Genomic DNA, 142,470 nt, shown 5'->3' on the forward strand with positions numbered 1-142,470 from the left:
ATGGAGGGAGAAGAAGAGGGATAATGTCTGTATTCCTGCGTAATTATAATATGTGAATATGAACGAAGCGAACAGTGCATAACTACATGTGAATGGACGCAAATGCACATGCATCCATGATGTCTGAACTAACACTATGTACAGCCATCACAGAATAGAAAATTTTCTCACTCTTCTGAGACTGCTCCTGACACAACATGCATAGGGATTACCTCAAAATGAAAAGGGGAAAAAAAGACTAAATTCCTGAGTATTATAAGCAATCCACATTGTCTTGGATTAGAATGAATTCTCACAACCAGAAAGAGATATTGATGATTTCTCACACTCCGTAGACTGGACGTTTTTCTGGAAACACACTTCTGAACAGATGGGGAAGCATTCATTATAAGAATTTTGGAAAGTGAACATCATATTTTCCACAAATGAACAACAATATGTGAGGCTATGTAAGCAAAGGAGACTATATTAATGCTGTTCCCAATGATTCATAATGAAAAACAGTTAACTTTTTGGATTGGGTGTTATTCACTGTTTTGTTTTTGTTTTGGTGCAATGTTAGCTAACAAGCTTTCTATAGTAAAATTTAAAATGTGGAACTTATTATTTAATATAAATATCTATAGGACTGGAGATATAAGCTGAAAATGCAAGAAATAAAAAGGCTTTGAATCAAAAAACATCCCAAATTATTATATTTCTCCTAAAAAATAAGTATGATACACACACACGCACAAGTAATCCCAGAACAGACAAAATGTCTTGCATTTGTTTCCTGTCAACTAAAACACTTATGCAAATAACTAGTATGTTTTATTAATTACATCAAAACATGTAAATTCTAAATTTATTTTCAGTTTGACCTTTCATGCAAAAAAATTTATTCCTATGAGGAAAATATCTTGGCCACTCTATATCACTGTTCACTTAGCTTTTTAAAGTAAAAGATGTCAGTGATGCTCATTGGTACGTATTCCAGGAATTTTCTGACTACTTTGCTAGTGTTCTTGCAGAAATTTAATATATAAGCTGTTTTGGTGCTTAGGACAGAGTGGGGTGGATTCAGATTTGCATTTCATTAGGCTGTGTGATTAAATTTTTCTCGCTGATACTGCTGTTTAATAAAATGAATACAAAAAACTGAATAAATTTCAGAATAGAAATTCAAAATGAAGAGGCTAGTTTGTGGTCATTGCAATAATCCAAGCAAAAGTCAATTCAAAAATTCATATAGCAACCCTATTAGTCTGGGCTCTGGGAAGCAGATTTTTACAGAATACAGTATTAAAACATTGGCTATACCTGACACCACAGTATAATCACATACTCGTCCTAGTTTTCTCCTGGTCTCCACATGACTCAATTCAAGCTACATTACAATTAGAAATGGAGCCAGAAAGAATAGTTGTCTAAGCTAAACATTCTCCAGATTTACTTTAGTGGCAAAACACAGTTTAAGGAGAACCAGTTCAATATTTTTGACAATAACCATATAGCAAACCGTCAGATGACAAGATCACCAAGACAGATACTAGCTCAGCTGAATTTGTTCATCCTATTAATCAATGTCTCTTACCACAATGGAATTTGTTTACCTTACTTTTAGCTCACGATAAAGTAGTTCTGCTTTCTTGCACGTCAACTATCGTATACTGAAAACGGAATTCTGGTTATTCTTCACCAACACTTCCTGTTTTTAATCTAATTACCAACTCCCTTGTTTTAATTCATAGGTTGTTTCTTTCTAAAGAATTGGCATGTGCTTTATCTAACACACCTCACTGTCCATTTTATTTTTGGAAAGTCATGCAAATTCCTAAAATTTGTGGCTTCTTTCAAGGTGATTCCTTCCCTTCTGGCTTCTAATCTTTCTAATGTGGATCCAGTAGTCTGAATACACATGACATAACATACCTCCTCAAGCTAAGTATGTATAAATCAGATTAATAGCAAGAAGGAAAATTACACAAAAATCTTATGCATGCTATTTTGAGCTTTATAAAGGAAGAAAACTATGTCTACTAAAATCTGATTTTAATTTTAAAAGGTAGGACTTTTATTCACTATTGAATTTTCCTTAGGTGCATTAAGAAATACTTACAAATGCTTCTTCTTTAGTAGTGTCATCGTTATATTTTTTTCAGCTAACTAAAGTTCTCAAATATCACAGCCTCAATTAAAGACTTATTCATTCTAAAATATATATCTGCTTTAATAATTTTAAATCAATGCTAAATGAATAGTAAGTAATATTAGCATTCATTGGGCTAAATGGAAGGTCAAGATCTCATGAGAAATCAGAACAATACAAAAATAGTTTTGATCCACTAGAAAAGGAGAGAGATAATGTAATATCTCCTGCACAGTAGAAATAGTTTAAATTATTAAATAAAAGTCCACAAAGAAGTGGGCAAGCTTTCAAATCCATTAGAACTCTCTAAGCTGAATATTAAATAAAAATTGAATAAAAAGGCTGAGTGTAAAGGACAGCATGAGACTCTTCAGCAGAGAATAAAAAGGCCACACATTTTAATTATATTACTATAATTAAATTAATTAATTAAAATGGAAAAAAGGAAGTATGCTTGATTCAAAAATAGTTTAGCATTATTAGCCACATTCAATATGTATCAGTCTAAAAGTATTTTAGGTTGTATCAAAAATTGTCAGCACAACAAACTGAAAATATAATAGCCCAATTATTTTGCTTTGTCTCTACCAATGATAGCAACATAGGATCTTTGTATAACATGAACTTGTAAGGGAGATCAGCAGGAATACATTTCTGAATGTTAATCATGAGTGCCCCATTACTGTCCATTTGTCTATTCTTTTTTACGTACAATTCAGTTTACATTGGCATAATTGGGTTTTACATTATCTCTTGGTTTTATTATTTTTATTGGTTATACTGTAAACAGGAGACTTTTGAAGAGTCTGGTAGTGTATAAATACTGGAAATAATGAAATGAAATCAGTAAAATAAAAAAAAATATGGTGCCTATATTGACCATATCTTATTTAACAAGTTTAAGATATTAAAATGTGCCTTTTCCACAAAGTAGAGCAAATTGTATCACCTCATTATGTATCAGTGAATTAAGAAGAAAGCTTTTCAGTTAAGATGAAGATTTCTTGAAAGCTTAAAGACTGGCACATTTCATTTTGGAAACTGATCACTTACACATATCCAGGATTCTGTACTCTAACTATCTTAAAGTTGGAGTGGAACTTAAAACAGAAATGAATGTATATGCAGTGGTTCAAATACTGAAAGTATCACTTCCATCCATATAGTAGCTAACCTAGCCTAAAACAGTCAATGGGAAAAACAAAGTTCTCTTCAATAGTCAGGATCTGCCTAGAGTTATTCTAGTGATGAGGCAGCAGACAGGAAGGTAGTTAAGAAGGTAATCCTAAATGGGAGAAAAAGGCCTTAGAAGAAGTAATTGCTTTGTTTTGTTTTTGCTATGGAATAAATCACTATATTTTCTCCAAAAAAGTACAATGTCTAAGATCTGTACACTGTATAACACAAGTGCATTCACCAAAGCCAGAACACACACTCTTGATATAAACATATTCTAGGAAGCAATGCACACCACAACCCTTAATGAAAGTACACCCTCAATATATATTGCAGATGCATACTGATCTACTACCTGTAGATTCAGCATACATCTTTATACACATTTTACCATGTTAAATATACCATCCTACAAATCATAAGAAGTGATTGTTTAAACACTGGTGTGTGTGTGTGTGTGTGTGTGTTGTGTATTTAGGAGAGTACATCTTCCTATAGGAAAGTTCCACTAAGTGCTTTTAACTGCAAATAAATTTATTAATAGCAAATTACAGACGGCAATATTTTCTCAGGGTACAAGCTATAAAATCCACAAAATCTGTTTGATAACAAATACATTATGTAGATTATGGGGGCTGCACAATGTTATTTTTAAAGTGACACCACAGGTAACCCCAGAATGCTTTTCCCTATTAGAAATGAAAAATTTTCTATGATTTACATTTTTTAATCAAAAAGTACTCTGCATTTTAGTGAGAGAAGGTGTTTCTGATAGCAACACCTCAATTATAAAATTTTCTCTCAAAGGTGGAATAGTGGCATTTAAATGGGAAGTGAAAACAATTTTATCTCCCTGATTTTTATAATGTAATATAATTAAAGGTTTCCAACTCACATCTGAATTTTAGTTAAGTTATGGCATTTGATTTGTTTTTGTTCTGCTATTTAAACTGCTTTTGGTCTCCTCTTTAGTGCTGTAAAGCAGTTTAACAAATACTTTCATGAAAGAATAAATAAAATATATTTAAGAAACAATCTGATAGCTTAAATTTTGCTACAACTACCTGAATTTGTACACACCTGCTGTTCTTTGATAACAAACCAAGGCTGGAGCATCTTTCAGGAGTAGTTTTGACTGTGTCCTCCTCAACGTACCTTCTGACCCTTCCTGAGAATCCGACCAAGACTAGGATTCATCACAACTATTGCTCCAAACGTGGAGCCAGAATATTTTGTGTGTGTGGAATAATCAAAAATTGTCATCAGGCACTGCAGAAATCTCCTTGTTCTTGAATGGTTTTACACGTTTGCCTAAGAAACAAACACACGTCAAGTACTAGGATGAGTTGTGCGAAACAGAACTGGGATTAATGGCAGAACATTTGTGTAGAAGAAAAATATACATTGTGTTTTTAAGTGTTTTAAACAAATACAGTGTTTTTCTACTAAAACAAATGACAAAAATATTACTCTTCAAATTCAATATATTAATATAATTATGTTGCAAATATCAAGAAGAGCTTTTAAATTGAAGTCAAATAGGTCATTCATTTAATTGATATAATGATACCCAACAGATAATGGGTATACAGAAGACAAAATTAATGTTATCTTTTCTAAAAGGGCCCAATTAGCATATAATATTTTGGAATATCATAGAGAGAAAATTCAAGATATATATGAGCAATAATCACAGTATAAGATAGAGACATGTACAGTAGATTGAACTAAAGGAATTCAGCTACTAAAACCTTTACACTGGAAGTTAAAAACAAACATCAATAAATAGCTAAATTAAAAAACAGTATTTGAGTTTTGAGTCAGGGTAAGCAGTAATTACAAAATTCAGTCAGGTATCCAATTCAGTAATTCAGAAAGCATTCAGTTTGCTTCAGACATACTTGGAGCTTGACCAACTCAACTCACGGCTGAATCCAAAACTCAGATTGGAAATCTGAAACTCTGTGTTTATAACTGATTGTTACTGAAACACAACTAATATCGTAGTGATGAGCTTTCAGGCTGAATGGTTGTGGTCTACTTTTCTATTGGTCTTGTGGTTTGCCAACAGCTGTAGATGGCATAATCAGAGACAGACTGAGTTACTTTATGGTGTACCTCTCATATGTTGCTTTATAGTTTAGATAAAACTTGCAGTCATAGACTTTTCTAAAGAGATAACGTCTATCTGCCAGCAAGAGGCATTTTCCCATTTGTGATATGATTCTTATTTTTAAAAAATGTTAATACCACCTGAAGAAATTAGGAATCACGGTTACCTCTTCTAAGTTTATATAGCTTACCAAATTTAGTGTAAAGAGCTACAGATGTTTATGTGAGCATCCAGCAAATGTTTTCCAACTAATTTTTGAACCTACACTCTATCTCTGTTGCCTTGAATGGAACTTTCATGCCTATCATTTTAGCAACAATCTATTTTTACCAAGCAATCCCTGATCTACCAAGAAATATAGTTCCTATTTTATATCATGGAATTGTATTTGAACAGCATAGTGCAAAATACAGTGTTGAATCACTGTCCTTTTTATGGCAACTAAATGGAAGAAGGATGGAGGAAGGCATGCAATCCTGCCTAACGCCTTGTGCACATAATTCCAATTAATGCAGGCAAGGCCCTTCACTGAAGCTCCAAATATCAGGTGAAGAACACCATCTGTCCTCTATCACTGAGTCAGCACTTTCTTTGGCTACCCTGGGGTGGTATAATTGTTGTGCTAAAGGTGATACAAAATAACCATGCATAATGTACAATAATAGACTACAAGCTCTATTGAGCAGCCAAACCTAAACAATCTCCATCTGGCCAAATTTTTTGTCATCCAATGGCAGTGCAGATGGGGATCCATTTCACTCTTTAGAGCTACGATTCCCTGGTTCCAGGTTTAACTGTTGTGGTCTGCCAAAAATTCTAATTTTGTTTATTGAGAAAAAATAGGCTAAGAGAGGACTGTTCCTGCTCCTTCTACTTTACAACAGCATTTTTATTATTGCATGATGATTTCTTAGCTCCTTACAAGACAGACATGAACAGCATTCTCAAGGACAGGAACAGTCAAGTAGGTGTGCAGTATTTATGTTTTACAGTACAGGCAGGTATTGTACCTGAGGTGCAATGAAGTGATCCCTTATAAAATCCCAGTTCTTATATAGAGATTCAAAATCACTGCCTTTGCCACAAGAGTAATGAGGCAGAATTAAAAGGGACACCTGAGATTGCTGCCTCTGCCTGCTACTTCCAACACTTGCCACAGAAATACTACTGTCTCTTTCAAGACAATGAGTAGCATATACTCCATCACATCAGAGGGCTCTTCTGGGATGACACTTAGTTGCCACACATTTGTTCTACTGCATTTGCCATAAATTAGTTACTGCTGCTTGTTTCAAAAAAGGTTCCTCTCTGGAGTAGAAATTGAATGGCTGATACTAGCTACTAAGAGTAGGGATCCCATGGCTGTGAGAACTATATACAGCAAATACTGTCCCATTTGTAGTTTTCCATCACCTCATACCAAAATAGTGAAGTTTCTATGATTGCTCCAAAGTACTATTTAAATACAGAGATGTGCTCAGTTAAAAGTCTTTTTGTCTTTTTGATGACAAATAGATTGGCTGAGGATAAACAATGTCAGCTGCAACACTGCCTCTGCCTCATAGGTACCACTTATTATGCTACCATGAATCTGCTTTCTGAAATGCAGATAATTCACACCCAATACACGGTAAGTAAAAAGATCACAGTGAAATCAAACAGCAAAGTAAATTATATAATACATTTGCACACAGTAGTAAAACACAGAACTGAAAACTCAATTTAAAATAAAACAGCCTGTAGAACGAGGACCAAAATTGGGCAAGATGAGTAACAGGAAAGGAAGTGACATTAAATCTACAAGTAGGTTCTAGAGAGATACAGCACAGACAGTAGCAACAATACATGAAACTTCTAGAAGCAGAATGAGGTAACTAAAGTAACACACTGGAATGAGAAAAGACTGAATCAGTTGGAAAAATAAGAAATCTGAAGATACACCTGCTGCAAAGGCATGAAAGATTTCCCAAAGTAATATAATATAATTATATTGCTTGCCCTTCCAGCCTCCCTGGGTATAGACAGCTGCTACAGACTAATATGACTTCTTTTTTATATCTTTCTATTCCTTTATCACATCCATTCCTATCATAAAATGCTGATTAAATAATGATGGACAATCAAATTACTGAAGAGAAATCCTCAGATTTTGGTTAATCTCAGTGTGCAATCCTAAACCTGTGAATGCAACCATGATTCCCAGGTTAGAGAGAACTATCGTGTAAAACATAATTGAGCTGTCTTCCACATCAAGAGAATGTCCAAGCAGAAAGGCGGGACAAAAAAGCCTAGGATTTAAACTCTGGAATGCAGACCTAGGCTTTGATTTCATTCCACTCCAAAGGGCAAACCATCTGTTGTATATAAGGCTTTGTCCTTGTCTAGAGTAAAGATTAACATTATAATTTTTAGTTTATATTAATTTTTAGTTTTATTAATAATTATTATAGGTTTATGTATTGTTATTGTAGTATTTTCTGGCCTAAAGGCGATAATATAAGTTTGATTTGATTTATATATATCAATGTATGTCTGAGAGTTTTCTGCCAAAAAAAGCCAATTGCTGAATAAAATATTAAGGGTCTGGAGAGCTAAGTTGTATTGCTATGTCCTGGTATGAAGCTTGACAGGTTAACTCCCATTGCTATGGTGGGGGACATATTGCCTAGAGATCAAGGATTAAACTACAGATACACACCCCCTTACTACCTACTAAAAGTTGATCAAATTGTTAATGCCTTTGTTCAATATCAGAACGAAGTGGTGAGCATGGAGCTGTTGATGGAAAAGCTACAGTTGTAGCTCTTCAACAATGCATACTAGCCTCTTTTGTTTCTCAAACTTTCTTGGTTCACAGCAACCTTAGTGTCACAAAGATATGATGTCACAAAACCTAGCTTCACAAATGGACATTGCAAAAATTTTAAATATCCCCTGGTGCCCCGTGAGTTCACTGTAGTGCCCCATGGCACCACAGCACAGTTTGGGAACTTCAGCCTTAGAAATATGATAGAATCTAAGCAAATTTACTGCCTCCCTCACTCTATATAAAGATTACATTTCCCAGAGAACAGATGACTTCCTCAGTGAACAAACGCACAAGTTTTGTAAGTAGCACATAACTGAGGGAGATGTAAAATGGGGAACTCTCCTTCTGATTCAGAACACCATACATTTGCACATCTACACCTATTTTGTGGCAAGCCTGAGAGCTAACTTGAACAATCCAGTCGAACAAGTGACTGCCAACTGCGAAATCTGTCACTTACAACAAAGTAATTATTCACTGCCCAAGAATGCTATTAAGTTTCAGCTGTTGGCTCAAGACGTGGTATGGAATAAAAGAGGCTTTATTGACCAGTTTGAAGAGGGCATCCCAGACCCCACGGCAGCTTTCATCCAAGTGCGCATGGGTACTAAGGAGATTTAAGGCATTGTAGCAGAATATGGACATAAAAGAAAGGTGCCACTATGCTCTGCTCTTTCTTTCCACCTACCCTTCCAAACCCACAAAGCTGAGACTTCAGCAGTTGAAACTACAGAGCTGGAATCTAACAGAGTGACTCAGCTATTTGCTCAACAAAATTTGAACCACTGCACATAAGACCTATGTCTATATTGTGGATAACCTTTCACTTCAAAATGAGTGTCCTATTAAAACTCCCCTCTCTGAAGCATTAGCAATGTATTATACTTGTGAAACTCCTTCCCAGTTGATCTAATCCATACTCAGGAAGAGCAGAATCTATATATTCAGACTCAGAGAGGACCTTGGGTTGGGACTTTGCCCTCTTACTCTCCCTTACCTGGAAACAGGTAGAATTGTGCCACAACTTCTGGTTAGAACTCCCACTTTCTTTAGGAAGGAAGGGTTGCAGCTCTGTCACAATAACTGGTCAGATTAACATTCTGGAATATTTAAAACGACTCAGCTCCTCATCTATGACTTTGGTGATTTTTCATTACAGCAGATGTTGAGGCCTATGTTTCTTCATTACACACTTATTGCCATGCTGAGCCTCTGATAACAAGCCATCTGTCCTGCTTATCCCTTTCCTTCCCTACAGGGTCTCAGGGTACAGTTTCCTTGAAATTTATCATCAATGGCCTGACCACATATTTTTGTGGTAGTTTTTTTAATGGCCCATTTCATTCCCTGCAGTTGTCTCCCCTCCATCACTGAGACAGTTGTCTGTTCCTTGGACAAGGGTTCCAGAACCTGGGTTGCCCAGTCATATGTCAAGCTTGCCATGGGAAGCAGGACTGGAAACAGATAAGCTTATTTGTTTTAGAAACAGAATATTACAGCTTCTATTAAATAGAGTTCCTGTAGAAAAGCTAACTAAGCCATTTGGAAAACATTCCAGTAACTGATATGCCTGAAATACAATCCTATATATAGTGAAATCAAGATGTATATTCTGTTGCTTTCTCTCACCCACACATGTAAGGAAGCAACTCTCTTTTGTGTGGAGGTAAGTGATAACCAGCCATTCCTCGACTATGGAAGACTGTTATGCAAACTATTACATGGAGTTGTCTCCCACATCAAGAGAATGTCCAGAAAGGCAGGACTAAGTTTAAACTTTGATATGATTTCATTGTACTGTAGAGGGCAAATCATCTGTTTTGTATAAGGCTTTATTCATCCCTGCAATAACAATTCTAATCTAGTACAATTTTATCTGAGAGTCTTGCGCTGAGTTAAGTCAAATTGCTAAATAAGGGGTTAAGTATCTGGAAAGCTGTAATTAACTTCTACATCCTAGTGTGAAGCTTGACAATCAGGAAGGATGATGCATATTTGTCTTTTGACTTAAATTTAATTTGAAATGAACTGTTTTGCCACTCAGTTCAATACTTTAAGCAAGTAAAATATAAAACAATCCTAATCCCAGATTTCTCGTCTCCTAATCTTTTCCCTGGTTTGTGTTTAATTTTTGTTTTATGTAAGTTTTTTAAAGAAATAATTGGGTCTTATCTGGGTATTGTAAAGTAATTCACATGTTTTAGTGCTAAATAAATAACATTGACGGGTTCTAAGTCAGAGGTATAAATAGAAAAGATGGTGGCAGTTTACAGGTATGCTACAGAAAGCAGATAAATCTGGAGCAGATGGCAGCCAGGGAGAAATGGGAAGCAGTAATGCATTTGAGAGCTATTACCGTATTTGTGAGGTTTGGAACATTCAGATAGAGAAAGATTTGAAGATGGGTTGTCATTAATGAATTGGTGCATACAGAATTTGAAAAGCAGTAATAGGTTAAAAAAAAGGTAAGAGCACTTACATGAACAAGTGAAGATTTAATTCTAGACTGAGTGAAAAATATCCTATAAAGATCACAGTAAACTGACCCCCATAACAAGGTCAACTAAAATGTCACAAAATAGTGTAGTAACCTATCAAATTATTTGAAATTTTTGGCATATTTTTATCAACCATGCTACTTAAGATTATTCTGCAGCTTTGCAAATATAAAAGATTCATTTCTCTTTACTTTTTTCTGTATGGTGCACAAGGAACCCATATTTTGTCACTTATTCTGGAAACATATCTGAATAACAACTGAATTTTACATTTTCAAAACATGAAGAAACCAATTTTTTAAAATTAACTTTGATGCATTGCAAAATCATTCTGAAATACTAGAGACTAATTAGGCAAGTGATTCTATTTACTTGTGTAGTAATTATTATTAGTATACAGAAATGTACGTTATATATATACTGTAGATATATATTTGCAACAATATGGAAGTGGATTGCAGTTGCCTTCTTTTGTTATATTTTTCCAGTTTTCCAGGTAAATTTACAATATAAGCCCACTGAGCCCAATGAACTGTGTGAGGTGAACTACAAGTCCACCTTTCAGTTGTATATTCCAGATAAACTGCAGATGTTGGGGGTCTTATATCATGCTCCCTTTCCCCTCCCCCCATACACATCCATAATTTTGTTTAATATTCTGCTGAAATAAGAACTCAGAAAACATGATTGCTGGCTTTTAAAATTACTAATTTTTGTCCGCTCGCTAAAAATATGTTTTATATGTGCTCATGCTGTTCTGTTAATGAGGGATGGCTGGTAAAGATTCATTGTTTTCTACCTCTAAGGAAATAGAAATCAATTGTAAATTTCAAAGATACATTTTTCCTCTAGGATTTCTTAAACTGATAAAACAAGCTGAAATAGTAATCATATTGATGGCAAAATAAATTATAATAAATGTCAATTAATCTTATTTAACAACTAATTATAGGGAAAATAATATTTTGATGAAAAACTTCAGCAGCAATTTAAATCTTTATGCAAAATGTTCTCCAAGTCTCTTGGTCATGCCTGCTTGGGGGGGGGACACAATGATCTTGATGAAACAAAAACTTATGTTAAGGATTGAAGGGAAATCTAAAACACGTGAGATGTGAACATAGGGGTTATATAAGTCAATATAGTTCTTTTATATATGGATAAATATGACAGCATAAGCATAAGACCTGGCAAATAATCAAATATAATATATCATGTATTGCATTGTATTGTATTGTATGCCTTCAAGTCAGCACTGACACTGGCGACTGCCTGGATTATTCCCTGCAGTTTTCTTGGCAAGATTTCAGAAGTGGTTTGCCATTGCCTCCTTCTTAGGGCTGAGAAAGAGTGACTGGCCCAAGGTCACCCAGCTGGCTTTGTGCCTAAGGTAGGACTAGAACTCAGGGTCTCCCAGTTTCTAGCCTGATGTCTTAACCACTACACCAAACTGGCTCTCTAATGTATCAAAATAGATATATAGATATAGATATCTTGAACAGGCAGTTTACTGTAATGTTAATGTAGAAGAAAAATAATTAGAAAACTTTAATTTATTTAGTAAGTCTGCAGAATGACAAGAAATCAGGTTCTCTTGAAGATTAGGCAGGGTTCCTGAATACTCAGCCAAATAACTATTCTGGAAAGCTGAAGAGCTAGATATTCTAATAAGCTTCTATTAGTTGTAAATTAGTCACACACAACTCCTTTTCCAGGTCTTTGTTTCTGCAGCAGAATATTATCCTCAAATGACTGTCACAAATTCTGTCTGCACTGTGCTTCCTTCTTCAGGTACATCACACAGCACCTGTTCCAGTTTTCTTCTCTTCAGAACTCTGGCCCCTGCCTCCCAGCTCATTTTGCATCTGCTTCCTGGGATGTCTTCTGCCTTGCATACCTACATAGATACAGTAATATGCAGCATGGATTGTAAGCTGCCCAGAGTCACCCTCTGGGGGAGATGGGCGGCATATAAATTTAATTAATAAATAAAATTAGCCATACCATCTCTCCATCAATGTGACACTGTCATTCTACTTGATTCTTTGATAACTTTTATAGCTACCTTCTTTTTTATCTTACTTCAGTGGACTTGTACTGTAAATGGACTTAGTATCAAAAATCTAATGGGAAACAGATTGTTTTATGCTCTATTGTTTGATTGGGAATATGTCCCATTACACTCAATATAAAAAGCTTTTCAATCTTGTCTGCAAAAGCTTGCAGTTTCTGACCTCATTCTATAAGTAAATCATTTTGTAATCTTCACACTGCTTTTCCTACAGATTGCCCCACAAAGTCAGCAATTGCTGTTTCAGATTAAACCAGCTGAGAATAGCACCTGGAACATGAGAGATATTTCATTACCTTTTTCCACATGCTGATGACTATCTTGTCTTACTGAGATTTAATTCCAACTTACTCTAATTTTGGTTTATTCCAGATGTGTTGGGACTACAACTCCCAGAATTTCTAGTCTGGGGAAAGCTGTAATCAATGAGTAATGCTGGTATACATATAACATATACTAATTTTCCAAGATAAATGAACCAACACAACAAATCTTAATATGTGCTATAGTCTTATTTCTAGGGAAAAAAAGAGAAAGCAAGAGGACTCAAAAGGATGAAAAACTATAAAGATAGTCATATTTCTAGTATTTTTATCAGCACTGACAACAGTACCTGTCCTACTTTGTAGCTGCCTAAATTACATATGAATTTGTGATAATTTAGGGGAAGACAGGTATCAATGTATAAAGAGACATCTTTGACACTAATATCCACCTTAGTTTCAAGATAAATAAGATTTCCAGATCCAGGGTCTCATTATCCATTTTTTTCTTCAGTAGAACAGTCTATTAAACAGGAGCAGTCCTAATAGAACAAATGTATATAGTGAATGCTATGGTTACTGTTATAATACCGGATTATTACATTATTCTACCAATTATCAGTCCTCACAATGGTTGGGGGGAATGGGTGCATCAATTCAGAGCCATTTTAGGAATCAGTGAAACCTTCAAGTTTTACCTCAGACACAGATCGCATGATGCAGAGAGATATGATTTCATTGCCTACTCTTTCACCCCCTGGAGACCAGCTATCTAGTGTCATGTTATCTGTTACCTTCATAATAATACCAAAAAGCTTTTGGAATACATGAGCAGAAAGTGAATACATGCCATGTTGTTTAATACATAAAACAGCTTCAGCATTTTCTCTATTTCACTACACCGCTGCTCAAATTACAATGACTTTTGAAATCATGTTGTACTATGACATCTGATGGTGACCGCATGATTTTCAAAATCCATAAACAGCTATTATGTGTTGGATCTCTAATCCCAGCCATATATGGTAGGCACAGAAGGTGATACAGTGAGGAAATTATGATTACTAAAGAAAGCACCTTTGCTTTTCCACCTTTGAGATCTTTTTCCCCACGCAAGAAGGCCCATTGCTCAATGATACCATACCCACTTTACAAAGAAACATTCCTAGATGTAATAATTTGCATTCTGGAGTACAAAGCCAGAAGTTTCTGAGGTGTTCATCTCTGAACCTTAATTAAGAAAGCTGCTACAAAGCAAGGCAGAAAATATTGTCCTGAGTATATGTAGTAATTCTCTGTGAATTATGAATGGTTTTTCTTCCTGAAATCAATTTCATATGAATCTTTTCATAAGCAGTGATAACATAAAGTATGACTATACTGGAAAATGAAACTACACATATTGATTTACTCATGGGACTTTACATGCTAATGTGGTTTCCATCTTGATATATATTAACTAAAGATCTCCTCATGAATGAACTTGCCATGAAGCAACATCTCAAAAAATCCACTTTGCTGTCTCCCCTTGTTCTAAACTGCCACAGAACAATCTAATTTCAGAGTTAGATCCATTAATTTCAATATGACTTACTCTCTAGATGTGTATATTGGACAACAACCAATCCATAACACACAATTTACAATACAATTAGTAAATCCTCAAAGATTAGAAACTACAAATGGGATCTGCTAGTTTTGCATGTGTCATGCTCAACGTTTTAATCAGCTATATACTCCATTATATTTTATTCCTATTCAATTTTACAGTTAATCAACATGTGATGGTTACTGAGTATATTTAGTTCTCATTGGAATTTTGGGTCTGCCCAACATCAGTTCTATGTCAGTTTATGTGTGCAAACATTTCTCTGGGGAGCATACTGATACTTATATGGATAATAATCTGCCTATATAAGCAAGCAAGCAAGACTGATTCTGAATAAAGATAATTATCAGATTTTGCCCTATTTGAACAGATCCTGTGAATACTTTAGCCCATATTTTGAAGGAAAGCACCTAGAATTATTGATACCTTACAAAATTGCAATTAAAAAAAAAGTTTTCAACACACTTTTAAAGCCCTCCTACACATTCCCACACATTTATATAAAACTAGTAGATAATTTTAAAGAACACATCTGTTTAACAATGACCAGTTGTTTTATATTTCATATTTCAGCAGCAATAGCCAATATCACCAATAGCAAGTTTTGTGGGTACTGTTATCCAAGCAGTTGGAACCACTAGGAATGAGTTATTTATTTATTATTTATTTTTATTTTATCAAATTTCTCCCCTGCCCATCTCCCCCCAATGGGAGACTGGGCAATTTACAAAAACATTAAAACCATAAATATATATAAAATACATAATACATCTAAAATTTAAAAACAGTACTAAAAAAGGAAAATCCAAGAAGATGGAAAATCGGACTGCGGACAGCCGGCCACTATGGGGCTAGCCATCCCCTGCTTGAAGTATTCCCTCCCCATCCCAGACCAAGTAACAGAACCAGGTCTTCAAGGCCCTTCGGAAGGCCAGGAGTGAGGGGGCCAGTCGCACCTCCGGGGGCAGAATGTTCCAAAGAGCGGGGGCTACTGCAGAGAAGGCCCGCCTTCTGGACCCCGCTAATCAAAGTTCTTTTACTGAGGGGGTCCAAAGCATGCCCTCTCTGTGTGATCGGGTGGGATGGGTTATAAATCAATTATTTGACTACTGTTAATCTTATTTTGTACTTTTATGGATTATTTCTTTTTCTATGAGATTTTCATACTTTACATATCACTGAAGCTTTAAGCAACTTTCAAATATTTTGACTTCTGGGGAAGCAATGGCAGACTGAAGACAACTTCGCTTGTAGCAGAGCCGATGACCATGGCAGAACAAGGAGCCGATAAATGGATCAGTGTCTCAAAATTCCTCTCTGGATAAAGGGGACCTGGGATCACCCACAGTGCTCCATACAGATTCTTCACACAATGAGATCGTAAAACAACAGTCTCTGGCAGGTTTTAGAGTTCTGGGAGCCAGGAAAGTCAGCTTTGCCCAAGCCATGGTTTAGAGGCTTCAAAGGGAAGTGGGATTGCCCACTTCCTCTCTCAATCACTTCTGGAAATGGCTTGTAAATTGCTTTTTGGACACTAAGAACTTTGAGAAGGACAAGTTTTACTACATTGGGTAATTCTCCTTCAATCCTCAGCAAAAGAAGTTTCATGTAAGTTTAAGAACTTAAATAATTTTTTTTAAAATTCAGTAATAAGCAACAAAAGAGTGATTAGAACGTTGATTTTGGAAAGCTGGAAAAATGGACTAAGGGACCAGATTAGCTGGAAATAAGATTTTGAAACTAATTATAAGAATCCTTCCTTTGGTTTGTTTAAAATCCTATTCAAATATGTGAAGATTTTGAATCTAGGTGTAAGAAGTCTTTCCATGGGAAAATGTTGTGGATTAGAGAAAAACATGATAAGAGTAGGCCTTGAAGGTTGGTTACTAGAGCCAACCAGAAAGAACTAAAGATTATAATTAAAGGAGAAGACCCACTAATACAGAATGGAGAAAAATATTTGGACTCTGGAAGAATTCAAGGATATTTGGCAACAATGTACTCAGAACTTTCTCTTAAGATTGTCTGCTACTATAAAATGGGTTTAAAAGAGGAGATAGAAGAGGATACCACTGAGAATCAGGCTGTTTTGGATATGGATTTTAAAATGATAGGATACAAGAATGATATTGACAAAGATATTACAAATGAAACCAGCTGATGTTTTAACAGCTAAAAGGAACACACAAATAATAAATCAGAAGAGTGACTTGGACACATTTCTTATTTTGGACTTACAAAAGAGATGTGTTATACAGTATTTATGAAAGAGCTCCTGAGAAAAGATAATGAGAGAATGAAAAGAAATCAGCTTTTGGGACACTACTTGAATAAATGTCAAGACTTTTAAAAGCAAAAAGAAGGACTATAAGGTTGGCTTATTCAACCAAGGTTAAAATATATGTGATTTTTTTTCCTAGTAGCTTTTAATGGGTTTTTCTTGACCAGGACTGAATGACAAGGCTTTAAAGATTTGTTTATAGATAAGATATGGGAAGAAGAGATTTTTTGGTTGTATTTTTTAGAGAAAGTATTAAACTTCAGAAGGAGTTTGTGAGAGGAAACAAAGAGAAACTGATAAGAAATTAATTTGTGGGATATTATTTGAAGGGATTAAAGATCAAGATTTTCAATATGTTGTTGTTTCTGGCAGCTCTTAATTAATTTTTTCTTGATTAGGTTTGAATGAGAAGGTTTTAAATATTTGTTTATAGATATGAGATAAGATATGGGAAGAAGATTTTTTTTATGTTGTATTTTTAGAGAAAATGGTAAGTTACTGAACAAAGGAAAGGAAAGGAACATGTAATTGATTTACTTGTTTAAAGCTAAAATACATATATTGTTATTTCTGGTAACTCTTAATGGACTTTTGCTGATTAAAATTGAATGATGAGGCTTTATTATTTGCTAACAGATAAAAGATGAAATATGGGATGAAGAGATTTTGTATTGAAATGTTAGAGAAAGTGATAAGTTATTAAAATTGTTTGTCTGGATGAAGGTGGAAGTCATTTCTTTATATTTCTTTTTTCTTTATACTTTTTTCCCTTCCCCCCTTTTTTTCTCTCTGTACTTTTTATTTTTATTTTATTTTTTTATATTTTTCTTAGTTTGTATTAGTTTTTTTATTTTTGTATTGTTAAACTTCAATAAAAATTATTATAAAAATAAATATTTTGTTCTCAATCAAAATTAAAATTGAAAAAGAAATTATATATGTGTAAGGGCATATATGTCTAGAGGACCTACTATAGCTGTTTTATGTTACTTTATATGAAAGAAGCCTTGAGTAGGACAAAAGCAAAAGTAACATTAATTAATTAATGAACCAGAGATTTCCATGATAAAAGTGTCTTGTCTTTTAGAAAAGTTCTTTCTTTCATTTTCATCATGAGCTCAATCTGAGCAACAGCTAAGCCGTAAAAGGCACATTTTTATTTACTGAATTAATGTCTTGAATTTTTGAACTTAAAATAACTGATGATAAACAGCAGTATAAATGTGCTTGATAAACAAACAGTCCAATTTTCTAAGGATATGCAAAATATTTAACTCAATATGTGAACCTGACTGCAATTCTGGTTTGGTTCTTTAGTAATAGTGGATATTAAATTTCAGTGCCTGCAGATCAATTACCAACAATGATCATGATAATAGTTAGATCAAGATAATGGTTAGATCCAGAGCAATCATACTTAGAATAAACCCATCAAAGTAAATCAGTCATAAATAACTTACCATGTTGTATTTAACGGGTATCCAAGCCAATAATTTCTTTCTCTGTTTATGCTTATTCCATATTTAAAAATTATTCTCCTGGATCAAGACTATGATCCACTGAGTCCAGAATTCTTTTACAACAGCTGCCAGCTAGATTTCATGGGAAATTCCTACTTACCCTTGTTGTTTTCACTTTATTCCCAGAAGAACAGCTCCATCCTTTTCGATCTGGAAGGACTTTGCATTCCTCCCCTTCAAGACATGGTTGCATGTGGCACCACCATTTTTGTTCTACAATTGAGGCTAAAGAAGAGGAAGAGAAAAGCACATTGTTTTTTAATTAAACCTTTTTTGTCCTTATATCAGAGAAATATTATCAAGGTAAAAACAGAAAATAGAATATTTGTTGGTAAGAAATACAAGCAGGGAGGTACTTTTAAATGTATATCCTATGGAAGGAAACAATGGACTAAAACAGTATTTGATATGATCCACCAGACTTTTTTTTTAAGTTCATAAGACATACATGTGCACTGTATGAGTAAATTATTCCTGGACTTCCTGTACCTCCTGAAGTCTGCTATTTGCAGCAGGAGAAAAGAAGAGGTAATCTGAAGATGCAAAGAAAGAAAATAAACTTAATACTGATATCCAGTATAAAGATTTTATACCCCATTATTTTTCTCAAGGGCTTTATTTCGTAGTCAGACTTCATAATTCATTTCAAAATCTCTAGCTACCTTTCATCCTGAGTATAAGAATCTTCACCAAACTCCCAAACTCCTTATCAGTGTAAACACTGTTCAATGATTGTTTTCATTTAAAAGAATCAAACTCAGGAGAACTACAAGTCAAAAAGAAAGAACAAAGCACCAAAGATATCGCACCATCAACACAAGAAGGAGCTGCTCGGGTGGTACCTGCTACCTGCCCGGGAAAGCAGGAGCACTTGACTGTCTGTGATCTTTCTTCTATTTTGTTCTTATTACAACATCGGTGGAGAGCCACCACTTCACATGTTCCAGTTTTAACATGATGAGCTGTGAAAAGAAGATGTTGAGAGGAGTAATGATTCAATACAATTAAGGAGAACACACAAACTGGAAGCTGTCTGCACTGCAAATTTCATTAATACTGCTACTATGCTGTGAATGGGGCTTCTTATTTTCCCTAGACTGGAACATTTATAACTCTTTATAGGTCAAAACAGGAATGAGAGAGAGAGAGAAAAGAAAGTGAGAGAGGTTGCACACTTGACATATGACTCTGGCAAACAACAAATTAAAATTAGCAATAAAACATCATCAAAAAACCAAAACCCATCAATCTTCTGTTTAGCTATCTTCAGGCTAAACAGAGATATTGCTCATCTGAAATATGTAGATGGTTTCAGGCAAAGAAGAGAATTTGATCAGATAACCTGATATGTATTGCCCATTTCATATGATTAAGAAATATACAAATTTAGAAAATAACAAAATGCTACAACATGAACAGAACGTGCTTCAGACATTTTACCTGTGATACCTACTTATTCACCGTGCACAAAGATGTAAATGAGACAGAACGTTACACAAGAATCCTTCCAATTTAGTGGCTGTAAAAATACAGTAATCACATCATTATTACATCTATCTAAAAACTGTTGCTTGAGGAAGCCCATCATCCAACAAACTGGTAGGATTGGCTCTGAGCATCTCAGCCAAGCAGCCCTGCATTTATCCAGTCTACTCCATTCCATCATTACCAGTTTTCCATTTTTTCTCTTTGTTAGATAGTCAGTGAATATTCTGTGGTCTCTGGATTTCCACTATCATCTTCGTCATCTTCTTTTGCAAATTTGGAATTCCCCCAAGCATGTCAATATCTCCCTAATTTTCTCAGTGATCTGAAAAAAATTGATGGAAATCCACTTGCTACTGGCCAACTGGGTTCTGGGTTCGTTCTATCTATCTATCTATCTATCTATCTATCTATCTATCTATCTATCTATCTATCTATCTATCTGAAGTCAGAGTACCTAATATGATGCTCATTGACTTATCATTAGTAACTTACAACTTTACTGCATCAAAGATTCAAGAATACAGTGGCATGTATATTTACCCCCATAAGACAAACAGATTGAAATACTTTATAAACATTCAATTTCTTACAATATTATTTATTACAAAATAAAAAATAAATATTCTGGTCTCTCTTCAGGTTATAGAACTCTTTCCATTTATCAAAAGAAAAAATAAATAAAATCCAGAGTAGTAGAGTAACAAAGAGGCACAGAAAATTCTAAGTGTTACAATTTACATCTTAAAACTGAAAGTCTAAATGCAGCAACTGGCACATAACAGAATTTTTTGAGGAAAATGGACATAAAGGGTAGGGTAAAGCAGGCAATCTATGAAACATACTGTACATGGAAGAGTCCAAGATTTTCTGCTTTTGGGGTTTCTTTGTCCTGGTTATTAAGAAGATTATACAAGCGCACATACATATTACTTAAAATGCTATGTTAAACTTACTTTATGGGCCCATACAATACCTTGTGCATACTCCCACCTCAAAATATCAGGAAAAGTTCAAAAGGGGGCTTTGAGGCTGCTTTTGAGGGCTCCTTGAGCTTAGACTATTCATCCTTGATTTATTGCAACCAACTTTCCTCCTCTACTTCAACTGTGTTAGTATTTTTTTAATAATCGTTTTTAAACTCTCTAAGCTAAATACAATTTGTTCTATGATAAAGTTAAGGGATGGGTATTCAATATGATGAACAAAACTAACTCTAGAAAGTACAATATATTCAGACACTATCAATATTGTTTCTAGTTCAAGGTGAATATTAATCATGCTTCCAAAGAATTTTAGGATATAGCAACTGATGCTTCAGATAGCTCACTGGAAAAAACCTCCACTTTAAAAAAATTGTACTTCTGTGAAATCAAAAACAAAAATGCTGACTTTTCTTTTTTAAAAAATAGAAAAGCACCATAGTCACTTCATGAATAAATCACGATAAAATTTACATTAGAAAGTTCTGATTTACTATCTGAGAACTTTATGTTAAAATTTCTGGAACTTTTCTAGCAAAAGATGGCAGAGATAGAGTGGATATATAACTCGGAAAAATAAAGGAAACTTAGATAACAGAGGTTAATACAATGACATCTGTTAGATAAAGCCATTTTAGCCTCTGAAATTTTGATCTCATACATAGATTTCAGGGGATGACAAAAAGAAAAAAAATCTAACACAACTGCAATCTCTTAGTTATTTTCTCCTTTTGAGCCTGAATATACTACCCAGATATATGATGCAAGCCTCTGTATATGGGTAGTTCTCTTCACTTTCCTCCCCTCCTCAAACCACATCCATTATTGGGTATTGGAGGTTAATGTGCAGCCCTTCTTTCTTATTCTGTAGTTGACCACATTTCTGTGAGAGCCAAGGAATTATTACATGCCAATGATGGATGGAGCTGAAACTAACAACAAGCCAGAAACTAGCCAGGCACAATATTATCTATTTTAATCTATCTATTTTAATCAATATTTATTCGACTTTTACTGTAAACCGCCCAGAGTCACCCCACAGTGAGATGGGCGGTGACAAATTTGAAATATAAATAAATAAATATAAATAATACTCTATGAACAACTCCACCTCGACTCCCCATTATGAAGACATAAAAAATAATCTGTTCCCATCTTCTGTTTTCTCAGAGATTAAACCAAAGACTGAAAATTCCTCTGTGGGTTGATTTGCTTTTTCTATCATGTTTTCTATATGAACACTTTAACTAGAAATAATATGAAGTATACATGGTTGGTACTTTTTGTTCATCCTCCCATGTGCAGGGAGAAGAGGAAAAAGAGGAGAAGTTGAAATAACACTTGTTTCCTTGACGCAGCATGTTCAGCAGGTCTTCCATGTGAGTGGGAAAATCCGTACTTCAGCAAGCAGTATCCAAAGACCATTTGAAACAGCATAATTCTTAATGTGGTTTATAGAGTAGTTCCCATATATTGCTTTTTATGGAGTATCCACTATAAGAAGATTCATGGACCTGGCTGCCCCCACAGTGCAATTAACCTACTTTATTCAGGTGCATGAAGGATGGTAAAGAGAGTTCACGTTCCCCTCCACAAAAAAAAATCAAAAAAACCAAAATGCTTTTATAGCCCTTAAAAACAGTTAATGAATAGCTTACAATGGTCAACTTGCCAAACCTGTTGCATTATGCCAGGAATAAATATCATTCATCATACTGTCTCCAAACCACCAGTTTCTGCCATCTGTATAGGAAGATTTTTGCCCCCTTGGCAAACAATCAAGGAAAACTGGTTTGTAATTGCATTATCAGGATAGAAACTTCCTAATGGCCCACAAAAAAGATAGAGATATCCCAAATGGGTCTTCTAAGTACAGAAATAAACTTCATGTTAAGTTAACTCAGCTAAGTGGAAATAGCTGCATTAACAGAAAACTGGCTTAGATTCATCATAACCAACTGTACAAGACTGAAATGTATCAATGGGAGCAATAAAGTTTATTGAACATTTTTTCATTTAGAGAATGTGTATGATAAAGTGAATAAGCTTGAATTATGGAGAGTTCTGTGTGAATATGGAGTTGGAGGTTGATTGCTGAATGCAATAAGAGGAGTACACAATGGAAGTAAACTGTGTGTGAGAATAAATAGAAGGGAACAGAGAGTAAGACAAGGATATGTAATGTCCTTAATTAAATGGTTGTTTTATGTATTTATGGATAAATATATAAGGAATACTTGTGGAGATGTTAGAGGTGTGTTGGTTGTGCATGAGTAAGTACATATACTTCTGAATGAAGCTGTGTTGTTAGCAGAAAATCCAAATTATTTGCAGTAAATATTAGATGCATTGTATGACACAAGAAGGACCATGGGTCTGAAAATCAAATTCCAAGGTAGATGTGTTGACAAGGAAAATGGAACAGCTCATAGTGAAAAACTGAAGAAAGTAGATGAATTTGCATGCCACCATAGAATTATTACTAGATATGGGGAAATGGATGGAGAAATTTTAAGACACTTGGGGTTGGTAGAAAAATTGAAAAAAATATGTGGGCCATTGTGAGAAATGGATATTTTTTAAAAGAAGCAAATGTGCTTCTCCTATTTTGTCATATTGTAGTAAGAGTTGGGTTTCTCAAGAGAAACATAAAAGTTGAATGGGAATTGTGTGTGGTCAAGCAAGAAGGGTTAAGGTCAAGAATGAATAGACGTTAAATGAACTTTGAGTGAATTGATTGATAAGCACAAAAGAAGTACATTGAGGCAATTTGGTCTCACTGATAAAGAGGAATGAAGACTAAATTCTAAATATGAAGAATAGTAAATGTCTTGATAAGAAGTGAAAGACCAAGAAAGTTATGTTTGGATGAAGTTGATGACATCCTCAGGAAGAGAGAAATGAGAAGTTTAAAGAACAAAAGGCAATGTGAGAAAAATTGTACAAAAAATTAGCTATATTTTGTTTATTTTTATTTCATTACTTGATTTTTGGCTTACTATTTTTTTCTGCACTTTGCATAACATTGCTTAACTTGAAAGGGAATTATCTAATTGCTATGCAGATGAATCTAGAAATCTTTTAAAGAAGATTAGTGTACAGTAGAATGGGGTCTATAAGCCTTATCAATAATCTAACTTTATCCTATTGGTTCACAAATCTTGTCATTTATTCACTCTTTCTTTACAGGTAAGTAAACATTACCAGCATAACCTTTCTCCTGTAAAGATTATAGTGATTTTTCATTATGAAGACTGAAAATTAGACTTCACTGACCATGTCTATATAATTGGAGATTTTGAAATCCAAAATTATTCTCCAAATGAAGATACCTCTTTTCCAAAAACATTTGTTAAATATTACTTTTTCAAATCATCTTTAACTAGAATATCATAATTGAACTCTTCTAAAAAGCTGTTTTGAAAAAATATTGAATAATAGAACCATAGTTTTTTCTGGCCTATCTTTGGCACTTATAATGTCCAACATAAACGACTTGTTTTTTATGATGAAATTCTAACTTAACTTGTTTAAATATAGCATGGGACCAGGCTACTCAAATATATTATGCACACTTATAAATTCTAACTTTTTCAGGTAAGCCCCTTCTTTTAGACCTATCACCATCAAAAACATGTTTCCATGTTTTGAACATCCTCCCACAGAATCTCAGTCTAGCTTACTTTTGGTAAAATGTTTTGATGAATGTAAGTATGTTTGCTGCTGAGTTGGGCGGCTGGTATCTGTCTGATTAATCCATTTTAAATTATGTGTTGGATTTTTTAAAAAAATATTTTAAATTAGTTTTGTTATTGTTAGCATGGTTGGAAAATTTATTCAGTGCTATAAAAGCACAAGCAAAAATAATGGTAAACTAAAATATCTTCCAAACTAATAACCTCAGATCCCCTTACTGAAGTTGGAAGCCAATCACAAAAAGCATAGTCCAAATTACACTATTCCCTCAAAAAAGTTTGAAGATGGAAGTAAAACAAACATGACAAAGAGCAGGTCCTTTTCATTTCTAGTACTAATTTTATACAAATTCATTTACCAAAATGCTGCTACAAAAGTTCATATACTTATTACTTTATAAGGCACATCAGCAACAACAATCAGAGCAAACTGCAATGATGCCAAAATGATACACATGCAGTGACTTCATTGTGCAATGCCACAATTACATACTTGTATCCTGACATCTGACACAAATATTTAAGTTGTGGTATCTGCATGATAATATTGCCATGCATGTTTCGTCATTTGCCCAGGCCTCCTTCCCTTCTCCCACCCCCACCCCTGTGGACACCCATCCTTTGTCTTGTTGGAAGCATTTTTCTTAGATTTTCTGGCTTTTTATGTCATACATTATCATTCATCTAGACTAGACTGGAGAGATCTTTTTAAATATATTAATAAGTTTTCATTGTTGCTGTACTGTAAGTATAGTGCTATATATCGCCTTTTACATTCAGACTTTGGCCTGGGGGTACAGGTCGTCCTCGGTTAATAATGGTAATGGGACCAGAATTTCCATCACTAAGCAACATGGTCATAAAGTGCAATGTCATGTGACCGCATCCACCTAGCAACAACAGTTCTGGCACTTCCAGTTGTTGCTAAGTGAATCCCATGCTGTCATTAAGTGCAATGTCACTGCTGGCTTCCAACAAAGTCAATGGGAAAAGCAGCAGGAGGTCGCAAATGGCAATCATATGACCATGAGATACTGCAACATTGTAATTGTGAGCCAGTTCCGAGAACTTCGAGGACCAATCATAAATACCACTCATTCAGTGCTGTCGTAAGTTTGAACAGTCACTGAACAAGTGGTCATTAAGCAAGGACCACCTGTATTGTTAAAATTTATATGCCAGATAAAGTGATATAAGGAGGGTTGTAACTCAGATGCAAGGTCCATTTATTTCTTTATTTTGCACACTCCTCCACTCCTTAAGGGAGCTCAGATTGTTACATAAAAGAAAATCGTAATAAAAATTATTTACACTAAAAACAGCTCATAAACAATAAAAGTGCAGTATTTAGCTGTAGAACAATAAAACCTAGAATCAAAAGTAAAACATATTAAGATCACAGCTTTTAATTATTGTATCAGCCAAAGGCAGCAACCAGGGAAAAAGTCTGTTCAGACTTCTAATTACCTCACCTCTTGTGAAAAACTGATATTCTATACTAAATTCAGTTCAGTTTCACCATTTGTCATCATAAAATCTTATGTAAACTAATAATATGCAGCAAATGCGGTATCTCCCTTTACCTGTAGATTATGGGATAACGTGTCTATAAGTGACATTCGCTGGCTCTTTTAGTGAAGTTTGTTTAATCTAATAGGGTCAAGAAAATAGGTTCCTGGCTGGGAAAGTTCATTTTCAGATAGGCTATATACATCACTGCTAACCCTGGAAAGATGGCAAAAAATCAGCAAGATGGCATTCAGGATAAAGTTCTGAGGAGATAAGAACATGTAAAAGAATGAACATACAAAATTCCATGTGGCTTCTTTCCAACTTTTCCATTCCAGTTTGCCCTTTCAGAACACCCATCAGCATAATTGAGAAGAGGTGAAAAGCCTGGTGAGCTCTGGCAGGAAGACTAGATCACGTGAGCTGTGTCGGCCAGAGCCAAAGAAAAGAAAAACAGTCTTTCCAGAGTTCAGAATATCAGATCCCCAATGAAGGTAAGAAGAAAAGCCTGTAAAACAAACTCAAGGCTTCCAGGTTCAGAGAAGTGCTTAATATAGTACCTACTTGAAAAGATTACAGTTGTTTGAGAACAGATATAGAAGTAAATGCCCATGTTAACTTTGGATTTTTCTTTACAGAACCCTGATTTTTTTTTAATCCCCTTTGTGTTCTTTTTCCATGTTCTTCTTTCTCCTAAAAGCAATTATTGTTCTCTAACTGCCACGTAACTACTGGCTGTTACCTTCACAAACCATTTCTCAGTTTTTGTCTCTTTTTACTCACTCAGCTCGGTTACACTTTAAGTGAAGATCCGAAATTAAAGCAATTGTCCTCAGCAAATATACATCAGCCCTTGGCATATAGTTAAGTAAGAAGACATGATATAAATCAACTCACAATGATTAGTAACACAGCTTCACAGCAGAAGAGGTAAATCTAACTCTTAGGCATGAAATAATACTTTCTGTTTATTAATTGCTTTACTGGTTCAGACTTTTGGTCGCAAGCCAAAAGTTTGAATTTAGCAAGAAGATATATCTCTGAGCCACCTTCACATGTTAGAATTTTGAAAAGTTCACTAATAGTTCTGACCTTTTTTAATGGTCTAAAATTAAGATTCTTGGCTTTATGAGACAAACTGCACTATTTTATAATTTGTATGGTTCAGATTATTCATTAATATATCTTTTTCATTTCTTATTGAATAAATGTGTACAACAAATTATCATATTTATAAACATAACAAAACTGCACCATTCTAGATTATGACTTTCAAGAATGTTTCTTTTCGTTACAAAAAAAATCTGCACTGTACTGTAGTACAGTTCAAGTAAAGGTGTAATAGAAAAAGATACCCTGAAAATGTGAAGTGATACCAAGTGAAGGTAGGGGGAATTATACTACCTATGTTTTTGAAGTATAATTTTGTGAAGTATAATTTTTCAAGCATAACTCCTGTGTTTAAGTATACTTCCACTATCAGGATATATCAAAACATCTTTAAAATAATGTGTTAATTTTTAATCACTCATTGACTTTTCAGCTGTTTCCAAAATATTGTCTAAATTGTTCATAGGATATTCGTCAGCTTGCTGATAGAAAGAACTTTATTAATTTTTTAAACATCAGCTTTGTTCAGAATGCCCAAGGCAAAGCTTTTTCATGAGCTTAGTTAGGGGAGTAACTATTTTCATACCTGCAGGAAAAAATGGTCCTAACAAGATATTGCTAATCCTGTGAAAATGCAGTTTTAAATACAATCTCTCCCGGTATAAACTTCCCTTTGTATTATTGATCCCATATAAACAGTGAATCTCTAAACCCAGGCCTGGTGAATCAATAATATACCTAAACAAATTCTATGAATTAACTTGGCATGACCAGGGAAACAGGTAACTTTTTTGAAAAAAGGCAAAAATCCAGCTTTCAGGACCATTCCTACCCCAATTCAAGATCTCTCTTTTAGAAGGTTCCTAATTCTGTATGAGAAACAAAACTACATTATAAAGTAAATCAAAGTGCATTCTGATATGGGCCTTCTTGAAAGGAGTAATACCTATCATACTGGGCTCATAATGCACAACTTTCTACCATATGGTTCATGAGATTAACTTGTTTCTTCGGTGATGTCACCAAAATATGAAAATAACAGTACTATGGCTTGATATTTGGAAATTTTCCTAGAAATCATTCCCTGGTTCAGAATATAAAATCAGATTCTACAAAAATTAATACTTAGTATGCACATGCAGGTCTTTTAGCATTGTCTGATGTTTATACTTCAACCAGGTGGCCAAGGGGATAAGAAGCTGCATGCACATCAAAAGGCATGCAGGTGAATCATCATCAGTGGTGAAGGAGGGATAACCAAATGTAACCTTTATCAACTTGGTACTTGGGAATTTTGAAAGATGTCATTCCAATATGCTTGGTCTGTCCTCTGCACCCAAAAGGCTGCCAGACATCTCACCTTTCTATCTTTCCCCACTTAGACGAGAATTCTGTTTTTTGCAACAAGAAATATATGACTTACCACAAGGCTGTGTTATTATTAAGTCTCCTTTTTCAATTTTAATTTTGTTTCTTTGTCTGGATCACAGCCTTGTACTTACTTAAAATATGCAGTTAGCTGTGACTTTAAGCTGCAAAGGAAAGTGGTTATTTGAGGTGCAAATAGGAATAAATGTATAGTTATTTTTATTATTTCTCCTATACACCACCAGTCAAGCATCCATCTCCGGAGTCCACTGGAGTTGGGAAGTCAATAAACAAACAAACAAACAAACAATAAAATAAAATGTCATAACCTGGGTATGGTTGTGAAGAGGAGGCAATGCACTCACTTCAGTGGCAACTTCCACTGCTGCAACTGATTGTTTTCTCCAGCCAGAGGGGACAGCAGCAGGAGATATAAACAGTCAAGCAAGTAAACAGGGCAAATATTTTCTGTTCCCCATCCTCATGTCTTAGCATCTATGTCTAAACCCAGCTGCTTAATCTAATATCATGGAAGAACTGTTGAGACCCATAAATTGCATAGCAAGAGCTAGGCTTCGGTATCTCTTTCCACATAATTAATATTCTGCAATTTACTAGAAAATTGGGGGGCGGGGGGCAGGGAGAGTAGCAATGGAAAAAAAGATTTATTATGAATTACTCTGATAATTCTGATAAGATATAGCTAAAATTTAATAGAAATGGGAAACAAGAAATCCAACGGTTTAATCTTACAAAGTAAAAAGCTGTTCTGTCTTTCTAATGATAACTATTAAGGAAAAGAAAGCATCTGGAAGAGGGGAAACTTTTGGATACTTAAATGCATTATTTGCCCCAGAACATCTGCCAGGTATATGAAATAAAGGTAACAGAATCTGAAAGAGTATATACAATTAAATCATCAGGGCACCATAGAAACATTAAGTGATAGGTCTACAGTACAATACAGTGTACATACGAGGTGACAGCTGTCTGAACACCCTGAGTTTAGGTTCAGTCAGCTTGTATGAAATGAAATGGAAACCCTTAATATGCAGTACAAAACAAGCAAGTTTTTAAATATAAAGAAGCGTATGTGCTGTTGGGTTACAATGATTTTCCCTGAGCATTCTATCATGTAGGTTCTATGACCAAAGGCAGGAGACTAGTAATATAAATGCTAATTCCAAACCCTGCAGTATCTCTCTTTCAAGATAGGCTGGCTAGATTTTCACATTGCACTGAGTCATCGTTTCCTTAACCATGGATTACAGAATAAGTCATACCATATTTATACATTGCACTGGAATCCTCAAATCTTTGGGTCAATAGGCACACTTGGAATTTGGAAAGCATAGAATGAGCACTCCCATAAAATGGCCGCTATGGTGAGCATGAATAAACACAAAATAACTTCCTCCATCCCCAGTACTGCTTTCATGTCCATGACAGTTTCAATGCTGTTGCATTTAAAGCCAAAGGATAAAGAAGTAGAGGATTGCCAGCTAGCGTGGAAGCAAAGCTATTGTAATCAGTTCTGATCAGAGCCAGCTGTATTCAGATGGAGGCCAGTAGCTTCTAATATGAGAAACCCTATCTGAAGACAATTAAATAATAAAGGAAAATAGTAGGATAGCCCAACATTATATCTTTGCTCCAGTCTTCTTTGACATTCTGGAAGCCCTACTTTTGCAGGAATATGATTGTACTTTGTTGCTCAAGCTTCTGAATTTGCTGTTGATACTAGATCTCAGTGGCTTAAATCTAGAAAATAACTCATCTATTCTACTGTTTACTATAAGGGTCCTATGGAGGTTTTCTCCATTTATTTACTTATTTATTTATTAATGAGATTTAGAAGCCACCAACAGCTTTTATCTAATAAGAAGAAGAAAGAAAACAAGAAAAAACAGCAAGAAAATCCCATGCATCAGACAAACCTACTTCCTCTAGCAAAAACATCACCTACAGGGCTCCACAAATATAAAAAAATATCACCTACAGGCCTCCTCAAGGCCTGGGAAGAACAGCCAGGTTTTTAAGGTTTCTTGGAATATCATCAGGGTGGGGGCAACATAGATCTGTGGGGGATATCATTCTGCAGGGCAGGTGCTGCAACAGATAGATGGCATTATTTGATTGAAAGGACCCAAAGTTCACGAACTCTTCCCAATCTTACTGGACGGGCAGAAACCATGGGATTAAGGTTGTCCCACTATGCCATGAAGGGCTTTATAGTGATAAACAGCACCTTACTATCCTTCTTGCTATATCATAAAACATGTTTTATAAAATTCTAAAGCTAGATTGCTAAAATGTTACACCCAAATAAAACAAACCATATTATGGCTAAATACACTTGTAAATATAACTCTCAAGTTCAGAAAATGGAATGGAATTCTAGCTGAATAAGAATGTGCTTCAAGTAAAAGAAGAATTAGAAAAATGAAAGGAGCCAATTATTCAAGTCAGACTACATATTAAGCCACAAAACAGATATGTGTATTACCAAGGAATTGAGCATCTATAAATACGGGGAAATCATTGATGGAAAATTAGCAACTTCTCCAAAACTTATACATAAAATACAAATAAATAAAAATGTATCAAAAACCTATAATCTATAGATCAACTTCATGTTGTTCAGAACCTAAGAACTTCTAAAATTTCTTCTTTACTCAGCATTAAAATAGCACAGTAGCTAAAAGCTTTGCCTAGAATTTAAGAGGTTGCTGGTTCAGAATCCAGCAGAGATTTTGATATTTCTTTCATCTAGCTAGCTTTTTCGGAATTTAAAAAAAAAAAGTGCAGAGTCCCACCATTTCATTTTTTTTATCCGTGCATGTGAGGAAACAATGAAAAACAATGAAATGGTAGAATCCTGCAACTTAAAAAAAGTCCTCAGCTAACTAGTTAAATTAGACAAAGGAATGAAAATAGTCATTTTAAAAAATGCTTTTGCTGAGGGCACCACAGCAGGGGAGCTGTTTAATGGGGGGAGGGCATGGTAATCTGCAATCCAGACAGAATAATTTGCAAGCTGGTGCCAAAGTATCAGGCCAAGCATGTTTTTTTCTTAAACCAGTTTAAACTGCTAGGAGCACAGGACAGAAACAGTTTAAACAGTATGTGTGGCTATGTCCACAGTCATAACCCTAGTTTCTGAAACAATTTCCTTTATAATTTTAAATGCAATAGTGGTCAACAAATCAGATCCAAAGTATGAAAGTAAGCAAACAAAAGTTATAGGAAACATATACAGTAAAACCCATTTCTCCGTGCTGGGAGACTTTCGCTTTGGAAGAAGCTGGCAAAAGGCCAGTCTAATCTTTTGTCACTACCAACTTTACAGATCTTTCTGCTAAAGACCATAAACATTTTGGTCCTTAACTTTTTACTGTCCCTATAATAGTAGCTAACAGCTATTCTGAGATGTTGAAATAAGTAAATGTTTTTCTAGTAAAGAGACCAAAGTAGTAAGAAAAGAAAATGCCTGGTAAATTTCTAAAAGTAATTACTCTCTTGAGTCAAGCTGGTGACTATATTGACATATCTATGTAACCACAGTTGTAATCCCAACACATCTGAAAGGCACCAAGTACGGGAAGGCTATATTGGGGCTACAATTATACCGTATATTAGACAGAAATTCATTTACGTACAAAGTATTTTGGGTATTTTAAAAAGGCATTTTTCTTAAAGAGTAAAATTGGTGAATAGATACTTATTTGGCATATTACTAGCAACTCCATAAAACATACTTTAAATTTAAAAGATGTATTAATTTTGTTATAGGGCCTTACTACAGCAGATACAAAACAAGTTTGACTATACTTCTAGCATTTTCTGTCTTTCTTAAAAGTAGAAATGGCATAATTTTTTTCCAACTGGTCAAACAACTTATCCCCTGAGGTTAAAATGGCCCCAACCCTGTTGGCATTCCATAAGTTGTCAGGAGTTTCTCATGGGAAGAAATTCATCCCGTTATCTGTACAACAATATTATGGCTACATGGATCATGAAAAAAAAAAAACTTGTTATTGTGTGTTGTGCACGTATATTGCTAATTACTGCCACCTATTGGTGTGTGTATGCTAGTTACCCAGTGGGGGGGTATGGAGTGGCAATATAACTGGAGCATTGTATGCCCAGCCTCGCAGTTGTTTTAGTGTTAGCCACCATGTAGTTATGAAGTTTTATGGGTTATGTAGTTGTAACTAATAACCAAGTAGTGTACCTCTTCTCTGAGAGTTTTTGGCTAGAGACTTTATGTTTGAAGATAAGCCTTGGATGCTGAATTTATGAGAAGATGTGTTTTTTCCTATATTTTGTATACAACTTGTATTTTATGAAGTTTTGCATTTTTATCAATAAACAACCAGATAGTATATATTTTCTGGCTGAGTTTTTTTTGGAGAACAAGATATGGACATTGCAGTTTGTAAACCTCTCATGCTGATGTGTATTTTTCCCTGGGCAAAGTTTTTCTGGGAGCATTGCTGTACTCTGCACAACAGGTTATGGGCCCAGGCTTGAGGTCCCAGAGTGGCTAGAGTGCCCAGGCATGAGGCCAGGAGTGATGCGAGCCAGGACTGAGATTCCTGAGTGACGGGGGATTTATGGATTTATTACCCTGCCTGTGAACGTTTCGTTTGAGGTTTGGATGCTTTTTTCTGTCTGAGTGCCTGTTACATGGCCTGTGAAACATGGCGATGACTGCGGTAAGCCTTCCATTTGAAAGACTGAATCCAAAGAATTACCAGACATGGAGTATAAAGATGAAATAATTCCTACAATGTAGGTAAGAGGGCAATTTTGCTTTGACTTTATTTCTAGGAAACAGTTTATTAAAGTCAATTGTTTGCCTGTTCTATTATCAGTTATTTGAGATGCTGTTGACCTATTGCAAAATACCTATATATCTTTATTTTTAATTATTTATATGGCTGCCCAACTTGCAGTAGCAATGCTGGGTGGTTTACATATGGCTAAAAGCATAAAAACAAAGAAACCCCCCCCCCAAAAAAACACAAACAGCTGAAACAGAATAACAGCCTACCACAGCATTCCTATTCAAATCATATCATTTCTGGATGGGCTCATCCAATGATTTGGCCAATGCCTGAGGGTAAAACCAAGTTTTCAGCAACTTATGTTGTGCAGAGTACAAGAGGTCTTCATGGATAATTAGCAGAAAACTGAAGTAACAAACTTGTACAAAAAGCATTTTCAAGTATGATTTCTATCCTGGCCAAATCACAAGTGTGAGAAGGCAGGGAGAAGTGAGGGCCTCAAACAAACCATGTTTGCTAGGGGAGAGCGCTGTGCACCATGGGGCAGCCTTGGGGGGGACAGCAGGAGGGAGGATGGGCAGAAGGCACACTCGCACCAGAGTGGAGAGGGACGGCAGGAGGGAGGAAAGACTGCAGGCAAAAGGCACGTTCGCACCAGAGTGAAGAGAAACGGCAGGGGGCGGCTGTCGGGTCAAGTGGGGATTGGAATGTGTATTGCGCTGATTGAGTGGAATGTCTGCGGTTTTGCGGTTAATTAGCGGCACTCTGGGGCGGTAAAAAAGGTGAGATTGTGAGCCAAGCCCTCGTAGGAGGGGGAGGACAGATAGGGGGTATAAAAATCTGTCAGACCTTGCTTCGGGGTTCCTCCATTGCTGCGGGAGGGACCCACCTTTGCAAACGTGCCCAATAAAAACTTCTGTCTACTGGACAACCGAACCCGTGTCTGTCGTTTTCTGACAAAATTGGCGAGCCAGCCAGGAGTCCTCGACGTGGACCGGACTGTGGGGAACCGGTGAGTAATCGGCCGTAACACCCCGTTGAGGTGTCTCCCGTTTTCCCCGGAGTCGGGTCCAGGACGGGACTCCAATCGCCAGTCAGACAGAAGTAAAGAGGAAGTCGGCCGACGAGGAGACCTCCGGGAGGTCTGGTGAGTACAGCCTACCCATAATCTCGGGGAGATTAGCATGGTTACGAGGCGTTGGACGCCGCAAGGGGACAGAAGAGTCCGGGACCTTCTGTAAGGTGGGAAACGTAGTCAGGAAGGATGGGTAAGGCGCAGAGTAAGAGTGTAAGGCCAGGGGCCAGTGGGAAAAACGCAGTAGGGGGAATCCCCACGGATTCTCCATTAGGACAATTGTTGCAACAATGGGAGACACCCTGGTTGTGTCCATTCACCAGGGGTCTGGAAAAACTGACCATGATAACTTTGTGCACTAAAGAATGGCCAAAATATCCACTAGTGGACCCCGAATTCCCCTACCATTGGGATACTCTTGGAATCCCCAGTAATTACTGGGTGACCCAACTAAAAAACTACATTGTGGAACATAAAATGTTAACACAGGAACCCTATGTGGAAGTCTGATTCCATGTTCATTGGGAGGGGCCTCGACCCAAGTTAGCCAAAATTTTTGTCCAAAAAGAACAGGAGGATGAGGAGGACCTCTGGCTGACTGGACCTCAATGGGGGCCGCCACCTCCTCCTCCTCCTCCTCTTCCTACCGCTCCCCCTCCGGCGCCCCCACCCTATCCCGAGCTGCAGAAAGAGCTGGACCAGCTGAACCAAGACATTCAGAACTTGCCCTTTAGTCTAAGGTCGACCAGTGCCTTCCCCATCCGGGAAGTCCCAAACGGAACGAACGCACAGGGGGTGACCGTCACCAGTTACGTAACGGTTCCCATCAAACCCAGTGAGTTGAGGGAATTAAAAAAAAAGACCCTCCCTCGTATGCAAGAGAACGCCCATACCGCCGCCGAACAATTGGAACTTTTTCTCGGCCCGGTGGAATACTCCTGGGGGAACTGAATTACATTTTAGCCCACCTCTATACGCCAGAAGAGAGGGGCCAGATTCGGCGAGCTGCGCTCGGGGCTTGGGAGCGAAGGAATGCAAATGTCCCAAATGCCCCGGCCGCGAATACTAAATTCCCTCTGGCAGACCCAAATTGGGATCCCAATAATGCTGAACATCGGGAGAACATGAGAGGAGTTTCCCCCTGTACAACTAGGGGGGTCATGGTTCCCCAACCGGGACCCACGGGGAACCCTTGGTAAACATCACGGTGGGTCCCACCGGCGAGGAACAGCAGTTCCTCGTGGACACCGGAGCCTCTCAAACATCGCTGTGCCAACCGGGACCCACGGGATTGCGAAATCCCGGGGCGCGTCGGTATCGGTGATGGGGGTGGGAGGCTCTCCGGTCAAGGCAAACGTACTGGAGGAAGTGAGACTGGAGTGGAATGGGAAGGAGGTAACTGCAGATGTGTTACTGATCCCACAGGCAGGAGTGAACTTGCTGGGAAGGGATCTAATGGGTAGTCTAGGAGTGGAGTTGTGGAATGTGGAACAGGCAGAAAGGATGTGTTTGTTGCGGGAGGCGGACGTGGAGGTTGTGAACCCTGAGGTATGGGCAGGAGAAGGGGGGGCGGGTCGGTTCCGCATCGCCCCAATTAGCATCCCCTTGAAACCGGGGGTGACTGGTTTGCGGCAAGCCCAATACCCGCTGTCCCGGGATGGGAGGCGTGGGCTGAAGCCCATCATAGATGGGCTGAGGCGGCAAGGGCTGTTGGAACCGGCTATGTCCCCTTCAACTCCCCTATCTTAGCTGTGAAGAAGAAGGACAATAGTTACAGGCTGGTGCAGGATCTGAGGAGGGTCAACGATTTGGTCTTGGCCCGGACCCCGGTAGTGCCTGACCCCTACACTTTGATGGGGAAGATCCCTCCCGGGGATCGGTGGTTCACGGTGATAGACTTGAAGGATGCTTTTTGGTCATGCCCTCTGGCAGAAGAAAGTAGGGATCTGTTCGCTTTTGAGTGGGAAGATCCGGAGACTGGGAGGAAGCAACAACTGAGATGGACGGTGCTGCCCCAGGGGTACACCGAGAGCCCCCTCTTGTTTGGACAGGCATTGGAAGAGAAACTCCAGGGGTTCCGGGCCCCTGGGGGTTCTCGGGTGCTGCAGTATGTGGATGATTTGTTGGTGTCTGGAGAGAAGGAAGTAAAGGTGAGAGAAGACTCAGTGGCTTTATTGAACTGGTTGGCTGAAGAAGGATTGAAGGTGTCAAAAGGGAAGGTCCAATTTGTGGAAAGGGAGGTCAAGTATTTAGGACATGTACTCTGGAAGGGTGAGAAGTTGATTGATCCTTCTTGGATACAGGGGATAATGCAGTTGAAGCCCCCTCATACTAAAACGGAGGTGCGGCGGTTTCTGGGTCTAGTAGGATATTGCAGGCTATGGATAGATGAGTACATGAGCAAGGCTCAGTTTCTGTATGCGAAGTTGAAAGGATCATCTGACAGGGTAGAATGGACAGACAGGGACACAGAGAAGTGGGGGGAATTACGAAGGAGCCTGGTGACGGCCCCGGCTCTGGCTCTACCGAACTTGGCCCTCCCCTTTCACCTATACGTTACAGCCCATGGGGGAACCGCCATTGGAGTGCTGACTCAGAGACGGGCTGGGAAATATCAACCAGTGGCCTTCCTGAGCAAAGCCCTAGAACCGGTGGTGAGGGGATGGCCGACTTGTGTGCAGGCAGTTGCTGCCGCTGCTGTGCTAGTGACAGAAGGGAAAAAACTCACTTTTGGGAGCCCCGTGATTGTCCATTCACCCCATCAGATCTTAAGTGTGCTTAGTCAGCAGCCGGCTGCTTGGATGACAGAAGGAAGGATGTTGAAATATGAGACAGTTCTCCGGATAAGTCCTGATGTGGTGGTAGGAACAGACAGGAATTTGAACCCAGCGGAGTTTCTTGCGGGGGAGCAGAAAGAATGGGAGCCGGCGGAGCACGAGTGCTCCACCCTGTTGCAGCTGCAAACAAAGACCCGGGAGGACCTGCAGGAGGTCCCGCTGGAGGAGGGTGAGGTCTGGTTCGTGGATGGGTCTAGCCGAGTAGAGCAGGGACAAAGGAAGTCAGGGTATGCGATAGTGACGGCGGAGGGAGAGACAATAGAGAAGGGGGCACTACCAGCGGACTGGTCGGCTCAGCTGTGTGAAGTGCACGCTTTGAAACGGGCACTAGAGTTGGGAAAGGGAGTGTCCCTCACCGTCTACACAGACTCGCGATACGCCTGGGGAGTAGTGCACACTTTCAGGAAAATTTGGCTGGAACGGGGTTTACTCACAGCTGCTGGAAAGGAAAGGTTGCAGGGAGGAAGCAGGTCATTGGGTTACAATTGAGGGGACCCCAGTAGTGAGCCGTGCTGACATGAGGGGGATGGTGGAGAAACTGCATGAAGGGTCTCACTGGGGGGTGCAGGCTTTGGTAGACACTGTAAAGCCGTGGTACTGGAGCCTGGGGGTTCGATGGGAACTCCACACCCCTTGGCATCCTGACTCCAGTGGGAAAGTGGAAAGGGCCAACGGGGTGTTGAAGCAACATCTCACCAAACTGGGATTGGAAACAGGGCTATCTTGGACAAAGACACTTCCGGTTGCCCTGCTTCGAATGCGGACAGCCCCTCGCAAGGATGTGGGGGTTTCCCCGTTCGAGTTGATGATGGGAAGACCTTTCCTGGCTCCAATGGGAGAGCCTATCCCCGAGCTAAAGGATGCCTTCCTAAGAAAGTATCTCTTGGTACTGTCACAATCTCTCTTGTCTCTAAGAAAACAGGGACTCCTCGCTCAACGGCCCCCTTGCTGAAAGACCAACACCCCCACAAGCCAGAGGATTGGGTCCTGATAAAGACGTGGAAGGATGAGAAGCTGAAACCATCTTGGGAGGGACCATACCAAGTTCTCCTGACAACTGAATCAGCGGTTCGGACCTGACAGGGGGGTTGGACCCACTACCATCGGGTTAAGCAAGCTCCCGACCCCCGACCATGGACTGCCCAACCGGGAGACGGACTCAAAGTAAAACTTAAAAGGAACTGAACTAAGGCAGGGGAGGAGATGACCAACATAAAGGCGTAGAATTGGCACAGACAGCTTTGATCACTGGGGATGATCCCCGTGGGGGATGTTCTATCATTTTGGGTCTTCTCCCATACCAAGACCCTGGACTAATCAAAGGCAAATGGCTCTAAATCTCTTGGGGATAACCAATGCAACTCAATGTGTATATTTCAACAATACCCAGAACTGTACCCCCCGTTGCCCTCAAAAGGTCCTGCTTTCACTTGTGGAGGGGTCTATAATATCCCTTATGCCTCAACCCCTCTATACCTACCTAAAGGTTTCTTTTTGTTATGTGGACATGAAGCTTACACCTATGTTCCAGCCTATAGTTCAGGGGCCCTTGTGCCATAGGGCGCCTGACCTCTCTATATGCCCTGCCTCCAATGCAAGCGCACCCATCAAAAGAAAAAAGAAAAAGGGAGCTGCCATCTGATTGTGAGAGTGATGTGACACTCTTGTCCGAAACAGAAGCCATGGCTCTGGCCCTCTCCCTAGTAGGGGTTCCTGCACTAAGCGGAAGAGCTTACCTGGACCTAAGGAAGGTGGCCTGCCTCCTGGCTAAAAGTGTCAACCTCACATCCTCCCTTATTGCAGCTCTAACTGAAGAAGTGACTGATATCAGGACTGCAGTCCTCCAAAACCGGATAGCTATAGACTATCTCCTATTAAGGGCAGGACAAGGCTGTGAATCTTTTCAAGGTCTTTGTTGCTTTAACCTAACCAACAATGAGAACTATATTGAAGCAAAACTAGCCAAGTTGAGGACCTTAGCCTCTCGCATATCCGAGGATCCAGAGGGATGGAATTGGTCGTGGCTCACTAGTTGGTTACCTAACTTTGCTTGGTTAAAACAAACTTTCTGTACTAGCTATTGGCTTCATTGCCTTACTGGTCCTAGTATGTTGCTTAATGCAATGCCTCCCTGCTTGTGGGAATTACCTGTCCCAGTGTGTGAAGCCCCGGGTCCAGGACGAGGGAGCAATCCTGTTAGCCAGGTTTGAGGCCCAACAGAGGCGTGAAAAGAAAAAGGGGGGATTGTGAGAAGGCAGGGAGAAGTGAGGGCCTCAAACGAACCATGTTTGCTAGGGGAGAGCGCTGTGCACCATGGGGCAGCCTTGGGGGGGACGGCAGGAGGGAGGATGGGCAGAAGGCACACTCGCACCAGAGTGGAGAGGGACGGCAGGAGGGAGGAAAGACTGCAGGCAAAAGGCACGTTCGCACCAGAGTGAAGAGAAACGGCAGGGGGCGGCTGTCGGGTCAAGTGGGGATTGGAATGTGTATTGCGCTGATTGAGTGGAATGTCTGCGGTTTTGCGGTTAATTAGCGGCACTCCAGGGCGGTAAAAAAGGTGAGATTGTGAGCCAAGCCCTCGTAGGAGGGGGAGGACAGATAGGGGGTATAAAAACCTGTCAGACCTTGCTTCGGGGTTCCTCCATTGCTGCGGGAGGGACCCACCTTTGCAAACGTGCCCAATAAAAACTTCTGTCTACTGGACAACCGAACCCGTGTCTGTCGTTTTCTGACACAAGCAAATAACTAACAAAAAAATAAAAAAAGAGTGCCTGGTTATCCATCTGTCTATCCATCCATCCATCCTCCTTCCTTCCTTCCTTTAGATCAGCATGCTGGCTAGGGAATTCTGGGAGTTGAAGTTTACACATCTTAGGTTGCTGAGGTTGAGAAACACTGCTTTAGATCACTTTGTCCTACCACATTGATACCATAGAATGCAGCTTCTTACCTTTGTGGTGGTTTGCCCCAGATGCTATTTTCCCCCACAGTGTTACAACAAATATTATTATTAGCAGTTTTCCTTTTGTTGCTTTCTGTAAGTATCTTTTATTCATCCTAGAGGGAAAAAAAATAAACATAATGAAAAATTTTTCAAAAGTATTTTTCTAACACTATAAAAATAGTTAGAAACATTTTCAAACATATCATACAGATATCTCTTATCAGTTACTCACCAAAAACAACAGGAAGTTAATCTCTCTACTCTGACAAGAAGTCAGATCAAATTCAGCTCATCCACTTAAATCTGTCTGCCCAAACAAAAGTGCTTCTATAATGGTTCTAAATACGTGGGATTCATGGGCAATCACTTCCGAAGAACAAAGGAAGTGACTGTCACTTGGATGCTACCAAACCATGAACCCAAATAACAAATTGGGAGCTTAATTATTATACTAAGGACTACCAGAGGATAATTAACTCTGTAGGGGCAAGCCTATTAATATCAATTCCTCATTCCTGCCTCTTTGTTTAGATTTTAAAGATCTCCCAAAGTTTGTATCAGTGGGGACAGTACATAAATACTACTAATTAATTAATAATAAATCCACGTATCAAAGAAATGGAGAAACTTACAGCTTCATAATTGCCCTAATTGTGGGCAGTAGAGATATGTTATCTATAATAGTTCCAGCAAAAACTATACGTATTACTGAAACAACTGAAGTTTCACTGTTGGGAGATAACTTAATGCAGTATAGAAATTTCTAAAATGTTGTCACTGATTATATAACACAAAGGGGGGAAGTCAATGGCATCTCCAAAATTACTCTTCCTAAATAGCTCTATAAAATCACCCAAAATCTTGTTCCAACATCCATAAAATCTCTCCTGTTATAACACTATCTATCATAGGATGCACTGCTATAGCAGATAACAGCCCCCATAATCGTCAGCCAATGTGGCCATGTAATGCAATGAACACCAGACATTAATAGTATGAGAGGATTGAATGAATAACAGGATGAACTCTGCTGATAACGCTCGGTCTAATAGGCAGACAAAACATTTCTGCTCAAGCAACTTCCGTCAAAAATAAAGCATTTGGGGGAATTTCTGCATTAATGATACAATGATTGCAGAAAGCAATTGCTGAAAATGGTTGAGGAACAGAGCAAACCAAGACCTGTTGAGGACAGGGTGTAAAATGTGTAGTGCAGGGATTGCCTGCAACCTGTCAGATCCCTTTTGCAGCTTCTAGAGCAGTGAAGACAATTTTTTCAACTTTTGTTTGCTCTGGGGTGGTGTTTTGGTGGCTTAAGAAGCAACATGGGTATCTTAAGCTTGGCATGGTTAAAGTAACCCATTTGACATTTCAAGCCTCCAAAATCTCTTCCAAGCAGTTCCTGGGCCTGTAGTACAGCCCTCAATATGTTGTGCAAAGCCTGGTACAGTCAAAGCCAGTGTTTCTCAACCTTGGCAACTTTAAGATGTGTCGATTTCATGCTGACTGGGGAATTCTGGGAGTTGAAGTCCACACTTCTTAACGCTGCCAAGGTTGAGAAACACTGCTCTCAGCTAACAGAAATTGTGCACTCCTGTTTCACAGCTATATGCCACAGATGTACTGCTTCCTTAGGCCTCTTTTCTCCTTGCAGTGCAAGCTTGTGTTTTGCAAAATTTTTTAATCTGAACTACTTTGAATTTAAATTTCTCATTATAAGTTGGAAACCATTGTTCTGACGGTGAAAAAGGTATCTCACATTCAAGATAGGCTGTTTCAAGCATTTTGGAAGTGCTCTGAGCTTGAAAAAGCTCTGTTTCAAACTAAAACATGTTTTGAGCTTGAAGCATTTCCAAATGATATAAACAGCAGTTTTGCATTATAAACAATTTTTTTAAACGCAGGGTGGGGCAAATATGCAATAAATGCATATACATATGTAAACATTTTCACTTATTCTGAACACACAGCCAGAATGTGAGTTCCATTTAAAAATACTGCATGGATGGTTCTGTGCTGCATTGGGAGAACATAAACTGCACAAAAGTTTAAAAGTAAACCACCCAGAGTCACCCCACAGTGAGAGGGGCGGTGACAAATTTGAAATATAAATAAATAAATAAATATAAATAAAAAGCTCTTTCAGAATAGTGGTATATACCTTATCATCCCACCACACAGTGAGACATCTGAACCTGAAGTGCTTTTTGGGGCAGCCATGGAAACAAGAGATACCATGTATCAATAAAAATATTGCAGTAATCATCAAATCAATTTCAAAATTTATATCAAATTTGAACATAATGAATGACTGTAAATATGCATGTATCTGAAGCTATCTGAGAAATGTTACAATAGTTGCTCCTTCAGTTCAGTTCAGTTCATTTTATATGTTCATGTAATATCTTAGCCTACCCTCACCATTTTAATAATGGTAAAAAGCAGAACAGTTACAGTACAAACACAGAATTTACATCTTGTTACTACTAACTCAGTTGTGAATTCTAAATGCTCAACCGATACTTAACCGCAAGTACACTGTTAATGATTATGCCATCATTTGAATGGTCAGGTTAATATCAATACTGTCACTTAGCATTAATACCTTAATAATTAATAAAAAAATTTAAATGCTCTGTGAAATATTTTTTAAAAATCCTTTCCTATATAAGCACCTATATTTATAATACCAGAATCAGAGTCAATTTGATTAGCTTATTCTACTCAGGCATTTTTCAAATTATAATCCATCTAGCCCAATTTCAATTATTTCAGATTGGCAGACATCCTAAAGCTTCAGGTATAAATACAGATTATCCATCTCTGTTTTATATATTTCTAAATATTAAAATAGATTTGCTTTCCCTACCTTCGTGTGTGTGTGTGTGTGTGTGTGTGAGAGAGAGAGAGAGAGAGAGAGAGAGAGAATGAGAGAGATTTCATGTTTCTTATTTTACTGTATAAACCAATTTAAAAAAGTATAAATGCATACAATAGGATCCTATTTTTCACAAGTTGCCAGGAATTCAATATGGGACTTTCTCCATGCATAGCAATACGGGGTAGTCCACCTATGACTAAGGATAAAGAAACTAGTGATCTGGAAACTACATGTCACGTGAACTTCTAAAAAAATGCATGTATATACAAAAGCTCTTCTGCCTTTCTGGGCTTGCATAAAACACCAAAAAACTGGGCCCAAACTGCAGATATGCAAAACCAACATGTACTGATGTCTGGTTTCTGTGTAACAACCACAGAAGTGTGAAACTACAGATAAAATGCTGCCAAGAGCATGGTTACCTGCACAGTGTACTAATACCAAAATGTTTTCAAGTACTTCTTCTAGTTTAATTTCAAACTGTGGTTTTAAATGGATTTGGAAGTTCTTAGAAACTCTTTGTTTTGAAGGATAGACACTCAATTTTAAAACTAAATTTAAAATAAGTTATGCAGCCAGAAATGGCCCTCCATACACAACAAGATATAAACAGGATTTGGGAAGTACAAAAAACAAAACAAAAAGTTTTTAGGGAATTAGTAGCAATCTTAAAACACTCTAGCAAGATGACTGTTAAGAAAACTTAATGCTCTGAGATGAGGGGCCAAATGAAACTCACAAGAGAGGGTGCTCCATTGCTAGGGAGCAAAGCAGGAAAAGGCCATCTCCTATGCTGGAAAGATGAGGCTCTACACTGGGGGCATGTTTAAAATGGCATCTATTGCAGATCATAATAACTAGTCTTATTCATAATAGGATAAGTAGTCCCTTAGTAATGCCTTGTTATGATGACTGTTCTATAATAGGAGTCTAGACAATGCGTGGGCAAATGATATAAAATGAAGAACTGAATTAGCAGCAACTTTGCAAGGAAGAGTTTTCCATTGTAAAACCATCAGAGATCACCTTGGTCTGCTGTTGTAATAAGTAAATAATAAATTGCACTTTTTAAAATGTGAAAATGCTTTAAAATATTAATGTAGGAAAAAGTTATGGGAAACTTCACACACTTAATATCAGCAATTTCAAATAAGTTTCATATTTAATCTCATACTCTATGCAAAAGAAATATAGAAGCTATTTTGTTTGAATTATGCGAATGTCATATAACCTGATATTGGGTGCAAGGCTTTGGGGACAATATAGAGCTTTGTTTCAAAAAAAGCTGTCTGTTTTCAGGACCTGTTGCATGCAAAAGTAGAAAGAATTATTTCCCATTTCTTCATTTAATACAAGTAGCAAATTCTGGGCTCTGAACCAATTATTTTATTTTCTCTAAGAACTGCAATTTGGCAGCATACAAGAGTCCTAGAGCTTAATTGACTACTTTGCAGCTGTCTTAAAAATACAGAGTGATACCTATCTTACAAATATATTTCAGAGTGAATTTCAATAAGAATCTAATTAGTTAATACAACTGATAACAAAGCACATTAAAGTATAATTGCTAAGATATTTGTGCAAATAGACAATGATGAGAATGAAAGGCATAGTATTGTTATTTTGTAAACTCAGGTTTAAGTTTAATGGTAGAATGTTAATGTAATAGGGTACAGGAAAACATAATATTGTAATTAATTCTAGGGGGTATCCATGTAACGTTATTGCAACAAAAGCCAGGCAGTGACTCCTTGAAAACTAATGAATTGTGACACAAGCATTTGTGGACTACAGCCAAATTAAATTTATGTATGACCAGAAGCTCTAATCAACAGGCTACTAATTTCGAATATCTGCTGCTGCATTTAGGTGGTCACATAGCACCACAGGATCCTGTTAATGTACCATCCGCTCTGCGGCACAACAGCCTCTCTCACTAAGCTAGCCAAGGTGATTTCCAGCACAGCACAAGACTACCTCAGACTTCTTCTCTGCCATTAGGATAATAGACTTGTCCCAATTAGTATCTGGCTTCAAGCACAGAGCAGGATTCGTGTGTGTCTAGATATTTTTGTCCAGCTGGTCTTGGTGATCTGAAAGTGGAAGAGTTTTCTGTCACACCACTGTTACCAACATACCATCTTCTGGTTAGCTTTGGTCTAATAGATTCTAAAAACCACTGCACGAATGGAAGAACAATTAGCATCATCTAATGGATCTGGATGGATTTCTTAATGTGAGGAATTTTCTCAGCTTCCACTGCATCTACGCAGCATAGTCCAGCACCTCTTCCATCAAGTTGTAGATGGAGGATAGCCAGAACTGATAGATGACCACTGTAGTTTTCATCATTCTTTACAGAGAAGGTTGACCAGATTCACCTTGACTTAGACTCAAGGTTTGGGGCAAATAACCTGGGTAACAATTTGTGAGGTTCATATGGATCATTTGCAGCGTGTAGGTCTTGAGAATGTGGCCAAAGTGTATGGCAGGATGATGGCTACCACTTGTCTGCTTAACCATTGCCCCTTCTGGTCCCCAAATTGGGACTGGTTCCATAGTTAAATGAGCAGTCAATCTTTCCTTAAATGCGGATGTGTCCTTGTATGCTTTATAGATGTTGTTATGAGACTTTGCTGAAAAAACGTTCTCTAGGCCTAGAAGAACTCACTAATTATAGGTATGTCCAAAATATTCAATTCTATAGAAAGATGAATGAAAAAAATTATGGTCTAGCAATTCCAGATGCATTTGAATAAAACTGATTTTCTGGATCCATTCATTCAAGATTTCGTGCAAGATATGGTACTGAGACTGTTTTGGTCTACTTGATTAATGATTGTTACCAGAAGGTATATGAAATCTCTGCTTGCTCTCCTGGACCTCTCAATGGCTTTCAGTACCATCAACCATGGTATCTTTCTGGTACATGATACCTCAAGGCCACTCTTTTGCAATGGTACATGTCCTTCCTGTCATATTTGTCCAAAGAGTTGTTGGGCATTATTGCTCAACACTTAGATCTTTGGTGTATGGTCTCTCTTAAGATTCTATCTTGTCCCTGTGCCATTTGACATCTATATGAAATTGATGTGGAACTCATTCAGTATAATGGAGTAGAGGGGAACACTATTTTGCTGACCACCATCTTTAACTCTCCTTCTAATTCCAATGAAGCAATCAGTACCCTTGGATGTTGCTTAATCTCAGTAATGAACAGTTGAGGGGGAACAAACTGAAAGTAAAGCCAGACAAGACAGAGGTGCTGTTGATAGGGGGAAAAAACTGGGCTGTAAAATTGAAGTAAAACTTCTCTGTATAAGAGTGTATTTACCCAGAGGTAAAATGCTCATAGTTTGGAAGTGCTCCTTGATTAAGAACTGCAACTGGATTTGCATGATGCTGTGATGAAGAATATGTTTACGGCAACCACTATACTGCAACAACTGTAATATAATGACTCCTGAACAAGATGGACCAAGCTATCCAGATGTTGGTTACAACCCACCTTGGGCTGTACATAGAATATCCTTAAAGAAGTGTCTGGAAACTACAAATAGTAAAAAAAAAAAATGGCCACTAGGCTGCAGACCAGGGAACTTATAATGCCTTGTACTGAAAAATCTGCAGTGACTACTGGTTACCCTCCAGACACAATTCAATGGGTTGGTATCAGTCTTTAAGCCCTTAACGGCTTGGGGTCTATCTGTAGAACTAATTTTTCTGCTATGAATCTACCCAACTACTTACATCACCAGGTGAGTAGCTTTTGTGATTTCTAAGAGCCATTTTTCTTAAACAATGGTTTGGTGAATAACCCACTTGTCTTGGGAACTAAGCCATAAATCATGGTTTGAAAACTACAATGGCTGCATTCTGCCTCATTTCACTGTTAGACTGACAATAATTCTTGACACCTTTATAATACATTTGAAACATAATTATATATTTGGACAGTAAAAGTTAAACTACAAGTGAAATATTACTTTTGTACTGATATAAAATTTTCTTCTCGTGTTATTTTGTTGTTAAAGAAATATGTTATTTGAAATAATTCAACACCTACATTCATCTGAGGCCTTCAAGAAATCCATAGATAGAAAAAGACAATAATTGAATTTTAATTAGGAAAAAAAAATTCTTAATTTTAATTTACTCTATTGATAGCCTTAGCCCAGTACACCTTAAAATATCTTTAAAAATTATTCGTCACAGGGAAATTGTTACTTTTTCCATAAGTTAATAAAACTTCAAAATTCAAATGTATAAGCTTTCATATCAGTAAAAAAAATAAGAGGTACTAATATTCAAAGATGTGCTTTTTTTCCATTTTAATCACCTCAAACATTTAGAAAGGCAAAAAATTGAATGAATTAAAGTTGTCAAATCTTTGAGAAAATGGAGTTAATGAAAAAGAACCTACAAGTCCGTGTGTGTGTGTGTCTGTACGTACATATGTATATGTGTGTATATGTGTGTATGTACATATATATGGATGGATGGATGGATGGATGGATGGATGGGGTCACGAAGAGTTGGATACAACTTAACAGCTCAACAACAACAACAACAATGGTCCTGATTATATCCAAGCAAGAAGTGATCTAATGATATGAAGAAGGGAAACAACATGATGCCCACAGGCACCAGCATCATTGCAGGCACCTCCACTGGAATGTACACATTTCATCTCCTGCCATATTGAAAGACTTTTTAAAAAAGTAAAAAATAATTAAAAGGAAATATGCTATGTTACAAAGCAAATCTATATCTCATTTTTATTTTAAAATCCATTGACATTCATAAAAATGGTGGAGAAGTTCAAACTAATGGTTTGTTTGGAAAAGTTTCCACCAGCCCAGAAAAAAAACAAACACACACAGAGGGAAAATGTCATGGTAAAACTACATTTTGTGACTGGCCATATTCATCATGGCCTCCATACTGTGAACATGCAACTTCTGCCATAGTTACCAAGTCATGGTAGAATCAATAAGGTTCTTAAATTCTAAGTATCCTTAGCAATCCTAACTATATTCTAAGATATAAACCAGACAACATTATGGAATATCAAAGTGGAAGAGTAGGGCTGGGTTAACAGCTGACATTCTATATATGGGTCCTTTTATTTATATGTGATTGCTTTCCACACCAACTCATGCATAACCAGAACATATTCAAAATATTCAGGAAACATATATTATCTAAAATATCAGAATGTAGTCCACATGAAACAAAATTATCAGAAATTCTTAAGGAGGATATAAATTTATGACACCCAACCTTCACTAAATTAAGACATCTACAGATCAAAACAAAACTGAAGTAGATAACAAGAAATGGCTGCAGTAGATCGACTTCTTGTTATCACAGCTTTTGATCTGATCAATTGTGACGATTTAGTCTCCATTACCTCAGGCAATAGATATTGGCCAGAAAGTGATAGCATTTCTGATAGTTCGTCCGGTTTTTCCCCATAGCCATTCCCATCTTTCTGAGTATATATACCTGTAGGGCAATGCTTGCTAACTGCTTACCTGGAGTAGTAACTATGTTTACCTAATCCCACATCTTATAATACCACTGTTCAAGGACATTGATTCAGTGAGCTGACAGAGACCATTCAGTCTGAGCCAGGGTTCCCCAAAGTGGTCAATATCAACCCCCAAGGATCGATGGGACTATCCATTATTGTTGTTGTTATTTTTACTGTTATTATTATTCATAGTACTATAGGTTAAAGTAGTATTTATTAAATTATTTCCATATAATAAATGTTTGGGGGTTGATGAACAACCTGAAATTTCATGAAGGGGTTGAAGTGTTTGGGGGCCCCTGGTCTAAGCCATGAACTCTGCAGACACTATCTGTATGTTGTTCTGTTCATTTGCAGATGCTGGTATTGCTGCTGCTACAACGTTGCAAAATTTTTCACAAGTAAACATACACTACGCAGAGTAATAAGTGAGCAATGGTAATATGGTAAGTTAGCAATGCTAAGGAGGAAAAAAAACAGAGCATAAAGTGATTCATGCTGTCACTGCTCTTTATTTGGTTCCTGCAACATGCTCCACATGGGACTGCTTCTGAAGATCACAAAGAAATGGTTCAGAATACAGTAGCCCAGGTCTTGGCGGGCACACACCAGCATGAACTTATCACACCAGAGCTTCTGGCCCTGCAGGGGCTCCCTATAGGCTTCCAAGTGCAAATTAAAGTGCTAATTTTAAGCTACAAAGCTATAAAAGTCTATAAGGCATAGCACCAAGGTTCTTGTAGCACCATCTTATACAACCTGTTTCAGCCCAGCTGATTTGTATGTCTCAACCAAACTATTGGCTCCTCCACATTTGTGAAATGTGGGGGCTAAACTTTACAGGTGCTGCTTTTCAGTGAGTGTGTATTACACAACAGTCTTCCCTTGCAAGTTCAATCATGCTCCCCCTTCCCCACATTGTTGGAGGATGAAATGACACTGTATGTGTTTAGAGTTCTTTTTGTTCTTTTTAATCACAAAATAATATTGTATCCTGGACATTTCTGTACTACTCCTATTTATTTATGTGTTTATACATTCATTTATATACTTTATATGATTACCCATCACCCAGCAATGACTATCAGGAGAACAGATGAAAACCAAAAAACAACCCAAAACACTTTGTAAAAATAAACGTTTAGAAACACCCATTAGAACGCATGCCTAAGCATTAAAAATGAGTGAGAGTCTTTTGATTGCAGTGGACATAAATCCAATAAATAAATCATGTGTTGGGTGGCTGGAGAACTGGTTGCATTTGAAATGTTGATACCCACTTGAAGATTCTCTTACAAATTGGAAATTAATGTTGTTGTCTCTTCATACTATATTTACCATGGTGGGTATGGTGATCACATATCAATATGTTTACGATATGCCAAACCGATGAGGTTGTCCATCATCACCATCTCCATCTCTCTAAGATGTTTCAGCTAAGCTTACCTTTGGCTGTGGTGATATGGGGGAGGATTTCTGATCAGGTGGATGTATTTCCAAACAAAGCAGTGACCTGCAGATGCCACTTTTTTTTTAACTTTCCAAAATGGCTTGAAGAACAGTGGAGAGCCCAGGTGTTTGGGGAATAAAAACCATGCTGCAGTATTGCATTTTGCTTTACAGCATTTGGATTGTTTTATGAAAAGAATCCAAAAAATAATGTAAAATGGTGCTAAAGAACACAGCCAGAGATGCATGAGACCACAAGACATGAACTATGGGGTCCATGTTGTTCACCCTTAATTAATGTAAACATAATAGCAATTAAAGGTAATATGTGCTTCAAATAATGTATGCTACTTTATTTCCAAAGCTACAGTAGCCCAAAAAGTAAAAGTTGCAATATTACATGAAGCAATCATACAAAATGCACTATTTCACATATAGACTTGCTACCAATGGCTTTGTTTGAGGTATAAAATGTATATGGGATAGAAATAAATTATGATATAAATTACAAGTTTCATTCAACTATAGTAAAAACTTCACAGGCTAAATCTTGGTTATTGTATTAATTGCAAAGTTAAGCCACACTAAATATATGAGGAATTTAAATGACATTCTAATGTTTCGTACTTAAATGATCTTGCATCATCCTGAACCTGGACAGCATAAGCCATTTCACAAACCGTCTCCTTCAAAGTATGAAATTCTGATATAAAAGTAGCAATTACAGTGTTTTGTTTTACAATAAAACAAAAGAATATAATACCTGCTCTTATCCATTAGTGGCTGTGTTGCCACTTAAAGTGATAAGCAGATGAATCAGCTTTTTGTCCATTTAAAAACTGTAGGAAACAACAATGCTCTGGTTCATCTGCAGTGAAGAAGTAATACTTGAGAAAGCTAACCAATGCCTGTGAAGTTAACAAAAAGCCCAATGTCTTTTCACACCTCTGGAATATATTGATCAAAAGCAGATGCTGAGGCATCCTTTAACGAGACTGAAAAGTGACATTTCTGAAGTGTTGACTGTAGTACAGGTATAGCCAATATAATTAGATGTTCAGAGTTTATGTAATTCCCCCCTGTTCAATACATAGAGTACAATTTAAACCGTATCACAGATAAGAAGGTTTTAGAGCAAATGTAGCTGTAATTTGCAAATTGACCTTTGCGTGATTTACGTAGATCTACAAGGTATGCAACTTCCAATTGTTTTATAATGGTAATTTTAAGATCAAAATTAGATTGTTGGAATCCCTAATCTGTAATACTCATTAAACTCCATGTAATGTTATGTGGTTCTATGCTTTTGTTTTACTTTAGGATGAGAGGGAGGAGGGACAGGGAAATAGCTTCGTTCTCTTTCAGGGTGGTGGAGGAGAGTGGGTACCCTTGTAGTCTGGTGAGAGCAATCAGGTACTGTGATACTCAGTCTGAATGGATACGTGCATGGGTGAAAGGATGCTGTCTAGGGTTGCTGGAGGTGTTGATCCTCTTATGGATCCCCAAGTTCTCCTTAGTCTACAAAGCAGCTGATGGAGATGAAACGGAGATGCCTAGAGTGCTGCTGCAGGACAACAGGGAGTGAACATGATGAAAATAAACTAGTTGCTATTGAAGCCTACCTCATGGCAGGAAGGCTGGTGAAACAGCAATATTTATCTGCCCCTATTGTATTCATGGACAGCCATCCAGCAGCCCTGTTTAGGGTGATCCAGGTTGCCTTGGGTGAGGTGGACCCAGAGGTTCTCTTGCAGGGCTGCTGTAAGGAATATGCTAGGCACCTGTCAGATAAAGTCACTCAGATTCACACCAAACTGGATTCTGGTCTTCAGGCAGGACCCATGAAGATGACTGGGGCTCAGTCTGGCTTGGTTAACCAGGATGAGTTTCATCCTATTAATACTGAGGAAGTTCTTGGAACTGTAAGCTCACAGTCACCTCACATAACTTCTGGTTAGTTAATACCACCTGGGAGATGACAGGTGGGGGGGGTGAATTAATCCTTAAGAGAAGGAGTGGTCCTGCTGACACTTAAGGAAGGAGTGGTTCACACCCTCCTTAAGAAGCTATTGCTGAACGCAACTATACTAGAAATTTTTCATTCCATTTTCAGCCTTCCTTTTTTAGGGAAGGTTGTTGAGAAGGTGGTTATGCTGCAGCTTCAGAGAACTCTGGAGAAAGAGAATAATCTGGACCTCTTCCAGTCAGGTTTCAGACACTGATATAGGACCAAAATGGCATTCACTGCTGTTGTGGATGACCTCTGGCAGGAGCAGCAAGGGAGTGGTGCATCCATCTTTGCTTTCCTTGATTTCTCAGGGCCTTTGATACCATTGAGCATGGTATTCTTCTGAATCAGCTTCTGGGGTTGGGAGTAGAGAGCACAGTGAAGCGCTGGTTCTCTTGTTCCTCCAGGGCCAGTTCCAGTCAGTATTGATGTGGGGAAGACATCTAGCCCAGGGCCCCTACTTTGCAGTCACACACCACAGGATTCATCACTCTTCCAGCTCCTGTGTAACATCTACATAAAGCCACTGGGTGAAGTCATTCAATGGCAAGGGATGAGGGATTATCAATAGGCTGATGGTATCCAGCTTTTTATCTCCACCCTGGGCCAGTCAAGCAATGCTATGGAGACTTTCAGTGTCTGGAGGCTGTGGGGATGTGGATGGGGAACCAAGCTTAGCAAGACTGAGTGGCTGCTGGTTTTAGAGCCCCTTGGATCCAAGGATTTTCCATCTCTTGCCTTCGATGGGGTCATTCTGCCCCAAACAGAACAAGTGCACAATTTGGGAGTCCTTCTGGATTTGCAGCTCCTGTTCAAGCAGCAGGTGACAGCAGTGGCCAGGAGAGCTTTTGCACAAATTCATTTTGTATGCCAGTAGCACCTTTCCTGCACTAGGAGGCTCAACTCATAGTCCCTGATGCCTTGGTCACCTTCCAAGTGGATTAATGCAATGTCCTCTATGTGGAGCTGCCCTTGAAGACCATCTGGAAGCTGCAGCTGTTTCAAAATGCAGCAGTCCAGGTAGTTATGGGTGCATCTTGGTACACCCATGTTACACCTCTGCTCCATGAGCTGCATTGGGTGCCAGTGTTGCTTCCAGGTGCAATTCAAGGTGCTGGTTATCACCTATAAAGCGCTTCATGGCATGAGACCAGGTTATTTGTGGGACCACCTCTCCCCAGTTGTTTCTACCCATCCCATTTGGTCTGGCAGGAAAAGTATATAACAGATCCCATAGTATAAGGAGTGTTATCTTTCCAGCTCTAGAAAGTGTGCCTTTTTTTCACAGCACCTGCCCTTTGGGACACCATTCCCCCTAATATTAGATTGTCCCCAAACCTGCCAGCTTTTTGAAAAACCTTGAAGACTTGGATGTGTTCCAGGGCCTCCGGGTGAGGATCTATGGCAGACTAGACATCCCTGAAGAAGCAGGGATGGCGTTGTGGCAGAGATTGGTGGCCAGAGAGTGAATTCTGGCTGGCAGTGTTTCCGGACAAGGAGAGGTCGTGAGATTGGCCATTTGCACTCCAGATAACTGCTCCTCATGAGGAGAATACAGGAAATAAGGTCTTTGCGGTCGTCTCATCAGTTGAGTGGCTGGTTGTTGAGGAATTTCAATCAAGCTCACAGCCATAATATAGTCTATACGGGCACAAGATTCACAAAACCCTCACTTTCAGAAGTGAGAAACAGAAAAAAAGTTGTTTGAGATTTAGAGCAATTCCAGAGGATTCTGGTGAAGATGTTAGAGAAGAGGTTATTAAAGCTTTAGCAATGTTTTTGGAATGGGATGAGGAGGATAGAGAGGCAGAAACTGATAAAGTATATAGGATAATACAAGACTTGCAAGAGTAAGAAATGTTCCAAGGGATGTCTTGGTGCACTTTGTCAGGAAGAAGACCAGAAATCAAGTTTTGCAGCAGCCTTTAAATACAAGACTGACTGCTAATACAGATATAATGGTTCATAAAGAAATTCCTATTAGAATTTTGCATAAGAGAAAATATTACTTGTTTTTTTACTGATAGACTAAAACAGAAAAAGATTCCAATCTGATGGGACAAATTGGAAGGTGTGATTTTTACTTTTAAATAGCAGAGGTTTCAAGTGAATTCTGTCCAGAAAGCAAGATAATGTCTAGAAAAATCTGAAGAAGAATTGTAGGAGACTCAAATGGAGATGTCAGATGAGTCTACACAAAAACCCTGACAGGTGCAACAGGAAACTGAAAAGGATGATGATGAATTAGGCGCTACAGGTATTGACTTTTCTAAATGTTTGGCTTGATTATGGGATTACAAATGCTTAATGTGGAATATAAATGGAGCAAATGCTTCTCAAAACAGAAAAAAAAAATCATTATTTGAAAAAATTAAAATAAGACATAATTTGCCTACAAGAGACACATATTAGAAAAAAATACATAAAATATTTGATTTATAAAAATTTGTGTGAAGATTTTATTTCAGCAGGAACTAAAAAAAGAAATGGAATTCTTTTATATATAAACCCCCAACTAAAACCAGAACTTGTATTGACTGATGAGCATGGTACATTTGTTGGGGTGGAAGTTAATTTGCATGGGACTATGACTCTGATATTGGGAATTTATGCCCCAAATGAGGATAAGGTACTGTTCTATAAAGGACTTATGGAGAGACTAATGTTTTTTTTTCTTATGAAAATTGGTGTTTGATGGGGGATTGGAATGGAGTGATCTCCCCACAACTGGATGAAACTTCTGAGAAAAATATTAAAATTACTCAAGGCAAATTACTAAATTTGTAAGTCTGATTTTAAAATAGAATTGTGTACAAATGATGAACTTGTAATTGCTAAAATGTATAAAATGTTATTGAAATTTGAAACAGAAGACGAACAAGTGAAAGAATGTATGATAAAGTGGGCTAAAAATTTTGGTTATAATATACAGATTGAACAATGGGAAAATATGTGGTTGACAGGATTGAAATTTACATTGTACTATTAAAGAGAATTTTTATAAAATGATGTACCATTTATTTATTTATTATTTATGCAATTTCTATAGCCGCCCCTCTTAATCCAAGTAACAATGGGCAGCGAACAATTTCAATCATTAAAACCATTAAAACAATTACAAATTATACATATAGGCAGCCAAGAATAATCATAATAATGAACAGTGCAACCAGGTAACAGAGCCCCTAACACTTTCAGGACCCCATAGCCAGGATTTTAAAGCCTTATGAAAGGCTAGCAGAGGCGGGGCCATCCTGAGCTCCAAAGGAAGAATGTTCCAAAGGGCAGGGGCTACTGCTGAGAAGGCCCACCTTCTGGTCGCCGCCAGCTGACATTCCTTGGCTGATGGGAACTGCAGCACCCCCAATGTACTAGACTGAACTGGACGGGTAGAAAGTATTAGGAGAAGACAGTCCCTTAGGTAATCCAGTCCCAAGCCATGCAGGGCTTTAAAGGTGGCAACCAGCACCTTGAATTGCACCCAAAAACACACTGGCAACTAATGAAGCTCCTTTAGTGTCTGTCAAGAGTATATACTCTAAGCAAGGTCATCCAAGGTGTGAAGGTCATCCCAGTTGTCCAGCTAAGGCAAGCAGGCATCTATACTGAGATGCAGCATACAGAGAGATGCTGAAGGTAGACGATCACTTTAGCAACAATGGCAAAACCATAATTTCATACTGCATAGGAAAAGGCAATGGGAAACCACTCATATATGCTACCAAGAAATGCGAAGAGAGATCTCCTTGGAGAAGACCCTGATGCTGGGAAAGATTGAAGGCAAAAGGAGAAGAGGACGGCAGAGGATGAGATGGTTAGATAGCATCACTGAAGCAATGAGCATGAAACTGAGCAAACTCAGGGAGGCAGTGAAGGACAGGAAGGCCTGGTGCGATGTGGTTCATGGGGTCACGAAGAGTTGGACACGACTTAACGACTGGACAACAACAACCAAGAAAGCCATGTGAATAGAAAATATTGATGAAATTCTAGACAATACAGTGGATGGCACCCAACATGTTACTGAGGAAGAACTAAAGATTTTTCAGAGTACTAACTATGTTTATGATATAGTTAGATTAAAACCTTCAGGATTTCTTGTTGCTGATGCTGCCATGCAGAAAAAGAAAATCCAAAGCTGCAAAGACAGAATTACAATGGAAACACGGAATGTAAGAAGCATGGACATGGGAAAGCTCAACACAGTGAAAGATTAAACAGATCAACTACACCCTGATCCTGAAATAGATCAACTACACCCTGACATCTCAGACATCAGTAAATTGAAACAGACTGGAATTAGACATTTTGAGTCAGAAGATCATATTGTTTATTACTCAGGATACAAAAAACAAAGAAGGAATTATATTGTTTTCATATCAGGAAAGAAAAAAGTACTTGGGTACAATACAATCAATGACCCAATAATATCAATTAGACTTTGCAGACAACCCTTTTACATGATTATACAAATTTATATTCCAACCACTGATGCAGAAAAGAGGAGGTTGACAAGTTATATGGTCAAACTCAATCTGAAAGTCGACAGAACATGCCAGCAAGATATGCTGCTTGTGGGTGGAGACTAGAATGCCAGAGCTGGAAACGGTAAAGAGCAAAATGCAGCTGGATGTTATATGGCGCTCAGGTACATGCATGTAATAACTTAAAGCCCTTAGATATTATTCAGTACAGATGCCTAAGAACGCTATTTCTAGTACCTTGCTCTGTTTCAAACTAGCACATCCTCACATATGGCATTTAGAAACTGGATGATACCCAGCTCTATTTCTGGCTCAAGCTTCACTCTTCCAATGACTCCTTGGCTACCATGATCTTTCTTGATATCCTTTCCTCTTTCTAGAAACCCAGAATTCAGAATGATGTAGGCAAACATGGCTTTTCATGTAAAGCACTCCTAGCCATGGGGCTATCAAGAACTAGAGCTGCAATCCAGCAATGGGTGTTTGACACAGTTCTCCAGGTAGAGCAGGGTAAATCAGGCAATTGATACCAGTAGGAAATATTGGCATGAAAAAGTAATTCTTCTCACCAGCAAATTACGAGTATTACTGTACCTGCCCAAGGCACAGTACAACTTTTTCTTTAACCCACTTTAATGTCTTGCCCTCTATGATATTGAACAGAAGGTACAACACCCCTTTTGCAGAATGAACCAGGCCTGTGACTAGAGGACCCTGAGGTAATGTCCTTTTTACAGCAACTTGCGCCCTACTGCCATAACTCCTCTTGCTAACAGAAATTCCACCTGTTCTGAGGATGATCTCATTTGCTCTTTACCGTGGACCACAACCCTAACCTTTCCAGGAGAGTTGCAGAAATTTCTTTCAGCTGCCACTCTCTTATGCAGCAAAATACTCTCTAATTTTAAGAGTTCACATTTTCTATGCTTTTAAATTGCTTGCTTTTATGTTTTCTGTTATATCTCACTTGTCACCAACCATAATAAAAATGTGTGTATGTGTAACTCAGTATGTTAGATTTCGGTATTTTATTCATAAAGTGGTTTTATAATTTAGACAATTAATTTTAAGTATTTAGACAGATAAATAATACTAGGTCCTAATGGCCATGGTTGGCTGACTGGAACAGAATATGGTGGGAAAAAACATTCAGCTTCAAATGCTGAAGAAAAAGCAACCTCATTTAAATGATTTGCTGATATGACTTTAAACAATTTATTTAATCTTCACCTCTTTTTATGTAAATATCCTTCAACTGAGGGTTTAAAAAGTATAATTTAGTGCAGATTTTAGAAAGTATAATTAGATGCCCTGTCAGATGGGAAGACAAATTAAAAGTGCAATTCACCCTGCTAGAGCAGCCCTGCCACCAAGGAGCAACTAATCTTTTGCACAATACTTGCACCAAAATGTACTTTAGTCTCCATAGGGCACATGATTATAGACTTGCAAGGAAACTGGGAGCTAAATTATTAATCAGTGCAGCTTTTCTTTTGCAGGAAAAAAATAGCGTGCCACATAAATAGCAAAATCTGTTAATTCACAGCGTTTTACAAACTAGCTGCCTGGTTTGACATCAGCTATTACCCTTTACTTTTACTACTCCTAACAGTACCAAGATGTTATCATCAAGACAACTGGGTGTTTCCAAAAAATGTACTATAGACAGCATGCAACTTCCATGCAGCTCATTAATTTTGCAGAATGCATACATGCATGTAATGTAAATCACTCTGCAGAAGCCAGTCTAAGTACAATATCTGATTAAGTTTGCTGATATTGTCATATATTTTTGGAAAGGAACAGAGAATCTGACAAAAAACAGACTATTGCAATAATATAATAGAAACAGATCTACGTACCCTTTAAGATAGTCAGTTTTGAATTACAGATTCACCTGTGTTCTGAGAAAGTAAGTCATTATCACATTACACCCACCTAGCCCCCTCCAGCTGTTTCAGAGGTGCAACTGCAAAAATTGACCCACAATTCTAGTTGGGGATATTGGGAATTGGGGTCCCATGGAAATAAACTGAGCCAGGAAGGTTTTTGTTATTTTTGTTTTGTTAATAAGAAAACCTTATTACAGGTGAAAAACTGTTGTTATTTCACTGCTATGTGAATTTAGCAACACTGCTATGTTGCTTCTGAACATTTAGTTCTGAACATTTAGTTACCAATCCAGTGCATTTTTATTAATCAGCTTCCACAGCTTTCACCTCATTTCAAGCTGATAAATAGGCAGAAGCAGGAAAAAAGTGTTTCTAATTTTTTTCAGGAGCCACCCTAATTAAAGATGACCACTTTTTATAACTCTTATACTTCTTTATGAAATACTGGAAAATGGTTGGAAAAAAGCATTGATACAATAAGCAGGCATGTTCACCAGTATGTAGATTGTGATGAATCTTTAAATTTGACCAGTAATGGATTCTAAAGGCCAGTGCATATGGATGAGTGTCTCTGCACTGGTCTTGCTAAAGGAGATGCCACATAATTGTGTATCAAAGAAAACTTTTGCAGAAAGGCTCAGTGTTCAGCTGGATAAAAAGCTTCACACCAGTTGCCTCATCTTCTGCTCTAGCCAAAACAGTCCTGCTTCTCTTCCGTTCAAACTGAGCACAATATAATGGCATTTTAGCTACAAGTAACATCACCATGTACCTATATTTAACAGGCTACATGGGGCTAGGCTGGCATCAAGCAGTAATAAAAAAAGGTACTCTAAAAACAGTGCTGAAGTAGAAGCATAGCTAACCTGCAAGTAGGTTAATAGATGCATATATGCACATCAGCTTGCATACGCACACAAACACATAAATAAGTGCAGCATGTACTATTAAAGAAGAGTTAAGGAATTTTTGTATTCTTCAAAAGTTCCTTTTGATCATTCTGTGATTGGAGGTGCAGTCTATTCTGAACAGGGCATACTCCTTTCAAAGAACTAGGTTTGTCTTCTATCTACCAGCGTGACTTGAAAGTTAGTGATTGCCTTTGCCCAGCTTCTACTAATACGGTAACTGTACCCCTTCCTTTGAGAAGCATATCTGACTTATACAATCCATACATTGTACAGAAACTTAGATTCGAACTTAGACTGGCACCTATCCTTCCGGTCTTTAGGATTTGTCTGTGCCATCGTGCCTGAGAGTCCAGCAGTAACGGTGAGCCTTGGCAATGGCTATATTAAATGAATGTACAATATATATTCACCAGCTATGATTGTTTTACTGACTTTTTAATGTTTTTAGGATATTTGTATGCTGTTTTATTTATTTTTTACTGCTTCTGTTGTTTTAATTATTGTGAGCCGCCCAGAATCACACTTGTGAGATGGCCGGCTGTACAAATTGAATAAATAAATATTAATTACATCTGTTTAAGACTCATGTCCTATGGCTGATGTAAGGCATAACTGGCCCATTTCTCCTTTCCTCTGGAGAAATTTAGAAAAATTATTCATCTAATTTCTTTACTTACAAATTTGTGCTCAGTACTAAAGTTATTGGTGTGGAAACAGTTAAACTAATTTCCAACTATACTGGCTTCCACTTTGTTTCCCAGCCCAATTCAATGGTCTGTTTTGACTAATAAATCTTAAGTGGCTCTGAGCCAGGATATCTGAAAGACTGCCTCTTTCCCAAAATCCTGACTGTAACCTGTTTTCATCAGAGCCCCTGCTTTATATTCCACTATCCACAGAAACTAGGATGTTAGGATCAATGGAGCACATTACTATGGGAATTCAGGACCATTCCATCTGAATGGAGTTTTAGACTGCCATTGAATATAGTTTTGATTTTTCTTTTTACTTTTATTCTGTCTCATTTTATCATATTAGTGTTTTAAATTGCATGGGGCTATAAGGGTCTTTATAAAGTAGTTTATCAATACTTTTAAAAATAAATAAAATTAGGCATACAGTTTGTCATATTTTTTAGGCAATGGCATTTCCTTTCTCTGCAGGGAGGAAATGCCATTCCTTTTTCTGAAAAATATTTCTTCACAAACAAAAAATACTACACAAATGGAAGTAGTCACTAAGGGGAAGTATTTGTAGATTGAATTCAGTCCATTTTGCTTATCTGTCACAGAATCTGTAACACATGTAAGGAGAATCTTGTTTTAAAAACAGAGAAGATGAACTTTGACAACTATGTCCTGCCCCTGTGGCTCCTCTTGTGGATTTCATTCTGCATATTATTGTGCAGGAGGCCAAGAAAGGGATGGACCTAAAGAACAGTAGTGGATTTTCAGTTAATAACCCCCACCTTGCTACTAGCACACACTTAATTAAGTAGTCAGCTAATATGCTGTAAATAAACAATACCAACATTCAGTTTGTGCAGTGTGAAAATGCCTTGCCTAACAAACCCATCATTAACTGGAATAAAATTGCTAAATGAACATGAATCCGTTATATGCTGTCAAATGTTATTTTGTTAAGGATGAATTTGCTTATCAGAATGGTAAACTGTATTTTAAAATACATATTTGCCTAGCAATAAAAATATCAATTAGCAAAGCACTAAACAAATGTATACTAATACCATATCTTTGTGTAACCAACTTTAGATAACAATTCTTCACTATCATTATTATTATCAAGTATTTTCTGATGTATCTTTGCACCTTGAGTGATGAAACTACTGCTATTTAATGAGGCTGGATTGGGCAAAATTTTTTTAAAAAAAGTTCAAAAGTTTCTTCTCCCTGCTTTATGTGAAGGAACACAAAATATTCATGAGATGTATTCTTAATGTTACAACATTTTAGAAAGTATTTGGATATTAGGATTCCTGTCCTCAATTGTATAATGTCAGTTATTTTAAACCTCTTCTGTTAGATGATCCAAATGTTGTGATCATGATGAGACCAAAATATGTTTCTATGAAAGCAAACTCTCCAGTTCATTTAAACTGAGTGTTTGAGGTAAAAATGTTACTTTAAGAATTGAGGTTATGTTACAAGTAATATACAGATAGTCCTTACTTAATTACCCTAATTGGGACCAGCAACTCCGCTGCTAAGCAAAGCAGTCACTAAGTGGGAAATCACATGACTGTGACTGCTTTCCAGCTGGAAAGAGACAAGACTACTCAGTTTCACATTTTTGGCTCTTGTTGCCTCCTAACAACTCCTCTGCCCTTTGGAATGCTCGAGTGCCTGCTTACTGTCTTGTACACATCGAAACCAATGCAGATAGTCCAGGCTGGGAATCACAGGCATATTACAAAAACAGCTTACAGTACTCTCTTGAAATCCATTCCTCTCCAATCTCTCCATTCTGCAGTGGGGGGGGGGGGGAAGCAAGCAATTTCTGTAGGTAATCTCTCCTTTACCTGACACGTTCCCACTGCTGGTGCAATTGCATTGCTTTCTTTTATTATTATTATTAATTTTTATTGAAGAATTTTACAATAGTAAAAATGATACAAATTTAAGAAAAAGAGAAAAGAGTAAAGAAAAGGGGTGAATAGATAAAGAACAGAAAAAGAAAACAAAAGACAAAGAAGTGGCTTCTGATCTTCTTTTCAGCAGTTACAAATAAGTTTATAATCCATCCTCCCTCTTTAAGGTTACATCATGATTTCCTTCTTCCCATATTTTATCATGTCTAATCATCAAATCCATAAATCACCAGTTCATTTTTTTAAATTTTCAGCAAAAAGTCCATAAAGGTTTCCAGTCAGTAATAAATTACTTCTTGTCTTTTCCTTAATCAAACAAGTCAATTTTGCCATTTCTGCAAATTCTGTCATCATCACCAACCATTCTTCCATTGTAGGTATTTCTGAATTTTTCCATCTATGTGCATCTAATAATCTCACTGCAGTTACCATATATAAAAACAATTTTCCATGAATCTTTTCTAATTGACTGTAAATCCCAACAAAAAAAAACTGGTTTCAGCTGAATGTTAATCTTTAAAATTCTTTGTATCACTGTATATATTTGACCCCAAAATTTTCTAGCCTATTTACAAGTCCACCGTGCTTGATAAAATTATCCTTCATGTATTCCACATTTCCAACATAAATTTGAAATACCTTTATACATCCTAGATAATTTTTATGGTGCCATATACCAACAGTATATCAATTTGTAAAATTCTCTTTTAAATCAACCACATCATCTCCCATTGGTCCACCTGCATATTATAACCAAAATTCTTGGCCCATTTTATCATACATTTTTAACTTGTTCTTCTTCCATTTCAAATTTCAATAAAAGCTTATACGTTTTAGCAATCACATGTTCATCATTTGTATATAATGCAGTCTCAAATTCCAAATATAATTCAATTCCAGTTGCTTTTTTGTCTGTTAAACCTTTCTCTTAATTGTATATATGAAAATATTGAAAACTAAATCCCTCTGCAGTCAATTGTTCTCTTGATTTCATTTTGAACAATCTTCTCTCTGGTATCTTTACCAAGATCCTCTGAACTGCTCTAAATCTCAAGCAGAATTCTTCTTAATTCCAATAATATCAAATTGTCTAAATCTTTTTCCATCTCTCTGTTATTATTTGTTTTACTTTCTAAAATTTCCACTTTCTCTTTAATTTGTTCCACCTCACCAGCTAACTGTCCTACAGATTCTTCAAAGTATTATCTCTTCTTTTATTTCCTCTTTCATGTTTAACAATCTTTCTTCCATTCTCCCTTCAAATACAGCCAAGTCTCTTCTGAGTGAGGACAATGGTGGACTGAGACATCTCCAAAGGAGTGGAGATGATGTTATGGCGGAGACTGACAGCCAGGCAACAAGTCCGAGCCAGTGGAGCCTTTCCAGATAAGGAGAAGCCAAGAGATTGCCCACTTGTGCTCTGGAAGGCTGCTCCTTGCAGGTTGCAGCTGACTCATGTTTGAGCAGCCAGGAGCCGCAGGAAAGACATCGAGCTCATAGCCACAGTGGATTCTTTAAGGACACTGGGTTCGCTTAAAACCTCACTTTCTTAAGCATATTTGCATTATAATTATTTTAAAGCTAAAAGAGGTCTTTGGAACAGCAGGACAATAAACCACCAGGTGAGTGAGCCTTCATTCCAGATTAAAGAAAAAATAATAATTTTAAAAACTTAAAATCAACAGCAAAAACCTTGACAAGGATCTGATCTAAGAAAGTTTTAAACAGATTAAGGAGACAATTTTAAAATATTTTTACTTTTGTGAAAGTGCTTTTGAAATAATTAAATAAATAGTACATACCTTCATGGTAACACAGGTTGTTTAGAGTTTTAGTAAAGAGGCAATTGGTGAACTTTGCAAAATAAAGAGATAAAGGAAACCTGAGACAGATCATGTGATTACAGAATTACTGAGTGTTAGAAGGGACTAAAGACTTAACAACATAGAGAAAAGGCAAAAGAGAGAGAGAGAGAGAGAGAAAGAGAGAGAGAGAGACAAAGAGAAAAGCCTCCCTTTTACTTTTACTTGGGCACGTGATTCACTTTCTCTTTCTGGGCTACAAATAAAAGAAATGGCTACTACTAGAAAAGCAGCAAAACTTGGAAAAGGGAGAAGAGGATCATTAGACCAGTTGACAGAAAAGGGATCACTCCAGAGATATTACAAAAAATGTTTGGAGTGTTAGGGAAGAATGAATCTGTCAAAAGAGACTTGGCAACTGCATTGCTTTGGATGTGTAGAAGTACAAACAGTTTACTCTCATGCAAACCCTTCCTGTCCAATCTCTCCACTCTGCAGGGAAGGATCAGGCAAAGGAGAGATTGCCTACAAAATCTGAAGAGTAGATCTGGAAACAACATAATCTTCCTTCCCTCATATTCTATTTTGTTTGTTTGTTTGTTTGTTTGTTTGTTTGTTTTGCCATTCTGGCTGCTAGCAATATTTTGTTTCTCCAAAGATATCCAATGACTGAGCCTGTGATTGATCAATGGTTTGAGGAAGTAGACAGGGTTCCTAGGAACTAAAAGCTTAGCTACTTGTACACTGATCCCATGTCCCTCCTGCTTAAATAAGACTTCCCATTAGGACACCCATTAGGTTTCATGCAGTTGGTCCTGGAAGTGGAGAATTATTCTTTGAGGAAGGGGGTGGCCCTGCCAGCTCTGAAGGAGCCATTGGTTCAACCTCTTTTCAAAGAGCCAACGCTGGACCTAACCGTATTAGATAACTTTTGTTCTGTATCTAGAAAAGGTGGTTGCACTGCAGCTTCAGAGGACCTGGAGGAAGCAGGTTATCTGGACCCCTTTCAGTCTGGTTTCAGACCTGGGTACAGGACCAAAACTGCACTGATTGTGCTTGTGGATGACCCCTGGCAGGAGTGGGATGTAACTTGACTTATAATGATAAAAATAAGAACACAATACAAGCATGTAAGCCACAGCATGTACAAAAAAGAATACTTTATTTCAGGCACATAGCTATATAAATAGTTCCATATTTAAATATCAGCTGACAAGTTCTATCATGTCAAATGCCTTGAAATAAAAGCAGTTAGGCTGGGAAGATAGTTGGCTTCATTCTCAATAGTTTCCATGATATTCCAAGAGACAAAAGAGATGAGTTGCCTTCTATATGAGAATGAATAAAATTTGACTGGACAGCAATAATCCAAAAGTAGATTCAAACCTTATCAGTGGTTTCCATAGTTGGTCCCTTTTAGTTTCTTTTCCATAGTTGAATATTGTCGTTCTACCTGTAAGAAGTCCCTCAGTTTTACACATACAGTTTTACTGCATACAGATAAATCCTTACATTGATCCCTATTGACTATATCCACTGACTGAAAAGATGCAGTGTAGAGCACAGTTCAGGAGAGGTAAAAATGTGTTGGGCATCATTTCAGTGTACAATTTCTTTTCATCATATTGAGTTTATGAAGGGATATTTCATAAATATGTTGTTACATACTTCCCACTTTTAGATACACTGGACATTTTTTTTCCTTGCAAATGTCCATGCAAACAAAATTACTAATCCTACACTCCAGATGCCTACTGAGACCTACATAAGCTAAGATCAGTATTGCCCAAACAAACTTCTAATGATTTGTCTACTTTTTGGTTTGAGGGATGTCATCTCCCAACAACTGGAATAAGAAATTCCTAGCCATCAAAGAACTTATAGAGTATTTTACCCAGATTCTTACTGGGCTCACTAGAGAAATAACAGTTTAACAAACCATCTATAATAATATAAATAAAAGTCTGTGAGGCATCTACTATTTTGCTCACACTGGGAGAAGACATCCATCATGGCCAAATATCTGTCATGTTAGGGAAAGAATCCTGTTTCGGCACTGCAAAAATCTAATTTGGCAAGGATCTTCCTCCCCCCCCCCGCCGAATTAAATGAACTGGGGGACAGAGGTCTTGCCGATTCTTGCCTGCCACTTGATTCCTTCTCCAAGTACTCTGATCTGGCAAAACATGGAAAGAGGAACCAGCCAAGCTGAAAGCAATTTTGACCTGAAGAGTCTATACTCTCAAAACAGATTCACTTGAGAAGTAGCATCATCCAGGCCAGATTAGCACAAGACTGACTCCAAACTAGCCAGATCTCTGGGGCATGCAATCTCTTAATGAATCCATGCTTTCAGGTCCAATCTCTTTCTTTTTTTCCATGTTTCTTCTTCACAAACATAAAATTTGGCAAGGAGTTCCACAGTGGCCTTGTCTTACAAATATAAATGACCTTTTACTAGGATATTATTTTAAAATTTTCTAAAATGCCCCAAGGCATTTGGTCATTAGTAATAGTGGGAAGCTAGGAATATATTTACATTTTCTATAATTATATTTGTCTTTCACATTCTGATTCTAGAACTGCTTCATGGAATTATTCATACATATTTGCTTTAGTTACATTAGATATGAAGTGACTATAGTGAAATCAGCAAAGGCAAAAGCAAAAGTCAAAATTATTGAATAATATAATATTAAATGTGTAATTGACTTTATAAAGAGTTTTAGAGAAAATTCCGAAAGAATTTCTTTATATTCTAATACAAGTACTGCTTACATACATAGAAAATCCAATGTATCCCCATATATTTCTGATCTCTATATTTCTTCTTTTTACGACACAGATTTGGATATCTCTATTAAAATATGAAGGAGAAGATAAACAAGGAAAATATTGATAAGCATGGGATATCATAAGAGAAGAAACCAGTCTCTGCTTCAGGGAATATATGTATATTTATACAAAATGAAGATGAATTCAAACTAAATTTTAAGATCACAGAATATCTTATTTTAAATATTCCTTGACCAGGACATCCATATTATGTTGATTACAAACAGAAAAACAATACTAGATTACTGTTTTGCATTAATCAAATGCTCTCCGGATAGCCAAAATATTTGTTTATAGTACTTTGGTCAGTTTTAAAACATATATATTGCTACATAAGCAAACAAACTAATTAACATATCCTTATTATTTTCACATTTTAAGCTGATGTTAGGTATAACCTGGAGTGTCTTTTGAAGTAAAAGATTAAAATATTTCTCATCTACATTGTCAGAGAAATATCCATATATGGGAAGTCAATAGTGAAATATGTTAGATTTCTGCTACTGAGCAAATGGAGTGAAGTTGGAATGAAGCTATGCTTACTGGACTCATCTGACTAATCCAAAAGAAATTTGTGACCTTCTAAAAATTACATTAATTTGTCACAACTGACAGCATGTTCAATAGCAGATCAGTACTAGAAGGGAGGAGGATTATCCTATTCCAATAATGTCATGGTTACATGGGAAAGAACCCCTACCAGGCCAACATCTGCTAATTGTTATTCGTCTCTATTTGTCATGTGTATGCAAGGCTCCCTAATTAAAAACAACAAACAAACAATGCTTGGCATTATAAGCTAAGAAGAATGAACACTTTTTGAAAAATACATTTTTCAGATTGCAAGCCAGTGATCTGGGCCATTTGAGCCCTAATTTAAGGACATTCTATGATTTCACTCAGCAAAGTATGCATTTTACCACTGCATACACAAGAATATGCTAATTTTTATTAAATGGATAAGATTTAGGGAAAAGGTTGACTGAGAATAAGAATGTCAAACACCATTGCAATTACAAGAAGTTAAAGTAAAGGGGATAATAACAATAACTGTTTAAATAATTCCTCTCATTTGTATTGTCTGTCAGTCCTATTTTTATGACACAGTTAATCCAAACTCTGAATTTACATTTTGTTTTCTCCTACAGGTAGTCCTCACTTACTGACCATTCATTCAGCGACCATTGGAAATTACAAATGCATTGAAAAAATGGACTTATGACCAGTGCCCAAAGTTACAGGCAATGCAGCACCCCCGCAGTTACATGATCAAAATTTGGGTGCTTGGCAGCCCACCTGCACTTATGACCACAGGGGCACTGCAACTCCCCCCACCTGACTATCTCCCCCCATCTACGCCTTTTTGGCCCCATGCTGCACTGTTTGTTCTTTTTTTTTCCTTTTTTCATCCCCGCCCAAGAGCTCTGGGCAAATGGACTGCTTGGTTGTTGTTGTTGTTTTCTTTTTTCACAGCCAAAGCCCAGCCCAGCCCAGCAGCCAGGCCAGGCATGCCTTGTTAGCAGTGGGAGCAAGTAGATGGCAAGGTCAGCTGGGGCAGCGGAGCGCAGGGTGGCAGGGGTCTTGGAGTGCAGGGTGGCAAGGGCAACTCTGGCTGGCTCAGACGACTGCAGCTTCCAAGGGCGTGGCAAGCAGCCCCAGAACCATGTGGTTCTGGGGCTGCTTGCTGCCCCGCAAGACAGGGTGCAGGTAGCCAAAAGGGCAGAGATGGGGGGAGATATGCAGGTGTGGGGATTGGAGGCAACCCCTTACTTTACTGAGGCTCAGGGCTCGGAGGGACTAAGCCTGGAATGGCTTGGATTGGGGTGGGCCCTTGGCTAACCACCAGTAAAATTTGGTTAACGATGGCAAGGGGCATTGCTGGGATTGCAGTCACTAAGTGATGCAGTCACATGACATCTCAGTTTACGACTGCATCATGGGCCATAAAGCACCCTTTCCAAGGCCGTCATAGTTTCGAACTGTTATTAAACAAATTGTCATTAAGCAAGGACTACCTTATTAACTGGCATCCTCTCCCCTGACCCCAGTCTGTAGTAGACATAGGACACCCTCCCCACCCCAGCCCCCAGACTAGTCATTTTACTGGCAAGTATAAGGAGGAAAGTTGATGAAAATAAATGTTATACTGCCACTCCTGGTCTGGTAGCAGTGAGGCATACCCCTCTTCTTTGGAAAATAGTTAGATCTAATTTCATTGAGAGACAGATCAATCTCACAGGGTAAAAACTAAAATATAGTTTTACATTTTCCCTCTTTGAAAAAAGAAAAAATGTAAAACTCCTTTTCAGCTTTAAGTAGTCACATGCACTACAATAAATAATGGAAGTCATAAAAATATCTTGTTCAAATCCCAGGTTGCAACTTAAAAGGATCTCTCGTAGAAAATTAAAAAGGACAATACAGATTTTGGTAGACACAATATGATGTTGATCTGATTCTAATTTAGAGGAACCATGCTGTAAAGAGTTTGCAAGTTGCAAAACAAAAATAAAAACCACACAACTTACTGAACATCTACACAACATAAATATCGGAATAAAATAATTAGCAGACACAGAAAAGAAATTAAACAGTGCAAGTCTTAGTTAACATTTCCCTATACTTATAGAGATGAGATTAGTCTTGGGCAGATGTTCCCTTTGTGCCAATTTGTTATCTGGAAAACCTTGCCCTCTGAAAATTCCAGCTGAAATCAGAGGGTGAGGGAGATGGTAAATCCCACTGGTTTCCAGACTTTTGTTTACCTACTTCTGCATTTTAAAAGAAGAAAACCTTTTCCTAACTAGTAGAAAGGGAGGGATTTGGGAAAGATCTGCTTGTTGTATACATTCCAAGCCATGTGATTCTGTTCAAGACTGAGAAGATGTGTAATCCATGTCTGGGAACTGGCTGCCAAACTTGTGAATGCTGGATGGCATCACAACAACTCTATCCTGTATCAGAAGCAGTATGCTTCTGAATTCCAGCTGATGAATTAGGGGAAATGCTGAAGGGCCCATATCCTGCTTGTGGCTCCCATCCAGTCTGGCTATTGTGGGAAGATCTCCATCCATTTATTAAGATAACAGACAAGGAAAGATCCTTCCCACTCTGTCGTAACATTATAGATGTCAGCAGTTTTGTCTAATAAACTGCCTCACTAACCACAAATGATAGGAACCATAGATCCTCAATCGTATGGAACGATTTAGATAAATTATACATTTTCAGACATCATGGAAGTTGGGTATCCATGATCCTTTTGCATCACCCACATAGTATAATAAATAGAATAAATTCACAGTCACAATAACTGGGGTAAATTACCTAAAGGCAAATATGTATATACATTTATACTCTGAATGGCACAAACAATATTAATTATGTAACAGCATTTATCTACTGCAACCTGAAATCAATCCTTTTTTTTTTTCCAGTGCATACGAACCTCAGAATTAGCTGAAACACAATTTCTCCAACAAAATTAAAAAATTAAACACATCTAGTTGCCCCTCGAGAATCAGAGAATGAAAGTAATTTCATAAAGCTTTGATATATACAAGCTCAACGCCAGTCTACCGCAGTGGTTACGGTGCTGAACAAGAAGCAGGAAAACTCAGATTCTGGTTCGCCCTGAGCCATGATGGCTCACAGGATGACTTTGAGCCTGTCATTCTCTCTCAGCTCAACCTATTGAGAGATTAAATCAATTTTCAAGTGATACACATTGTTAAATAAAGAGATTTTATTGATCCTAACCTTTATAGTACAAATTATCTTGTGATTGTCTTCATACAAAAAAAAGTTAATTAATATTCTACTGCAGCATCTTTGCTGTGTGCACAACAATGATAATTTTAATAATTCCCTATTATATTCACAAAACAGAATTTCTTTCCTTGAAGCTCCAAGCAGTTAAAGAATAATTGTCAATTTAGGCTTCTTCCTCTGCTCTCATCAATTTATCCCTGTTCCCTAATAATGCCAGATGTGAACTTAAACTGATTATTAGTATTAGTAACAATAACCTGTATAGCCTAAAAATAATTGACCAAGAAAAGTGTCATCAAATGTGAAAGTCAAAAGGTATAAAGAACTAATATTAGAATCTAGCAACCACTGGCATGCAATACAAGCTAATAGAGCCACCAAAACACATTTCATCAAAAATAGTGTTGTCTTCCCCTTTAATAAAGGTGATAACTTTAAACAAAATAAGAAGAGAGGACTTCCAATTTGTGTCAATATATGAATGAAGTTCTCAATAATTTGAAAATAAGCCAAAACATAAAATTCTAAGGTCCTGAAAGGCCAACTTTTGCAACATTACATAAAGCAGAGCACAGAATAATTACACAATTTGGTCAGATGCTATGTGTCTAATTAGGTGAATTGAAAATGATAGGAAAAAAAGCTAAAGAAAAAGAGAGGGTGATGCATTTACCGCAGTGCAGGATCATGTAGTCTGAATACAATAGAATCATTATTAAATTTAAAAATTATATAAAGCATTTCACTTAAACAATTACAAAGCAGCTTGCAATATATTAACCTACTTCTTATCCAGAAATATCTTCTTAACATTTACATAAGAAACAGTGCTTTCATATTTTTCTCTTATTTCTCTCAATTCTTCCCTTCTGTGTCATGGTTTATTTTAAAATTATAAGTTAATAGCACTATAATTTCTGCATTCATTTTAACCCAGCTGTGGAGGCTGGTTTGGCTGAAACATGATATAAAATACTTAAAATAATAATTAAATTATTTTCTAATGCAATGCTTAATGGTATACATTTACATTTGAAAAATTTCTGAATGATGTATCTTATGCTATGCCTTAAATGTATACTAACTGTTAAATGAAGCTCATCAAAGAACATTTGTCAAATAATAATTACTTAACACTGAAGGTTTGGTAAACTAGCAGCTGAGAGGAAAGACAACACAGTCAAATGCTTTTGTTTTATGTGCCTAAAATATAGAGACTTTTTAGTATATAGAGTAGTTGAAAATTATGGATTCTATTGAAATTTTCAGTATAGACCGAAACTTTTTCAGAAACAGGATAAGTAAAATAAGAGTAAATAGAATTAGTAAAATTTATTGCAGTAGAATTCCAACTGATCAACTTTCTCCACCAGAGTTCTTGTACTCATAACCAATCGCAGTAAGCAGACACTCAGTAAGTGAAGTTTGTTCAATCTTTTCATAATATGAGCTGTTTCAGAAGGATTTCAAACATAGAAATCCTAAGAAAAAAAGAAGTTGTAATCTAATCTAATATCAGTATAGTTTGTAGAACAACTTTTTCTTCTTCAGTGTGATGAGGATACTGTTCTAATAATGCCAGTAAGGTTTAATGATATGTATTTTACTAAAATCCAGCATCTTCTTTCATCAGACAAATTTAGCATATTTAAAAAAACATTTCTCTAAACACTAATTAATTTGCCATCAAATAAATTTGATAGTCTATAACATCAAGGCTGCTAATTCTTTATATGTTTGCTCTTAGTTTAACTGCAAGGAAATATATATTGGATGTCAATATTTTGTCTTTGGCAATATCTGTTTTTGCATTCTTTTTATCAATTCTTTCTGATTAGATAGAGCAGTTCTGCCAAGGAGCTAGCTGTTTCCTGCATTCCATCTGTGCTTTCAAACTATTACCCATCTGTGCAGTTTCAACTTTAAATAAACCTCTGACCAATCAATTGGAAAGAGTCAGTGAGGATGAAATATGCTTCCATATAAATCTTTGGTTTTCTAACTTATTTTCAGATTGAGGACAATATAATTGAAATTACTAATATTTATTTAAAGTACAATCTGACACAGTTTTTGTCTCTGAAGGATGTGTTTAATTTAGGAGTAGCTGATTTTAGAAATTAATTATATTCCTACTTTGCAGTAAAAATTTGGCTAAATGCTTTCAAAGCCCCCTGCTATCTCAATCATCCTCACTTAAAACAGGCAGATCTCACTTCTTCCCATTATTTAAGAAGTAGACATGGAAGAAGGGGGTACAGTATCCAGGAATGGGATAGCATAAGGCATTGCTTCTAGGCAGCCCCAAGCTTGGCCACACTAACCCTTAACTGGGACAGCCCTTTCAGAAGTAGGTCCAGTGTGCAGTCCCACCTGCAAAGCAAATGAGACCATTTCAGCTGCAATAACTTTCAAACAGACTTGAGTTTGCTTTATACAGAGCAGTACTATACACTTAGCTGCCAAGCTAAGCATACTGATTTAAAAGCAACATCAATAGAGCTTTCCATTGGATAAAATGGTTTTTAATCCAGGTTTCAAGCCAAAATGAAATGGTGGAAGGGAAGAATTATATGTTTGTAATTAATTATAGGCTGACCCATAGTTACAAACGGGGCCTCTTGTGGCAAAATTCAAGTTAAATACACAATGATTCAAGTTAAATACACAATGGTTTGAGTTAATTACACAATGCTACTGATACAGTACTATACAATAACACTCTTCCCACTTACATACAAATTCAACTTAAGGACAGACCTTGGAAACAGAACTCATTCTTAAACTGGAGACTACATGTATTCCTGCTTTCACGCTTTCATTTTTATAAATTATGCTGGGCAGGAAATATATAATAAGTAATATAAATGCATATACATTGCTATATCATGTATACTGTTTCTGTGGGTAGTACCACTTTCTGACCTTTTAAGTCACGTTAAGAACTAAGACAACCTATTCGTAAAAAGAAACAAGTGACCTGCAAATGCTTATTGAATGTATGCAAATATTTATAAGCATTTGGAGATGTACACTTAAGTATGTGATGAAAGCCATAATATGACCAAGCACATTTGCAAATCCATCCTTAGAAAACAGCTGCATTATTAAAATATCAGAGTGATATGATTCAATTATTATTCTTTTACTAAACTCTCAGCTAAGATATGCATATAGACATTTATCTGTTAGCAATGTGTAAAAATAGTATGCACCTGATATCTACAACACCTAGGGTGACTGGACGTCAAAACAACATTCTATTAGCATGACTTCCAGTGGGGATTAATGGCAACTTAGGCATCTTCAAAATAGTGGAGCATCACTATTGATGAATATAATGATGATGATAAAAATATAAAAAGAACATGGCTATGAGGAAGGCAATGAAATAAATGAAAGAGAGAAGCAGCTCTGCAGAGCAACCATTAGAGGAGAAGATGGCCACTTTACATCTGAATGCGCATCACAGTTGATTGGTGGCTGATAGCAAGAAATGGCTGCTCAACTTGCTCTGTATCAAGGAGGAAGCAAGAAATCATTTGCACTCCAGATGGCTGCTCCTTGAAAGCTAATCACAAAAAAGCCTCTGTGAACAGCTTTTGAGTTGAGTGGCCGGGAGATGGGGGATCCATCTTCATTCACAGCTGCAGTGCAGCCTTTTGTGGACACTAAAGCCCACTGAACCTCCTTTCTAAACACTGTGGAATATAACTATTTTTCAACTTGAGAGAGACCTTCCTTCGCAACAGATAACAGCCCTCTTGGAGTTTATCCTTATTTTGGGGACTATATTTTTAAAAGAAGAAATAGAGCTTTAATTTGAATCTGATTGATTTGCAAAAAACTGGATGTAAATTGGAATTTAAAAGAGACTTAAAAGTTACTTACAGTGAAAAGGGAAGATTTATTTGTAGAAGTTTATTTTTCCACAAAAATAATTTGCAGTAACAAGGTTTGCTTTTTCCATGGGAAAGTTTCTCATTTTGCTGGACTATGCTTGTTAATTAGCTGGGTTTTTAAAACAGAAGACTGTAACCTGATGCCTGTGTGTTCCCCTTGATGTGTGCCTGCAATTCCAGCTTGAAAGACACCAGAGAGCATGAACTGTCAGTTTACTTTCTCTTGTATTTAACTACATCCGGCTATCCTTCATACAAGTAAAATGGATAGCCGGATGTAGTTAAATACAAGAGAAAGTAAACTGACAGTTCATGCTCTCTGGTGTCTTTCAAGCTGGAATTGCAGGCACACATCAAGGGGAACACACAGGCATCAGGTTACAGTCTTCTGTTTTAAAAACAGTTTTTTTAGTTTTGATTAATTTTTACTGTTCCTTTTTAAAAAAATTAATAAAGTTATTATAAAAAAACAACATTCTATTAGTATTACGTTAATATTACTGCAATTACTGTATAATACTTTCTGCTAATAACTGAATAAATTAATATTTTCCTCCTCATGTCATACAGGAATTTCATTTCATTTATTTCAGTTGGATGAAAACTTACTTTTCTCCATTTCCAGGTAGACACACCTACCATTTCAAACATTGAAGAAAACTGACCTATGAAACTTTATGCCAGAATAAATGTGTTCACCTTTCAGATGCCAAGAGATCCTTTTCTTTTTCTTTATTTCAGGTATAGTACAAAGAAAGAAAATTAATTTGTGTCATCCACTTCAGTGTTTTAGCAGTCATCATACAGACTAAGCATCTCTAGTTCTTATGCATGAACTCTTCGAGTATGACAAACACCACAAATGTCAAAGAGAACAATCTCTCAGTAAAATATCACATATAAGTCTTACTCAGGACATTGGGTTAAATATCATGAATGTATTTAATTCACTATAAATACTTACTCCTTCTAATTTAATGTCATCTCTTATGTTTGTTTTGAATTACAAGAAGTAGGGAACAGCAGGAAGTTAATTCTTTAATTCTATTTATATAAATAATAAATACATGCATTTTTATACTGCCTGTATTTCCATAAAGCAAATGTTCTCTCAAAGTGATTTACAGATAAGCAGATTTTATTCTAAAAAAGAAAGAAAATTAAAGACTGACTAAAACATCTGGGATTTTAAGAATTATTTAACAGCACTCAGAAGAGAAAGGATGCACTTCCAATGGAAAAGTCCAAGAATTTTCTCTGTGAGCCCTCACTAGAAAAGCTTGCTTTGTCTGATCCCTCCACTTTTCTGTCTTGATGCTTGAAATCCACCGGTCTGTGCAGAGTAGTTTACACAAGGATCCGAGGTTTGCCTTTGTTCACTTTTTACTATAAACACTGTAATGCTCATTATTCTGCAGCCAGGTTTAAGACATTATATAATTAGTATTCCTTTGGAGCCAAATATATATTAGATAGGGACACACAGGGGTAATAAATACAGAAGCAATAGGTACCCTAGATATATCCCAGGTTCTTTTTTCAATCAATAAAAGTAATCCAAGAGGTTCATAGATTGTCCATTCCACATCCTTCAGTGTTCATGCAAAGGATTAAATCCTCCCTTAGAAGGACAGTGAAAATATGATAGGACCACTAAAACATTATTACCTTGAGAATTCATGATTTACCATACTAAATATTTACAGAACAAAATGTAATGGCCATTGGGTTTACCATCTTTTTGCCTCTGATTTTACAGAATATGTAACACCTGTGTAGGGCCTGTCTGTGGCGAACTATGTGTTATAGACTAGAACAGTACTTACAGAAGAATGGCAAGAGTACTTAAAGAATCATTTCTTAACATGCAAAACCGAATTCTACTTTGGAAGTCCTTTTCTTAGGTGACCCCGATGCTTTGTCAAGTTAGGTATATAATTTCATCAAGAAAAACAAGGATATTACTTGAAAGTACTATTTTAAAGAATTAAAATAGAACCATTCACAAGGGAAATGGGGGGAGGGATGAAAAGACAGTAGATTCAAAGATATGAGAAAAAGAACTAAACTAAGCCTAATAAAGAAAGTGGCAAAAAATACTGATGAAAAAGAAGAATCTGCAGTATGAAATACCTTCTAATTTTATGATTCACTCCTACAATTCATGAGTGATTTTTCACTTTCATTCTAGGTAATTGTGTAATGTACTTGCCTGTAAATACATTTCCTACATAATGCATTATATTTTTATCAGTAGGGAGACAAGTAGCCTAGCACATGAATGATTCTTTGGACAGCAATGCCTGAATAAAACAGATGGACATGTGGGACCCAGAAGGAGAGTCTTTTCTGCTGGAGCATCACCCTTTGAAACATCATCCCCACTGAAATTTCCCTGTCCCTGTTGGCCTTTTGTAAGGCCTTAAAAACTTGGTTTTGTGCCTGAGCCTGGGGTCCTGGATGTGGGATAGAGCCTGTCTCCTGGCTGTATGTGGGATAGAGCCTGCATGATTGGCTGAATAATGCCTAGCTGCTATGTGTTTTATTTTTATTTTTGATGATGAGTATTTTATGTATTTTATATATTTTATTGTAAGCCGCCTAGAGTCACGTAAAAGTGAGATGTGCAGCTACATAAATTGAATGAATAAATAAAGTAGCAGATTCTGTTACTTGATTTTTTTTTTTATCTGCGCTCAGTCATTACTTAGTCAACCATATCTTCCCCACTCCTATCTCAAAAGTTATTGAGCATACTATATCCTTTGTTTACCTTTACAAACAATTTATCAAAACAGCAAAAAAAAATCTCACTGCATAATCAGATTGTAAAATATGACTTCTGTATAATCCTCTATCTTCAGTCTAGATATTCCATGAGTACTCCATCCAATCTTGCTGAAAATGGATGTTCAGAGTTAGTATTTATCTAAGCTCTACAATGTAAAATGTGATAGTAAATATTCTTTAGACAGTATGTTCAGTGTTTATGGCTTACAATTTTACTGAAATATTTCTACCAAGGATATCCTTGGTAGAAAAAAATATTTAGGCTATAGAAGAAAAATATTTCATATTATACAGAATATTTCACATAGATCCCAAACTACATGGGGCATTCCTGTTACACTCAGAGCAGCACGGTACACCTTGTTCCCATGCCGGTATTGCTCTTAAGCAGCCAAGCCTGTTTTCTCCCAGTTTAGTTGTCCAAAGTCTCACAGCTAACGTTTTGCCATTTCAGATGTTTGAGTTCATTGAGGTGTGGATAGGCAGCTCCACAAGCTCCTTTTTCTCGCCTGAGCTATGTTGTCCCCGGAGTGCAAAGGTATCCTAGCTCTTTGCGCTCTCTCTCGCTCTCGCTCTCTCTCTCTCTGCTTTGAATTAACATGATATGGTGCAGCAAGGATGTGGAGGGAGCATATGATATGGTGCTGGGTGGAGCACAATTTATGGATCCTGGAGAGAGGCCAAGTTGCCTTTTGCTGCTCTGAGATGGCCATTTTGCAATAGCTATGGTAAGTGCAAGTGGGGCTGTTATGAGAATAGTTTTGAGGATTTTAGTTTTGGGGGGGATAATAGTGGCTGTGTGGAATCTTCAATGTGCTACTTGCTTCAGTCAGAATAAAGTTAATTCTTAGATTTCTTAGATTTCAAATTTAGCAATAATAGGGGCAGAATTGTGACTTAAACAACTTGGACGAATGCTTACTAGTCAGGTCATTGAAAACAATTGTTCCCTTGAGATCATTCTGTTAGTAGTTATTTTCAGATTAATGTTAGCTTTATCACAATAGTAGTCACAGTGTGAGTTTCCTAAGGATATATACAAGTAAGAAGTTTTCACAGATTTACCAAATTCTTGTAGGGAATGTTTCCCCTTGTTATTCGCCTATGTCTGCTTAAATGTATCCCCAGGAGATTAGCATAGTTAATTTTTCCTCTTCCAAATTTACCACAAGTTAAAATCACAAAACGAAGAGCACAGATGTTATTTTCATTACAGGTTCTTTTCCCCTTGAAACTGCTTTTGAGTGTTAGTGTATTTATTTGGAAGCAAGGAGCTCATTAAGGTGAGTGTTTTATTCTCTATAAGTACCTGAACAGTAAACACCAGTCAGCCCCCATCAATAAGTGAATGTCTTGTGTTAATGAAAAAAATAAAAATAAAAATTATGTATTATGTAAATTGTGTAGATTACATTAAAATTGTTTACAGCAAGCAATTGCTAATTATAGTGAGTCATCTTGCATCTGGCATTGGATGTTTCCACACAACAATAACATATTTGAAAATAAGCAATATGCTTAGTGCTTGATCACTCTTCTTCCTGCTACGTAGCTAAGAGACCAAGTTAGGACCAGATCTTAGGGCCAAGACCCAGGGCCACAGGAAGCTCATATATGGCAGAAGAGCGCTAAGATTCTCAGTACCCAAAGGGCCTGGTATGTACACTTGGTTGATGTTGGAATGCCAGGGATCACCAGGACTGCTAATACATAGCACTGCATCTTGCATAGTTTTTTAAATGTGATATAACAAGGAGATGTCTACTTGGACTACTTGTTATGGATGCTCAATTTATTTATTATTTTTAAATTTATTTAAAAATAATTTTTATTACTTTTTAAATTGTGTTAAGTAACATTTTATTACTTTTAAAATAAATTATCTTTTTTCTATAGTGAAGTGGATGGAAGAAGCTGCTGATATGATTTAATTAAGTTTAAAATAAAGAATTGTGCACAGAATAGCTTTCATCATAGAATAACTCATAGAATAACCTTCATAGTTTTGTTAATGGAGAAGAAACAGTAAAATAAAGAATGTGGGTTATGTTTCACACCATTACTCCAAAGTCTAAATATAAACTTATATGGCTCCGTCTTGATATATTGACTTGGAATATTTATTTGTTTTTCCAAACAGACCAGATACAAATAATAAATATTAGCTATTGAATATAGCTGTTTAAGACAGGAATAGCCAAAATTCCTAGCCATAATCTCTGTTTCTGAGCTTTAGCCCCAGCAAGAAGAATTCATGTGTAGTAGTCAAACCCTTTACAATTCAGCACCAGGTTACATCCGGCAACGCCTTGTGAAAATAGAATCTGTCTCCCTGGTACAAACATCTAAGAGAGGGTCTGCTGGAGGTCCCTGCTTCTCATGAGGTGCATGGGGTATGAACCAGGTCATATGCAACACTTAACCTTGGAAGTATGGATAGTCCCAACCTCCTTGCTTTCCAGAAGGAAGTGATCAGCAAGTTTTCAGCCTTTAGTGGTATTTGCACACCATCATAGATAGTCTGTTATTAAAGATATTATTATTTTAATTTCATTGTATATGGCATTGTGCTTCACTGCCCAAAATTGGGCAACCTATAAATATTGTTCAATAAATAAACAAACCTGCATTCTGAAAAATGCTGACCATACGAAACTATAGCCACTGTTTAAATAAATATACAATAAGGAAATAGAATACCGAAAATTGAAGGTGTCCTATTTGTGAATAATGCTGGAGTTATTTATTTTAAGGGAAACTGAAGCTGAGTGTAGTCAAATGTGTATCTTGGACTTCAAAAGCAAACAACTGCAAACAATTCTAGAGGAATCTAGAACAGCAGAAGTAGCTAATATGGTTACTCACAAAAAAAAAAATAGTGAATATCTAAAAACCCAAAAGAGACAATACATACAGGACAAGGAAAGAGTGCCAGGTCATCAAGGAAGAATACAGGGGTACCTCGGTTCACGAACTTAATTTGTTCCACGATTCTGATCACGAATAGAACTGGTCGCGAACTGAATCAAATTTCCCCATAAGGTTCAATGTAAATAAGGTTAATCCGTTCTGAACCATATGCATTTTTTTTAACCATCTTTATTCTTCAAAATAGTCGAGATTGTTGACTTCACCATCTTGTACTCCGAGGCCAGATCAGTCACACGAATGCCACACTCATGCTTTTCTACAATTTCCGTCTTCAATTCAATGGTTATTTTCTTCAAAACCTTCTTCTTACCATTCTTGCTTTGCATTTTCTTGTCACCTTCATTACTGTTCTGCACGTTCTTGTCACCTTCATTACCACTCTTCACTTTCTTTTTACCACCATGCTTGCTCTGCACTTTCTTTGGAGCCATGCTGGATGTACTGTATGTGCTAAAAAGCACACCAAAAAGCTTCACAGCAAGTGTCTGTCTGCGACCACAATCTCGCCTAGAAGAAGCCACGACCACGTGTCAGAGCAGGGAAGATGGCCGCAGGTCGTGTTCGTCACCCGATGCGGAGTTCATGAACCGAAGCAAAAATTTGCAAACGCTGCTGTTCGTGAACCAAATTGTTTGTGAACAGAAGCGTTCATGAACCGAGGTATTACTGTACATTCAAGTAGCCCAAAACTCTAGATATACCATCAGTTAAAGCTCAGAATGACTTGAAGTAGTTGAAGGATTCCAAGAATGCTCTTCTAGATGCATTCAACATAAAACGAAACGAATTAGTACACCAGCTTCTCAATGACAACAACAAATGCTAAAAGGAAGGGCTGTACAGCATTTTAATTTCCAAAAGGTCCTCTGGAGTGCAAACATAGCATAAACAAACATACAGTTTGAATAAATGAAGAAATATTTCACCTTTTAATACATATCCCCAACATATAGACAGACAGACAGAGAAAACAGATTGTGAAAAATCTGAATTATTATGTGGCTGGTGATTTTTTTTTTTTAATTCCAGTCAAAAGTATCTTGCTGAAAATATCATTTTGTCATTGGTACAACCATAGAAACTGACTTTTTGAAAATGAATACGCTTTTTTGTCATGGTGTTTGAAACAGTAATATGACAGAAATATCTAAAGAATAATGATCTTGAGTTTAGCCACCAAGTAAGCAAGCAAATAAACACTCTCTCTCTCACATGGTGTAGATGGAACAATAACAAAATGTTATGTATTCCTACTCATCAAATTCATTGTTAACTATTGATACTTTCACTGAAAGATATATAATATCACTGTTTTAATTTTCAAAAAGAAAGCATGAACACTGATATGAAATTAACAGAGAAGCAATCCAATGCTTCGTGTTTTCCTTTTCTTGTATGCACATCTTCATCCCAGTTGGTTTTTTAAGCTTCATTATGAAGACACGTCTTCATTATGAAATGCCTTAGTCTGTCAACCACACAAAATGACTGCAACTATACATAAATATTTTGCAGACAACAATTCTAGTGGATTCTTCCTCCATTATATGTTTGTTCTTGGCAGTATTTTTACATATTTTTGACAGGACAGTATCACTAATCCATTAAGCATTATCACCACTGTCAGCTGCTTAATATTTAAAGCATTATGTTATGACAATGTTTTTTTAATTTATATATAAGATTTGCCAGAAATGTTGAAATTATGCATAAAAAAAATGAATAATGAGAGCAGTTCAGTTAGCAACTACAGTTAGCAATGAAAATGTTTTATCTGAAGCACAGTTACAACTACCAGTACCCTAATCCAGCAGTATTATTACTATAGTAGGAAATACCGCTTTTCCCAAACTTGGATTGCATATTTATATGGCATTAGCTTTCTTCACACATTACCCACAGGAAAAGATCCTCACAGAAGTATTGAACAGTTGGATCAACTACTGTAATGACCCAACCTTCAAGATTTTCTGGTTTCCCTCAGCCTACCCCAATATTGATGTACTGTATCAGATACTGTATAGACTTCTGCAAAGCTAAAGTCTACATTGTAAGATTTGTCAAAATAATGCCAAGCTACAGCCAAACAGCTAGAACCTACTTTGGTAGAGCTATATACAGAGAGCTGAACTCAAGTTTTTTTTCTTGTAGAAGAGGGAACCTGCATGACCTCAGGGAGCAGCTATCAAGCATGTTCCTATTCCTCAGTAATGAATGACAATTTGTTCATCCATATAACATGTGAATAGGGATACTGTCTGAGCAAATGTTGCTCCGTTTTTTCTTTTAACATGCATTCCAAAAATATTTGCAAGTATATGATAAATCTGAGATTTCTTCATATGGTAAATAAAATGGAAATGTCATCCAAAATATTTTTTTTTCCCACTGAGGACATAGTGCTGTTCCATAAAGCTACTAATAGGCACCATTTATTTATTTGTTTTATTAAATTTGTAAGGCTGCCCAACTCTATATTAACCATTCTTGCTCCCCCACACCATATCACATCATCTACCAGTGTCCTTATTTTTTGGGCTGCCAAGAAATCTCTTAAAATAGCCAGTACTTCCTCTCTCTTTCCTAGCTGGCTAATAGACAAATGCAACAATAAAAACTCCATCCTTTTCATTATCATACTGGATTTGTTTTGTGACAAGAAAAAAAACACACAAACTGACATCGTGCAGAGACTAATAGAGCTGCCTCTTGGGTTCCTCAGGAAAGACAAGATTCCATGGCATTTCGACCTCTGGAAGAAATGGGGAAAAGCCAGAACCGAGAGGCAAGTCAAAGAGGGAATGCCTGCCAACTGCAAAATGTTTGCAAATTCATCAAGGAACAGTTTTCTGCTTTTTATTTCTCCTCATCTGACTTTTTGTTAGGAAGAGGCCATATCTACCTATGCAGTTTCTGCCTTTTTAAACAACTACAGTATAAACAAACACCTTTCTCCTAAACTGATGAAATACGTTTATGTAGCAATCAGAATTATATGTATCATTTACTAATAATATGTGGGTAAAAAGCTTCACCTGTCTGAATGCAGAATCTTATTCACAATAATAATATTGCTAATGTTTGCACTAAGTTATAGCAAAATTCTGCTATAAAGAGTTCTGGATGTACATTATAATTCAAAGAATTACAGTTTCTGTTGTCTGCATTTTTTTCCCCTTAAATCCTCAAAATCTCCTAACTCTGCAAGAAATTATAGATTTTTCATTAAATTATGGGTGGAAAGGTCTACATTACTTAGTACTCATTGATCAACTTAATTTAATTAACTAAATTATACTGTCCAACACTGATAGCTCTCTGGTCCGTTTGTAATAAACATAAAAACCATAAGGCAAAAACAAAACAAAACCAAAAATGCAAAATCTAATACAGAATAAAAACAATAATTGGGAAACCCTCTGGAATAATTTTCCCCAAAGATCCAGATGGCTCCCACCTGATGGTGCTCAGGAAGCTATTAAAGACCTGACTATTCTCCCAGGCTTTGAGACAGGGTGATGGTTGGGTCCCTGCTGGATGGGTTTTCCTTGGTACCACTAATGATTTCCTTTCTGTTTTTTGCATTGTTCCTACCTTTTTAAAACTAGGCCACCCTGAGTCATTAGGTGTTGGAAGGTCTCTAGAATGAGTGAGTGAGTGAGTGAGTAAGTAAGTAAGTAAGTAGTGGCCTTTAGATAATTTTAACACTGAAAAGGATTTTTTTTTAAGTCATCACTTGGTCTTTGTATGTTGCGGTGTTTTTTAAATGAATAAGTTTTAGTTATAGATTATTTCATAGTTCATGTAGGACTATCTTGCAAAAAACATATTGCAGGCAACTATTGGCCCTAATCTAATTAGGAATGTAAAAGTTAATATGAGATAGATTACCTAACATTATGTTTCAACTGAGTCTGCTTAGAAATCTTTACTGCACACAAGCACTGATTCAGAGCACTTAGCACCTTATTTGCATTCAGTAAAAAGGAGAGATAAAAGTAAATGTCTGTCACACACTGAAAACCTCTTCCAGAGATTTCCATCACAGTGGGGCTTAAAAATTTGTGAATCCTTTTCAATTTTCAATATTTCTGCATAAATAACTTTTAAGCCCCACTATAAGTAACATGATGGATAAAGCTAAATTACATGGGATTCTATCATAATATCAAACATGGATTTTGCAAGCTTGGGCTTGGAGGCTCAGTTGTGCAATGGTTTCACTGACTGAGTAGTTAGTTCTAGATGGAGGAATGGGAGCAGAGGATTAGGGACTTATATCCTATCCAAGCTAGACTTCGGTAATGTGTTCTACATGGGGCTGCCTTTTAAGACCACTCAGAAAATGTAACAGCCCAGTTATCAGCCAGTACTTGTCATTCTGAACATGTTATACCTACTCTGTGGGGCCTGAATTGGCCTCCAATTGGTTTCTGGGTGCAATTCAAAATGTTACTTTTGATTTATAAAATCATATATGGTTTGGCATTAAAGTACCTTCAGGACCATTTGCTACAAGATTGACATGTCTGAGACAAGCTTCTTGGGAGAAACTGTTAAGGTTGTTTCAGTTTTTGAGATCAGGGAAGCTGAATCCATAAAACATTGCTTTTTATTAATGGCACCACCATTGTGAGACTTCTCCCTCTAAATGTAAGATTGGCCTCTTCAGTAATGGCCTTCCAGAAAGTGAAACTATACTTTTCTGGAGTGCTTTTAGGGAATGATTGTCACTAACACATTAGAAACTTACATGGGGCTGTCTGTGAAGAGCATCCAGAACCTACAGCTGAAGCAGAATGCAGCAGCACGGGCAGTTACGTCTGCTCAATCAGCGCATGTTGCGCTTCTGCTGCTCGAGCAGTGTTGGTTACCAGTGCTTCCAGATTCAATCAAGGTGCTGGTGATTACCTATAAAGCCCTTCATGGCAAGATACCAGGTTATTTGAGGGACCCCCTCAACCCAATTACATCTACCCATCCCATTAGGTGTGGCAGAAGAGGCATGTTCCAACTTTGGTTTGTTACAGAATGTCGTGTGGTGAGGCCCACAAAGAGACCTTTTTCTTTCATGGTGCTCACCCCTGGAACATCATTCTCTCAGAGATTAGATTGGCCATGCCCCTACTAGCTTTTTGTAAGGCCTTGAAGACATGGCTTTGCCACCGGGCTTAGGGATCCAGAGGTGTAGCAGAGCCCATATAGTGGTTATGTTGATTTTGGTAGTAGTTTCTTATACCTTTGCTGAAGACTTTGTTGTATGGTTTTTATATGGTTTTTATATTGCTCTTTTCATAGTTTTTAATTGTTGAAAGACATCCAAAGTCATGTATTTGAGATGTATAGCCACATAAATTGAAATAAATAAATAAACTGAACATTTGTTTGTTTGTTTACCATGTATTTTGGTTTTCACACTGTTGTTGCTGGGTAGATTGGGCTGCTTTGGGGGTCACCTTGGATATTTTAATTTATATTATATGTTTTCTATCCTTGTAGGCTGCCAAGAATCTTGAAGAATTATGCAATCAATCAATCAATCAAAAAGCAATCGAAGGGATAAATAGTACTGCCCCATCATCACTTTGTCAAAACTACTGTGTAGGATATCACAATCTTGGAGAATATAATATGAAATAATGACAAAAGTCAATGACCATCTGAGAGAATCAATAGGGCTGCAACCTCCTTTTCCTTTTCTTGGCAAAAGTAATTCCATAGGAAACCTAGGAAGATTCCATCTGCAATCCATGTTGGAAGCCATATTGAAATACTACCCTCTCAAATATCTGCCAACATTTGCTAGTCCCAGATAAACATAAGCTTCTTCTTATGTAGATAAAATAATTTAAGAATAACAAGAATCAATAATACATGTGACTTGGCCAAATCTTATCATATCCATATCCTCAGGCTTTAAAAAGTAGATCAACTAGATCAACTAGTAGATCAATATTTACTAATAATGAAACTTCACAAACTGTAATGCTCATGTCATAACAGGTAAGAAAATAATATTGAAAGTGTAAAGCAAACAGGATCATACTACTTATTACTCATAAATTATATTACAACAAGCCACGAACCATGAGAAAAAAAAATATTCTGCTGAGTATGATACAAAGAGGCAACATATAATCACTTGCTTTTCAGGGTTTGTCCTTTTTTGCTGATATTTTCTTTATACTGTTAGAAATTGAAAAAGCATATTAGGATTCTTTTCAAGTACACTGATGCTGAATGTTCAGGGTGCAGCTAGATATATTCAGAAAACAATGCACATCGAGGTGAATTTTTATTTTCTGAAATAGCTTATAGAATTCTCTCTTTCACTATTTATAATTGACATACAGTGGTACCTCGGGATACGAAGGCCTCTGCTAACGAACTTTTTGGGTTACGACCAGCTCCGGCCACAAAAATTTACCTCGATGTGCGAACTCCGCCTCGGGGTACGGTCATTTTTCCGCCCTGACATGTGGTCCGCGGCCATTTTTCCGCCCCTGACACGTGGTCCACGGCCGTTTTCCCGCCGCACCGCGCCTGGCCATTCTCCCGCCGCGCCTGGCCATTCTCCCGCCACGCTGCGCTGCGCCCGGCTGTTCTCCCACCACGCCGCACCCGGCCGTTCTCCTGCCGCGCTGCGGCACGCCCGGCCTTTTTCCCGCCGCGCCACACGGCAGCCGGCCATTCTCCCGCCCCTGACGCGTGGTCCACGGACGCCAGAATGGATTAACGGTAATTACATTGAACTTTATGGGAAAATTTGCTTCGGGGTGCGACCAAATTCAGAGGGCAGAACGGATTAACCGGATTTACATTGAACCCTATGGGGAAATTTGCGTCGGGATACGCCCAGAGTCACGGAACTCATTAAGTTCGTATCCCGAGGTACCACTGTATCGATACAGAACCATCTTGGTCTTTGATAACAAAATATACTTTATTCAGGTAATCCAAAATAAGATAATCAGTATCTTATTTTGCTTTGCATTATAAATAAGCTATTTTCCAGTAGCTTATTTATAATGCTTTGGACTATTTTAGGGACTAGTTACAGAGCTGAACAACAGGAGAGACGAACCAAACTCTAAGAAACAATATCTGATGGCTGCAACAAATGAAAACAAATGTAATATTTAAAAAGAGAAATCACTGCATGTTCCTCGCTAGAAAATTTCAGTTTCCATAATAATATCTTCATGGAGGAAATATATCTATGTGATTGCTAAGATTCAACAGCCACTTGATGGCACATAATCAATCAATTTATCTATCTATGATATGTGCTATGGTAGCACATTCAGATTTCACTATCAGTTTTTATGTTTCAGACAAGATACTGGTTTCCTACCTTTTCAGGGTGCCAAATTTACCTAATCCTCTAGTTTATTCTTCAAACAAAGGTTCTGAAAGGAGTTGCAAAATTGTTCAGAGAACTGAAACAGAGGCAGTGTTAGTTTATTATGACATCAAATTCTAGATACATATATCTTCCCAATGAAAGCCACTGATAATGTGAAAATCTGTTCACCATAATACATTTGTAGATCAGAAAATTGCAATTTTTATCACACATTTCTATCCATGTCTTCAGCCTTTTTTTCCTAAGCCAATTTATATTTCCAGGATATCTTTAATTTAATAAATTATGAATTTGTTATAAAGAGATAATTGCTTCATTTACTTCTATAAAAATGTTTTGATATATGTGGCTCAGAATATGACAAACAGATTTTTTCCAACTGTGCTCTTTAACTGATGGAGGCAGTTAACACACAAATTAATCAACATAATCATTTTTTACTTTGGAAATCAACACTGAGCCTGATAATTTAATTTATAACAGCCCACAGTCAATTTAAAACATTATTATAATGCTGATTTTCCTAATGGCTTTCTTGTAAACTTAAACAGTTCAGGAAGTTTCTTCTTAATTTGTTCTTTGTAATTCTTTTTCAAAGTGTTGGCTTTAACTTGATATTTACTCTCTCCCCACTCCGCAAAAATCATTTTCACTAGTATTATGTTTGTAAATTTGTTGCATATTAGAAATATTTTTACTGCTCAGATTCTTGTTTTACTCAGTCATTCACATTAGAATGTGAGATACTACTTGGTTTACTATTATTTGCCCAAAAGAGAGAGAAAAGATATAAATGTATTCAAGTTAACCAATATTTCCTGATTTTAAAATTACTGTGATAAAATACTTCTCCTAAGAAAAAAACTGTACAATGGCCGAAGCTGGGAAATTGACCCAACAAAGCCATTTAACATTATGGCTTATTTTTAATTACATTCACTAATAACTGGCAAGAATTTTATGTGCCTGGCTCAACTATTCCTTTTGAGAGGTGCCTTTCTACCACTCTGTTTTTTAATCCAACATTAACTGAAGATTTAAAAACATCCTTCATATTCCTTCTGGATGTTTTGTACTTTTTTTATGGCAGAAGCTTCCCCATCCTAGGGTTCCTGGCATCATTAGACATTTGCTGGGTATCTCAGACACAGAGGCTAAAGTGATGATTCTGAATGAATTGTGTAATTACTTCTGGATAGCCAGAGCATACGCATTAAACCTGCCGTTGTAAGCAAGTTAGCACATTATCCAGGGCGTCTTCAGTTCTTTCCATTTTGACTGACACAGACCTCTTGGCTATGATGGCCAGAGGAGTGTCTAAGTGCAGTCTCTCAGAAAACAGGAAACATTGGCAGATTCTCTCTTTGTTCGCTAGCTTTTAATGGGCTGTTCTGTTTTTTCCTTATTGCTGCTGCTTTCTCGCCAAGTTATAATTTCTCCTACTGGCAAATTAATATGTATTATTAATGTATTAACAAATTCAAATGCAGGCAACTTCCTAATCACCCTTTGAGAAGACTTTTAAAAAACCACCAGCCAGTCAGTGAAAAGAATGCTGACTAGGAAAATTTAAATCTGATGACTAATTTGAGTCTACAAATATCAATTTGTCGGCCTCTGTTCTGCTATGAAGTGTTCAGTTTTAAAAAATACACATTAAAGGGGAGAAATAAATTTTGGACATATGTGAGAAAAAGAGAAGAAAAAGCATAGTATGACTGCTTTTTCATACCTTCTCCAACTGCAGTGCAAGTGAAAACCTGGGAATCTAAACCAGCTGCCTTTCTCACTAGAGCTCCAACAGCATTTTGCTGAACAATGTTAAATGCAGGACGCTAGGCAAGTGTTACAAATAAAACATTTGATAATGTGATTCAAAAAGCGGGGAAATACTGGCCACAACTTTATGGGTTACAGTTCCATAAGGTCTGATGAAACATAGAACCTGAATCTGAGTTAAGTACATTGCCAACCCACTACTGGCTGCATAAACTTTCCCCAGCAAGCCTGCATGCTGCTTAAAACTATTGGAGATGGTAGATATGCAAGCATAACTTCATGGGCTTAGATTCACAGAATCATGGAGTTGGAAGGGGCTACTTATCCTTCTGTCATCCTTATGGGGAACTCTAGGCCATATTTGCAGATCTCATTAAGATTGTGTTGAATGAGTATGGATCAAAAACAAAGCTGACCTACCAGTAAAAAGAAGTGCACAGAGGTGGTTTGGTCTTAAGAAAGAATGAATGCGGACAGAACTGCAAAAGAAATATATAAAAGAAGAATGAATGGGTTGTGAAAGACTGAGAAAACTGTGGTTGGACGTAACTTGTAAGTTCCTCAAAAAGAGAGAGGATAAATTTAAAGGCAATGTACAACAAGGTATATCAAGAATGATTTTGCAAGATAAAAATGTACAGTGTTGGCATAAATTAGATATGTGACAGTGATCTGACTGTGACATCTGTAATCCCACTGATCTCCAGAGTTGATTCACCTAATCTGGCTGGCTAGGCAGTTGTCCATTTCATCACCACTTCATGTACATCCGTCCTGAATCTGTGCACTCAATGAAAGAGGATGACCATCACAGAAGGAAAGTAGTATATATTAGTTTTATCTATACTTCCTTTGCTTCTTACCTCATGTCTTTAATTTCTTTGGCTACACTATGTACAATATTGCATACCCCAAAAAGCATAGTGAGACAATTTACTGTCCATGACTACATAACTGCAAATACGAACAGCTAAATAGAAACCATTCTAGAAGTTCCAGATTTTGCTGAACAGTTATGTTCATTTGGATGCAAATACCTTATTTTACTTCAAGAAAGTGTTACCGCTTTGTATGCTTCATACTTTCTGATCTGAAATGTTATTGTTGGTACAATATAATTAGTTCATTCTATCTTAGCACTGCTAACAGAGTAGGCTGTACAATTACCAAGGGCAAAGCTGTGGCAGGGATGCGTCTATAACTATTGTACCATTAGATAGTTGTATTTATTGATTTAGGGGAAAAGTCTTGCTTAATTTAATAAAAATTAAATTAATGCCCATCTATTCACCAACATCAGAAACAAATCCACACATATTGCTCTGCATACATGGGAGCAAAAAAAATTGGTTACTGGCAGGCTCATTTGGAATATATGGAAAGCAAAACAGATTATAATAAATACATTTATTATATTTAAAACTATTTGATGGTGACGTCTTTTAATTCCAACTGTGGCAAGCAACATTTTGTCTGCATGATAAAGAAAATTGGGATATAACTGTTAGGCATGTACAATTCTTCAGATTCAGTTTGGAAGAGGTGCTACAGAACCCAGCAGAGCATGACTACGGCAATTCTAATTCATTAAGGCTGCTGTGCTTGTTTCCATGATCACAGGCTGCCCTGGAAACAGACACAGTTTCTTTAATTAGTCTCAGACACGTCCTTCATTCACACTGCCATGTGTTCTGAGGCATCTCTTCCAAATCAAATCTGAAACACTGCATAGACTTAATAAAGGTTATACAATGTATCCAACACTTTAACCAGAAAGTCCACATGGATGTTGGATAATCACTTTCAGGCAAAGTCATATTTTGCATTCTGTGAGTAAAAGAATTAAAGTACAGTTAATTCTTGATTTAATGAACTAATGGGGTAAAATGTTATCATTAAATCCAAATGTCTGTTAAATGGTGAATAGGATTTTACTCATGTATAAAATAACAAACAGATTTTTGTCTACTACATCCAAAGTTCATTAAATCAAGATTCAGTAAAATTAGGGTTTATTACAGTATATGGGGCAAAATGTGGAGACAGATATTCAAGACCCCATAAGTGTTGTAGAGAACGAGTATCTCAAAAAAGAACCTTTAAAACCTTTTGAAATGTATAAATACACATTACCAGAAGGGTAGAATTCCAATTGTGGAAAATGTAGAGCCCTATAGGTACTGGCTTCACATATAATGCATATGTGACCAATGCATTGATCTCTTTCCATACATCTGTAAGTGAAAATCATTTTAAAAGCTTTCCTGGTGTACTTGCTTTTTCTTCTCATGAATTCCTCAAAACATAGACATAGTACAAAATGCCAACCCAGTACATGGTGTCAGGGCCCAAAAGCCATTCAGAAAAGGTCTGTCCAGCTTTTTATGAAATGCAAACAATGTTGCAGACAAACAAATCTCCAACTGGAAGTCATTCCAGAGGGCCAGCCCCAAAAGCAAAAAATAATGCTTCTGGGCTTCAGCCCTATCACCTCCCAAAAGTGAGGAACAAGCTGCTGCTTCTCCTGGCATGATTGAGGTGGCTGGACCAACTCCAGTTGTGGTCCTGCAGATGTGGTCCTGCAGATAACCAAGCACCAAGCCATAAAGAAGTTTATAGGTTAAAACCAGTGCTTTAAATTGCACCCAAAAACAAATAGGAAACCAGTGCAGGCTCCACAAAATTGGGCTTAGTACTGAGATACCTCCCTGTTCATTTTTTCCGTAAGTCAAATAACTACAAAAGTACTTGGGAGTCTTTCCTAGCTAGATTAAAATAGTGGCTGTTTATTTTTCACTGATCCTCACAGTATGAAGCCATCCTTGCCCTGTTTATCTTGGTCAGCTGCCCTGTTACTTTGCTTATATATTCTTGACCTCTAAATCCTGGACCTCAGTAAATGGTTAAAAACAAATTACTGGGTCTTTATGGGACAATGAAGATAGACAGTGGATTTTTCCCAGTGTGTCTTCAACTGCATTACTCACTTCTTATTTTGGAAAGGGGAACTCTTCCCATTACACTGCTTTAACAAAAAATGTGTTGTCAATTACCATAGTTTTACTGAATAAGGTGTTGATATAGATGGGGATGTAAGATATTGTTCTAAAAGACTGTTTATTTCCACTTATAAGAAAGTGATATATCTAAAACCAAATTCAGCTGGATGAAGCCTGAGGAAATATCAGACAGACTATGGGCTTAAGTGAAAAATTATTCAACTTAAGAAGATTTGGAGTTGTTATAATATGGTATGCTACTGATGCAAAATATTAAATACTTGTTAGCCTTTCAAGGTAGTTCAGACAAGAAGCGCAATCAGGAACATCAGCACTATCTTTACTGTATGGTTACATTAAACAAAACCTTGCAATACTGAAAGTATTTCTCCCCTCCTCTCTTTTTAGTCTGTAGAAAACTAGGGAGGGTCCCTTCTGAAATGCTTCCCATGCTTTCCCCCCACCTGTGGACTGAGTTGCCTCTTATCAGACCATTGCCTAGACTGCAAGTCTTCCTCCTGTCTCCCAAAGTCATTCCCACATGCCATCACAATAGTGATACTGATAGAATGATGGACAGGAAATCATCATCATTATCATCGTCTCAGTTAGAAAAGATATAATTATCTCATTAACACTGAATTTAAGTAGGTTGTGATCCAAAATGGAAGTTGAAACATCTGAAAATAACACTAATATTGTTGCTTTGATCAAACTTCCTCAGAGTACATTTTGTAACATAGAGGAGATAGACAAGCAAAGAAAAATATAGTTGAGACAGATGAGCACAGTACATTGGGACCTTTATCTTGGCATGAAATCATTCTTCCATTAGCATTTTCTGTAAGTGGGTTTTAAAGATAAGTTATCTCCTCCAAAACTTACTTAAAATAAATTTGCTGCAGAGAAATTGGAACAAAGAAAGGGTTCTAGGTTTCTCTGTCATCAAATAATACTTTTTGTCACCCATATACACCACTCAAAGTTATGTAGATATTGTTGTGCAGCTTGGGCCTGAGCTAACTTGTTCAATATATGAATTCTTTTTATATTATCTCAGAAAATAAATAGCTCAAAATTTAAATCTGATAAAACTTCAAGACATGATTACTAATCTTATGCCACAATTAATTAGTTCAATTTAGAATTACCTGGAATTATTTAACTGGGATGTAAAAAAATATTAAAAGTGTACCCAACTACCCCTATGGCCCAGGTGAGATCTACTCTTTTTTGAATGGCAGAAGTACTCCCTATGGTACATTATTACAATCTCTGACATTTCTTTGCATTTCAAAATCAGGACTGCTATTCAAGAAACACAATCCAAATCTTGTTGCATCTCATAACTAGTTGTGTGGTGCCTTAAATCCTGGACTGGATTTGTTTGGTTTCCTCACCACCACCACCACCACCCCACCTCTTGTAAAACTGCTTTTCTGCAATTAACAAATGGCTATTATTGGATGTCTGGGAAATCAGGTAAATGCTTTTTTTTTTTTTTTTGAAAAAGAAGAAACAAAAGACAACATAATTCTGAAAGATACCATTTTTGTAATACTAATTCAGCAGGATTTTTACTGAAAAACAATAGCTCAGCATACATATAAATTGCTGAATTTAGCAACAATCCCTTTAGGCCAGTGTTAATTATTTGAGACTGGAGCCTAGAGGCTGGAGTGAGCCAACAAGGCAGAAATTTGACAAATGGTAACAACTTGTTCCACAAAACACTAAGTACTGATTATGATGATGATGCAGAGCTGAAAAGCTGCTTGATATGAAATGAAATTATTCAAAGTTAATGAAGAAGAGAGAGCCTTCCAGGCTTGTGAGCATCATAACAAATATATAAAACAACACATTGTAGAATCTGAGCATGATCATTCAGTCTTCTCTTTTCGCTCCTGGGTGCTCAAGAGTGCTAATTAAAGTAAACAGTGTTTTGGCTCTGCATTAAAACTATTGATTCAGTTTGGAACTGTTCAGGCATTTGATATAAGGCTTCACTGACTTTTAAAAAATGCAGCATAAGTTTGCTTATACAACAACCTTTGGCAGGATCTTGTTCTCCAATTTATGTCTTCCCCTTGCTGCTTCTAACAAGAAGACAGACTCAGAAAGCCAAGAAAGAAGCAATTAGCACAGTGTATTTTCCCCACACCTATCTATTTACTCTATCTCTGCCACAATGCATGTCAAGTGAATGAAAGCACTTTAAGATATCATATTTGTAAAGATATTTGAAACTGCAATTTTTTTGCCAGGCCAAGGTTCCAGAGGTCAGGAAGAGCAAGATTTCTATTGTTAGTATCAAATATTCTTTCACAACACAATATCTCCAGCTTTATGTTCATTTTAAAATATATCAGGACATTAAAAACAAAGTTAATTAATGTTTATATTTCATTTATAAAGCCTTTTAGTAAGCAGGTTCTGCAATATCTGTTTGTAAGTTTCATTTGGAATACTAAATACAACACAAAATTGCTATCTCAAGCTGGGTTTTATAATCATATTATGCCAATATTGTTTCAACTTCGCTGGCTTCTGGGTCATTTTTTAGGTACAATTGAAATTGCTGGTTTTGCCTACTCATATCTTGACATCATCATCAGAGGCTCTGCTCTGAAAACACCTCAAATTGACATTCACTGAATGAGTATTTGGGGCACTACTTTCTCTAAACTAGTGGGATTCTTCTTAACTAGTGGGATTAGAGACTTGGGAGATCTAATACATCTGGAAGGCTACCCTAGAACATTTCATCTGTTGCATTCCTTAAGAGTTTTCAGTACCAGGCAAAAACACTGTTATCTCAAGCATTTTAACTTACTATATGTTTTATTGTCCAGTTATATTTTGTTCTTCTTTTAAACTCAAAACAGTGTCCTGGGCTATATATGCTAGGTTTTCTTTGTGCTGTATTTTTGTTTGTTCTGTCTTGTTGCTGTTTCAGTCTGATTGGAACTTTCTGTTTGTGCTGCTGTAATTTATTGTACTTGTAATTTTGGAATTATTGGTTTTATTTATTTTATTGCCCAGCTTTTACTGTATGCATCACACTGTGAATCAAGGATTCAGGACAGCTCATGATTCCAGTCAATCAACTGGTGTGGTTCCACTGACTTCAGCATATACTGTATATAAAACCCCGTAAAGCAGTTGCAAAAATCACACAGCCTAATTTGGATATTTCTGCCATTTTCACAATTCTGGCACCACTTTGTAGCCATAATGTTCCTGCCCCAAATAAACCTCCAGAGCAGATTTCAAAAGGAAAGGTGGTTGAAGAACTGTGCTCAAGCAGAAATCTGTGCAGAATTGGATGTCATCCTAATCTACCTGTCCTTTATTATCCTACCTGTCCTTCATAAATAGCAATATTAGAATAAACAGTATCACCCTTGTATATTTAGACAAGCAATCTTCAACAGAATTTCATCAAATCCTTCCTTTGAGAATGGGACTAGGTCACTCATTATAGGGAAAAAATATTCTTCTCAGGCATTAACTGATTTTGGTGCCAAAAACCTATTATCACGGTAGAGGTCCCAGGGGCCTAATAGTTGGAACTAATTGTATTATTTCACACCACCTCTCTAGAGATTTTTTTTTCAAAAGGTGAAAAGGAATATGCCCAGCCCCATATGCAACTCCTGATATTGCTAAAATATATGAAACATTACTAAAATGTACAAAACATTGCTAAAATGTATTAAAATGAGAACATTTCAATTACTGCAATTTGCCAGAAGCTCTTGCAATGACTATATTTTTAGCCAGTTCTTGAATGTGACTCTTACCTCCTTGCATGAGGTGCTGCATGAAAAAGACAATAACCTGTAATTAAATTAGTTAACTTTTCAAAAGGTTTCAATATTCTAGATTAAGAAAAATAATAAAACCAGGATGACAATGCAAATATATCTGCTCATACATAAGTCCCATTATGTTCAGTGGGAATACCTCTCAAGGAAGTGAGTATACATATATGTATATATTTCTGCATACATGTGATGGAAGACATGAGCAGGGAGGATTCTGGAATGGAGCTTCAAGGTTGCCAGGACAGGGAACAGAGGTTCCAGAGAAAGTACCTCCTCAGCCCCCAGCTGGAGTGTGGGAAAGTCAAGAGAAGGAGACTGGCCCCTCCCTACGGGCATCATGGTTATAGTTGCTGTGGTTAGGGATTAGAATTAGTCTGGTGAGATTCTGTCAATTAGGTGTAAGTTAATAAAGGAGCTGAACTGATTCTGGACTGCCTCACTGTTGTTCTTGGGCTGAAGCTGACAATACAGGATAGTTAAACAATTATTAAACTTAGCAATTTCACCATTCACCATCCATTTTCACCCATTTCATCCATTATAATCCATAATAAAGTCATCCTTAAATCCCCTATTTATCTTGGCCAAAAATAAAGGGATGGTGATAGGACATTCATCATAGGAAATTATTTATGTCTTTCACTAGAAATGCCACTTGAAGGAGCTGCACCATGATTTTGGGAAAACCAAAACTAGGCAACCTTCTTCCAACCAGTGGGGAACAACTTATGCTTTTTTTCTTATCTTTTCCATATCCCATCCCCCCACCCAAACACTCCACAAAACACTCCCTGTCTCCCAAACCTCACCTCTAAGGCAGGATAGCGCTAAAATCTTCTGCAAGTAGATAATGCTTACTCATAGCTAATCAATGCAGGCTGCGTATTGAATTACACCCATCAGCAGCAAGGGTCTACAGTAGCAGCAAATAAGTTCTAGACACCATATGACAAAACTTCAGTGAAGCCAAGAATTGCACACTGATTCAAACTCCTATATTTCAATCCATGAAAAGTAATGCAAGGAATAACCAGTATACATTTGAAGGAGCCAGATTTTGGGGAGTTCATTTCTCATCCAAGAACACGAACAGAGGAGAAGAGAATATCAATACATCTTTTAAAACTTTGTACTCCAGTGAATCAGATAAAATTTTGGTGACTAAAGAGATTGTATCATCATCAACAACATTGTTTATTTTCTGGACGCAAACTAAGATGTTGGTTTTAATCCTTAAAGGCCTAATGCCTCGATATCTTAGGGACTCCCTATATGAGAGACAACTTAACTCAATACCCCTGTCCCAGTATTTAGAGAGGTAGAAAGATCATCTTAAAGATACCCTCATTTTCTGAAGGACACTTGAAAAGGACACAGGACAGAGACTTTTATTTTTTTACTCCCAAACTATGGCATGTGTTTCCTTGCAAGTTGTGCTCAGCATCCATTATTTCCTCTTTCATCAAATATTTTCAGTTTCAGCTAAATAGTAATTGTACACGTTTTATGAGATTCTATGGATTTTTAAATTATTGTTAGCCTGAACAATAAAAAGGGATAATATAATATCTATACATAAATAATGCAAACAGAATGCACCTCAAGTGTTCAAAGTATTTCATATACATGTCAGTAATCTTTAAAATGGCCATTTAATTTAAGCCTATTTTATTTTTAGTCATATTACATAAAAGTGAAGTTGTTTACACAGTACCTTAGGATCACCATCAATTCATTTTCTGAGGTAAGATGTGAAGTGGGAATGACCTGGTTCAGCTCCTATTCTTAGTTATTATATTACATTACGCTTTAGGAATTACACCTAAACCCTTTTCCTAGCACAGCTTGGCCTACGCAAATACAAACTCCAGTGTTAACTTCTTCAACTTAACAAAGGTCAACTGGGAGCATTATTGCAGAGAAACTCAGGAATGCATATTTATGCATATTTGGAAGCTTAATTCAAAATTACTGTTTTTGTGATCATACTTTGCATAATGAAATAAAGATCCTCCAGTCAATTAGGTATTGCTACTTACACCTTAGGACTATTTACTGCTTTCAAAACTATTTTATCTAAACCAATTGATAGTCTGGATGCTTGACAACCAGTTGGGTCTTCCTTTCATCTTGTCTTCATCACTATTCACCTATATGTTTAAAAGTTGGTTTACCTAGATTTTCTGGGAGATAACTTTCTAGGTTGTCCATACATGGGCTTGGCTTTACTTTTAGTCTTGAACTGAAAGCTAAGCATCACGACAGCCAGTGGGGTATAGTAGTTAGGTGTTGAACTAGAAGCAGGAAGGCCAAAGTTCAAGTCCAACCTCAGCCACAGAAGCTAACTGGGTGATTTGGGACTACTCACCCAACCCAACTCTCACAATTGTCATTGTGGGAAAGAATTAGAGAAGGGAATGTTGTTTCCTCCACTGTGTTCTTCCTCGACTGTGTTCTTACAATCTAACAAATAAATAACTACAATGAAAAAAATTCAATTGTCCAGAAGTAGCAAACTGAAGTTCTAATTCCTTTTCTATGTAACAGGAGATTATAAATTGCTCTTGTTCTATCATTTTTCCATTCTACTGAATCACCCCAAATTTCAGGTTGTCCATGTGGCTGTCCAATCCCTTAGCTCCATATATGATTGATATATGTTAATTCAGCTCCATCTGCATTTTCTCTATTTAAAATTAATCTGCTGGTCCATCTAGGAGAAAGATGGGTGTACTAATCAGGTCATGTTATTATATGTATAATCCATTATTTTATTTTCTCTGTGCCTCATGTTTTCTTGTGAAATAAACTGTTAATCTGTTTCAACTGTAACATAGTCTGAATTAATTTATCCCTACTTATAACTGGAACTGCTGATTGTGCTAATTAACCCCATTGTTTGAAAATTCTGAGTATGTATTTGAGATAGTTTTCTCACAAATTATTGTGAGAAATAATTATTAATGAGTAAGATTATTACTGAGTAAGAAATAACTGATTCCAGAATGCCAAAATCAATATTGTATAAGACATCTCTGTGTGGACCATGCTTCAGGTGAAAAATGTCTTTCAACTGCTTCTGGATTACATGAGAATGGAGGGCTTTCAACAACACACCTATCTGCAACCAACTTACAACCTGGGACTGGGGCTGAGACTCTTATACACATTACACATATTTCAGTATTCATTATATGCCACAGGACACTCATGATACAAGATTGTAGATTGTCTGAGGAATAAGGAACAGAAAGAACAAGAGGATATTGGGGAACTTTAAATCCCAGTAACATTTTAATGGTCTCTATTTTTAACAGACGATCAATCCAACTTACAGTTTAATTTATAGAACACGTCTTTTCAAGAATAATGCTGCACCTGTTCCAAGTTCTGAAATGAAGCCCTATGAGGTTCTTAATAATGACACAAGAGAGTGACGGAAAAGAACTGCTGCAGTCAAACAGCTGCTGAAATTAAGTCCCTGGGACATTGTATAGATAATAGAAAATTTATCAACTTTGGAAAGCAATGGCAGTGAATTTTTGCAATCCAATGAGTAAAAATGGAGTGAAAGATTTATGCTGAAGAATGCATTCTGCAAATCTCTAATGAGATTGCATTAACCAGTACAATACATCTTCTAATGGAATTTCTCCTAGGTATTTGAAGAACATATGTTGAAATGAAGCAAAATGGGAACATAACATTTTACAACTCACAAATCTCTCCTCTCATTTTCAAAACAATATCCTAGAATAGGAGGTTACCACTGTGCCATTAGCCTAAAACCACGCTGCCTCCCTGAATATATAATTTGGATTAACTAAATTTCTTAAATGTGGTTCTTTGACAACCATCATAACAAACTGAATTATTTCAAATCATTCTCCTTTATAAATAATCTCTTTTTTATGTCAGGCATGTCACAAGCTTCACCTATATTACAGGGTTTTCCTACATATAATACTTTTCATTTAATACAAAAACTCCTTCACTTCAAATGGATTTTATTTGTAATTGAAACAAAGATCTAAGCAGCCATAGCTAACTTAGTCCTCAAAAGCACACAAACTTACAGTAAGCCTCCTCGATGCAAACTGGAATGAAAATTACAGAAATCCTTTGAGAACAGAGCTCAAAATGAAACAGTGATGAATACCAGGCAATCAGAGCAACAGGACACAAGATACAGTATTTGATTTATTTTTCACAAGAGGTCTTCATACAGCACTTGTCCTTGAAAAATGAAATCCCATATTCACATTATAAATGATATTAACTCCCCCTATTGTGGGGGAGATGGGCGGGGGAGAAATCCAATAAATAATAAAATAATAAGAATTTAAGAATTTGCCATCTGAGTTGTTTAAAAATATGACATAACCATTTATTCTATGTCAGCTGCAAACAACATATATATAAAATTATAAATGGTTATAATTTTGGTACAGTACTATGATTAAATGCTGTAGCTTGAAATAAAACAGACATGTATGTGATTCATCTCAAACCTCTACAAACCTGTCAGCCCTTCAAGGCAAGCTCTCAAGAATCTGTTATTATACCCTACAACAATAAAATAGCATTTCTGTAATCCTTGTGCTGTCTGTTTCCTGATTTGGCCTGTCTTGAAGGGCTGACAGGTTTATAGAGATTTGAGACTAACAGACTCAAGGTGGAGTAATTTTGAGTTTCTTTCTCATGCCTTTTTCTTCCCCAGGATTGAATTGTCTCTTCTTTTTCCTTAACTGTTCTTACATACCTTCTTCAACGTATATCTCTACAGAAGCTTTATAATGTTTCAATGTTGGTGGCTTTCACCACCCACTATGGGGATTAAGGTGGGAGCCAAGATTCTCCAGCTAGAGATTATAGCTGTGTAACTTGTTGTGCCAAGTGCTGCAACAGACTCTGTTAATCTGTGGGAAGAGCAGGAGAAAGAAACAATGAGTTGGAACCACCGTGGGTACACCTTGATACTAGCAATGGGTAATCAACAGTTTGTATGGCTTCATTCTTACCTGCAATAAAGATTCTTCACAAGTCAAGCCATGCCAGTAAGATTTCTGCCAGATCTAGCCTTGAAGCCAAGCATGTGATGTCAGGATTGGAGCCAGGCATGTGATGTCAGGAGCCCTGGTTGGTGAGCTTGACACTCACCACAGATATAGTCCTAAAGGAGGAAAAGTGTTTTCCTCCGGTTTTTAACGATTAACCCTATTAAAAATAAATCTTCAGTTACTTAGTTTTAGAAATAGACTGGTTGGTGCTCTGAGGACCAGTCTAAAATAATGTCTATGAAAGCTTGGTAAGTCCATAGAAGGGAGATTTGTGAGGCGCTACATGCTGTTAGCAAGAAACAGTGAACAGCAGAGAATAGTCAGCAATTGGAGACAGTGACAGGCAAACAGAAGCCTTGGATAATAGATGTCAGGATAATGAAGGAAAAACAACCAGAAAAGAACAATACTATACTTGAGAAGAAAATACAACAGTGATTTTGAATTAGCTGAAATTTTTATTCTACCTGAGAAACCATCAAGCCACAGAGAAACAGAGAAAGGGCTAAACCTGACTGAAAACTTTTGAATAAAAACATACCCTTGAGTGGATTTACCAGGTTGACAATCCCTTGATCGAAGTATGCCTCATGTATTACTCAGTTATCCACGGCAATAAGGCAGAACATAAGAAGCTATAATATTTCTAACTTTATAATTATTCCTAAGTAAAAATAAGGAAATGAATACATGTAACATTTAAGTTCCTGTTTAACACAAGGATGTGATATCTTCTGGTAGATATCCCATTTTAAAGAAAATCCATCAAAATCTCTTAAGAGTCCTGCTAGGTCAGGTCATAGGTCCATCTAGTCCAGCAGTGGTCATCAGGATGCAGTTGGAAAGCTCGCTAGTATGAAAATAGAAGGCAATCACACTGCTCCATGGTCACTTCCCAGTATTTAAGGCATGTTGCCTATGACTCAGTAAACAGCTGTCAGTATTTGTACCTGATTCTCTATAAACCTGCCCAGACTCCATTTAAAACTATCCAAAATAGCAGCCACTTCCATTGTTGGCACCCAATTTTACAATTTAACTATGTGCTATTTTAAAAAAAAGAAGTATTTCCTGTGGTCCATCCTGAACTCTTTGCATTCAGTTTATATGGATGTCCTTAAGATCCAGATTTGTGGGAGAGAGTGAAATCTTATTCGTGTTACCTAGTCCACTCATGATTGTATCTATCTAGGCTCTATCAAGCCTTCTCTTATTTCATTCCAAGCTAAAGAGTTCCAGCTGCTGTAGTATTTCCATGTAGGAGAGCTGATAGGTTGGCCATTTTTTGCACTTTTTCTAGCTCTATAATATCCTTTTTAAGATTTAGTGACCAGAACTGTACAATTATTCCAAATCTGATCTCACCATAAATTTGTATGAAGGCAGTATTATATCACCAGTTTCCCTTCCAGTTCCTATGAACTGACAAAGGATAAAAATAAGTGTCTGTGTTTTCAGATATCATGTGTGAAAACACCAAATTCTTCTGAAATCTCAGTGAAATATCACAAGATTCTGGTGGTTTTATGTGAAATGAAGTGAATTTTCTACAATCTTTTATGAGATTTGGGCAATCTGAAAGAGGGACACTGGACTATTGCAATCACATAGGGCCACTATGTGGCCTCACTAGGGCCTCAGAAGCTTGCTGTCCTCTATGTTTAAGCTTTGCCTGAATTGTAGATCTATCTCAGCTCATATTTATACTGCATTAACCAGACTATTGCAAAGCAATATACACACAAAGCAGCATTTCATTTAATACTAATAAATATTTTGAAGGCAGCTAATGCATATTAGAAACTTGACATTTTAAAAAAGTTATATTTTCCCCACAGAAAACTAGCAAATTACTGGTTAAATTACTTAAATATTACGTTGAAATGAACAGACTTTTACATCTTCAGTGCTAGAAGAGAGTGGGGTTTGCTCTCTGTTTATATACAGTAGCTCGCCCTGTCAATGTTGGTGGGTGTGTTGTTTTCTAGCACTGAAGATATTACCTAGATGGGTAACAAAATGTCTGCAAGAAAACAACCAAGCTCAGAGAACCCCAAGGACTCCACAATTCAACCCTGAGCTACACATATTTTCTTCTATTGAGACTAATAATTCCACAAGGGGTCTGCACTTACCCTAGCCCAAGGCCTAGGGAAGAACCTGACCCTCTTGTGCTTTGTCTCCTATCTGTTAATCAACCCCAGATCTGTGCTGTTCTTTTTTTTTTTTAAATACTTTGTTGCGTCTTTCATTCGGATTGCAAAAATTCATTTTTGAACCACAAAATGTATGTTTATGGTATTTAACTATATTTAATTGATGATGATGATGATGATGATGATGATGATATCATCTTCTTGCTCTCAAGAATATGGAAGCATAAAGAAAAATGTTTTCATATAGTGTTTAATTTTCATGTTATGCAAGAACTCTTAATTTTGCCTTCTAAAAATATTTTGCCTCATGGTTGTAGAATGAAAAAATCTACTCATTGTGTGCCATTTGTTGCAAAGGAAGTTAATCAAGCTATTATTCACAAAGTAGATGTCTGAATTTCTACTGCCATAATTAATGTTTTTATACATTTCACCATTAATCAGAAAAATTAGAAAAATATATTATTCAATACTAAGTTATTGAAGCAGTTTGCATCTAATTATTTACATACTGATGTTCTGCTAGCTCGAGAATCCAGCAAATAATAGACAGTAAATTTATTATTTGTTCCATGAAGCGATAAAGTATGCTTACATTTTCTAAAATTAAAAGCATGGATAATTTTTTATTTCACTTCCAATTTTTTTAGCCTTTTTGATAAAATGCTTTTTCATATTAAAAATTCTGCAAGCAGTTACAAAATGCTTTTATATACAGTGAATCCTCAATTTGGCAGCAGTTTCACTGTATATTAAAATAATAAAACAGAGTTTGCATGCAAAGGACCACATTTCTGCATTGGTTTACATCATTTATGAAATGGCATCATTATGCAAATGTTGCAAATCCAACCATTTCCATAATGATGTCATCATGCAAACCACACAAACCTCTGTGATGACATATTTTTCTATTGAATGGACATTTATGAATAAGAGGCACCCCTCCACTAATTAGTCTATTAAAAAGAGGTCTGACTGTATATTTCTTAGATATGTGAGAATCATATACTCCAGAATGAAAGATATGCCATTTCTATACCAGAGGTAATATGAAGAAAGACACTCTTTTCATATCTCTAAAAACACCATCAAGTAGCAAGGACTGCTGGTGGGAATGTCCACCAGCTGTTTCTGCCTCATACAAAAACAACAAATTAACTTAGAGAAACATTTTTTGCAGATGCTTTCTTTGAAAATGGCCAAATGCAACAAAGAGTGATTAATTAGGACCTCACCCAGAAAGAGTGCTGTGGCCTCCTAGGAATCGGATTTGGCCCTGCCTGCACATTAGCAAAATGAACACAATGATACAATTCTATGAAGTAAGTGGTTTTTATGTTTCAAAAATGACTTGGCATCAGGAAAGGTATAAGACAACACTATTTGTTAGATAACATTGCATACATCTGCTGTACAGAAGCTATGAATCTCTATGAAAGTTTACTGTTGGGGATACCAGTAAGCTTCATAACCAAGTGGAATCTGGTATTTTGTCGGTCAAGATAAGACCTCAGTGCAACTACAACATGGTGACTTCACTGTTCAATCTTATTCTTATTCCACACTGCTTCACTAAGATATTAGTGATGTTATCTTATTTTTACACAACCCTAAAACTAAACATCTCTTATTACATATTTTCTTCAGGGTTCTCTGAGCTCAAGAAGATCTGCAACTAAGTTTAGATCATGAGTGCTATAGATGTTTCGCTGTATGTTCCAGCAAAACTTCATCAGTGCAATGGCCAAAGAGTGGGGTTGTCTTGCTCTATTTAAATCTGTGCAAGTTTGAATTTTTTGCGTGATTGGATGCTTCTTGGGAAGCGTCCATTGAATTGTGGTTGGATGCATTAGTTCTGTTCTGATTGATCTGCCTTGTTAGTCTATTGTGAATGTTTTGAATCTTGCGCCTGATTGGGTGGTAAATCATATCTAGTTCTATTGTCCTGTTATGGCTCCTTCACAGACTGACAGGGGGGACCAGTCAGATCAGAACGATTCCAAGAGATCATTTAATCTCTCATTAGTATACACATGATTCCTTTTTCACTGAAATAATACCATGCCACAAAAATACCGTCCCTAGTAATATTTTAATATCTCGTTTGTCTAAGCACAAATATCAGACCAAAATTGAAAATAATAAATATGGCATGCTGTACAACAATTCTACTGTTTTTACAATGCCCCACATTTGTATACCAATATTAGCATATATTGCTAAAAAACGTATAAGTACAGAAAAACCTAAAAATTCATTCTTCGTGTCTTTCCGCAGTCAAATTAGCCTATCATAATTGATAAAGCTTTAACCATGCCAAATTCATACAGACATTTACAGAGAGTTGAGAATGCTTTGCAATAGTTCCAAATCCATTCCTTTTGACAGATTTGGGTCATTTTAATAGGTTTCCCACTTGCTTCATCCCTCAGAGGCTAAATTTGAAGGGGATTTGAACATCCTGATTTCACTAGGAGCAAAGTCAAAAATAAAAGTCAGTGACTGAGCCATTAATAGGTATGAGGTTATTCTGATATGCATTCCAACCTAAAGATAATATGTGGAAGACTGGGAGACTGAAATCAATTAAATCAATTTAAATCAATATTCAATTGATTTAAATATAATCTGGATAGAATAATAAAAATTAGTAAAACAGAGTAATAACTACAAAGTGTTGGGAATTCTAATTTATGAATAATTATCTTTAACATACTTAGATCATAACATTCCATTTTTCCTTTTTTTTAATGTATTTATTATTTAAGTGTTGAAATAAAAACAGGTTAAAAAATATTGGAATGCAAAGAAAGTAGGAAAAAAGAGGAAAAAAGCAAGATAATACAAAAAAGACTACTATGCTTAAATTAAAAGAGAAAACCATAGTGAAAAAAGAAAAAGTAGATTATATCCTCCCCTTCCCTTCCATTTGTATCCCCAACAGCAAGCCATCATTTAGATATTTGAACTTTACATCAAACATTAGTAATTGTTGTTAGTTTCTGTTGAAGTCCTAAAACCATATTCCAGATATCTAAATCTGTGATATAAGGGAGCCATTCTTGCTTGAACTTAGTTAAACTCATCTTAGAGATATATACTATCATTTTTATCACTGCAGCATATTCTCCCATTTTAGTCTCCCTGTCTGATCATTTTCCCCTTGCTATAATTAACTTCTCATCTATTATTAGAACAATTTCTCATAAAGCATTCTTAAGAAATTGAACAGAATGTATTAAGTCTGATATAATTATACAATAGTGAAATCTCTAAATATAATTTTAAAAATAGTAAAATTAGTCCAAAGCACAACACAGTTTTATGCAAAGGGCAAGATTCTACTCCTCTCAATTCCAAGTACTAAAGCCAACCGGGCACTGGAATGTTATTTCAACTGTGGAGAAAAGAGAGGGTCCCCTACTGTTCCACTGCATCTGAGAGCAGCAGCATAGTTTAGCGCTAGTATGTGGCACACATCGGCCTCATTTGCTCTTAACCACGGACAAGCATGTCCAGAAAACACCAAACTGGGGTAGCGGTCAAGGTATCAGACTAGCACTGGGACAACCCAGATTCAAGTCTATCTTCACCTATGGAAGCTCCCTGACTGACTTAGGGCCAATGGGTGCCTCTCAGCCCAACCCACCACACAGAGTTGTAGTTGTGGGGAAAAATATGAAAAGGCAGTACTTTGTTTCCTGACATCCTTTTTTACAACTCACGTCCTTTCCCCATCACTGCCCATTTTTTATAATAAATTCTCTCTCCCAGCAAGGTAAAGGACTTGAAAGCAGAGCTCCAATGTTTTATCTGAAGTGGGGGGGAGGGAGTTTTTCACTCTTTTACTGTACTTTAATGACAGTTTGAAATGTATTTTTATCTTCAGATGCAGCAGACTTCCTTTTATTGTAGTCTTCAGAGAATAATGAGGAATGTATTGAACTGGGCATTTGTTGACCACTTGCCATTTTATTTGTCAGTTTCAATCCCTTGCCCTGCTGAATAAGAGAGTAGTTGTCCAGAAAGTAGTCAGTTTCAATCTCTTGTTCTACAGAACCTGGTCAATGGCACAACCACAGCAGAATATACCTCCCCATTCCCAGGGTTACTTCTGGTGTCCTCACATATGAATATTTTAACTTGGGAAATGCCCAAATGGGACGTGGAAAAAAGGGCAGATAAATCAGTCAAGTGAGACCCACCCATGTCTGCTATAAAGCCCTGGTGTTTTTCCCACTAGTTGATCATGTGTTGAAAATGAAGGGCAGCAAACACAGAGGAGGAAAACTAATCAACTTGATTACAACAAGTGGCACACTTACATATCAGGGCAACATAATTTGACAGTGATTCACAACAGATGCAGAATAAGGATTGGCACGAATAGCTTATTTTATGCCATGTTTTATCTGAATTTTAAAATGGGTGAATTGCGCTAACTGAATACTGGGGAAATGCCATTACTTCTATCCTGAAACACCTGACCTCACTTCCCAGATCTGTTGCCTTATTCCCCCTTGTGACAGGATCCACTCAGCATCTCAAATAAAGTTTCTGACTTTGCACATGCTTAACTCTCCCACACTGAAATCAGTGGGATTTAATTTCAGTTACAGCAGATTAGCCTATAAATTCATAAAAATAATGCATAAAAAAAAGATATAATTGGCCTTCCTTTTCTAATATTCTCCTCAGTCTGCTTTTATTTGACATTCATAAACATTGCAGAGACATTGAAGGCAACTGGATAAATATACAGAGATGAAAGATATAGAAAGAGCAAAGACTAAAGTGAAGAGATACGGCAACATGTAAGTGGGTGGTGATGGCATTTGAAGGGCAAATTATTTGTCAGTTTTAAAAGGCTTATGGGGAAAGCAAGTCTGCTGTCAGAACAGTGATGTGTCCTGCTTCAAATTAAGGACATATGTCATAATAAACCAAATAAGTGTTTTTCAAATTATTATAGCAAGGCTTTCCATTATGACAGTAGCATTTCAGCAGAATAATATACATTGCATGGCATCAATCTTACATCATTTTCTAATCCAGCTTCTCCAAGCCTGATGTGTTTGACTCTCATAATTCTGTCAGCAAAGTGGAGGTTGGCTGATAATTCTGGCAGTTGAAGACCAATGCATCTAGATGGTACAGCCAGGGGGTGGAGGGGCGGGGGAAGAGAATGTCTGTTCTATCTAGGACTGATGGAAACATTTCCAAGCCACTCAATTTGCAGAGCACATCTGTACATCTTTCTATATTCATGTACAAACTCAGCCATTATCAGTATGGCTGAGTGTATATTTGTTCCTTCATCACTGGACAAGACAATATTAACAAATAACTTGGATGTATGAAATGACTATTATACTCAATTGCCAACCACAGAGCTGTCATAAACATAGTACTTTAATCATCAGCCAGTTCACATAAGAAACATAAGAAGAGCTTTGCCAGATCACACTAAAGACCTACCTGTTCAGCATATGGATTCCTATAATAGCCAGCAAATGCCCTTTGGAAGGTCACAAGTGAGATAAGAAGCCAAAAGTCCAACTTCCACACATAAAACCCCCTAAACATATCACCTTATTTTAAAGGAAGAGTGCTCCAAGCTCAGAATTTTTTTCACTGTCCTTTTCTATCTCTAAATTATCCTTTTTTATAGATGGGGCACCTAGAATGACACAATGTTCCCAATACAGCTATACTATCGAATTATACAAAAGCATTGTGATATTATTTATTTTCAGTTCCTCTCCTGATCATTCTTTGTATGGAATTTGCCACTTTTACCACCCTGGCAAATTGAGCTGACATCTTCTGTGAACTGTCTGCCATGGTCTCAAAACATTTTCTCTCAGTTATATCCTATTCAGGGCTCCCTCCATATTTATGCGGGGGGTGGGGGGAGGTATGTCAGGGAGAGAAGACATTAGATCAATCTACTAATTTGGAAGGGTATTTTTCAGGTTCCTTCACAGTCTTGTTTCATTCTCACTATATAGTATAGCTTGTTCCAACCTGTACATTAATTATCACATTATAGACCTCATATTAACTTATATCATGGACTAGAGGACACGTTTGAATGGATAATCTCTGGAAAAAAATCAATTGGATCAGATTTCACCACAAGTTATACCATGAATACCAATGTTTCATTGTGTACTGCATTCTGGGTATTTCAAACATCATTTATTCTTTATTCTATTCTATTCTACAAACTTCACAAAAACAGTCTTAATACAAAACTTTAAAAGTTGAATTTAGTGATAAAAATGCAGTTTTTTGCATATTACTTTAATAAAGAAAATGTGCACAAAGAGAGGAGGCAAGCCTATATCATCTCACCCAGCAGCCACATCTTACACTGAATGATACATTTTATAATTATATTAGGGGGGAAAGGCTGAATTAGAACACACTATCTGTCTATACACAAAACAATTTTTTCTCTTTTTAAAATGTTCCTTTAAAAAAGGAACATTCAAACATGCAATTTCTTATCAGTAATTTGAAAACATGCAGCCCAGAAGATACCGAAACATGTATGAATCTATTATTTAAAAAATAGCATCTATTTAATAATAAATATGTCCATAATTAGATACATTCTAAAAGGATCTTTTCTTAATGCAGTGATACAAAATATTTTCAGATGTAAACCTTCAATAAAAGTACTATGTAAATGAAACCAATTTCTGTGATAGCCTAATGACCAAATCCATTTACAGTATACATATTTTCTGAATAAATTTGTTAAACTCATAATTTTCCATCTTTTCTTAAACCAAATGTTTACTGTTCTTATAAGCAAGCACATTGAGTTGAAGAAGACTATTTATAATTTACAGCAAAACAGCACAATGTACTAAATAAAAAGGCCAGGTTGTTGAGAACTTTACTGGAAAACCTGTTCTAAGTATTATCACCATGCAAAATAAATATGTGGCTGTTGTCAGCCTCTTCTGGGTTGGTGCCTTATTTATGGAAATAATTCTCCATATTCATTTAAATGGGACCCATTTTTATCATCCTTTGGAATCAAATGATGAATCATGACTAATTGAGTTTGCTTAGGTTTAAAATTGAGTGTACCAAAAAGGTTTGTTACTTTTCAGCAGTAATTGTTCTTTAGGTTATTAGATTTAAAATATTTGTAAGCCTTTCCAAAAATGCTATCAGTAAGTAAATCAAGAAATCTTTGAAATGGATAATAATGTCAATAAGTACGTAAATACACTTTATATAAGTAAGCTACCACCATAAACACGTAACACCTCTGCTGTGGGCCCTGTGTTGACTACCCACAGGTTTCTGAAGGCAATTCAAACAGGAGTTTATTCAATAAAACCCTACATGGCTTGGCTCCTGCATACTTTCAGAATCACCTTCTCTGCCTGAAATCAACCAGTTGAAAATCATTACCAACAGCTAATATCCTCTCCAAGCTGTGTACCTATGTGGTTGTGCAATGGTCATCACATGGCTGTGCACAAGATGCTGTCACCCACACACGAAGATGACACACTATTTTTGCAAAGGGGTAAGCAAGGAAAGGAAAGAGAGAGGGGGGGAGAGAGAGAGAGAGAGAAGAGGAGGAATAAGAGGGGGAGAGGAGAGGTTTATTACCTAGAAACTAGGCCAAAGTCCACAGATCTTCTACTGGGCTTCAGCCCAAAGGAGAGATTGAGCGGCAGCAGGAAAGAAAAGGTTAAGCGAATGGGAACGCCAAGAAGAGAAAGAGAGAAGCAACTCTCTTTGTGTGACTCTGTTGATTCCTTCTGGAAAAGTGACACAAACAAACTGAAAAGAACCAACAGTAGTTCATGCTAATATTGAAAATAATGAATCAGGGATGAAACTAGTTAAAAACTAATTAAACTCAGATATTTTATCTTTAACAATGTTTTCATATGCATGTGTATATTTTATGTGCGATTATATTTCTAGTTGAATAAAAATATATAACTTATCGATTTTTTTTAATAATTTGGGGAGCTTATACATTTAAAGTATGTTTTTTCAAAAATCTCTGCCCCTCAGCCCAAGGGCCAACCCAACTGCTGTTCAGAAGACATCAAGACTTGGGCACCTGGCTTAGAAGGAATGTTGCTGACAGCTGAAGAGAGCAGGAGCTTCCAGAAATTTTCTTTTACAGCCCCTCCATGAGGTTAGCAACCAGAGTAATCACCTTCCAGAAGCTAGTAAAAACAGCGCTTTTCCAGAGAGCATTTGGGGGATAATAAGTAGTACTTCTGTATTACTGTAAAGTATTGTATTGTTTGTCTTTAGTATTGTTTTATTGTTGTAAACCACTGGAGTACATACAGATTACAGCAGTACACAAATAACATAATAAACAAATAACTCCTGTGTACTGCATTGCCACATTTTATGCCTGTGATCCATATGGTATGCTGCAATGTAATCAGTAGTTTTTTGTTTTTGTTTTTACTACTATTGTTGTCATGTACTTCAAATACAGTAAAAAAAAAATTCTTAATTGACATCTCTGGGGTGTTTGTTCAGTGACACTGCTACTGAGTAGAAGCAGTCAAAGCACAATCATTGTTCTAAAGCTAAAAGATTCTCAGACTAGAAGTAGATTCAGTAAATTAATACTGGAAACCTTACTTTTTCTGCTCAAAAATGGAAATAAGAAAAGGTTGAAAGATATAATCTGAACTCATCCTTTCAAGGAGTGTTCTCATATGATTCAGTTTTCAAAACAGGTTCTTGATAGCATAGTTCACCTTCCTTGACATTGTTAAAATAAATGTTTGACAAAGAACATTATATAAACATCAATAGTAACAAATGCATTTTTAAGAGTCAACAATAAGAGATCATAGGTATCAAATGTGTGAATTGTGCTATAAATACAATAAAGCTTAGACAAGACAGGAGAAGCTTAGACAGCCAGCTTTTCTTATTCCTCCATCCAAACATGCACTTGACTGGCTTTATACTTTGACACAAATTTGAAAAGTGCATCTTAGCACCTTTCCAACTACCAATATAGCTACATTCTTTCATGTTGAAGTGTATGATGTATAATATGCAGAATTCTACATAGGCTACATTATATTTCTCCATAAATCCCTACTTATAGCTACAAAGAATACAGGAGTGAATTCATTCTTGCTTATTTGTGTCCACTATATTGACACACTTGGAGTATCATCCTCACAGCTATCACAGTGTACCTGACTCTCTTCCCCCCTCTCCCTATAAATTATATTTTCAAACATGAAAAAAAACAAAACCTATTTGAATTGCATTATTATGGAAATGAAAAGTTTTATGCTACATTCCTAGATGAGTACCTGAGACAGTAGAGAGTTTATCAGGAATTATTTGTTGGGAAACTGTTAAATAAAGAATTAAAACATGAACGCTTCTATTAGGTGCCTCTACAGTGAGAAGGGAAAAGGCTGTGGATTGACTAACTTTCAAAATGCTACACAGAAATGACAACAACTCTCCTCAACAACACCTGCCAGACAGGTAGACTAAAACCCTTAAAATTTCCAGGCAACCTGTCTGGGGCATCATCAGTCTCAGGATGGCTGAACTGCAGTTCTACTGGCATCACCAGACTTTCACATGCGAATCATTTTGTTTATACAGGGAACATCATGAAAATACATTTATGTAACAGATCTATCTGTAAAATATAGATTTCAGTAATTTCTAGCCCAGAAAAAAGAATGATTTGTGCATGTTGAATGCTAATATACTAAAATCTCATCTTAATCACAGCACTTTAATATGAAGCTTTATACTTGCATTATTTGTCTATAGCTACAATCCCATCTACTTTAGTGAACTCAGTGTGCTTACTACTGTTTGTACATGCATAGGATTGCACTAATATACTATTAATTTATAATTATGAACACTGACATTTCAGGAAGGGCACACTGCCCATTATGTTCTCATATATTGCATTTGCATTACAGTAAACATGGAATGTGTGTTAAATACTGAAAATGCAATCCTATTCATGTTTATGGAAAATTCAGTCCTATTAAGTTAGTGAGTTTGGAAGCTAATAAATTATAGCAGTATCTAAAGATTTTATAGAGCGTTTTAACTATGTTCAATTCATGAGCGACTCAATTTTTAAAGGAACCAGACAGAATAATTACTAAAGTATAGTAAGAAGTTATATTTAAAACAATAACAGTTTCAGTAAAATTATACAGTCTTCCAAAGTCACAATACAGCTTTATATTTAGAGGTAATATATAAAGCAGAGATGACATATTTAAAAGGAGATAAAAGTAAAGCCACCTTCCAGAATGTAAATTGTATTTTTTTATATGGTCACACCATCATCAACTTTTTTTCAATACTGTATGGTTGATGCATATAGCAGAGACAGAGACAAAAAAACTGGGCTTTTAAATTATTTGTTATTATTTCCTACTAAAGATGTATTTTTTTTAGTTTCTGGTATTTAATAATTAAAACAAAGTATAATTGCTGAGTAAAGTTTTCTATTTCTTTTTAAAGTTTAAAATAATCCCAAGAACACTTATCTTAAAATAATCAAATCCATTGGGGTTTACTTCTGAAAAGATATGTATATAATTTTTATATTAATGAAACATTTCAGTAAGCTCCTACAATTAACAGCGGGCATTCATTAATAGTCTTTTCATTTAAAATACATTTCCAAGGAAAATGATGTTATTTCTGTAACTTCCTGTCTTCTAGAATAAAAGGATACTATAGGCTATTTATCTTGACTATTACCTGAACCGAACTGAATCATAGTACATGATTAGTACAAAATGAACTCTAGTTGATTAGGTACCTACACAAATCCATATTATTGAATACTATATGATCAGTGGGTATTTAGATATTGGCCCCATTTCATGTGTACAGTTTAGCATTTCGAGGTGTGTTTTTCTTCTAAAGTGCTCCTTAAGAAATAAAAGTTGATCCTTTAAAAAGTGACATGGGTTCCCATGTAATTCTTATATGAAAGTTTTGAAGGTCTATTGCCATTTTGTTATAAGTTGTTATATTTGCCGCTCACTACTAGGAGTCACTATACAACCAATGTTGTATTAGGACTCATCAGGCATAGATAGCCTCCATATGTCTGAGAAATCCCAATATAAGGACAAAATTGATCATATAGTGCTTCCCAATGGTCAGTAACAAATATAAAAACTTACAAGAGAAGTTACAACTTAGGGGGAGTTATTGAGGCCTCTAGTATGAGGCCCAGATAAAACTAACAGCTATAACCTCTCTAGTCTGAGACTGTAAATAAACAAGAAAAAAGAAGGTGTAACCTCCATAACATCTACCAGTCTACTGCCAGTCAGATCAGATAATACTCAAGTAAATAGATTAATGGTTTGATTTAATAAAAGACATCTGTACATGTTCATCCAATGCCAATATACAGCTTTAACTATTACAGAGTGGTATACAGCTGGAGGGCTCCTTCTCACAGCCAAGTTAAAGATCTATTTGCCAGTCCATGAGCCAGTGGAAACTATCCTGGCATAAAATTTGCTGCCCCCACTGGCAACCCCTCTCCTGCTAGAGGCAGAATGCCAACAGCTGGTGCTGTCCTTATTTTCAGGGAGTCACAAGCAATGTAGAAAGGGATTGAAACTTTCTAAAATGTCACATGTAACATGTTGAAATCCAACTTTTGAGCATTAATAACCCAATGAACTAATTTGTTTTATTCATGTGAGTGCATTTATCATTTCAGGAGGTTGTGGTATTTCAGTTTGAATACTTTTCCCTTTAGAGATCTTAAGCATCTTTCCACACCAGACTGCTTATTTCTATATGGGTCTCAAATGCAGTTGCTATCTGCTCATAGTCTACAATGGCACTTCACTTATAAGCCACATTTTGTGTACCTCAGTGTGACAGCAAAACCCATGGTTTTCAAAAGTATGTAGAAAGGATTAAATCTCACATTTAAACTCTATATGAACAATAGACCCAGAAGTCTATCTGCAATGTTGGTAAAAATCTGTTCCACAGTATATACACAATTTACTGGGGTTTGAGAAGAAATTCCTATATAATTATGCCCATATAAGAAATAAAAAATCCACTCAGTCACATACCCAGTTGCATATTGTAGCTCAGAGCTCTGCAGAATTCTATAACTGGCAATCATGATCTAACATACATTTGGTTAGCCATGACTTTAACCTGCCAATGCTATAGAAATAGTTCATATTCACATAATGTCAAAAAATATCATTCCAGTAGCCCTAGAAGCTATTCTGGATGCAATTTAAACATCAAAGGGCCAGGTAGAGCCTAATTTGAATGACTATATCGCTTCCCATATTCCATCTAAACTCTGAGCATGCAACTTAATGACTTCTACCTCAAATCCGTTTTTCCTTCTCTTCCTTTCTCCAAATGTGCTTTTAAAAAACAACTTGCTTAATGAAGAAATCTGAAGAATTTTGAAATTAACATTTTGTTCCTATATAGGTATCAAAATTACTATAGGCTTTATAAACTAAGGGATTTGAACATTATGGAACAAGGATCTTTGTAATAGTGAAGGTTTACATTTTCTAATTCGCTACATTCTCTGTCAGTTACAAAATCACTTGATAGAGAGCTGTGCACATAAAACAAGAGCAAGAACTAACTAGAAATGCTAGTAACCTTTTAAAAAAAAAAAGTTTAAATACTGTTCTTTAGTTACTAAGATATGGTATTCAGCGAGCTGCATATTAGTTTGCTCTGATGCTCCAAAAGGATACTGGCAGCTCAACTTTCCATATATGTACAAGGAAATATACTTGTTAAAATCAAAAGGCCTTAATTCAAAGTCAATACATAAGAAATGTATAAATACATTTTTAAAATTTAGCTTGATTGACTCACAAAGTCTTTTTCAAAGAAGGCAATATTCAGATGTGTGTATCTGAAGCTAGCTGATAAAACTCAAAGCTCAGATAAATGAACTGTGCTGCAAGCAAAATACTGTTTGTGGCTTTTGGATGAAATTAATGACTGGAGACCGAGAAAAATGCTACAAATATTACAACTGGTGGTTTCTTTGTTGCTTGTTCAATTTGTTGTACACACTGAACACATAAGTACACCAACCAATTATCAAATTGATTAAAAAGATGGACAACATAATGAAAAGGAAACAGGGTTACTATTTATGCATCTTTGGAGTGCTGAAACCAGTGGGCTCCTTTAATTGCAATCATCAGCTCCATAGCTATACAAGGAAGGAAGGAAGCAAGTATTTCAAAACTCTAGCTTTTGTTAAGGTGTTTAGAAAGAGAATAGCCTCACTGCTGAATTCAGAAAGGTAATCCAGCAGAAGAAGAAAATCTCAGTCTATGCTATACTATACTGTACTACAGTGTACTATACGACACATGAAAATAAGCAAATCATATAGCAAACTTCATGTCTTGTTTTATAAGACATGATCTAGACAACATTTATACAGGAAGAAATTAAGTCATAAGCATTATACTTTATAAAAGCTTTTTTGTCTCACACACACATATCCCTGAAACAGGTCCCGGATTCTTCAACCTCTTGCTTAAGTCACCTAAGAAAGTAGCTGGTATCCAAACAGAATAAAAATCTCAGGATATATGAGGCTTGGAAGTTACCACCCATGCTCATTATGAAAGGAGTTATGGAAGAAATTAATCTCCCTCACAGACAGTCCACCTGCAAATACACCAAATGGGGAAAGAAAAAGGAAGGTTCAAATAATAAGAAACAGGCAGGGTCAGGGTTCAAAAAAGACTTGACACATATAGATGATCCATCATGGAGCACAAATGGGCTAATTAATACAAATCAAATTTTATTTTAAAGAAACAATACTTACTTCCAGATATTAATGCTACTCAGAATAGAATTGCAGAGAGTTCATATTCCAAACCAATTTAATCCCATTCTAATAGAGTAAGATATCCGTTTCCACAGAATTCCAGAAAAGCACATTCCTAATTCCTTGCACTTTTATCAAATATAATGTTTCAGTTTCGTTATAAACCAAAGTGAAATAGGGTAGTGGCAGGGAAGCAGTTAGGTGTCAATGCTGACTCCTTCTGAAGAGGAAAGAGACCTCTTTCAAGACCAAACATGCACTGTAGAGAAATCCACCCCTTGTTTCGCTGCACTAACTAATCCAGAACAATGGCTAACACAAGAATGCCAATGCACAACGCCAGAAAGAACTATTTTCACCCATAGACACACTTCTAAGTCCTTCAGTCCTACACTAATAAAGATGGTGTATTAACTGATCTTTGGTTGCCAACAAACACTGAAGTCTTGTATCTCTGTAAGTTCTTTGTCCTGATTCTCCTCCACCCCCCTGCCAAGCATGCTGAAATCTGGCAGATCTACAGTTCCTTTTGCTGTATTTTCCAGTTTAAGGTGAGGGATTGCTCCAAAAGTAGATCTACTGGGGTAGCAGAGCCAGCTACAGCTTTGTCTGCCTTCCCTCACTCTCTATGCCAAACACCTATGCAGCGAAACATCCTCCATGCACACCCTATTCCAGACCAAGAAATGCAGAATAACTACACCAATTTAACCATTCCCGAGTGATGGCTTAACCACAGCACTTTAAAACATCTCCCACTAACAGGATCGGCCCCACCTACCTTTTCACCATTTTGAGTTTCTTTTTTTAAAACCTATGAAAGCAGAGGGTGGCAGGGTATTAAAAGACATAATTAATCCACCTTAACTTGTGCCTCTGAATAGGGCGAGGGGTTGCTCCCGAGCCCAGTCCATCGATGGAGGAAGTCCCCGCTTGCGACCCCTATTCTCGCTTACCTGCAGACCCGCTTCTTTAAGGAACTACCTAGCGATCCTCCTCCAAGTCCCGGTTGGAGACTCCAGCTTTATCGGACTTGCATCGCTTACAAATTCCCAATCCGTCTTCAGCATCCAGTGGCATGGGGGGCGGGGGAGTGTCAAGGGTGAAAGGGAGCTGGAGGAGGAGGGCGTTTTCAGATGGCGGGAGGGCTACTTATTATTAAATGGTTATTAAAGTATTGCGGCCGTTGTTTCTCGGTCTTCTCAGGAGAGCAGTTTCTATTGCTCTCAGCTCGGAAATAAATCAGGAGGCAAATCGGAGAAGGTAGTTCGAGAGCGGGAATGGGACGCGTACTGGATCTGCTCACCCGATTTCCCAATCGCAATCATACAAAACGCAGATAAGAGCAGGCAGGAGAGGGAAACACAAGTTAGAACCGCAGTCCTGGGCTGCTTCCCGTCCTCAGAGGGCAGCAACGGCCCGATCCACCGAAGGAAGGCGAAAAACTCCGCGTGAGTGGGTGCGCGTGGGCGCGCGCGCGCGCAGAGGCATCCCTTATTTCATCTGGGCTGAGTTTTCGACACAGAGCCTTTGGGCTGCCCTCCCGCCCTCCCTCCGATCCGCTGACCCGCTGTTTCCCGGGAAAAGAGAAGTCTTCCTTCAGCCAAGACCGGCTCCCCGCACTTCTCCCGGGAGTTGGCGGCTCTCGGCTCTCTCTTCCTAGACACGTTTGACAGGATCTCCTCTCTTCTCCCCACGCAGAAGCGGGGAGTATCAGTCGGGCAGGGGCTGAAACGGAGGGGGGAAATGGCAAGCAGGTCCCCGTCAGAAGGTCGCGGATCCGTTAGGACGCTTGGTTAGTTACCCTGAACCCCGCTCGGGGTTCCTCGGTGCGCATAGCCGACAGCTCCTAATTGGCTAAAGGAGGTGCCAAATCCCGAACGGCCCCCTGAGTCGGGACTGGCGTCGGGTCTCGGCTCCGCGAGGCGGCGGCGCAGCAGCTTTCCCGCTCGGGCTCTGCGCGCCAGTTCCAAGCGCGCTTCTATTCTCCGGAGTCCTCACACGGGCAGTTTCCCACCTCGCGTCGGGGGCAGAATCGGAAAAGCCAGCGCCCACGTCTTCCTCAGGCAGGAACAGTTCCCGTCGGAGAGCGCCCCCGAGCAGGCGTGTCCCTACCCCTTCGGGCGCAGGGAAAGTGAAGAAGGAAGGAGGCAGCCGTCGAGGAGTCTGGCGAAGGAGTCGACGGGTCGAGAAAGTCGCGTCGCACCTCCGACGCCTGAACGCCCCTGTTTCGAACGCTTCTCCCTGAGGGGCTGGACGCTCCTTGGACGCCTGACCTGCCTTCCTGGCGGGCAAACGGCGAACCTTCCCGAGGAGCCAAAATCCCGTTCAGGAGAGGAGCAGAAGCCCTCAGGCGGGCTGCCGGCCGAGCAGTAAGTCAGGAAAGAGTGCGCGTCAAGCTCAGGCGGACCCTTCCTCTCCAGCCCTTCTGGCCTTCTCGACTGAAGCGAGAGCGCCTGCTGGCGGCCGCGGCCCAGAAGCCGGCGGCGTGAAACGCTGTGCAAAAGCTGGCCTCTGTCTCCCTCCAGTGTTGAGGACGACGCCAACGTGGCGCGCAGGAGCGCTGCGGTGGCGGCCGAGAATATCAGGGCTGCAAACCGGGAGCCCCGAGTCTCCTGAAAGGTCTGTTGCAAGACCTCCATTCAGTTTCGCGGCATCTTAGCCCAGTCTGTTGAGCGTCATCGTTCCCCACTGAAGCAGCTGAGAATGAGCCTGTACAGTTGGGTCAAAAGAGGAAACCTATTTATTTTTCTGCTTCTGATTTTTTAATCTGCCCAATAACTGCCGATCCCTAGACATTTTAAAAGGTGATTTACAATATTAAAAAGTAAAATAAAAAGAGTAAACTACATTAATAGCAGAGTATCATTCATATATATATATATATGAATACACACACACACACGCATATCAATCTATTGTGAGCACTTAAATCAAAAAGCTAATGACAAGCATGCCTGGTAATGAGGAATTTTTTTAGCCCTGGCACCAAAAAGACAATGGATGCTTTCAAAGAACTTTGCACTAGTTCAGAAGTAGCTCCAAATCTCAGGAATCAGGACCTTGCCTAAATCCTGTACGCAGATTTATTTCTGGTTCAGTTGCAGTATTATATATCCTCTTATTTAACCATCTTTCTTTTTACAACCATGAATTTCTGAGGAATCTCTGGGTGTTCTCTTTCCCTTTTTGGAGAAAACTCACTCTGCCTTGGGGCTCCCAGGCATCAGCCTCCCAAACACGGCCTTAAAGGGAATGCTGGCTTGCTTTGGCAAGTGGAAGTTGGCTAGAGTTGTGTCAGCTTCATAGGAAAACCTATGCAAGGGTAATTGGAGACTCAAATGGGCATTTATAAAGGGAGGTATATTTAAGATATTCTGAATCAGGTCTGGCTTTTAAAAGTTCAGTCCCAATTCTTTGAATTGGGGCCAGAATAGATACTGGCCAGTTCAATTGACAATCTACTACTATTGTATTATCATACCAGCCATTCACAGTTTGTTCTATTTTCATGAAAAACATATCTGAATTCCATTTAACAGGCAGCTTAGCTCAGATTGTTTCTTAAAGTCTAAAGTAAATCCTTTATTAACAAGGACGTGCTAAATGGGTGGGTTGATTCATATTACAGTAAAAATACAAATGAACATCTTCAAAAGAGGTGCTAGTTCAAAAGGGGTCTTAGATACTTGAAATGATGAGATGGTCAGAAATAGGAAAGAATGGTAAGGAACAGTAGAATAAAAACAGTTGTGATTTTCAGCTGGTCTAACCAGATGTTGATGCCCGATGATTTCCCAGGACATCTGTTCCTGAACTCTTGAGATCTCTTTGATTGGCTTGGGTAAACACCAGAAGATTTTAGGGTTTAAGTGACTCTGAATTAGATGATTACAGCTATTAACATGAATAGGGCAAGTGATGCAGGCATGAGAGGATAGATTAAAAGTGCCAGGGTGACATGCAGAATAATGCAAGGCATTTGGGACAGTTCACAGTCACCCACCTTTAGCAATCCTGAAGTTCTCCTTTGGACTATCTGAAGCACCCAAATCATCTTCAAATGGTGCATTGCAGTACTCCTACCAAGAACTTTCATGAATGTATAACTGACATCAAACCAGCCCTTTGGTGTTAAAAGGTATTCCTATCCAGTGAAGTCACCAGTGCCAATTATCGATTCCAGAGTAGCTCCTTCTTCCACACTGCATATTCAGTTTTTCAAGGACCTACTTTTACTCAGGTATCTACTTTCTGTCAATTGGCAATTCTATTAGTTGGCTTGGATCAGGTAAAAAACAGAGACAAAACAAACTATTTGTTGATGACATTTCAACACATAATCATGTAGGTGTTAAACGACATGGAAGGTAAAATTGCTATACAACAGAGCAATACTCCTCAATAATCAATCTAGTAATGGCAAGTCAAATAGAAGCAGAATCACTGCAAAACATTGTTCTCCAACTTCATACTGAAAGCCTCTAAGAGTTTCAGAAAAACACAAATGGCTAAGTTTTTAAGAAGATGTTGATTTGTTCTATATCATGGAATTTGAGTAGAAGGTGATACTCAATAGTTGGCAAGCTGGAATCTGCTATATGGACTTTAAATGCTTTGGGTTCAGTTAGGAAGAGGTGCTTCAGAGTGCATGGGAATATGAACCCAGCATCTACCTGCAACTCATTAAAACATCTGCAGCTTTTATCAGCAGCGAGCTTACAAAAAATAGAGAGCTGGTGTAACAAATTATCTGATTTTGCACAAATGTAGTACAAGTATTCAATTGTTCTCTGTTTTCTGTATTTGAAAATAGCAAAGAGATGAAAGGATGGCAGCTACATACATTACAGTACACATTTATAAACACAAAGGCCTTTTGTGAAAAATATGCATAGAATTTTAAGTAGTATTTATATAATACTTTTCCTAAGTGATAAAATGACTTCACATACATTTCTGATCCTAAAGAATGATACATTTCATTTGCATCATTCTAATGATATAATTCATGCATCTTGAGAAGTAGTGTAGTATTACCCTTGTGCTGCCAACAGAAAACTTAAATGTGATACTATTTATTTATTGAATAAATCCAACCAATAGGTTAATGGCTAAGCTGAGACCTTGTAATGGTATGTGGGAAAGACCTTGGGAGATGAGAGTGAAGAGATGCTGCCTAGGGAATGGTCAAATAAGAGACAGCATAGCCCACAGCTGCATAGTGGGAGGAGCAAAGGCTCAGAATGGACACTTCCCAAGTTCTCGGGCTGTAAAGGTGAAGGTGGGAGAGTTGTATTTTCAGACTTGCAAGATTCTGTTAATGTAGCTTTACAATAAAGTAGAATTAGTTTGGCTGGTGTGGGTCTTCCGGGCTGTGTGGCCGTGTTCTTGAAGTTTTGTTTCCTAATGTTTCGCCAGCACCTGTGACCGGCATCTTCAGAGTGCAGGAGCACAGACAGGAGCAGTTCTCTCTGTGCCCAGGGTGATGTGACCCTTTTGTGGGTATTTATAGAGATCTGGGGGGAAGGGGGATTGGGGTGTGTGTGGGGGGTTGAGTTACTGAGTGGCTGCTTGTTTTGGTGTCAGAATCTGTGTGTATCTTCCTGGGGATTAGGCAGGGTTTTTTCTTCTATTGAATTGTTAACGAGGGGCTGCTGGGGGTGATTAGCAAGTTCATTGTGTGAACTGTTCACATGTCCTGGTGGTTGAGCTGAGTTTGTTGACCTTTTGCAGGCTGTATTTTTCAGGATTGGTAGCCAGGTTTTGTTGATTTTTAGACTCTCCTCTTTTTTTATTGAAACTGTGCTGGTGTTTGTGAATCTCAATGGCTTCCCGGTATAGCCTGGTATAGTGACTGTTGGTGTTGTCCAGTATCTCTGTGTTTTCAAATAGGATTTTGTGTCCAGTGTGCTTGAGAGCATGTTCAGCTACTGCAGATTTTTCTGGTTGCTGTAGTCTGCAGTGCCTTTCGTGTTCTTTTATCCTGGTATGGATGCTGCGTTTTGTGGTCCCGATGTATACTTGCCCGCAACTGCATGGTATGCGGTATACTCCTGCGGCGGTGAGGGGATCCCTTTTGTCTTTTGATTTTAGCACTTCTTGTACTTTTCTGGTGGGTCTGAAGATTGTTTGGAAATTGTGTTTTTCCATCAGTTTTCCCATGCGGTCTGTGACCCCTTTGATATAGGGCAGAAATACTTTGTTGGTGGGTGGCTGCTTTTCTTCTTCAGTCGCATGTTGCTTTCTTGGTTTGATGGCTCTTTTTATTTTATTTTTGGAGTAGCCATTCGCTTGTAGGACCCAATTAAGGTGGTTAAGTTCAGAGTTTAGGAATTGGGTTTCGCAGATCCGATTGGCACGATCCATGAGGGTTTTGATAATGCCTCTTTTCTGACGTGGGTGGTGGTTGGAGTTTTTGTGTAGGTAACTCCCAGCAAATTTCTACATGGAACATTTTGAAAACGGGCTTTAGAAACCACACCCGCTACCCCAACAGTCTGGTTCCGATTTGTGGATGACACCTTTGCAATTTGGAGTCAGGATGAAGAAGACCTAGAGAAGTTCCTGAACCACCTAAACAGCGTCCACCCCAATATACAATTCACCATGGAAAAAGAAGTGGACGGCCAACTTCCATTTCTAGACACGTTGGTCATACGCAAACCAGACCTCAAATTAGGACACAAAGTCTACAGAAAACCCACCCACACAGACCGTTACCTAGGCATTATCAAACCCTCATGGATCGTGCCAATCGGATCTGCGAAACCCAATTCCTAAACTCTGAACTTAACCACCTTAATTGGGTCCTACAAGCGAATGGCTACTCCAAAAATGAAATAAAAAGAGCCATCAAACCAAGAAAGCAACATGTGACTGAAGAAGAAAAACAACCACCCACCAACAAAGTATTTCTGCCCTATATCAAAGGGGTCACAGACCGCATGGGAAAACTGATGGAAAAACACAATTTCCAAACAATCTTCAGACCCACCAGAAAAGTACAAGAAGTGCTAAAATCAAAAGACAAAAGGGATCCCCTCACCGCCGCAGGAGTATACCGCATACCATGCAGTTGCGGGCAAGTATACATCGGGACCACAAAACGCAGCATCCATACCAGGATAAAAGAACACGAAAGGCACTGCAGACTACAGCAACCAGAAAAATCTGCAGTAGCTGAACATGCTCTCAAGCACACTGGACACAAAATCCTGTTTGAAGACACAGAGATACTGGACAACACCAACAGCCACTATACCAGGCTATACCGGGAAGCCATTGAGATTCACAAACACCAGCACAGTTTCAATAAAAAAGAGGAGAGTCTAAAAATCAACAAAACCTGGCTACCAATCCTGAAAAATACAGCCTGCAAAAGGTCAACAAACTCAGCTCAACCACCAGGACATGTGAACAGTTCACACAATGAACTTGCTAATCACCCCCAGCAGCCCCTCGTTAACAATTCAATAGAAGAAAAAACCCTGCCTAATCCCCAGGAAGATACACACAGATTCTGACACCAAAACAAGCAGCCACTCAGTAACTCAACCCCCCACACACACCCCAATCCCCCTTCCCCCCCCCCAGATCTCTATAAATACCCACAAAAGGGTCACATCACCCTGGGCACAGAGAGAACTGCTCCTGTCTGTGCTCCTGCACTCTGAAGATGCCGGTCACAGGTGCTGGCGAAACGTTAGGAAACAAAACTTCAAGAACACGGCCACACAGCCCGGAAGACCCACACCAGCCATCGTATGCCGGCTGTGAAAGCCTTCGACAATACATAGAATTAGTTTATCTGGTTGTTTTTCCTGTCTCATCTACCTGGTAAGGCTGACAGATCTGAACCCAGGGCTTTCCAAATCATAGCTCAATTTTGTCAGTCCTATTCCTAAACCACTTTCTATTTCAAAATAATCAGATGAGCAGAAGAAATGGAGTAATGGATACAAAGTCAATGAAAGCAATACAAGCCAACAATTCCCAGAATGAAAGTGAATTAAATTTGCCTGCAGATCTGATCTTACATTGTGAATGAAATGTTTTCTGTTGCTGCTCCCACATTCCTGCAAAGAATAATTAAAAAATCTATTTCATTTTTCTCTTTGGTCTTTTTCTTAGCCTTTCATTTTTTAAAAAAGGAAAAAAAGATGAAGACTGTTTTCTTTACTGAATATTTTATATAATATAGGCAACTGGTATAGCAGTTTTTATTATACCCACATCTGAGCTCTACTCTAAATTTCACCTCAGTCAGAAGTGAGAATAACTGATGTTTTAAAAGAAAAAGTGCTAGTGTGCTTCTGCAACTAGATTTGAGTTAAAATAGTTTTCATCCCAGTGCTTTCTATACTTTTGAATGAGTTTCATGCATTTTTTTCCAGAGGAGAACAGATAATCATAGACAAAATTCTCACCATAATCATTTCCATAAGAAAAATGGAAGTATGATGCTAGAACAAATGGAATGAAACATATATGGGATATTCTCTCTAACACTAAAAAATAGAACTGTTATTTCAGAAAAGAATATGACATTTATTGGAAAATATTTCCGGCACTAGAACAAAACTAACCTAACAAAACCTCAGTTCTTTCCCCAAAGAAAATATAACTTCACCTGTGCAACAGTTCATACTGTTTTCAAATACAGTACTGATTTTGCAGCTTAATCACTGCTTTTCTAAAGAGTCAGTACAAATGTTATGGTCATCATGCAGACTTCTTTGTGATGGTTTCTATATGATAACCATATACATTTATTTGATCACATGGGGTTTCTACAAACTAGCTGCAGCAAAAAACATAAAATGGTAACATAAAGATGCTAAAGGATGGTATTTACTTTACTGGGTGTATGGTATGAACCTATTCTATTTAAAAGACTTAATTATTTGCAATATAAAACATCAGCCTTTATAACTGACATTTCCTTCATCTTCTCTTATTTGGAAAATCAATATCTTCTCTCTTCTCAAACTAATGAAGCAATTGTTCATAAAATGGATGACGTATCCAGAGTTACTTCTGGTTTAGATGCTAACATTAACAACATTTGGAATCTGATTGAATTGGGCATTTTAGCTGCCATTCCACCTAAACAGAAGAGTGGGTCTAATTAAGGACTCAAGGAAAATCTCTGAGGGTGGGTAGTTACCTTACGTGAAATCACCTCAATGTAGAGTATAATAAGGAAGGGGTTCATGAATGAAAAGCAGGAATATAATGCCCCTTTAATATATATAGATCAGCCCCAGGAATGGATATAAAGGTGGTTGAAGACAGTAGGTCAAACAAACAAAGAAGTTGGTGACTTTATAGTTAGTTCTATAGTTGGCAATATGTTTATCCTAATGAAGACGCAATTTATATACATGGCCTTTGAAAAGATACTGTGGAAAGCAGAAGACAGGACAGGAAGAACACAAAATGGAGCAAACCAAGGGGTGTGTGGTAGTGCATAATGATACAGTAGTTGCTTATTTAGATATGGGAAGCATTGCATCCAGTGATATTTTGGTTCTAGCAATAAGTTGTAAAGATAGAAAGTTTATTTGCATCAATATATATACACACTCTGATTGATTGATTGATTCAGTTATTTATAGAAAATTGAAATATTGGAACAGAAATTGGAAAATAGGTATTTAAACATGTAGGGATTTAAATGCTTGAATTGGGTCTCATATAGACCTTCCTGCAGGGTGGATGGTATTATCATGGATGATATTTTCCCATTTGGTGGTATATCACAAGACACAGCTGATAATGCCCAGGGCTTTGAACTATTGGTATTATTGTTTAAATCCAGATATGGGGGATTTTTAAAATTTCCTGAACCTCAAGAGACATTAGATTATATTTTCACACACCCCAGGATGGTTCCACTTACCCAGAGCATTCATATTATAGATCATATTGTAGTTCAAACAGAAAATGACCACTTGACTTTGACAAAGTGTAAGCTAGAAAAACTGAAAGAGTATGGGAAGCATGTGGAGGGGTTAAAAGTAGGCCAGAATTGTCTGAAATGGATGGAGATAATCACAAAACAGTAAAAGCTGAATTATTCAGCTTAAAGATGCTGCACTGGAAAGCCCCTGTATTTGCCACAACAGGAGAAATTAGAAATGTGTATGATAGGACACTTAATACTCTGAAATCCTATCTGTGTACATCCATTTCAAATCAAAATAGTAAAGTAGGGACAATTTTTTGTTTGACCAAGAATGTAGAAATGTAAGGAGACAGCTTGCCAAAGCCATCAGAAAAACTACTAGTATTCAGTCCTTTGCAGAAAGCATCCATAAAAGTGGATAAACATCATAAATACAAAAATCTGATCAGGAAGAATAAACCTGAATATTGCTCAAATCTTTGACATGAATTAGGCCTTACCTTTATTAATCACAATAAAAATAGATTCTGGGAATTAGACTGTATGGATGTAAGAGGCTAATCAAGTCTCAGATAAACCCTTTTGCTTGCGTGACCTGTTTCTAGTAAATCTTTCCTGAGCAGGAGAAGCAAATACCGGGGCAAGAGGAAATGGAGGATATTTTAAATTCCATTACAGAGTGTCTCATACTGAGAAAACTCCAGAGAATATCACAGGCAGCCAAAGAAACAAACAAATGGATCATCAACAAATCAAACCCAGAGTTGTCACTTAAGGCACAAATGACCAGGCTCAAATTATCCTACTTTGGACACATTATGTGAAGACCTAGCTCACTAGAGAAGGCAGTAATGCTGGGGAAGGTAGAAGGAAAGAGAAGATCAGAGGTGAATGGACTCAGTTACAGAGACAATAAGTGCAGTATTGGAAGACCTGAAGGACCAGGTTAGGGACAGATACTCATGGACAAAATCTATCTATGTGGTCACTAAGAGTCGACATCGACTTGATGGCACATAATCAATCGTTACTGTGGTTGAGGAGAAAAAAACAAGTCAACAAGGGCTAAAGCACCAGAATAGGACATGCGGCCATCAGAGGTATTTAAAACCTTCTCAGACTACTGGTCCCCATAGTTGCCTGCCCTGTTTTACCATATTAATACTATAGGATGGATTCCCATTGCTGGCTGAAGCATGTGATGATCCCCAGTTTTTAAAAAGCAGACAAGACAATGCAGCCAAATACCAGTTCATTAGTTTGATTAAATTTTGCTGCAACCTGTATGAAAGGTATCTTTTTCAAAGACTGTTGGATTGGGTAGACTCAGATCAGATTCTGCATCTAGAGCAAACTGGATTTAGGAGCTGTTATAGTACTCTTGATCAGTGTTTTATATTGCAGCATATAATATGGACATTATTGGGCCAAAGAGCTCCACAACATCTATATGGCATTCACAGATCTATTTTCAGTGTTTGATCCAGTAAACCGGCCAGACTTTGGAAAAATGTGTTAGCCATTAATTTAGACAGGAGGCTTATTTGCTTCATCTATACGTTTAATGAAGATATCAGTGTACAAGTTCATATAGAACAGTCAGGGACATTGTCAGAACAAATCTGAACAAATAGAGGAGTAAGACAGGGGGATATCTGGGGTCATTTTCCATTCTGTTTGAATAACAGCAACACTGTCACAGAACTTTCATCTGTTCTCTTCCCCCAACAGCTGTCAGTGAAGGGAATATCTGTGTACCTATACGTGCAGATGACATGGTGCTAAGTTCTGTAATGCAAATTGTCATGCAAAAAATGAAAGAAATTAATGTTTAGTAAAAAAACTCAGAATTAATTACTCCAAGACAAAAATTGTGGTCTTTGTCAGAAAGCCAAAAGAAAAAAAATGATCTTTTGATGGCCACACAATAGAACAAGTGAACTCTTAAGTATTCAGACATACAATTCTCTGAAACATTTATTTCAAACTTGCATCTAGCAAATGCTAAGCTGATAGCAATGAGACCAATGAAAGTATGCAATTCCTTTTCTTTTCTCTAAAGGAGGCTGCCTTGTTCCCCCAGCAATAAAGATTTTCAATGGGAAAATAATTCCTTAATTGCAATATGGAGTGGAAATATGGAGAATGGGAAAACTTGAACAACTTCTATATGATACTGAATAAATGTATAAACACTGTTCTATACCAGCTACTTCCACTGTTTTTCAGAGAGTGGTGGGCTTGCTTGCCCTTAATCTTTTATTGTTTTTCTTTTCTTTCAAAGGATGGTCAGATTCTCATTTGGCCAAACAGTTCTTATAGGAACAGTTTGAAGGAGGGGCATGGGTACAGTCTTGTTTACACCATTTTAAATTATATTGCTTTCCTGTGGAATATACGTATACTCCAAGTTTTAAGGACAAATTAAGGATTGGTTTTTGTTGGTGGACAGCTCGAAGGACCGGAGCCTAATCTTTAGTACAGGGTTTTTGGAATGGTTCCATCTGATTAAAGTATATAGTGGAATGCCTGATCATCTCCAGGATGTTAACACAACCAGCTCTAAGACAGCTTTTTACAGAACTAAGCTTCCAGTCTATGTCATCAACATATGTGGACAGGAGATATAGCAAAATAGCAACCATTTTGTATTATATGCTCCACAGCTAGAAGATCTAATTCATTATATTCTGATCTGCAAATTATATGAAGCGCCTAGAACCCATGTTATTTATCCTCTATTGTTGCAGCAAAACTGGGTTATACAGTGAAATGATTTATCGCTGGCATACATGAACCCTTACACAACTCAACAAGTAGCAATATTTTCACTTGCTGCAAGGAAACACAGAGTAAGAGCAATGGCAGCTCTGACCGTCAGCTGAAAAGGGGATAAAATGTTTTGGCTTATACTGTGATTAAGTTTTAAATACCTCATGCATAGTTGGGGTGCTATCTGTCCAACAGTTGGTTAGTTGGATAAGCTGTCTGATTGTATGTTTTTGAAAAGTGTTTTGTGTGTGTGTGTTGCTAAGATCATATGTTTAGCAGTAAATATTTAATTCAATTAAACAATAATTAAACTATTTATATCAAATTATTATAGCCTTGGTTTGGAGCCTCTCGGTTATTTTAATTTCGTTATCAAAAGTTGGAGACTAGAGGGGAGTCTCTAACTATGGTATTTTTTAATTTTCTATCATCAAATTGTGATAACTACTTATATTCTATTTCTTTACTCTTCCAACCCCCCATTTGGCCTCAATATTTTCATCAGTGCTCAGACTTTCCCCTAACATTATTGCAAATACAATTTCCTTAATATATGTATATTAAGACTATTAGGTAGGTCTAAGTGCTATGAAATGGCTATACTAACAAGGATTGCTTTTGTTTTGTGAAATGCGCATATGTTATAAATACAGGTATGTAACTTCAAATTAGATGGTTGTTTGATCAAGTTATTTCTCATTTAGAAGTAATCTTTCTTCATTGTACTGAAGCATAATGCATAAATCTGTTCTTTGTATGTACATTTGTATAGGTATAAATAAACATATGCAAGTTTAGTGTTGTATGTGAATAAAAGATATACAGCAAAATCCAAGCTTCTATCTATCATCATCTAAATATTTAATATTTTGTATTAATTTCTAAGGATTTACTTTTAACTTGAGTAAGGGACCAGGTTGGATGGCTGCACTAGAGTTTTACAGTGGGCAGGACTATAATATATGGTCAGAAGGTCCTAAGGTAATGGTCAGAAGGCCAGGATTGCCATACTCCCAATCTTGCTCCCCTCATCTTTGCTATTAGAAAACTCCAGCACTTATTTATTTAGCTCAAATAGAAAGAACCTCAGTCAAGAATTCATGCACACCAAGAATTCCATTAGTAGTATATCTTGGAATATATCTCTCTGTGGTACAAAAGCAGAAACTGTAACCTTGCAGTTAAATGGAGTTGTTACATCAGAAAGCTATTCATGTCTGTTCATAAGCCCAACTGAGTTTATTAGGGACTAGACTACCCTGTGACCTGTTGAGTCATCCTTTGGGAGAAAGTAGTGCAGTTTGATGTGACCAGAATGAACATTAAATTTTAGGCTGACCATATTTTTTTACCCTAATACTGGACAGTCCAGCGATCATCTAAGAAGAGTATATATCATAAATAGAAAATAATTGTAGTGGCAAAAAAAATCAGTAATAAGTCAATATTTACTTACCTAAACAGAATGACCATACTTGGACAAAAAAGCAGTGGGAGCGGGAGTGACTTCCATCTTCGTGCCTGCTTTCTCATTGACTTTGCTTGTGGGAAGCTGGCAGGCAGTGTCAAAAATCACAATCACGTGATGCTGCAATGGCCACAACTTTGCAAATAAAACTGGTGTGAACATCATAGTAATTTCAATTCCACAAGAGTAATGGGTCCTGGACTTTTTACACATTCTTTAAGTTAACAGTTTTTAGGTAACTTGATTAAAAAATTGTTGCAGTATAATGCACTGTTTGGGCTAACTTGAGGGCACAAACAGACAGAGTTTTAGTAGTATATAGATAGATTATTCTCAGGACACCAGATAACTGAGAACAGCCTTATCTTAATAACATGAGCTTCTATGTCTCTTTTATGGCATGCCATAAAATTGGACACAAATCATCTTGCAACTTAGAAAAAAGCACTTCAATATGTTTCATAATTAATGGTTTAAAGAGGTAAACAGATGTTGTCAATTTAAATGTAAGCTTTATTTCCCAAAGTCTTCTTCACAATAGAACTCTTAAGAGTGTCAATCTATCTAGTACCTGTAATTTGGAATGATTTGGGGGGCACTTCAGTCCCAGCTACTATTAGGCGAAAAAAGGTAAAAATGGATTCTTTGCTTGCAGAGCTTTGTTTAAATAATTTAGAAGGTTAGCAAAAAAGAAAGTCTATTTAGAAAAAAAATGTGTAAGAAGACATGATAACTTATCAGTTAGAAGGATTAGTCTCCACATTGGGGATTATGGTATAATTTATTCTGTTTTGGGATACCATTTTTTGTAATCTATAAAGTATCATTTTAGGCACAAGTTTCATAAACCTTCCTTTAAAAAAAAATTAAAAGATCTCATGAGCTGGATAACTATCCTAGTGACAGAAGATAAAATAGGATATCAAACAGATAGTTTGTAAGTCTCCAGCTAAGGAGACTTCTGTGTACAATTAACTTAATTTATAGATTGTATAGGTACTTAACTGCATGAATATCAATACTGCACTACATTTAATGGAACATCAATTTAAAATTGGCAAAAGAGTATCTATTTCCATTCACTTTGGACTACAGCTAACAATGTCCAAATATTTTTAAAGCCATAGCTAAAATGCTAAGGGAGATTAGTTACTTATAAAAAGAAACATAAAATCCTAAGTAAATTCACTTTAAAATAAGTTATTTGAAATTGGTAGGATTTACTTTTGTGTAAGAATTTAGATAATTATAATGTTAGTATATTGCCATTAAATAACCGCCTGCAGTTCCTGTGGGGCAATATACCTTCTGCATTTCTTTACTTACGCATTTTTTTCCTCCTTCCATATCCTCAAGGTTCAGAGGAAATCATTTCATTTAATATCAATAATGGCAAGGAGTATGGTAAATAAGACAGAGAAGAGAAAAGGGAAAAAGAGCATAAAGGATTTTTGTTCTTAACCCTCTATGTTTCAAGACATAATATAAATCAGAATAATACATATTTATGATCTCATATATATTCAGAAGGAAACATTACCTGCTGTCTTAAAATGCTGTTCTAAACTTTATTACTGGCGTTCAAATTTAATAAAGTTCTGAGAGTATCTGAGCACCACAATAATGATAATTAAAAATGGACATACATCAGGGTATTATCGCTGCCCACTGAACCCACAACAATAATTGCAATCCTCACCACAGATCCAAAGATAGGATTTAAAATTCTTTTTAGCAGAAATATTGTCGAGTATCTATATACCAACACATAATGAGGTTAAATGTATTGGCTGACAAGTTGTTATCTTTAAATAATGCAAGATGGGCAAGCAAAAATAATTAGCAAAAACACAGCTACCAACCTTCCAGAAACTCAAAACCAACAGATTTTCCCTTTTAAAATACTGTAGTTATAAATAGCATTCTTTAAGACAAAAAAAAATTATTTTTTTTAAAAAATCAAGGGACAATATCAGCAATGCTTCCAACAATCCTTTCTGCCTTTATAATTGCAAATAATAGTCATACAAATGTGTTGTCATGAAATAAGGTTTTAAAGGAGAGAGAGTACAGAAGATTTATTCAATATGTAACTAATAAAGCAGTAAACAAATCCAGGGCATTTATGGCATATGAAAAATAAATCAGATAACCCACTGTTTTTGTGTGTGTGTGTTTTGAAGCTATGACTTAGGACTACATAATCTGTTGCATGGAAACTAATCATATTGCGGATTCTGATCCTCATAGCGAACTGCTACATAGAGCCAGTAATATGAAAAAATTTAAAACTGTAACTTGCATTTTATTTCACACAATTTTATGCCCCCCTGGTCAGATTAGTACATTATCACTAATAATATACAATATTTAAGATGTATATTACCGGCAATGCACACTAAATTCACAATCAATCCTTGTAGAACTGGAAATACTAATGCATTAAAATATGATGTTGATGTTTAACAATTATAAGGAACTAATTTTTATAAGCACTAATTTTTTATTCACACATTCTTTTTGGTTTTGAAGAAATAAATGCAATTTATTTTCCATTCAACTGAATGACAATGTTAAAGAGGAGTGTAGAAGAAAATTTCACTGCAGAAGTTTATTTGTAATTGCTTTATATTAATCAAGGGGCAAATTAGTAGCAAACTTGCTATCTTCTGTAATAAAGTTTTTAAAGGCTATACAAGAAGAAATTTATAATAGGCTGAATAAAGGTGACTAAAGACTAAAAGATTTAGAAAGCTATCCTATGCATTTTAGGGACCAACAGAATTGAATTCACTGATACTTTTGTATTACAGCAGGCTAAAAGATGAATATCTGAGGAACTGAATGATTTTTAAGCATATAGTACATTAAATATGGGAATATTTTGGAGAAGGTATAGAAAAATGTCATGAACTAAAAAATATGAATAGTGAAAATTAGTTTCTGATTGCCAGTAATTATGATACTAGAGAATCATGCAAATTGTTGTTATGTATGCACAATGTTTTTCTTAAATCATGAATTATATTTTCTGTTTTTAGAACATTTCCAGTACTAAAGCAGAAAGCAAACCTGGTAATTTAGCCCACTAAACCTTGCAAATTGTTCTAATAAACTGACAAAAAGGATAATGACATCCACATATGTGATCTGCAAATCCTACGCCAATATTCACTTGCACAGGGATCAATTAAATGGAACTGGGAAACATGGGTGTGTATTTAAGAACAGCCTGTTGGGAGTTGGGTGGTGTACAGATTACTAATAAATATAAATAAATAAATACATCCTGTAAACTATTAGACCTTGAGGCTTTGTAAATGCATTGGCTGAATTTCTTACAGAATCAGCATGTAAACAATTTGAAAATTACTTAAAAGTAGTACTCTGAAGTTCACACAATCACAGCACCATGTCTGCTACTCATAAAAGGAAATTTCAGTTCTGCTGAATCGGTGTAAATGATGTCACATTATGAATCAATCTCTTAATGTTTTTAAAAATGTGCTATTATACAATTCTATTCAGATCTTTGCACTGACTGCACAAAAATCTAGGAATTAACTAATAGGAAGTGCTGGAATGGGGATTATATGTGGGCCCCTGTCCTTAATGCAGTTTATTCTGTCCTTAATTCTTCAGTCAAGAAAGATATGAAGAAATAGACCAATTTGAGCAATTGCAAGATCCATGCTAGACTTAAAAACTAATCTAATAAATCTGTGTGTGTGCATGCATGTGCGTGCACACATACACTTATTCATTTATTTAAATGGTTGAGTAAGTAATGTATGCTCTGTATCAAGATCAACAATTATTTTTCCTTCCACCCTCAAATTTCTTTTCTGCCATTTCGCAGGAATTCATATCTGTGGGTCAGTTTCAAAAGATCTGAAGTAAATCTTCACTGGGGAATATCTTGAGTAAGGTTGGCTGTTCAAAGCTACAGTATGTCTGAATAGTACTCACAATGTTTTTAATTAATCATTTGAAATGAGAGCATATTAGTCTTTACAGAAAAATGGTTTTATCAGTCAAGACTTATAAGTAGTATGGAACCACAGTGATGTATCTATATTTAGAATCTAGTCTACATAGAAGCTGGATAAATTGGATATATGCCAGATTAGCTGTGTTAACTGAATGTTCCAATACACTAAAATCTGTTAGTGGGTTCCATTTCAAAAAGCTGTTGAACAAATCTTATTTGTTACATGTGCAAGGACAATGCAGATGGTGAAAGGGGCATCATTGAAAAGATATCAGCAAATCCAACCTTCCTGTGGCAAGAAGTTAGTAACTTAAATGTTTGCATCAAATATTTGGAGATGACTTAGATTTCTATTACAAACACTCAGTACACTTCTTTTTGTTTGGTTTGAATAAACCATGCTTGGATGGATTTGTTTAGCATATGATGCCATAAATCATGGCTTACAAACCAGTTTATGGCTTTGCGTGATATTCTGCCCAGATGCCTGTCAATCTGCATGGAATAGCTGTCTTGGGATCATCCATTATTAAGATGGGATCCAAAGGCATCAGCAACAGTCACACCAGCTAAACTAAGCCTCAGTTCCTTTTTACCTTATCAGTCCTTGCCATTTTACTATCTTTGATCACATTCTCATCTGAAGTAACCAACAGCTGTGTGGACTGAGAGGCTCTGCCTTTGTATCTATACTACATGTGAGTCAACTCCTCTTCAGTTTGTTTTCCCTGTAACACATTTAAGCTGTCCTGGACCTCAGATTGGTATGAATTTCATGGCGTCTGATAACTGCAATTTCAGATTCATATCTCATGAGATCAGAATACATGATGTGTGAACTAAGCTGCTGAATAACTTCTATTGTACAAAGAAAATATGGAACTTTGCTTTTGGTGAAACTTTCTAAAGAAATAATTCTGATAGAACAATTCTGCAGGAAATCTTAACAAAGCAATAATTTTAAGAAGACATTGGGAAAAAGAAATGATAGATTTACAGCAAATATCCAGAAAACTAATTCCAAGAATCATAGGGCAAAGGAGGAGGCAATGTTTCTAGAATCCTAGACTCCTGTCCACCTGTTCTCTTCAGAACCCCTGAACAAGATTAGCACATACATGCAATAAAAACTGAGCAGGAAATAAGGCACCTTCTTACTTGTTGTTGCATTTCTATCACAGCATGATCATTAAAGAATTTAAACTACTCTACTCAATTTTTATTTCCATGTATCAACCCAGTTAAATATTCAGTTCATAGTGCTTCAACTGGTGCTGCCCCCAACTGGCTAAGCAATGCTATTACATACAGTGTCGTAGTCATGTTGCTACTAATTTATTACCAGCTGGCGACAGTGTGTATTTTTATAAGTTTGCATTGTAAACAACTGGGGATGGATGGTTATAACTGGAAGCTGTGCTGAAACACTTTGGATTTGTTTTATATTATCACAGCATAACTTATAATGACATTTCAGATTCATGCTGGCAGAAATCTAATGCAAAGCCAGATTTTTCCTTCATTGTGGTCCAGGCCTGGCATCTTATCAAGCCTTGCCTTCTATATCCTCCCGAACGTTGTTTTTTTGTTTTTTTCCCCCATTCCAGATTTTGGAGTCTGGAGTCAGGACCAGCATGGGTGAAAATATTTTCTCAGAATATTAAAGACTTGAAATCTAGCAAATGCAGTGGGACTTTCAATTTTTATTGTTTTTATCTTTTAAAAATTATATATATTTCCATATCAACAAAGTTAAATACTGTATTCAGTTCATAGTGCTTGAACTGATGCTGGCCCCAACTGGCTAAATAATGCTATTACATACAGTATCATCATGCTGCTACTAATTTATCACCAGTTGATGACAGTGTGTTAATATATATATATATATATATATATATATATATATATATATATAATTTTTAAAAGATAAAAACAATAAAAAATTTAGAATATAAATAAAGAAAATAAAGAAAAATAGTGAAGAAAGGAAATCTAGCAAATGCAGTGGGACTTTCTTTTGAATAGCTGTGGAACATTGCCATTTTAGTGTGTTCTGTACGTCTACTCAGATTTAAGCCTTGTTACGTTCAAGGAGAGTCATTCCCAAGTGTGTATTGAACTGCACCTTACCTGACTTGGATTGGTGTTTCTTTTTAATGAGATCGTTTGTTTTTAATTTATTGGTAAACTATATGGGGTTTTGTTCTTGTTCTTTGCAAAATCCAATCTAGATTGAATCGGTATAAAATGTGGAGAAAGAGAGGGAAGCAGAAGAAATGGTGGAAAGAAAATGCATAAAATACTGTGACACAACAACACCAGGAAGGATTTTACTAGTTTCTCATGGTCATTGCTTTAAAAAAAAGGATCATTCATGTACTAAGTTCAAAATTACTTATTTATTTATGATATTACAGTTGGCATATATATCTTCAAAAGCTTCATATCTATTCAATAAACTGGTCTTCTCAGATAAGGTCAGATATTCTGGGGTATTTAAAAAAAAACAGGAAATACTGGGAAGCATTGCTGGTATAGCTATTAATTTAACAACAAAAAGAAAGAAAAACTGGAAATGGATCATTGGGACAAGTTTATGAATTTGCTCAAGTGAAAAACCCAGTGACAGCACATGCTGCTTTGGAAATGTCAGGTTTCTGGATGCTTAGCTTTATTATTCTTAAATGTCAATTTTCTTCAGACTTTTTGTGTGTGTCTCATCATAAAATTGTTGGGCACATGTTCTGTTCTCTAAAGCTTTGTTCCCACATGCAGCAGGCAGGGAATAAGCCTACCGACCAGTTTTCTCAAACTGGGTTGCAGCGCCTTCAGATTGTATACAATGTTGAGAGGACTTCACTCGCTCTCACTCTGCTTGGATACAGGTGGACTTTGCTGACTGCTGGTGCTAGTCCAGGCCGTGTAGAGCATCCAGGTGCTAGGGCTCTCTTTCAGTAGCCTTGGGGTTCACAGCAACAGCCTCAACCTTCTCCCAAGTGCTGTTCAAGGCAGCCTGGCTAGCATTGAGGTATTCTTGCCTTGTCTCATCTTCCTGACCTTCCAAGGGCAACTCTTCCTGGGAGGACATCACACTGGTTCCTGGCACTGCACCTGTATGCCTGTTCCAGGCAGCCCAAGCCCTGTGCCTCTTCTAATGCTTGCAGGACAATGCCAATGTTAAAGCGCAGTCCAAGAGTTTTAATTGTGAGTAGGTTCACACATACAGTATTCATTTTTTTAGAGTTTCTCTGCACCACAAGTTAGATAAACCCACTTTAGATTGTTATTACTTCATAAAGCCTTTTCTTAATACTGCATTTCTTGAGTAATTTATATTTTTATATTTATTTGTTTTTATTTACTTCTCTGCTCCTGATCTCTAAACTGCCCCTATTGAATCCTCTGTAAGTCACTGGCAATAGTGTCCTAATTTTGCATGTGTCACTTTAGGCTTTAATTAGATGGGTATTAGCACACCTGTTTGCTAATAGGTGTGAAATAAAATCTTATCAGTGGGATAGAAATTTTGTCTTATAGCAGAAAGAGTTGTAAAAGCTGAAAAAGACAGGATTCTGTTAACTCTCTGCCCTAAACTTTCCAAACACTTATTTCTTGCAGTGCCAATTAAATTTTGTAACATCTGATCAGTTGAATTTACCTGTGAATCATAAGATTTTTAAAAGGAAGAGTTCAGAAGCTGTCTCATTGATCCCTTTTTGGTTTTCTCATAGAATATAGGTGGAACTCAGGAGAGATCCAATTTGGTGCTACCTTGTCCTTTTAAAAAAAGTTTGCATGCATAAGAGTATTTACTCTTGGTTGGAGTTCAGATCCATCAAATAAGTGTGTGAAAACAGCTTACTTAGGGCATGAGCAAACAGCCTATTTATTCCATAATCCTTTTTATGTTGGCTTTTGGGGAGGGGATATAGATTTAAAAATAGTGATATTATGATTATTTCAGAAGGGAGTAGAATACTGCCATGGAACAAGGAGCTTAGTGCTATCCTGGTGATCTCCTTATACTTGAATTTTGTGAAAGGTATAAATATGCATAAGTCCTTATTCTTAAATAAAGACTTTTCACCCAGTACAGCACTGAGATGCTTACAGCTACCTCTTGAATCTTTAAAGAGAAACTTTGGAAAAGTATTTACATGTATACCTCAGAAAGTTGAGTTGGTTTTCATTGTTCCTCTGAACAAAGTGCTTTTTTACACAAATAGCTTACTCAGGCATAGGATGGGATGGGATGCTATGGAATTACAGACAACTGTTTAGAGAAACTTCTTTAAGTCCCATTTATTTCATTATGGTTCCTTTTAGATCTAACGCTGTACATGATATATAACAGTTTTGATAGGATTTGTCTAACCTTCTTAAAATTTATAAAGTGGAACTACTTATCATGAAGTACTTGCATATAATATTTAATTTGCCGTCTAATGTAAGAGAATTAGTTGAGTAACAGTAACATTTCTAACAGCAAGATCAAGGTATAAATCTGCTTCAGAGGTACTAAATAATATAACGGACACATACGTAAACCATTCCTCTATCATGTGGTATCTTCCATATCTTCTGTATAAACAATAGTTATGATTTCACATCTAGTAGCAAACAGTATCTTAATACCCATTCTAATTAAAGCCTATTGTTATCTAATGCAATCTGTGCAGCTAATCACACATTGTTCTTTAAAACAGCAGTCTTTTTCTTATCCTCTTTATGCATAAATAATACATACAATCTCCTTTAACATGCCAGCTAAAAGAAAATTCTCAATTTGAAGAAAAATGCTATGAAAATTTGAACATGTACTTCAATCACTATGACCATGTTCTGATAACAACTAATGTGCACTGTTGCTTTATGTTTGCACCGAATCATATTCCTGATTTCAGGGGTTCCCAATTTGTTTGGGGGGTTGAAATTTTGAGAGTGTGTTACATGCATTTTTCCCAAATATAACTATGATATATCTGATCATTCACAAAATACCAATTTATCAAAAGAAATAACCTTGGTATTCATCTCCTGAATCCTAAAAAACCCAACTACTAACCATCTCCTCTCCCCTCCAAAATGCACAACCTCAGCTTCAAAAGTAAAAACACATTTAGGTGAATTTGAGTCTTAGCATTCATGTAGCTTTTTTGGCAGCATTGCAGTAGTGGTTTGCCATTGCCTTCCTCCAGGATGTTTATCAATTTCCCAGTCTAGTAACACCCTGAATCCCAGGTGGTCCTCATTAGACTTAATCCTGCTTCGCTTCCAAGATCCACCAGGGCCAGCTAGCTGTTGCCATCTACTGAGGCTCACCTGATTCTATTTTTATCTTCTGGATATCAGCATTCATAATGCATAAAAAAGATACTTGAATGAAGATTTCTAAGAAAACCCAAGAGAAAGTTCTCAACAAAAAAACAACTGGTTCTTAAAATAAGAGACAACTCCGTGTGAACCAAATGAGGCAATGGCAGGAGGTCATAAGAGGTATGAGAAGAGTACCAAACTGGTACTGGCCAAACCAAACTGGAAATTACAAAGTGGATGGAAACTGTAGTACTTTGAAGTACTATGTGCACCTGTGTACAATGTCCATTCAGATAATCTGGAACTCAAACCTAGCCTGACCAGTTTGACTTTGAGTTGGGTAGGTAGGTATATGAAGGTGTATGTACATATAAGCTTTTAGTTCAGAAAAGGGACAAAATTGCAAATTTACATTTGTTTCTACATGTTCCAAGTTTCTGGGGGAAAAAAATAACATGTTCTTATAAAGATCAGATTGGAGCAGGCTGGTTTAGGGTTAAGCTAATTTGTTGCTATGGTACAACTATGAGGATAACATCAAAAGTATTGACTTTTTCATTTAGCCATCAAAGTGAATTACATCCAAACACTGTGGTTTAGGGTAGGATTGGCTATTTATACCATCCTAAATCTTTCTGAACTAAAGCTTTCATCACCACCAATCAATGACTAATCTGAATAGAATCAAACATAATCACAGATTCCCACCCTCATTCTAAAACCACATTTAAGATTATACATAATTTGTCCAAATTAGGAAATAGCTTTTTCCTAATAGCTAGAAATAGCTCTTATCTAGGCATCAGTATTTTGGGCCACAAGGTTAGCCATCCTTGGTTAAACAGCTACATATGATGGAAGGAGTGGGCAGTAAACCATTAAAGTGGGAGAACAGTCATAGACAATTGTTACTTAAGAGACTTACCTGGCCCCTACTTTGTAATCTTTCCAACTTCTGAGATCTTCCTTTTTAAATTTCCATAAATCTTCTAAAGTTCCAAAACCTGTTTAATTTATTTCTTGGGGATGATTACTTGTTACACTAGTTTCGTGTATTTATTTTGCTTATCTTTATTACTGTTTTCTTATAATTTGCAATATAAGATGCTCAGGAAAAATATTGTGCCACTTATAATAACATACAATAAGCTGTACAGTATGTGTCTTGAATACCTGATGCGCCCAGCAAAAGTAATAGGGAGAGTTTTCCCACAACAGAGATACAGTATACTAAAGGCACAAAAGCCTTCATTTTCTGAATAAAACAAAAAATAATTAGCAAACCTTTCAAGGACATACATTCAAATATTTAGCAATTGCCTTAGTCACCTCCCGATTGGACTTCTGTAATGCGCTCTACATGGGGTTGCTTTTGAAGAATATCCGGAAGCTTCAGCTGGTGCAAAAGGCAGTGGCACGGGCAGTTATGCGTTCCCCTAAAACAGCATGTTACACCTCTGCTCCGCGAGCTGCATTGGTTGCCAGTTTGCTTCTGGATCCAATTCAAGGTGATGGTTTTAACCTTTAAAGCCCCTCATGGCATGGGGCTGGGCTGAGGGACCGCCTCTCCCCGATTATATCAGCCCATCCCATCAGAGGGCAGAGAAGGCATGCTGCGGGTCCTGTCAGGGAACTACACTTGGGGGATCCCAGGAGGCGGGCCTTCTCTGCTGTTACACCCACCTTATGGAATCTTTTCCCACCAGAAGTGAGGTTAGCTCCATCCCTCTTACCATTCTGTAAGTCCCTCAAGACCTGGCTATGCCATCAGGCCTGGAGGTCCCAGGAGACCAAGGAGATCTTGCAATGGTTCCCTTACTGTGGCTAACATTATCCTCTCGTTCTTGTGCTTTTTATAGTTTTTATAATGA

The 142,470-nt window shown here is 37.1% G+C and overlaps 1 protein-coding gene across 1 annotated transcript; it reads right to left on the bottom strand.

Moving 5' to 3' along the window:
• Window positions 1-4,441: 4,441 nt before the first annotated feature.
• On the bottom strand, window positions 4,442-118,599 carry TAFA2 (TAFA chemokine like family member 2). Its single transcript, XM_088141532.1, has 5 exons — window positions 118,096-118,599; window positions 40,274-40,380; window positions 19,281-19,433; window positions 18,572-18,696; window positions 4,442-4,618 (listed from the first exon to the last, which is right to left on the bottom strand). Exons 2-5 carry the CDS (start codon window positions 40,377-40,379, stop codon window positions 4,607-4,609), a joined length of 396 nt encoding a protein of 131 aa, XP_087997658.1. The 5' UTR covers window position 40,380; window positions 118,096-118,599; the 3' UTR covers window positions 4,442-4,606.
• Window positions 118,600-142,470: the final 23,871 nt, after the last annotated feature.

This window comes from Python bivittatus, unplaced genomic scaffold (genome assembly GCF_059951505.1).
Source record: "Python bivittatus isolate LINGU-HERP-01145 unplaced genomic scaffold, Pbiv_v1 ctg000330_np1212, whole genome shotgun sequence".
In the NCBI taxonomy this organism is placed as follows: Eukaryota; Metazoa; Chordata; class Lepidosauria; order Squamata; family Pythonidae; genus Python; species Python bivittatus.

Excerpts from the sequence above, each read along its gene's own strand:
- TAFA2 (XM_088141532.1), bottom strand. The coding sequence starts at position 40,379 with ATGAATAAAAGATACTTACAGAAAGCAACAAAAGGAAAACTGCTAATA. Across the intron at positions 19,434-40,273 it reads TGGGGCAAACCACCACAAAG|CTCATCATGTTAAAACTGGA; the intron begins GTAAGAAGCTGC and ends TTCTTTTCACAG. Across the intron at positions 18,697-19,280 it reads AGCTCCTTCTTGTGTTGATG|CCTCAATTGTAGAACAAAAA; the intron begins GTGCGATATCTT and ends CCTCTTCTTTAG.